Source organism: Lolium perenne, chromosome 5 (genome assembly GCF_019359855.2).
Source record: "Lolium perenne isolate Kyuss_39 chromosome 5, Kyuss_2.0, whole genome shotgun sequence".
Classification (NCBI taxonomy): Eukaryota; Viridiplantae; Streptophyta; class Magnoliopsida; order Poales; family Poaceae; genus Lolium; species Lolium perenne.
Window position 1 is genome coordinate 142,309,002 of NC_067248.2, and position 144,179 is coordinate 142,453,180.

Below are 144,179 nucleotides of genomic sequence, written 5' to 3' on the forward strand. Positions count from 1 at the left end.
CTGCCGGAGAGGGGAATCATCTCCCGGAGGACTCTACACCGCCATGGTCGCCTCCGGATTGATGTGTGAGTAGTTCACCCCTGGACTATGGGTCCATAGCAGTAGCTAGATGGTCGTCTTTTCCTCATTTTGCTATCATTGTTAGATCTTGTGAGCTGCCTATCATGATCAAGATCATCTATCTGTAAAGCTACATGTGCGTTTGTTGGGATCCGATGAATAATGAATACTATGCTATGTTGATTATCAATCTATCTATGTGTTGTTTATGATCTTGCATGCTCTCCGTTGCTAGTAGAGGCTCTGGCCAAGTCATTGCTTGTAACTCCAAGAGGGAGTATTTATGCTCGATAGTGGGTTCATGCCTCCATTGAATCTGGGGAGTAGTGACAAGAACCTCTAAGGTTGTGGATGTGCTGTTGCCACTAGGGATAAAACATCAATTCTATATCTAAGGATGTATTTGTTGATTACATTACGCACCATACTTAATGCAATTGTCTGTTGTTTGCAACTTAATACTGGAGGGGGTTCGGATTTTTTACCTGAAGGTGGACTTTTTAGGCATAGATGCATGCTGGATAGCGGTCTATGTACTTTGTCGTAATGCCCAATTAAATCTCACACTACTCATCATAACATGTATGTGCATTGTTATGCTCTCTTTATTTGTCAATTGCCCAACTGTAATTTGTTGACCCAATATGCTATTTCTTATGGGAGAGACACCACTAGTGAACTGTGGACCCCGGTCCATTCTTTTACATCAAATACAATCTACTGCAATACTCGCTTTACTGTTTTCTGCAAACATCATCTTCCACACTATACATCTAATCCTTTGTTACAGCAAGCCAGTGAGATTGACAACCTCACTGTTACGTTGGGGCAAAGTAATTTGGTTGTGTTGTGCAGGTTCCACGTTGGCGCCGGAATCCCTGGTGTTGCGCCGCACTACACTCCGCCGCCATCAACCTTCAACGTGCTTCTTGACTCCTACTGGTTCGATAACCTTGGTTTCTTACTGAGGGAAAACTTGCTTCTATACGCATCACACCTTCCTCTTGGGGTTCCCAACGGACGTGTGTATACACGCTATCACTGACTAAGAAATAACACACTAGATTTTCTATCTCTTGTAATTTCCAGACCTAGTATTTTCTTAGCAGCACCAAGATCCTTCATCTCAAATTCACTATTTAATTGTGATTTTAAAGTAGTGATCTCTTTCTTGCTCTTGGCAGCAATCAACATATCATCAATATATAACAGCAAGTATATAGGTGATCCATTAACAAACTTGATATAAACACAGCTATCATACTGAGATCTCTTAAACTCATGTGCAAGCATAAATGAATCAAACCTTTTATACCATTGTCTTGGAGACTGTTTCAGACCATAAAGAGATCTCTTTAGCTTGCAAACAAGATCATCCTTACCAGGCACAACAAAACCTTCAGGTTGGTCCATGTATATCTCCTCCTCAAGCCCACCATGCAGAAAAGCAGTCTTTACATCTAGCTGCTCAAGCTCAAGATCATGCATAGCCACAATACCAAAGAATGCACGAATGGAACTATGCTTCACAACCGGAGATAATACATCATTATAATCAATACCTGAAATTTGGCTGAAACCTTTTGCTACTAACCTTGCCTTAAACCTCGAAGGCTCATTAGGAGACAAACCTTCCTTTCTTTTAAATATCCACTTACAGCGGACAGCCTTCTTTTGTTTAGGCAAGGGCACAATATCCCATGTGCCATTCTTGCCAAGCGATTGCATCTCCTCTTGCATAGCAGAAATCCACTTCACGCGGTCAACGGGTGCAACGGCCTCAGTATATGTAGCAGGTTCACTATCATGCTCCACCTGTTCAGCACAACTCAAAGCATGATGAACAAGATTACATTCTTCAATTAAACGAGGACGTGGACCTTTGTTACGCCTCGGTCTATCAGCAGCAATGGAACTATTTGTTTGCTGCAAAACAGGTGGTGAGTGCTGAACAACAGTGTTATCATTTTCAGCAACATAATTTTCTTTCACCTCCGCGTGCTCCACCTGCACGCTAATCCTCTGTTGTTCATCATCAGAATTATCAGAAAAATCAACAACATCAGTAACATCTGTAGATGAACTCTTATAAAACATGACAACCTCATTAAAGACTACATTCCTGCTATGCAACACTTACTTAGTTTCAGGATTCCACAACTTGTATGCCTTAACTCCTGAACCATAACCAAGAAACACGCACTTAACAGCCCTAGGCTCTAGCTTTCCATTATCAACATGAGCATAAGAAGTGCAACCGAAAACTCTTAACTGTGAATAATCAGTATGTGAACCAGATCATACCTCAATAGGAGTTTTCTTATCAAGCGAAATACAAGGTGGCCTGTTTATCAAGTAACAGGCGGTGGAGGCTGCTTCAGCCCAGAAACATCTATGCATACCAGCATTAGACAACATGCAGCGAGCCTTGGAGATGATGGTTCTGTTCATCCTCTCTGCCACACCATTCTGCTGAGGAGTATATGGGATAGTGTGGTGCCTGACAATGCCTTCGTCGCTGCAATAATCATTGAAAATAGTAGAACAAAACTCCATGCCATTGTCAGTACGAAGCAATTTAACTTTCTTTTCTGTTTGCTTCTCTACCATAACTTTCCACTTTCTAAAAGCATCAAACACATCGGATTTATGTTTCAGAAAGAAATGCCACACTTTTCTGGAGTAATCATCTATGATAGTAAGCATGTAATTTGCACCACCAAGAGAAATCTTGCGGGAAGGTCCCCACACATCAGCATGTACATAATCTAAAATCCCTTTAGTGGTATGAACGGAAGCATTGAATTTAATTCTTTTATGCTTACCAAAAATGCAGTGCTCACAGAACTCAAACTTACTCAACTTGCAGCCATCTAGCAGGTCTCTCCTGTGCAATTCTGCCATGCCATGTTCACTCATATGTCCAAGACGCATATGCCACTGATTAGTTTTACCAAGTTCATCAAGAATAACAGCAGCAGCAATACCAAACAAAGTGCTACCTATAAGAACATATAACTTTGCAGAATTCATATCACCTATCATGTGAACGAGAGAACCTTTTGATACCTTCAGAACTCCGCGAGAACCGGAGTGTTTGTACCCATCAACATCAAGGGTACTGAGAGAGATCAGATTTCTGGCCATGCCAGGTATGTGTCTCACATCTGTCAGAGTGCGTGACATGCCATCATGCATCTTGATCTGAACGGAGCCAATGCCCACGATCTCACGTGGGTTGTTATCTCCCATACGCACAACATCTCCACTCTGCACAAACTCATAAGAACTGAACCAGTCTTTGTTACAGCAAATATGAAACAAACATGCAGAATCAAGGATCCACTCATCATTACCAGAAACACAACCAGCAAAAACAACTAGGCAATCGCCATCGGAATTATCACTGGAAACAACAACAGCCTTACCATCACCCTCAGATTTGTTTTTCGGTTGGTAAGTACCGTTTCTTTTCTCTTTGTTCTGCAACTTCCAGCAATCATCAATATTGTGGCTAGTTTTCTTCCAATACTTGCAGAACTTACCATCTCGTCCCTTGGACTTTGAGCGACCTCTGTCGGTCTTGCTCTTATCTCTGTTGTAGTTGTTGTAATTGTTGTTTCTGTTCTCGGTCCTGCCTCGGACCTGTAGTGCTTCTGCTTTAGATGACGAACCCTCTGCCTGCACCATAGATTTCATCTTTTCCCTCTGCTGGAGGGCCTCATAAACTTCGGCAAGGGTTAGTTCATCACGGCTGTATAACAAGGTGTCTCGAAAATTCACAAAAGAATTAGGCAACGAGACTAACAGTATAAGAGCGAGATCCTCATCATCATACTTTACCTCCATGAACAGCAAATCAGAAACGATCTCTTTAAAGATCGATATGTGATTCATCATTGACGCACCTTCCTGCAGCTTGTGCGAGAACAACTTCATCTTCACGTGCATCTTACTGGTTAGATCTTTGGACATGCAGATCGATTCCAGTTTCAACCACAGCGCCGCTGCGGATTTCTCAGCCAGCACTTCCTGCAAGATATTGTTGGATAGATGAAACTGAATTAATGAAAAAGTCTTACGGTCTTTCCTCTTTTCTTCGTCTGTCCATGTCTTGGCATCTTTTTGCCAAATCCATCAAGAGCTTCATCCAGATCAGAAGATTGGGTAAGGATCGCCCTCATCTTCACTTGCCATAAAGAAAATCTCGTGGTATAATCCAGCTGTGGTAGATCGAACTTCAAGGAAGACATGTCGCAAACCCTAGATTGAAATACGGGCTCTGATACCACTTGTTATAAAAGCGAGAAGCAAATAATGAAGAACGATAAAGGTAAACGTAGCGAAGACACGAGATTTAACGTGTAAAACCCCTTACAACACAGAAGGGGAAAAAACCACGGGCGCCAGCCAACAAAACTTCACTATATCAGGGAGTGTTTACAAACGCCGTGGGTTATCTTATAATCTGATAAACCCTAGCCGGCGGCTTACAAGATGTATATATAGGCGGTGCCAACGATCCGTACCGTACCATATTTTAGTATATGAATTTGGATCACAATACAAGAAATACAATATTTTATACGTACATACTATCAGGTAAGGAAAGAAGCAGAATGAGGCCTCGTCAACTCGTTGGTTCGCTCTGTCGATACGAAGGCTAACCCCCTAGCCACTACGCACTCCCGCCCCTGCTCGCCCTGTGGATGCCGCCAGTGATGGGCGCCGCCCCCGCTCGACGACAGGCGCCGCCTCCGCCTCACCCCGCGTGGCCGCCGCCTCCGCCTCGCCCCGCGCGGCCGCCGCCTACGCCTCACAGAGAAATTTTGTCTTAGAAGACAGATTAGTAGTGAAAAACGCCTGTTAAGGTTAAGAAGAAGACACATGTGAATGCCAAGAAAAAGACGCCTATTAAGGCCAAGAAGAAGACCCATGTGAAGAACACTGCAGCAAAAGAAAAGGCCAAGAAAAAGACCCGGTGAAGAAGTATACATCCGCAGGGAAGAAAAAAAGCAAGAATGTTCCGTTTGCGTATGTTATACAAACATACCTCCGCCACCTTCACCTCCAGCTGTGCAGCCTGCAACTGGTGCGAAAAGAATCCTTCTCTATTGACTTGGTGGCTGATTCTAGTGTTTGCTATCTTGTTAATGAACATGTTCAAATTCTACTTGTTATCTTGTTGCTTTTGGTACTAATTCCATGAAATATTGTACTTGTGAACTTTTTAAATTGTGCTTACTATACTATCTAAAATGTTCAAATTCTGATTGGAAATCTGTGCCAAATTGTGGGGATATGCTGCCGAATTTTTTTGCAGTACTGTTCAAACAATCTAGACCGTACTTTGCACCTTTGTTTAATGGACCATATGTGACCAGAAATGGTTTATATTAGAACAGCAGACTCAAATTAGTGTTTCTGATTTTCTGTAATTTTTTCAGATTTTTCAGAGAAGTTCAACTTTTTGCTGAAATTTGAAAATTTTGATTTTTTTGGCGCACGAAACACCCAAAAGGGTGTTCCAAATCTGAACACAGGATTACTTTGGTCAATACGAAGGTATAAACTGAAATACGACTATTTACTGAACCGTTTTCATGTTGTATTGATGAAAATGGTATAGAAGAGGTATTGAGAATTAAGAGTGGCATAGATACAACTTCGACTTTTGTAATGGCATAAATATAACATGTGAATTAAGGAATTAAGGAGTGGCATGGAACCAATTAACCCATTTATATGAGAAAATATCAATTAATTACCAAACCCAAATTTATATAGTAGTATCTTCCTTGGGTCTTCTTTTTTTTTGTCCACATGATGTTATGATAGATCGAATGGTATCCGTTTGGTATTGTGATGTTGATACCTTTTTCTATAAATATTATCAAATTTATAAGGGCAAATTTGCTACAGAACCTTATTATTTTGTGGCGTTTGCCAAAACATACCGCTCGATTGGGTCTTTGTAAGGGCAAATTTGCTACAGGACCTCATTAAAACGGAAAGTTTTGCCAAACAAACCAGCACTTTAAGTTTCAAGAAGAGGAACAACACTTCTCATTCCTTCGAGTGATAGAAAAATCATCAATTTGTTAGATTTTTACTACAAATTTAGCAGTCTAACGGAGATGATTCCATGCAGAAGACTTGAACTGATAGTCTACAGGGTTGAGAAATGACATGGGTTATGCGTTAACACTCTTAACTATCAACCTAACACCCCAAACAGAGGCACTAAACAAGAGCTTATACCTGAAATAAATTGAAGCTACTCAAAAGAACAAAGAAACCAGTGCCTTTAGTTTCAAATAAGAGAGAGTAAAGAGCACCTTCTGATTCCTTCCAGCAGAAACAACCCAGCGAGAAAAAATCATCAATTTGCTAGAGTTTTCTTTAAGTATATCTATCTCGCTGGCTCAAATTTACCAGTCAAATGGAGATGGCTCCATGCTGCTAAAATTTGCAACTACACATCACTTTCGTTTACTTCTACCAGTAATCATTGCAAGAGCAAGAGCCGTCTCTGAAACAATGAAAACGGTTGTTATCTCGAATAATTATCTCCCGGTCAGCTATCCTTGATATAAGTTTAATAGCAGTGTGACAGTCAGTGCAAACTCGAAGGTTCTTGGTGACCCTAATGACCTCCCCAGGTGGGGTGCTGAGAAGGCAGAATGCAATGGCAAGTTTCTCGCTGTGATGAACTAGAGTCTGCTCCTTCTCCTCATCTTCAACATCGAACATCACCACATCAGTAGTTGGTTTGTAACCCATGTTCTTCATTTCCATGCCTAATTCATCTAGCTTTTTGTAAATTTGATCCATGAGGGGATGTGACTTGTCTCCAACACAGAACTCGTGAACCTTACCACTAAGCTCAACCCAGCTATATGCACGGACCTTCTCAACCCCGTGCGCCTTCATATCCAATCTAAGCTTTGCAGCATCCTCCCATCTGTTGCTCTTAGAGTAGATGTTCGAGAGCATGACATAATTTCCTGAATTTCGGGGCTCTAGCAGGATGAGCTGCTTCAAGACACACTCTGCAAGCTTCGTGTCCCGGTGGATCTTGCAGCCACCAAGAAGCGCACCCCACACGACAGCATTTGCCTGCATTGGCATGTCATTAATAAGCTGATGAGCTTCCTGGAGCAACCCAGCACGGCTGAGCATGTCAACCATGCAACCGTAGTGCTCAATCCGAGGGATGATGTGGTATAACTGAATCATGTTACGGAAGTAGCGCCGTCCATCTTGTACAAGGCCAGTATGAGCACAGCTGCAGAGAATGCCGATGAAAGTATTGTCATTCAGTTTCACAGCTGACTTCTCCATCTGGCCAACAAGGGCGAACGCAGTCTTGCCATGTCCAGTCATGCCAAGCCCCAAGACCATCGTGTTCCAAACAATAACGTCCTTCTTCCTCATCCGCTGGAACACAACCCATGCCTCTCCTGTGCTCCCACACTTGGTGTACATATTGATCAGCGCAGTCCCTAGGATTGGGTTGTCAAGAAACTCATCCCCATTCACCGCCCCGACTGCCTGCCGTCCCAGATCAAGCGCACCCAACCGTGTGCAAGCCGAGAGCGCCCCAGCTACCGTGTAGCAATCTGGCCTCACTCCCTGAGCCTGCATTGCAAAGAAGAGCTCCAGAGCCTCTCGGGGGTGACCGTTGGAAGCGTATCCCCCGACCATAGCACCCCAAGCCACCGCATCCTTCTCCGGCATCTTGTCAAACACCTCCCTTGCCTTGGCCATCTCACCGCACTTGACATACAAATCGACCGCCGCAGTGGCCACAAACACACTGGTCGCAATCCCCTCCTGCTCCGCCGCCCTCCACACCGCCTCCCCAGTGTCCAGGTCCACGACCCGGGCGCACGCCGTCAGGACCCGCACGGCCGTGAAGCTGTCCGGGCGCATCCCACTCGTGAACGCGTCCCTCGCAGCAGCGACAGCTTCTCTGTCGCGCCCCGCGTTCATGTAGGCTGCGATGAGCGCGGTCCAAGAAACTGTGCTGGGGCAGCGCATTTCGTCGAACACTTGACGCGCGTGGTCTAGGAGGCCGCATTTTGCGTAGAGGCTTAGGAGGGAAGTGAGGACGTGGGGGTTGGAGTGGGAGGGGAGCTTGAGGGAACGGGCGTGGAGCTGCTCGCCGACGGGGAGAGGGTTGGGGAGGCGGGAGGCGGACTTGAGGGCAAACGGCAAGGTTAGGTGCGGAGGGTCGGGGAAGAGGAAGTGTAGGGCGAGGGCGTGGAGGTGGAGGCCGGAGGAGGAGAGCGCCCGGAGAAGGAACTGGGAGAGGTCGGCGAGGATGTCCAGCCGGAGGAGGCGGCCGTGGAGCAGTCGGACGGTGAGGGGCGGGAGGGGGTTGCTGGGGCTGAGGCCGCTGAGGAGGACTCGGCGGGTTGACTCGGCGGCGGCGGCGGCGGCGGACACAAAAGCGCCAGGCTGATGAATCATGGATGTGGAGAGTCAAACAGGCACGAAGTAGGAGAGAGCCCTTCTCCTCGGGAGAATCTAAAGAAAACCTCTGAACTGTTCCTCTATACTTCCCAAATCCGGGTTTAAAATTCTGTGGAATCAAAGTCTTTATAAATTGGTAAATTTGTACACCGTTATTTTGTGGCGTTTGCCAAAACATACCATCCGATTATATCTTTGCTAGGCATCATTACAATTGTAGCAAATTTGGCCTTCTTCTTATGTGTAGGTTCAGTTTATTACATAAAAAAATCTAAATATTGCTGAAGTTGTTTGCCTCTCTTTAGGTGTTCGGTTGATGGTTATGAGTTTTAGAGCACTACTCATGTCATTGTCAACCAGTTTCAGTCTTCGGCATGGCCTTTCTCCCAGAAAATTATGTGTACTTTCAGATTTGGTGATTGCGTTTGTGTTGCCTGAACTGGCACAAAATATGTAGTATACATGCAGTGCTCACCACAGTTCATCTATATATAAAGTCATAAACCGGAAATGCAATCCGGCTCCCGGGTGCGTATGCACCCTCTACCACAAAATCATATTTCGAAAAGTCAAAAAATTTTAACAAAAATTTTTACATGTACATCTTCATAATATATGTTCGTTCGTCAAGTTTCACGAAAAACCAATATTTTTTGTGGTCTATATAAAAAAGAGAAAACTTATCTTGTGAAAAGCATTATTTTTAGCACTGAGTTTTGTCTTTTTTACATGATAAATCGATTTTTTATGGTCACATGATAAATCGATTTTTTATGAAACAACTTTGTAAGCGTGTAGCACGAGAAGATTTACATGCGAATTTTTGGTTTCAATTTTTTTGAAATTTAAAATATGTGTAAGATGCATTTCAAAATAGAGGGAGCATATGCTCCCATGTTCCAAAACACCACTCCCGTCATAAACTACATATTTTACTTAAGAATAAGGTTAGTACCGAATAAGGGAATGGATAACTTGGCTTTTGCCTCATTTCGCTAAATTTCCATCTGCAGCAGGCTGTTTGACTTCAAATCATTCAAGAGCTCACCACTTTAGTTTCAGGTCCGTAAGTATAACTGAAATAGGGTGCTCTTGTATCCCACATTGTGCAATCTTGCTTCTCCATTCCATTGTCTTATCAGGGCTATCAGACGTCTTTTCATGTCGCACATTGTGCTTCCTTTTCAAATCCCATGGTTTTTTTTTCTTCGCGAAAACGCAAAAGACTTGCGTTTCGATGCATTGATAGATAGAAAAAAGGTTATATGTATATGTCCACAAAGGAACCAACACCCCGCACTACAACTCGACCCAAAAAAGGAGACCTAGTCTAGGGGAGGATCTGGCGGACACCCCGGGCTCCTGCGCTCGCCCACTGTTGCGCCTCGGTCTTGATGTCGTTGAGCAAAGAAGGCACCGAAGGTTGCGCGTTGTCAAAGATCGCAACATTCCGGTGCTTCCAGATCCACCACGCCGTGAGCATGATTATCGACGAAGTACCCTTGCACAACTGGCGGGGAGCGGTCTGTACCGCCTGCGACCACCACTCCACGAAGTCCCCTTCCGAAGCCGGAGGCCCCGAGGTGGATCGGATCCACGAGAGGACCTCGAACCAGATCGTCCTGGAGAATGAGCATCCAGTGAGTAGATGCGTCATAGTCTCCTCGGATTGGTCACACAGCGGGCATCTGGGCGCATGTGGTAGACCACGACGCGCTAGCCTCTCACCCGTCCAACACCTGTCCAGACAGGCCAGCCATATAAAGAATTTCACCCTAGGAGGCGCCCAGGACCTCCAGTTCAACTCCCATGATGCTGAGGTGATCCCCCCCCCCCCCCTGGAAGAGGGCCTGAGAAGTATACTGGCCGTCCGTCATCCACAACCAGGTCAACGTGTCCTGCTCTGTCAACACCCGGATTTTTAAGTCCAGATGCCTATTATGCCATTCCTCGCAATCCCAGGAATATTGTTTTTGCGAGACATAATAGATTGATATCACAACACATCATTCATTACAACGCATAATTGTCTTACAACAAAGGATCACATGATCCAGTCTCATTACAAAAGTAGATGATCTATTGATCAATTACAAAACACATAGCGGAAGCGAAGTAGCGTAGTAGTAGTCCATCTATTCCACAGGCAACTGTTGACGTCAGGAGTGATCCTAGTTGTCGTAGACGTCCTGCTGTCCTTCTTCCGGGGTCTGGTAATCCTCTTCATAGTCTGGCCATTTGAATAGCCAGGGACAAAGCCATGAGTACTTTAAAGTACTCGCAAACTAATACTAATGTAAGTAGTATCAACTATAATAAGGGGGTTCTAAGCTCTAGTTCATTTGCATAAAGCCAGTTTTATTTCATAAACCCTTTCATAAACAAAACCTCTTCATTTGCTAACTAACTCGAGTGGGAACATTAGTGTCATTCCCACAACTCAGTTGTGATTCAAAGTCAAAGTCACCTTTCAATTCAAATCACAAGTCACCATTCACCTTTTCAAGTTCAAAAATCCAAGTCCCCTTCACATGTCACATTTTGAAAATGGTCTGATGTTGGAACTTTTTGGCCTTTCCAACCGTCCATAACCGTGGACGCGGCTATTCGAATAGATCTACACTCTGCAGAGGTCGTACACTTGTGCCACAACATTTGCAATAATCCGTCAGGGTTAACTGGCCCTGATTTACCACACTCCGTGTGCGGACTACCAACCATAACCTTTCACTTACATATCCTAGTATAGGCATCTCTCCCCATGAGCTTGGCCTCCCGGTGAAAACCAACTGTTAACCCGAGGGATGCACAGCTTGGGCCGGACATTCACCTCATTTCACGTCATTTCATATCACTTCACTTTTGTAGAGGCAGCCTCCAGCATAACCCCGATGACGCTTGTTTAGAGGGAACCCATACTAAGATACATAAACTTCTAGTTAAGCCCTACCCATATCAGGTATTGTGGGGGTACTTGCAAAATTGGAATGGTATCGCATCCGAACCCAACCATCAGTTTTCGTAAAATTCACCAAGTCATTCACCAGTCATATTCACCTTCAAAAATCTTTCAATAGAATGACTCCTCATTCCAAAGTTTTTCAAAGTCATTTCACAAGTTCCCATCTAGAGTAGTCAATTTTATTGGTTAGCACTAGCAACTAGTCATGAGGGGTGCTAACTTAGCTTATAGCTTTCTAGGCTAGGTTTGATACTCTTGTACTAATCCAATACTAACCAAGTGAAATCATAAATCAGAAAGTACTTTGATGAAACAAAAGTAAATAAAGCTTGTAAAGTAAAACTGGGAAATAGGATCATAAGCATAAAGTAAATGGGGTAATGCCTTGCTCAATAGTGAGCTGTGCATTCTGGCAAGAGTTTTATCTCGCAAGAATATAAGCTTGCTAGAGTGTTAGCTTGCATTGGTAATAGCTGGCAATAATATAGCTTGCCTTGAGTGGTGTACTGATCAAAGTGGTCTTCCTCTTCCTGGAAGTAGACTTCCTCCTCCTCTTGATACTCCTCGGTACTAGCGTCTAAAATACGAATACGAGGATACAATCACCAAACAATTCATTGGCTATTCCAAACATCACATATATTCACACAAACTATTCTATTCACACAATTAATAAAATTTGGTGCATTGGTGGTCTTGCTTTGAGGAAAAAAAAATAATTTCCTCTCATTTTATATGTAAATGATAGTTTCCATATAGTTCTTGAGGAATAATTTCCTCTCATTGAATCTTCTTTAAGATTTAATTTCTCAAACCATCACACATGAATTTAGGTTGACCTAAGTCAACCATTCATCATCATCATTTGAGAAAATGATTTAAATGAGGTAGGGGTACCTCATACCATTTAATAGTGCCTATTATGATTTAAATCTCCAAGTATTTCATGTGAGAGTATTTGACCAGGGGTTCAAACTTCATATGAAAATACTTGGGACAAGATTTAAATGAAGTGAAACACCTCATAAAATTTACATAAGTAAACTAGCATCACTCATTACTATTAAGTGGGTAAGTGTGTGGTTTTTTCTTATTTAGGGAAATAATTTCCTCTCATACTAAATAAGGTGTTGCTTTTAATTACTTAGAGAAATAAATTCCTCTCATTATCTTATTAAGATTTAATTTCTCTCATGAACAATATATGACCTAGGTTGACCAAAGTCAACCTCTTCATACTTATCATTTGAGAAAATGATTTAAATGAGGTGAACACCTCATACCTTTTTATCCTAACATGGTAAAGATTTAATATCATCAACAATTCACATGAGATCTAAAGGACCAGAGTCTCTACCTCATTTTGAATTGTTCATGACAGGATTTAAATGAGGTAAACACTCCCTTAAGATTTAATAATTTGTTGGAACAATTTAAAAAGCTACTCAGGCAAACATTTAATATTCTTAAGTGAGCAATTATGAGACCAAGCAACCAGGGGCATCACATTACTGCATACCACTTGAAAAGAGGAATTAAATGAGGTGCTACACCTCATAGATTTAAAATCTTAAATTTGGAAAAATTTAAATGGGCTAGTAATGGCTACATAGCCATTATTTGATTCTAACCCATGATCATATACAGTACCCATATCATATTTTTACAAAATCAAATAGAGTATTTGAGATGTGAATTTTGAGAGGTGGAAACACTTCAAAATTCAAAAGGGTTGATTTTTAATAATTATTCTTAGGCAGAAAAGTACCTGCCTTGTTTATTTTCTCACTGTAATTCTACAACATATTTTGATTTGAATCCAGTGGCATTGGATAGAGTTTTTGATGAGCTTTCCAAAAATATAAAATTTGTTGAATTTGGCTCAGTAGATTTAGATCTATTAAATTTTGAATCTAGCATCAGATGGTAAAATAAATGAAAAAGATTTAAACCATTTTGAATTTAAACGGGGGCGGGAAACTAAATGGGCCGGCCCAGCTTTGCTGGCGATGCGGGCGGGCCGCCTGACAGTGGGGTCCACTGTCAGGGCGTTTAAAACGCCGAAGCGGTATGCTGTGTTGTGGACCGTAGGATTAGATGCCGATCGGACGCACGGCGTGCGTCGTCGTCTCCGACGAGAATGGAGGGCACGGGCGGCGCTGGCAGGGGGTCGGCGGCTTACCGGCGGCGCGGCGAGGGTCGGCGAGGCGCGGAGAAGACGTTGTCGAGGAAGGGGAGGCAGCCTGTAGCAGTTTCGTCGCCGGGGGTGCGCTGCAACGACGGCGCCCTTCTCAGCACCTCCACGGGCTCCGGTGGTCAAATTGGACGGCGGCGGTGGTTAATCGAGCAAGGCGAGTAGACGAGGAGCTTGAGAAGAGGGAGGGGAGCAAGATTGATGTGGAGAGTTGAGCACGGGAAGGTCTGCTTTTATATCGGGCGAGGGAGGGCAGCGCGGCATGGTTCGGTCGATCATGGTGACGACGGTAGGGGGTCGCAGGGGAGTGCGGCGCTGATGCTCTCGTGCGGGCGACGTCATGGCGGAGCTGCAGAGCGTGATGGTGGTGAAAACGAGGGCCGATGGCGCTCGTCATCGTCTTCGCACCACTGGGCGTCCGTGGCGGATGGTCGTCGTCCTTGGCGACGGTGACAGGCTACGGCGAGCCAATGGGGTTGTCTGGGAGGTAGAGGGTACCGTGGCGAGGCGACGGGTGCATGGGCGGAGTGAGGGGAGGCGTGAGGCGATGGGGCACAGCGGCGTTCCGTCGCGTCCAGGGTTGCCATCGTGCGCGTCCTGGCGCGCGTGGGCGTCTCTGGGCGTGGTCTGGGCGCGCGGCTGCTAGGCAGTGTGGTCACCGTCTCGGTCAAGGGCTTGCAGGGTCAGCATCAGGAGGGTCAGGGGAGGTCAGTTCACATGGTGGAGTGGCCTGGATGGGAGAGGAGAGGGGATGGCATGGTGAGGTGACAAGAGGGCCGGCATGGCTTGGCATTGGTCATGTTGGTCCAAAGCAAGGGCTGGCAAGTGGTGGCTCTGGTGCTGCAGGGTAGGGAGGGTCTCCAGAAGTGCAGGGGTGGCCAGAGTTGGACCAAGTCCAACCAAAAATTGCAGCATGGGCACAATTAGAGGTGCTGCCCACAAGGTGTTTGTTGATATGGCCGAAAGAGAAAAGTTTTCGAATTTTGAAAATTCCTTTGGTGGATCTCAAACATATATTCATAGAGATGGAATGGTGGTGGTGGTGGTCAATTTGGTGTAGGTTTGCAAGTTTTCAAAAAGTGGAGGAATCTTCTCTTTGTTTCAAAGTCATCACTTGTCTCCTCTATTCTGGTCAACCTAGTCAACATGAGGTATGGTGGTCAACATGGAAGTTGTTCACCTTGACATTGTCTTGGATGACATGGAGGTAGATGGTCAAGTTTGGTTGCAGAAACAAAAGATAGGAGGGGGCAAAGTGGGGAGGAAAATATAAATGTGACATATGACCATTATCATATGTGAATTGGATTTGAGATTTCCTTTGATTTGATTCTTGTTTCTTTGATGCAATTGTGTTTGTTTATCATATATAAGAGTTTTACAACCAATAGATCAAGCCATGGTGGCCTTGGTTGAAGATTTGCAATTTTGGCTAAGTGTATGTGAGTGAATTTTGGGGATTTTCTCCCTATTTGATTTCTCTCCATTTGATTTGACTTTTGCTGACTCTAATGTGATTCTTATTAGTTTAGAAACATTTTCAAACCATTGAATCCATTTCAAAAGGTCTTGATCAAAGATTTGCAAAATTGGCCATAACACATAAGAGGTGATGGGTTAAATTTTATTATTTTTGAAAAGGGTTCACCTTGCTTCACTTGGGCATGGGTTAGGGTCAATTTAGGGTTATATTAGGTTGAGAGATGGTTTCACACCATGTGGTCAAGGTAGAAGGGCATAGGTCAAGATTTGGGGAAATGGCTATGTGGCACATATGCTTCTATGCATATGTTTAATTTGATTTTTGATTTGAGTGTTCTTGGCCCATTTGATGTTGTTGAGTGTTGAAATGGTATATGGAAGTGATCCATCCATTCACAACAAGTCCTAGGGTCAATCTTCTCAAATTCACAAATTTGCACTTTTCTCACCTATGCCTCTATGGCATTTTTAGTTTCTTTTAATTTTCTTTGGAAACCACTTGGATTTGGTTTGATAGGTACTAGGTAGGGTGTAAGAAGGTTTTCCAAACCTCTAAGCAAAGTAGAAAGGCTTAGGGTAAAGTTTTATAAAAATAGCCATAGGCACATATACCTTTTCTTATTCAATTCCCTTTTTATTTCATTTTAACTAGTAGTGGTGAAAAGAGGGGTGAGGTCTAGGGTTTAGTGGGGTTCACAATGGTTCACCACCATTTAGCAAAATTAATAAAGGTGGGGTTCAAGATTTACCTATTAGGGTTATATGCCCCCATATGTCTTTTATTTTATTTTGGTTTCTCAAAAAGGATCCAAAGGATTTTTGGAGAAGGTTAGGGTTTAAGGTTTTTCTTATTTGATTTCTTTCTCTTTTGTTTTATTGGGTTGGTGATCTTCACTTGATCACCTTGGGGTTTTAGGGTTTAGCACATAAGCATAATAACACTCATCATGGCAAAACACAAGATTTGAACAAGATCTATATGTATCAATCTCATTTTAATAAAAGTTTTTGTTGGTTCCAAAAATTTGGAACTAGGGAAATTCATTTGTTTTGTTTTGACATTCTTGGGATGTTACATGCTCCCCCGAAAGCTGGACCTCCCTCAGTCTGACCCAAAGTTGCACATATTGCCATAGTGCAAGGGGACTCGGTGCTCCAGCTATGTCGGGAATCCAAGTGCGGTCAACCAGTGCTTGACGCACCGTACGCACCCTTCTGCGCCGTTTAGGAACCAGCGCGAACACCTCTGGCGCCATCTCCTTGATGGACTTGCCGTCTAGCCAACGGTCCTCCCAGAAGAGGGCGGACTCTCCGTTTCCCACCACCATCGAGGTGGAGGTCGCAAAGATGTCCAGCTCCGCCTTCGAGAACTGCATGTCGAGCCCGCGCCATGGTCGCCGGGGGTCCGTGTGCATCCTCCACAGCCAACGTAACCTAAGGCTTATGGCCATCCGTGCAAGGTCGGGGATCCCCAACCCCCCTAGGTTAAGCGGTCGGCACACCCTTGCCCAATTCACGTGGCAATGACCTCCATTTGCCTCTACCCAGCCCACCCAGAGGAACCCTCGCATGATCTTGTTGATCTGCTTGAGGGTCTTTTTATTCAAGGCCAGAACCATTAGCTGGTGCAGCGGGATTGCCGCGAGCACAGCTCGGATCAGCGCCAAACGTCCGGCTTGCGGCATCATGGATGCCCGCCATGTCAGCAATTTGTCAGCCAGCCTATCCAACAGCGGCTGGAAGGTCTCGGCCGACAGACGCCTAACCGACAGGGGAATACCCAAGTACTTCACCGGGAAGGGCGCTAGCTGGCACTCCATGTGCTCTGCAGCAGCCACAGCTACCTCATCCGAACATGCAATAGGGGACACCGGACACTTAGCGAAGTTGGTGCGTAAGCCAGAAGCCTGTCCGAAAAGCTCCAGGATACCGCGGACCGTACTCAGCTCTGCCTCGTCCGGGTGACAGAAGATCACCACATCATCCGCGTATAGCGACACGGAGGTCACCAGTTCCCGCCGCGCCAACCGTCGTAGCATACCCAGCTCGGCTGCCTTGGCGAGCACCTTGTTGAGCGAGTTCATCACTAGGACAAACAACGATGGCGACATGGGGTCCCCCTGTCTCAGTCCCCTCCGATGCCATATCGGGGGGCCTGGCTCGCCATTGAGCATCACCCGGGTACTGGCCGTGGCTAGTAGCAGAGAGACAATCTCTCGGAACCTCGGCCCAAACCCCAACTTCTGGAGAACCTCCATGAGGAAACCCCAGGATACTGAGTCGAAGGCCCGAGCAATGTCCAACTTCAACATCACCCTCGGCTCTTTCCCTCTATGCAGGAAACGAGCTGTCTGCTGAACCAACATGAAGTTGTCATGGATGCACCTTTTGCGAATGAAGGCGCATTGGTTGCGATCCACCAGCGACTCCATCCGTGGTGCCAGCCTAGTAGCCAAAATTTTCGCCACCAGCTTGGCAAAGATGTGAATTAGACTTATCGGCCTGTAATCACCTATCGCCATGGCATCCGGGCGCTTGGGCAGCAGGACCAAAAGGGCCTGGTTAAGGCCTTGGAGTCCGCGCCCACACATCGTGTAAAGCTTGTCAAAGGCCGCCATGAAGTCAGCTTTGACCACCCCCCAACATTTCTGAAGGAACTCCGCTGTGAACCCGTCGGGGCCAGGAGCCTTGCCCGGCGGCAAGTGTCTGATCACATCCCAAACATCCTCCTCAGTGAACGGTATCTCGAGCTTGGAGAGGTCCTCTGGTGTGGTACCCAGGAAGTCCAAATCCAGCGAGTGCGCCCTTGCCACCGAAGTGCCCAGCAGACCCTCGAAGTGCGCAAAGGTAGCTTCAGCCATGGCCGCGTGGTCGGAGACAACGGCATTATCCACCCTTAAGCTATGGATCACATTCTTCTGGCGCCTGTAGGCCGCATGGTGGTGGAAGAAGGCCGTGTTGGCGTCCCCCTCCCTTAGCCATGCTAACTTTGCCCGCTGGCGAGCCATCGTCCGCTCAAGCGAGGCCAGCCCCAAGTAGGTTTGCTTGAGGTGCGCCCGGAGTCGTCGCTCATCGGGGGTGAGCAGTCGGGATTCCATGGCAATGTCCAACCTCAGCACCACCTCCCGCGCTATCATAAGCTGCAGTTTGATGCAACCAACCTTTTTGTCGCTCCAGCTCATGAGACGACGCGCCGTGAGTTTCAACTTAGCAGTGAGCCGCCGAAAGGGATCAGTATCCCCATGGACCAAATCCCATGGTTTTGAGGGTTATCAGATCCCCAAAGCCCCTGGCGTGCATGCCATGCTTCCATCTCCCATTTCACAATCAAAGCATAAAACGGTAATATTCATATCACAAACAAATTCATATCTCTTGAATTCGGTAACTGTAGCAGATGTATCTTCTAAATTAGTGGTATATACAAGCAATAGATCCTAGCATGTAGCATATGTAGATGGTGGGACGTATGACATATCTAGTGACTAGTAGAAACCATCATCAAATCCACTTTGCATAAGTGCCAAATCAACACAAAATGTATCTAAAGAAATGAGACATTCTGTCTTCAGTGTTTAACCACATTTTAACATTCAAGTTTAAACTTATACATTACAACGCCAAACAGTGAGACATTATGTAAGAAACTGCAGTTCCTTTTTATGTACTTTACTTCGTAAGGATTTACAACTACCATAGAATGATTTTACAACTTTAAATGATGATGTACTAAATTCAGAAATACTAAAGCATTTTTTCATAGTTTATATTGTCATTTTGTACTAAAACCTATGTGATTTTCATGTATGCACTTAATTGTTGGTTTACTCTAGCTGGTGGATATGGCTCCTTAGGTATTCATTGTTAAATTGCAAGCGTGCCAAGCTCAAGTTTATATGAAATGTCTCTCTGATAATACAAGTTGCCCTACACAAAAAGACATTTAGGTGCACTATAATTTCTGGAGTAAATTCCAGTTTTTACCCCTTAGTTCAATATTTTTGACATTAATTACCCCATTTAACAATTTCTTATCCGTATTACCCCATTTAGTGAAACTATTGCCAATTTTTACCCTCCAAAAAAATTTACACAAGATTTTTCATGTGAGTGCATCACAGTTTTTCTCCGGTTTCTTTCTGCATCCGAAGAAAACGTTGAACCTAAAGTTTTGCCTATAACTACAACCTTGTATGTGGCGTGGTCTTCCGGTGTACGTATATAATCATGTGTACGTGTATGTGACTGATGAGCCATCAGCTTAGTATGTGTTGTTGCTATTAGCATAACGCTGCGCTTTAGCATTTAGAAAGAAATTTACTTGGTCTAGTGTCGTTGCCTTGCCTCTGAAATTGCTAGTGATCACATCGATTTGTCCCCTACCATCATTTGATTGCTACATTAAAATATTGTGTACACACTATGACTATAAAAAAGTAGAGAGCGGCTCGGTGATCAGACTGATTTGGGAGTGGAAACATCCATCGGGGGAAAAAGAGCGACGTCACCTACCACGTGTACCTGACAAACGGACTGACTTAGCAAATAGCTCTCAGATTTTTAAAAGGGGTAAAAGCTGGCAAAACTTCTGCTAAATGGGGTAATGCAGATGAATAATTGTTAAATGGGGTAATTACTGTCAAAAATATAAAATTAGGGGGTAAAAATCGGAATTTACTCTAATTTCTGACCTCTGCAAATTATGCGCGTTTGACGTAATTCTTGCAGTGCCATGCATGGCCCTTGTTCAGCATATGCTCCTGAGAGATGAGAATTCAGTCATTATTATTATTATCAGAAAGTAAATCAGCAACAAATCAAGATGCCTAATTTCTGTTTGGTGATACCATAGATATCACTCGGTGATACCATGCCGGCCGGGTCGAGTGTGCTGATGGAACCACCGCCAACCGCGCCGTGTGGCAAGCCGAGACGTCAGTACGCGCATTGAGAGATATAATAGACTAGATTTTAAAGTGCGCCTTGGCGCACGATCCCGTGGGACTCGTCTGGACTCGTCTATAGATGGGAAAAGCGATTATACTTTTGTTAGGTCTTACAAAACGTAGTGACTCATAAGAAATTATAAATGGAGTAACAAACATTTATATACAACCAGGGAAGCTAGAGAGAATATATTATAGCAACTATTGGTGGAGGAAAAACGCTTGACGCGATGATTCTCATTTTCAGCCCAAGATCATAGATTGAAAGGCAAACCATCTGTAACATATACATGAATTCATCATCCAACACACTTCCCTGATATTTGGTCAGGTTCTTGACTATAGTACGTGAGGGATCAATCATCCTTTCTGAAGCCAGATTCTAAAGAGTAGAACCTTGATGGGTACACTGAACCGAAGAACATGATCAATGATTACTATCGTGACATGACGCCGAAGGTGGTGGCAGCACCAGTTGTCACTGTTGTGGAAGTCACCTATGTAATGAGTAGATAAAATAGCACTTGGTTGGTCGCTCGGCTGCATTGCCAGCCAACCCAGGTGCTTGTTGGTCATCCAAAGCATGTATAGGATAAATTGTTGTTGGCCTAATTAAGATAATTTAAATGAAAATACAATTCAGATAGACATCCAGCACCTAGATTATCATACCTAAGTTCAAGAATCCTAGAAAACATGGCAATGTCATTAATTTGAATAGCCTCCAAGAAGAGATGCTCGAAATAATGAAGACAATGGAATTTACTGAACAAAACTTATTCTTGGGATATGTTGGAAGGTGATCAAACAACATCTATAGTAGAGATATTCAGAAAATAAAACCACATGGTTTTTGAAAAGTTAACCACTAAGGTTGAGCACCCAGTTAGTCAGCTATTGTCTCAAATAGTGATGTTGCCATGACAAAAAAAAAGTAGCATAGCATTGAGTTCTAGTGCAATCAACAGTGTATATATAGTCTGGCATAACAGATTTATCCTCCACACATTATAAGACATAAACGAAAGTACTGGTGGTTATCTAAATATTGTCCAAATCGGTGGTTTTCATAGACAAACAATTTATAAAACAGCACACCGAAAATGTCAACCTATATAACCTAAGATATCTATTGTTTACCCAACATTTTATTGCAGGACTTGAAAGAAGGCATGGGCCTTACAGAGAGTACAGAGCAGAAGTAATTCCAGCTGGACGGACTAATCTCACGATTGCTCAGAGCATGAGACAGAACTCATATAGATGATCTTGCAGTATTCCTATAGATAATCTCACAAAGTTGATACCTAAATGGACAACACACCAAAGAGGAAAAAATTGTATGCAACAAAAATTGGTGAGCATGAAATATGACCATAAACAATTATTAAGTTTAGAAGGAATCATTATTTTAGCCAATAAGGAGTCGGTCTAAAAAAGACACCAGATAAGAATGGTCGTAAAGAGAAATATAATCATAAATAAAAATGTCAGTCAACAATAGGATACAATTTGAGATATCCATTGGTTAATTCCAAATACATAATATGGTGCTCTTGAGTTCTAAGTAACAATTTATAATAGTAGTTTCATAGTTTGAAGCAATTTGAAATTATATGTGGACAGAGGTGAGGGCCTAACCTGAGGTAGGAGGCTGCAGCCTGCGGGGAGGAACTATCTCTCCTTAGGGTTACAGAGATAGAAGCACCTTATATAGGTCAGGACTGGGCTGGGCCAAATGGGCCACAACAGAGAACAAGAAGACAGCCCAACAGATACACCAACAGTTGTCTAACACTCCCCCTCAAGATGGGTGATAAATGTCAATCATCCCCATCTTGGCACAGGCAAGATTACACTCCTTTGAGCCCAGTCCCTTTGTTAAACAGTCTGCCACTTGTTGTCCTGATCTCACATAAGCCAATGAGATAATCCCTGCATCAATCTTTTCTTTAATAAAGAATCTGTCTATCTCCACATGTTTAGTTCGCTCATGCTGGACAGGGTTATTTGCTATGTTTATGGCAGACATATTATCACACCACACTTTCAAGCTTCCTTGCCTTAAAATTTTCAGCTCTCTTAGAAGGTTTCGTACCCACAACATTTCACCCAGGCCCTGTGACATAGCTCTGTACTCAGCTTCGGCTGTTGATTTCGAGACAACAGATTGTTTCTTACTTCTCCACGACACCAAATTTCCTCCAACAAAAACACAATACCCTGAGGTGGATCTTCGATCATCTAAGCAGCTAGCCCAATCCGCATCACAATATCCATCTACATTTAGGTGTCCATTACTTTTAAACAACACTCCTTTTCCCGGAGTGCCCTTCAAGTATCTCAAGATTCTTTGAGCTGCTTCCAGGTGTCCATCCCTCGGATCATGCATATAGCGACTCACTACACTTACTGCAAATGATATATCTGGTCTCGTGTGGCATAAGTATATTAGTCTCCCAACAAGTCTTTGATATTTCTCCTTGTTTATGGGTTCTCCAGACTCTGTTGTGATTTTAGTGTTCTGGTCAATAGGTGTTGAAGCCACTCGGCACCCCATCATGCCCATATCATCTAAGAGATCCAATGTATACTTTCTTTGAGATAGTGATATCCCTTTTGACGATCTTGCAACTTCTATTCCAAGGAAGTATCTAAGTTTTTCCAAATCTTTCACCTCAAAGGCACGACTCAAGCATCCTTTCGGTTTGCGATTTCCACAACATCATCTCCCGTGATGATAATATCATCAACATACACGGCAAGGATAGTGATTTTACGCTCCGAATGTCTCAGAAATAAGGTATGGTCTCCATTGCATTGACCATAACCCATGCCACACACCACTTGTCCGAACTGTCAAACCAGGCCCGTGGAGATTGTTTGAGACCATATAGAGATTTCTTCGGTCTACATACCTTCCCTTTAGTTTCAGTGTCCGACAAATCCTGGTGGCATCTCCATATACACCTCCTCTTGAAGATCACCATGCAGAAATGCATTTTTGACATCAAGTTGATGCAAGGGCCATCCGAAATTTGCTGCACAAGAGATCAAAATTCTGACAGTGCTCATTTTTGCCACTGGTGCAAATGTCTCATCATAGTCAATGCCATAAGTCTGACTATATCCTCTTGCCACAAGTCTTGCCTTATATCTCTCCACTTTTCCTTACGCATTTTGTTTCTGAGAATAGATCCACTTACAAATCTTGTATTCTTTCCTTTAGGGAGATCTGTTAACTCCCATGTTTTATTTTTCTTCAAGGCCTCTAACTCTTCCATCATAGCATTGCACCATCTCGGGTCCAACACAGCTGCCTTCCAATCCTTAGGAACAGGATACGGTTGCGGTGAAGCAACAAAAGCCCGAAAAGTGGGTGACAATGCCTCGTAGGAAATATAATTTCCTATGTCATAGTCATCATAACTCGTCGCTTTGGGGGCCCAACATTTCTTATCCCTTTCCTTATTGCAATTGGCAAGTCTAGGCTATTATTGGACTCGATCGAGATTGATTCTCCTCTGCAGAATCTACACTTGTACTTCCTTGATTTTCTGGTCCAATGGGTTGCTCCCCCTGCCCCTGGTCTTGTTGCTCCTCTGGTGCATCTACTTGTTCCCTTTGTACTTGTCTTCTAGAGTACACAAGTGGATTCTGCAGCCATCTTTGTGGTGGTACAGGTCTAGGTGGTGTAGGTGTACCAGGAATTGCAGGAATCTCCGCAACAATAGGAAACTGTTGATGTTGTTGTTGGTCACCATCTTGCTGCTCTTGATCAACACCTTGCTGTTGCTCCCCCTCTTGAGCATCACCAAGATGGTCAAGCCCCTAGAACAAGCCACTAAGATCACTCTCACCATCATAAAATGGTTCTGACTCGCGAAACGTAACATCCATGCTTACAAATGTCCTCTGTCGGTGGGACTCCAACACTTGTAACCCTTACATGCTGGAGGAATAGCCAATAAAGATACATTTGATAGCCCGATGATCTAGCTTGCCAACAGATGGCTTTGTGATCCCTTACAAAACATGTACTGACCAAAGAGTTTGGGTGGTACAACAAAGTCATTGTTATTTAGAAGGAGTTGGCAAGGAGACCGCATACCTAGAATCTTTGAAGGCATTACGTTGATCAAATATGTAGCAGTCATAACTGCCTCACTCCATAAGAATTTTGGAACATTCATGGTAAACATAAGAGATCGAGCCACTTCAAGAATGTGCCTATTCTTCCGCTCGGCAACTCCATTCGGGAGGAGTGTCGAGGACATGAAGTACGGTGCGATACCTTGCGAAGATAAGAAAGCAGCAAATGGTTTGTTGATATATTCAGTACCATTATCAGTTCTGATCACTTGCACCTGAACATTGAATTGTTTTTCACATAGGCACAAAAACTCTGGAAACAAGTGAACACTTCATCTTTGTGACGCATAAGATAGATCCAAGTCATTCTGGAATAGCAGTCAATAAAAGTCACAAAGTACTTCATGCCACTTACTGACACAACAGGACACGTCCATACATCAGAGTGCACTAACACAAATGGGGATACACTTCTGATCCCTCTACTAACATAAGAGGTTCTCGTATGCTTAGCATATTCGCAGGCATCACAACATAATTTGGTTTTGTCCACTCCATTCATTACATCAGGAAAAACTCGAAACATTTTATCAAACGCCATGTGACCCATTCGACAATGATGAACTAGTGCCATGCTCTCCTTTCCTCCAACAATCGCAGCAAGCACAGAACTAGCATCATGCCCCATCTTGTCACGATCTATGTGCCAAAGACCTCTATGCCTGGTTGCAGTCCCAGTCTTCTTGCTGCTCTCCCTTTCCTGAATTAAACACATATATCTATCAACTATTATACGGTAGTCCTGCTGATCAATCAAGGCACTTAGAGATAGCAGATTTACTGGAAAAGCAGGAACATGTAGAACTGATGACAATTTTATGTTGGGTGTACATTGCACCGACCCCTCCCCTTTTATAGATTGTGCTGTGCCATCAGCTGTTTGGATAGTGCCTCTATGTGTGGAAGGATAGTGAGTATAAGAGTCAAACTCACTAATATTTCCAGTAACATGTTTGGATGCTCCAGAATCAAGAATCCAATCTGAATTAGCATTATGAGTGGCTATAGAAACTCTATCAATATTACCTTCATCTTTGTAGACATAGTGAGCAAAGTTCCCAAAGGTTGCTTCATTTTGTCCTTCTTCCTTTGATTGTCCCTGAGAGGTACTGGTAGTTGACTCTGAAGCTGCTGCCATATGTGCCTTGGGTGATATAGCGTGCTGCTGTCCTCCACCCCTGCCATACTGATATCCATATGGCTGTCCACTACCTCTGCCATAGTGCTGTCCACCACCTCTTCCATGGTGCTGTCCATATGGCTGTCCACTACCTCTGCCATCACCTCTTCCTCTGTAGTTTCCTCTGCCATGTGTGTATCCTCCTCTCCCCCTACTGGATGTAGCAAAGGAGGTACACTGATGCTTCAAGTGTCCCTTCTGCCCACAAGTATAGCAGTCTCTCATCTCTAGTCTCTCGTTAGTGTAGAAGGTTGGATGAGGGACAGAATCGCTTCCCTTTGTCATATTCAGACGCACTTCCTCTCTGGACATAGCTGCAATGGCTTCTTTGAGAGAAGGGGTAGTGGTTTGATGCAGTAAAGCAGCCCTTCTCCCCTCAAAATCTTGATTAAGACCCTTCAAGAACTTCATGACTCGCCGACGTTCAATCCAGCTTGCAGCAGCACTCACACATTCCCCATGGGCAAGTTCCAGAGGATCAACATGATCTAAATCTCCCCAAAGATGCTGCAACTCAGCCACATATGCCATCACAGTTTTGTTTCCTTGTTGCAAGTCATGCACTTTATCCTCAATCTCAGCAATCAACATAATGTTCCCCTTTCCAGAATAAAGATTTGATAGGGTGTCCCATACCTCTGAAGCTTTTGTGAGTGCCTCTACAGAAGCAACAATGTTAGGAACCAAAGAGTTAAGCAACCATGCCACAATCAGAGAATTTATGGCATTCCACTGTTTCCATTCCGGACTGGTCTTGTCTGCTGGTTCTGCAGCTTCACCACTCACACGTTCATCCAGCCCTTTCGAGTTCAAAATCAACAGCGCCCTCCTTGACCACCGGAGATAGTTGGCCACTCCTTCCAACTTGATTTCATTCGCCGGCAGCTCAAGTTTCTGACCGATGATGGTATGGGGAACAATTGCTCCCCCTCCAGCAGATCCTCCTCCATCTCCTTTGGTAGTGATAAGTTCTGCCAGCTTCTCCAGAGCCTTGGCCAAATCCCTGTTGTCCCCCATGCTTGACACCAAACTAACCTCTCAGAACCACCAAAGGACTTACCCGCAGGATGCCTCTTCGTCTCCTTACTTGTCACTGCCTTCCCCTCCTTGCCGCCGCAGCAGCCTGCTCCCTTCCTCTTCCTCCCAGCCACCGCAGCAGCCTACTCCCTTCCTCTTCCTCTTCCTCCTAGCAGCCACAGCAGACTAGGCTTCCAGATCGGCAGTCCTTCCCGTCGTTGCCCTCACTGCCCCTTGCTCTGATACCATGTGGACAGAGGCGAGGGCCTAACCTGAGGTAGGAGGCTGCAGGGAGGAACTATCTCTTCTTAGGGTTACAGAGATAGAAGCACCTTATATAGGTCAGGACTGGGCTGGGCCAAATGGGCCACAACAGAGAACAAGAAGACAGCCCAACAGATACACCAACAGTTGTCTAACATTATACAATATTAGTTAACAGCACAAAAGTCAGCCTGAATATTTAAGAGAAGAATGACAGTATGAATTACATACTCACAGCAACACTGTATGATCTAACGGAAAACAATCAACAGGTAAGCGTCTGGATCCATTTTCGTTCTTGTGGGACTGTGTTTGATTTATATTGCATACTTCTGCCTGCAATGTATTGTATCCAACAGTTCTGGATCACAACAGCCCAGCCAAATATTCAAACTCACTCCTACAAAACATAACATAAAATTATTTAAGAGAGCATGCTTTCAGTTCTGTCCAACATGAATTAAAATTTAACATGTAATCTACCAAACAATACATGCTTTAGCAAGTAACCTACCCCACAACTTTTGTGTTAAATCTATAAATTTTGTTTGGAGGCTAAAAGGACTTGAAGTAGCTCACAAGCTCAAATTCTCACAAAAATATCGTTTTCTGGACACTAAATCAATACTTAATTACTGACTGCATCTCACAAACCGCCCAACAAAAGTGTGCAAACAAATACGCTACAGAAAGCGTAAAAGATTATCTACAACTTCTATTTGGACACTAAGGCGAGATTATGGATGTAGAAATCTCAGGTTTAGTTTGTAGCACACCGCATTAATGACTAACTGAAAACACTACTGCATATTGAACCACCCGTTCTTCCTGATGTAAACTCCTCATCACATGGCATGCACTCCAGGCTGATACAGAGTGTCTTAGATCACATAAACACAGTCCTGTTCGCGTGATAAAGTCGCATATAAAGTTGGCATAATGGTTATCTTCCAGACATCGCAGTACGGAAACAAAAGTAGCGGTCAGCGGATGCTCATTTAAATAGTTGTCCAAATTGGAGGTCTTCTTAACCATTTACACAATAGCACCCTAAGTGTTGTTGTACTTTATAGTTGTCTGGTTTGTGAAGACAGATTGCAAAGGGCCCTTTGAACACTCTTAGAACTGCTATTTTTTTTTATCAAATGGAACTATCTGATTACAGTGCACATTGGTCTCATGTAATTCAGCTATGAATGCACTCATAGACTTGCCTGGCACCACTGCATGAATACAATTTCCCCATTGTGAGGTACAATATCCTATAGCCGTGAGCACATACATCTGAAGTAAGCTATATGAGCACAATAAATAAGACCACATCGTACCTATTGGTCTGCAAAAACCATATGCATAACTTTGACAGGGCTATCATCTATCATTCAAATTAAATTCCCCGAACATTTTGTGTTCCCCTCCAACCGAACATATGCAAACCCAGGCTTTTCACCGAACAACATATGGAGATAAAGCAAGAAGAAGCTGGTTGAGTAAATGGCATATACCTGGCAAAATGACATACTCTATCAAGAGGGCGATGAAGGAGAAAACCAGTAGCCGTAATTCCAAGTGACAAAAGGACCTCGGTAAATGAACATGGGTTCAATCAAAAAATAAATATAAGGCAAATAAACTAAAACGGTGAGAGTAGAAGATTAACTCATGTTTGGTAAAATAAAATCGTGATAATGTACCTTGGTTCTCAATCTAAGAGAAGTAGTTCTTCCTCAATTTCTTCATATGCTTTTCTAGAAGCTTAGGTAAGTTTTGTGTTTCTCCATCAATTGAGCTGGCCAAACAAACCAAAAGGCATTCCAAAGTTTGTGAAGTGAGGCATTCACTATTTTTTACAGTGCAGAAGATACTATTCGCTGAATAGACATTGCAGCGGTCAGTATGTACCTCTTATAATTGGCCAATAAGCCCGAAAATATAGGAGTATTGTTGTAACCACATATTGGATACATCAAAGTTATCCAGAGAGGCAAGATTGATATGCGCATCAGGAAGCCAAATAGGCATTGCGCTCAAAAGGAGAAGAACTCTCAATTTTTTTCCATCTGAAAAAAACTATCTAAAGAAAGCAATAAGAAAAGGAACAACACAGTAAAAATTGTAAGGAAATGAACAGGAGGATCGTATTTTATTTGGTGACAATTTTTTCTCATCGAAATAGAAATATAGAAGAACTTGATCTGATCAAAGTTAATAAGATACCAACCCATTGTGTATCTTTTGGGTTTCAATTTACCCTTAACTACTTCTAGTCATATCCACTCTAGCAAAATCATCTTAACCAGACCGTGTGTAATGGCCATTATAAATTGAATCATTCAACCAACACATGAGTAAAAAAATATAGAATCATATGGCAGGAAACCAAGAACAAAATCGGATCAATACCTGTAAGAAATACTATACTTATGTACTGAGGTAAATAGTGTTAAAAGTTGTAACGAAAATGTACCTGGAAAATATTCGAAAATTTAAAGAATGAATGATATTTGAAATGCCAGTTAGCTAGTCTCTAAGTAAGTAAGCTTCCAAGCAGGTTTCGTCCCTGGCAATTATCATCGTATATTTATTCAAGGAATGTATGTATAGTTTTTTCATGACGGGAAACTGTGAATACATCTCACTTTCGTACAGGATAACAGGACAACGAATGTGTGCACTTAAAAGAAAACAAATATAGAGGTCAACCATGTTGTAACACATGATGCTTATATCTAGGTCAGCAGCATTTAGACATATTGAAACGGCATGAACTATAAACAGTGCAAACCCTTAATTCTGTTGTAGAACTATGTGGCCTCACTGTCAATGCTCCACAACCGGGGGCTCCTCACCACACCGTTCCACATATTCCCCTGCAAGGAAAGGCATGGAGGCCAACATCAAAATGCAAAGTATTGTACAGTCGCATATAAGCTGAAAAAATATCTAATGTGGCCAAGTATTGTATAGTGATATAAGCTGAAAAACAATCTCATCCGGCCATAATGCATAGATTGCATGTCCTCACCTGAAATGCACTTCACTGAAATGAATGTCCAGCCTATGCCACTCTGAACTGATGAAAAACGCATACTAAAAGTTTTCTGGGGGACATCTCCACTGACGGGAGAATGAGAAAACCATCACCTGAATATATTCATAGCTGCAAATACTCATGAAATTTGCTCGATATGTACAGAAAGAAACATGAAAAAAATCAAATTCACCACATATTGATTTTTGTGTGATACCTGCATTTGTATACAAAATTAAACAGCAGAAAGCTAACCTTCTGAAATAAAAAAATATGGTTGAATTTGTAACTTCTTAGTTCATCCTCTCCAAGGGCTTCCCATCCTTGCAGCTGCCGACTGCTGCTGCTGCTGCCAGGCATGTCTGCAGGGGTGTGGCACGCCGCAGCGGTACTCACCACAGATCAGGATGTCAACCTCTACTGGATGTGTTCTTGCTGCTTGAGGAAAACACTTGCCATGGTGCTTGGTTTGAGACCTCATTTGATCCAGGCAACAGTCACCTTCATTGCTGGAAACAAAACAATAGTATATCAGAATTGTGACTAATAGTAAAACGTGACAGCTCCCCTTCACACATACCCATATTTTAAACTACATGCATATAAAGATATATGGACAAAAAAGTGAAGCCATGTACCTGCATTTCAACAAATATGCAGCGTGCATCAAGATCATCCTTTTCACCGTGGTCGCCTTCCTCCTACAAATCTCCTTGTTGTGACTTTTCTCACTTAGATCCATGTACAATATGCAAAAATTAGCAGCAAGCAAGGTAAAACATCAACCACATTTTCAATGTAACATCAGTCAATAGCTACATAAGACTCTGTTTCGCTGGAGAATGCTCACAAACAATAAATTGAACCAAACAGATTGTTCTAGGAGATGAGATGAGTTTGGGAATCACCTACTTCTCTGGTTCATTTTTCGTTCTCCTCCTGGTGGGACTGCACAAAAGGAGAGAAATAGAGGAGTCACACAGAAGGGAGAACGAGGAGAATAAAAAGAAGAACTGCATCCAACTGGGCTTACTTCAACAGGTGGTCTGAGTCGCGCCGGCGACCAGATGTCGCGGGCGCCGCTCGTCATGGAGTCGAGGACGTGTTGGCGGGGTTCAAGCACCCCGCCCACCACCATCTCTGCAGCTTCTCTCGGTTTCTCTCTCGCGTCAACCGGTCGCTCCATGTGTCCTGCTATTATCTCATATATACGTGACTCGATCTAACACTACAAGCTTTCATACCAGCACACCAATCTGGCATCCATCATGGAAAATGAAACAAACCAAGGTCCAGGCGGGGGATGAAGCCCATACCTGTTGTTAATCAGTACAACAAATTGGTTCATGAGAAACATCACATCATCCTGCAAAGTAAGCAAAAACAAAAATGAGGGAAGCCTTGATACCTTGAAAATCTGCTGCACAAAGAAGGGGATCCAGAGAGAGAGGGTGAGGTGAAAGATCGAGATGTCGCCTAGAGGGGGGGGGGGTGAATAGGCAATTACAAACTCTTGCGGATTTGTCTTGTATGAATGCGGAATTAAACTATCGTTTAGTTACAAGCACAAACCCTAAATATGCTAAGCTCAACTAAGTGTAACAATAGCAACTAGAGCTAAGCAAGATAGGCACAAGATATATGTAGCACAAGTGATAGCAAGATATATGTACTTCAAGCACGATGGCTATCACAAGGAAAGAGAGCTCGGGTATAGAAATAACCGAGGCACGCGGAGACGAGGATGTATTCCCGTGTTCCCTTGCTTTGCAACAAGGTACGTCACGTTTGGAGGAGTGGAGGTCCCACGAAGGATTCCCCGCGCCACGAAGGCTCACCCTATTCTCCGAACCACACCCACGAAGGATAATGGCCCTTTCCTTATGGTTAGCTTTTCCTCCGCTCCGGAGATGGCAAGCTCCACAACCACTTCACAAGCTCCACGAAGGAGAAGCCCGGGCCTCTTCACAATCTTCTTGAAGAGATCACCGGAGCACCAATCACCAAGCCAACTAGGAGGTCACCCTCCAAGAGTAACAAGCTCACGGTCTCTCACTCGAACAAATCGTGGTGGAGAGCTCAACACTATGCAATGATGCAAAGCAAGAACACCGGAGGTGTTCAAGTCCTTCACACTCAAATCCCACCAAAGCAACGAATGCTAGGATGAGATTGGAGAGGAAGAACAAGGGGGAAAGTCAACCAAAGACTCCAAGATCTAGATCCCAAGAGATTCCCTCACTTAGAGAAGAAACGGTTTGGTGGAAGTGTAGATCTAGATCTCCTCTCTCAAATCCTCAAATATGAGCAAGAATGGTTGGAGGAATCAAGGGGGAGAGCAAGTTCTTCAAATAGCAACAATGGAGGTGAGAGAATAGGAAGAACTAGTTGCTCAAGGTGGAAGAAGGGCTATTTATAGTCTAGGGAGAAAAATAACCGTTGGGGAAAAAACCAGGTGAAAAACGGATAAAAAACGAGCTAAAAAAGAGCCCAGCCGGTCAGCAGCTCGCCGACCGAGCTGGGCCGGAGAGGCCGGTGGCCTGCCCGGTCGGACCGGCCCACCGAGGCGCAGACAGCGCGCGGCCCAGGCGGCGAATTCACTTCGGGCGCGCGAGGGGCAGCCGGGCGCGTGGGCGGCGGCGGCCCAACGGCGGACGGGCGGCGCGGAGCCAGCCGCGCGGGGGAGCAGGCCACGCGAGTGGGCCGCGCGGGCGGAGCGGGCCTCGCCGGGCGAGCAGCCACGCTGCCGCGTGGGCGGCGCATAAGCGAGCGGGCCGCGCGCCGGTTGGGGCGAGGGGCCGGGTAGGCCGGTTGCGAACCGGGCCTGAGGCCGGACACAGGCCAAAATGCCCCTGGATCCCGGCCGGATGGCACCGGTGCCAGGGCCGGTCTTCGACCGGGTGGGCCGGCGGCTGGGCCGGTCCGGCCGGCTGCCCCATTCCCCTTTTTTTTTCTTTTATTCTTTTCTTTTCTCCTTTTTCCTTTTCTTTAATAACTAATGCTCCCGAACTCCGAATCGCATGAAACCAATTTTGTTTGGAAGATAACAACAAATGCTATCTTATGGAAAGTGAAAAACCAAGAATCTGTAGGAGGGGATTTTATCATGAATATAAAAGGTAGAACCTTATATCATGAATAACCGGTAAAATCACCCAACCTCGAAAACGCAATAGAAGATGCATGTGAACTCCGTTTTCGATGAACTTGGGCTTGTTGTAAAGCTAGCAACAAGCTCAAGAACCTCACACCGAGAAATACCAAGAAGCAATAAGAATATGCAACGCATGCAAGGATTGAGCTCCCTAAGACGATGTGATCAAGTTAACCAACCGAAAGCCCCTCTTAATAGTGCGGCTATCTATCCTATAATCCGGTCTCCCAACATCCACCTTGAGACCGGTAAAAGGAAAACCTAGCAAGGCCATACCTTTGCCTTGCGCATCCCACTTGATCTTGATGATAACTCTTCAAGCTTCACTCAAGCCGGAATGCCTCTCTTGACCAATGTTGCTTCGTGACGACTCACAAATGCTCCCCCATACATTATGATGGGAAAGCTCCATTGATGCACATCTTCACAAGTCCATTATCATCAAATGGACGGCAAGCTTCAAGTATGTGATTCACTTGAGACGCTCATCTTGAACTTGCCCAACTCAACCTTGTATCTTCACATACTCACATAGGATAGAGCATGGCTAATATTGAGTCCTTTATCTTCATGGCATCCATACTTGAATCCAACACATGGAGAGCAAGTAGTACCTATGGAATATTCCTTCATATAAACTTAATGAAAACATTAGTCCATAGGGGTTGTCATTAATTACCAAAACCACACATAGGGGTAATGTACCCTTACAATCTCCCCCATTTTGGTAATTGATGACAACCACAATAAGAGGGTTTATATAATGAATATTAGTGACAAGTACGCAACTTATCCAAGAATAAGTTGTATACAAGAGGTTGTATTTGATATGGTCAAGTAACACAAAGCTACTAGCCCATATCAAAACCGGCTCTACTCACACAACTACAACAAATGCAATGGATGTGAGTAGAACCAATATATATAGAGAAAACTCCCCCACAATGTATGCACGTGTGATGAACATGAATTCATTGCATACATTGTCAAGATTAACCTTTGGGATAGTTTCCACTATATATATACAACCATGCAAGACATATAAATGTGGAATGCATGAGAGGCAAAACACTTAAGCATAAAACCATTCCCTTAAACCCTCTAAACTTCTCCCCCATTGGCATCGATTGTCAAAATGGGTGAAAAATTTAGAAGGCCAATATAATGTGAGTTCCTCCCCAAAGTGTGCACTTCTCATAATTTGAGCGGAATCAAGTGCACATATCCAATGATGAATACTTGAAGGAAATCAAACTATATTGAGGATCAAAGATTGCATAAAGATAACATGGTGAAGTGAGCTTCAACAAATAAAGCAAGCAATCAAAGATCCAATTGGACAAACAAAGATATCATGATAAGAGAGATATAGTGCTTCTAGAAATAAGAAAGCTCCCCAAGGTTCGTGCACAATTTATAATGTTTGCATTTGAATACAATATGCACAAACATGGAATCCTCACTCCCTATATATCATTTAGAACACAACTAAGATAAAGAGAGTATGCTTATCAAGAACAACTTTAGTCCAACAATTACGAGATATGAGTGCATGAAGAAAATAAATAAACCAAGCACTCATAAATTTTCTTTACCAACCTACTAAAAACAAAAGGGGTAAAAGATGGTCGACAAAGAGCAAGGATATCAAGATGATGGATTAACGCTCTTATGTATATGAGTTTCTAAAGTGGACAAAGTGATCCATAAAGAAACATGCACACACAAGAGGTTAACAAAATATATAAGACAAGATATCCAAGATGAAGTCATAAAATATACCAAAGGATGTTTGCTTAAGAAGCATATATAGCCTATGGCTCCAATTTTCACTTATGGTATATGAATGAACATCAACCAAGTTAAACCTCAAAAACATTACAACTAACAATAAGGGAAGTAGAGCTAGTTGGAGTGTTTTGAGAAAGGCAACAAGTATCACAAAAATGGATTTATTTCACAAATTCATCAATATTGCACACAAGAGCTCTTTGAGGAATTGATATGCAATAAATTGCTAGAGGGCATATTTGTGATAGGTGAATCATAAAATATGATATATATATATAACCTATCATATGCATCTTCTCAAATTACTCAAGTGTACAATAAGAAGTTTTCTTTAAAAGGATTTTTCAAGAACCTCAATATTTTCGAAATAAGGAATTTCATGCCAAGATGCAACCTACAAGAGGTTGGATGATATATGAGTATGCATGAATAAAATACTTGTTACCGAGATAGCAATGGCTTGATGTAGTAGATAAGAGTTCATCGATCATCCTAGCTTGACTCCAATTCTCATATGGTGATAACACCTTCCTTATAGATGAGACAAGCCTCCATTGCATCTCCAATGTACCTAAAACATCATTCAAGTACATCTTGGCCTCCAAACTTATTGGGTCCAACATGGTTAGACAAACCACAATATATAGGACACACTCCATATAAATATGTGCATATTTAGATGAAATTTGAATTTTATGCACATCTTGCCATTTAGGATTTGATGGAGTATACCCTATATAATGGATCAAACAAAGCAAGCATGCTACAAATATAAACAAATTACATATAAGCATGCACCAAACTTTTAAAGATCCAAGAAAGATATACTTTGGACAAAACACCAAATGAATCAAATAAGGCATAAAGGTGTAACCAAACAAATTTGTTGTCCAAATTATATCAAAGACGCAAATCACAAAAGATTTGTTCAACAAAGTTCAACAAATGAACTAAGAAGAAACCATTGAGCATAAAGGATGAAATAAAGCAAACATGCTCAAGGATATATCTCATTCAAGCAAATAGAATATGTAAGAAGGAATGAGATAGCAAACTCCCCAAAAGAGCAAGGTTCAAACAAAATAAACTAAACCCTATACACTTTTCACAATGGCACAATGTACCGTAAGGAAAAGGTTTGTCTTCCAAAACAAACACTTGATGTGAATCAAGAGAATTTATCAAAAGATTTTTCAAAGGGACACGGAAGACACGTGGGAGCAACAAAGATTTCTTGGAAATAATATAAGGAAATAAGAAGCAATCCAAGGTGAAGGTGATCCATAGATTCAACCACATACAAGATTGTCAATTATCAAAGACAATGAGAATATTGGAATTAACTTCCGGTGGTATATTAACAAGGATAGTAAGGATCAATTTCACAATAAAAAGCATATGATAAGTATATAGAATTAAGCACTATGCAAGGATGAAGATTCTTGATAGCTTCAACTAGTCAAACAATCACGCACGGCAATGATTAGAATAACTTGAAGCAAACGGTGTCCCAAATAAGATATAGAGATATGTACTTGAGGAAAAACCGCACCAAGAATTTCTTATTCAAACAAGAACCAAAAGATGAGCAATAAAATCTTTTTACTACAAGTGGAGCTTGTTTGAGCAAACATGCCACCTAGAAACAAGATAATTAAGAGTATCAACTCTAAGTGGCATAACCTCATATGTTCACATTTTCTAGGCTTGTGATATGTACAAAACATATTACTCCGCCATAATGTGATAAGTCATTTCTTCCCAAACAAGAGGCAACTAAAATTTAACTAGAGATGATTAATGGATATTTTAGAATTTGAATTTCTCATGGGTATGACACACCACATAGTGACTAGATAATCTTGCAATATCAATACTAAGCGGTGGTACCCATGTACACATTTTTAAAGAAAGAGAGATGCACAAAGCATATCACTCCCCCAAAATGGGATGTTCCATTAATCACTCAAAGAGAGCCAAATAAGATATCATCAAGATGCATTAGGCTCAAAACAATACACAAGTATATGATGAGTCAAACAAACATACTTGAATACACAAGATAGGCAAGTAAGACTCAACACATACAAACACATATTTGATACAAAACCAAACATGCAAAGGGGCAAGTAACTTACAATGAATATGAAGAGTTGAAGTATAAGTTACCGCAAGGAGGGACATTGGATATAAGATATAGATGATGATCCATACGACTTGGCTTGGTCAAAATATAATATATGAAGATCCCTTAATTCTTCATGAATTAACCAAGTCTCCAATGACCTCCACTTGCACCTATTGATCACGTTTGAGCTTGTTGGTCCCCAACCAAGTTGGGTCCTAAGAGGTTAGTCACAATAGGCTTGGCAACCCAAATGGTCCTTTTCTTGAGACCACTTTGAGTTCCAACAAACTTGGCAAACACATTGCCATCCTTATCCTTCCCTAGAGAATAATCATCATCAACAATTATAGGGTTAGATAAGGTACTACCTAAACATGAAGAAGCAAAGTGCCCCTTCTCACGGCATAAGTAGCAAGTGTTCCCCTTTCTCTTCTTTATTGATTTCTTCTCTTGGGGAACAATGTCTTGATTCTTCTTGGGAAGTGGCCTATCTTCAACTTGAGGTCGAGCATGAGCTTGACCTTGACCTTGTGGCCGTTTCCCTTGTTGTTTCTCACTCAAGTGCTTCTTTTTCTTCAATGGGCATGATCTAACATGATGCCCTTCAACCTTGCACTTGAAGCAAACCAACTTGGCCGAATCATTGACTTTGTCTTGGCCCTTCTTCTTGTTGCTCTTGCTCTTGGACTTGTTCTTGTTATTGGAGTTGAATCCAAGTCCACTTTTGTCATTGGGGGATTGTTGCACACTTAGCATCTTGTCAAGTGCGGATTTCCCTTCATGACGCTTTTCCAAGTCTTTCTTCAAAGAAAGGACTTGAGCCTCGAGCTCTTTTATTTCCTCTACATGGTTAGTAGAAATACAAGTACTAGAGGAAGTAGAAGCTTCATTGTTAGAGCAACAAGGCAAAGTGAGTAATCCAACACAAGGTGTATCACTAGTTTGACTAGATGGATTACAAGGACTAGCACATGGCAATATAACATTTGTAGTAGAGATTGTGCTAACATCCATATGAGGCTCACAAGATGTTACCTTAGTGATACTTGCCTCATGAGCTAACTTTAGCCCATCATAGGAAATTAGAAGTTCATCATGAGAGCTTGAGAGCTTTTTATGACTTTCTTCCAATTCCCTATAATTGCTAGTTAGCAACTCAAGTTGAGCCCTTAGCTCAACATTCTCCTCTAAGGTAGATGCTTCACAAGAATTAGAGTTAGTAGCACAAGCATCAACAATAGTTTTCTCATTTTCATGCATATAGGATTCAATTTTTTGTGTAAGCATGAAATTAGCATGCTTCTCATCTTTTAGCTCATGCTTGAGGAGAGTGAATCTCATTTCCCCATTTTCAACATGGGACTCCAACTCCACTATGGTTTCCCTATATTTATTCAAGGTATCCATAGAGTGTTCGAGATAAGCACGAGCTTCTTTATTACCACGAAGAGAAGCATATACCATTGCCATATCATGCACCAAGGTATTATGTTCTTCATCATTATCATCATCATCACTCTCATCATTAGAGGATGTGTTAGGAGTCAAAGTAGGAGATACCTTTGATCCATTTGCCATAAGGCACATGTGCATACCGGAGGATGAAGATGAAGGTATTCTTGAATCCTCATTTGAAATCATGTCTTGATCCATAGAGTGTTCGGTTTCCTCTACATTGTTAGTCAACAAGCAACTAGAGGAAATAGAAGCATTTTGATTATGGGAGCAAGACAAGGCAAGCATATCCTCATGAGATCTATGTAAGCAATTTACACATGATATGCAAGAACTATCAACACGAGCATGTAGGTCATTTTCAATGCTAGATGTGTTTAAGTCCAAAGAGGAAGCATTACAATGGGATAGAGATGAAGAATCATCACTATTGAGCACAATATCAACATTGCAATTTTCCTCACCACTCACCATATCATTACCTCGTGTCTTGCTACACGTTGGTGAAGTGAAAGAAGATGATAACTCATCACGACCGGAGGTGGAAGCAACTTGGAGCTCTTCATGATGTGAAGGGGAAGAGAGCTCCTCGGAGTCACCACCGACCAATTGAGAAGTGGATCCACCAAACATTTCCTTAAGCTTGATCCACATCTCATGAGACGATTTTCGCTTTATATATATCAAGAACCTACGAAAATCGGGTCTCAAAGAGAATAAAAGCTCATTAGATACTTGAGCTTCAAGATGTAAGTTTTTCTCATCCTCTAAAGATAGATTTTGAGAATCCATCGGAGGAGAAAAACCGACATCTAGAAATTGCTCTATATGTGGACACAAGGTCCGAAGCTTACAAAGCAAGCAATTTCTCCACAAAAGATAATTTGTGCCATTAAAGACAATTGTGTCATTGTGCACTATACTAGCCGACATCTTTACTCTCAAGGCGGTGAAGCCTTAAACAAGGAGAGACCTTGCTCTGATACCAATTGAAAGATCGAGATGTCGCCTAGAGGGGGGGGGTGAATAGGCAATTACAAACTCTTGCGGATTTGTCTTGTATGAATGCGGAATTAAACTATCGTTTAGTTACAAGCACAAACCCTAAATATGCTAAGCTCAACTAAGTGTAACAATAGCAACTAGAGCTAAGCAAGATAGGCACAAGATATATGTAGCACAAGTGATAGCAAGATATATGTACTTCAAGCACGATGGCTATCACAAGGAAAGAGAGCTCGGGTATAGAAATAACCGAGGCACGCGGAGACGAGGATGTATTCCCGTGTTCCCTTGCTTTGCAACAAGGTACGTCACGTTTGGAGGAGTGGAGGTCCCACGAAGGATTCCCCGCGCCACGAAGGCTCACCCTATTCTCCGAACCACACCCACGAAGGATAATGGCCCTTTCCTTATGGTTAGCTTTTCCTCCGCTCCGGAGATGGCAAGCTCCACAACCACTTCACAAGCTCCACGAAGGAGAAGCCCGGCCTCTTCACAATCTTCTTGAAGAGATCATCGGAGCACCAATCACCAAGCCAACTAGGAGGTCACCCTCCAAGAGTAACAAGCTCACGGTCTCTCACTCGAACAAATCGTGGTGGAGAGCTCAACACTATGCAATGATGCAAAGCAAGAACACCGGAGGTGTTCAAGTCCTTCACACTCAAATCCCACCAAAGCAACGAATGCTAGGATGAGATTGGAGAGGAAGAACAAGGGGGAAAGTCAACCAAAGACTCCAAGATCTAGATCCCAAGAGATTCCCTCACTTAGAGAAGAAACGGTTTGGTGGAAGTGTAGATCTAGATCTCCTCTCTCAAATCCTCAAATATGAGCAAGAATGGTTGGAGGAATCAAGGGGGAGAGCAAGTTCTTCAAATAGCAACAATGGAGGTGAGAGAATAGGAAGAACTAGTTGCTCAAGGTGGAAGAAGGGCTATTTATAGTCTAGGGAGAAAAATAACCGTTGGGGAAAAAACCAGGTGAAAAACGGATAAAAAACGAGCTAAAAAAGAGCCCAATGGCCACAGGCCGGCCGACCGGAGCTGGGCCGGAGAGGCCGGTGGCCTGCCCTGGTCGGACCGGCCCACCGACCGGCGCTGCGGCAGACGCGCTAGGCGGCCGAATTCCTTCAGCCGCGCGGGGCAGCTGTGCCGCGTGGGCCGGCGGCGGCCCAACGGCGGACGGGCGGCACGGAGCCGGGCCGCGCGGGGAGCAGGCCACGCGAGTGGGCCGCGCGGGCGGAGCGGGCCTCGCCGGGCGAGCAGGCCACGCCTGCAGCGCGTGGGCGGCGCATAGGCGAGCGGCCGCGCGCCCGGTTGGGCCGGGGACAGCGCCGGGTAGGCCGGTTGCGAACCGGGCCTGAGGCCGGACACAGGCCAAAATGCCCCTGGATCCCGGCCGGATGGCACCGGTGCCAGGGCCGGTCTTCGACCGGGTGGGCCGGCGGCTGGGCCGGTCCGGCCGGCTGCCCCATTCCCCTTTTTTTTCTTTTATTCTTTTCTTTTCTCCTTTTTCCTTTTCTTTAATAACTAATGCTCCCGAACTCCGAATCGCATGAAACCAATTTTGTTTGGAAGATAACAACAAATGCTATCTTATGGAAAGTGAAAAACCAAGAATCTGTAGGAGGGGATTTTATCATGAATATAAAAGGTAGAACCTTATATCATGAATAACCGGTAAAATCACCCAACCTCGAAAACGCAATAGAAGATGCATGTGAACTCCGTTTTCGATGAACTTGGGCTTGTTGTAAAGCTAGCAACAAGCTCAAGAACCTCACACCGAGAAATACCAAGAAGCAATAAGAATATGCAACGCATGCAAGGATTGAGCTCCCTAAGACGATGTGATCAAGTTAACCAACCGAAAGCCCCTCTTAATAGTGCGGCTATCTATCCTATAATCCGGTCTCCCAACATCCACCTTGAGACCGGTAAAAGGAAAACCTAGCAAGGCCATACCTTTTCCTTGCGCATCCCGCTTGATCTTGATGATAACTCTTCAAGCTTCACTCAAGCCGGAATGCCTCTCTTGACCAATGTTGCTTCGTGACGACTCACAAATGCTCCCCCATACATTATGATGGGAAAGCTCCATTGATGCACATCTTCACAAGTCCATTATCATCAAATGGACGGCAAGCTTCAAGTATGTGATTCACTTGAGACGCTCATCTTGAACTTGCCCAACTCAACCTTGTATCTTCACATACTCACATAGGATAGAGCATGGCTAATATTGAGTCCTTTATCTTCATGGCATCCATACTTGAATCCAACACATGGAGAGCAAGTAGTACCTATGGAATATTCCTTCATATAAACTTAATGAAAACATTAGTCCATAGGGGTTGTCATTAATTACCAAAACCACACATAGGGGCAATGTACCCTTACATGAGGGAACCTGGATATTGGTGAGGGAACACCAGGTTGAAGAGCAGCAGTAGCAGCAGCGCAACCGGCAGACCAACCTCCTGTCCGATCCCCCGCATCGTTCCCCCTGATTATTCCTCCACTTCTCCGCGTAATCCTCCATGGCGGACGTGGCAGCGTGAGCTCGGGGAGAGTGAGGGACGTGGCGGAGCTCCGGCAGCCGATTCCTGCATCTCTTCGTCCCTCCCCGCCATGGCCCATGGCCCTGCCTCCTTCCCGCGCGGGCGCTGCGCGTCTACACGATAAGGGCGTGGACGAAGGCGGCTTCTGCTCCACCTCCGACGAGTGGCATGGGGGAGAAGATGGAGCGGCGTGTGGCGGCTGGGCCAGCGGCGACGAGACAGAAGGGGGCGCTGCGGGATGGAGGAGGAGGGCGAGCTCGTCGAGCGGAAGAAGCACGGCGGACGGCGGCTGCGGGGATTGGGGAATATTGTGCTAGGGCTTGGCTTGGGTTTTTGTCTCACGCACGATCAAGCAGCGGCCAAGCACACAGCGCCATGTGGACCAATCGCTGTAGGAGAAACGAGGCAAGCGCCCTGCCCTCGCGTGACACATGCCTATCGTGGATAGTCCCAAAAGGCTCCATGAGGGTGCACCGTTTATACCTTTAGACTAGATTTAAATGTGCGCCTTGGCGCACGACCCCGTAAAACAGATTCATAGGTAGGAAAGTGATAATAAATCTTTTTAGGTTTCACGAAACATAGCAAATCACCATAAATTATAACCAGAGAAACAAACTTTTTAATTTTGCGCTAAGCATCGACTGAGACAAATTGTTTTGATGGTGCGTTCTGGGTTCTTGGTTTAGCTCGCACCAAACTGTGAACTGACTTAACCAAGGGATACATTTTCAGCAACACATATACATATATGAGTTGGGCACTACCATGACAGGCAAAAAAAAATTGGAATTACAGCAGCAGAATTATTTGCATGGCATATGTACAGAGGCTTATGCCATTTTGGCCGAGCACAAAAAGGTACGAAAACAGATATTACAAGTGCAAGTAGCAGTGAATAACAATGAGGACGCCTTTGTGTGCTCAGGACGAATTCTGCACTCAAACTGTTTGAGGTCTACGATCACTCTGTCAACCTAGATCATGTAAGTAGGACTTGTTTCGTATTTTCCATTGTTTCCAGGCCTCCACTATCTCTGTGAAAATGATTCCAGCCAACTTATCTTGTTAAAGAATTAAGTTCAAATTTACACACATAGATGGCATTCAGTTCATTATAACATGATTAATAATACCAAAATGGGAAAAGAAAGGCAAAAAACTAATAAGTTATAAATCCAGAGCCACCATTCTCGTAAGAAGCCTAAGAAGAATTGGCCAATAAACACAGAAGATATTGGAATATTGGTGTAAGCACATGTAGGATATATACAAGTTATCCAAATAGGCAAGATTGCTATGCGTCGGATCGAAGTTAATAAGATACCAACCCATTCAATAGTACTCCTACTTCCCCAAAAAAATATGCCTGAATAATATCTTATTATTTGCCAGTATTGAACTTATATAAATTCACTTAGTTTTCCTCCTGGTACTATCTAGATCTGATTTGAAGCCATAACTTGGGTACTACACCAGATCTACTGTGGATGGTCCAACACTCAAGTAGCAACAGAGGGCTCTTCGGTCTGGTAATCTCATATCTAGACTTGCACATACAGTGGACTATTGAATGGGAAGATACAAACTGGAAACGAAGAGTTCATAGAATAGTGGAGTTTGGCTAGTTGGCTGAATATCTTCTCAGGGAAAACAATAGCGAACTTTCTATATGCAGTTACCTAAATACATGTATTGGACAACCATATCTTTGAACAATCTCAACTGATTTAGCAACTTGACAGATGTACACAAAGCCCAGAAGCACCAAAGGCAGCGACATGCTTAATTGGTCAACCATTTGCATTCATACATGGACCAGTTACAAAATTTCGAAGGCATATGCATCCACCGAAACATATTTGATAGGCATGAAACTGGTATTCAAGTTTGAGGTAAAACTTCAGGTGAAAAGAAGGGAAGATTATTTCTGGTTCAGAACAATGAGACAATGACAAAAAAAATACTGCACAGGTTGTTGGATGCCTACTTTTTTTAGACAACCATTTCGTAGCAACATTTGCTATAGAACTATTATAAACATACATCCTGGGATTTTCATTCTTATAAGCTATGATGGTCCCAAAGTTGTTTTCGAAATGGAGGATGTGATGGGCCCAATAACGTCATCCTCGCGTTTAACCAGACAAGAATGATCGATGAAAGCGATATATCACTTTGGAGAAGCTACATACCTACAAAGTGTTTTCCTGGTGGAGAGGCAAGCGTGTTTCTTCAGCGTGTTCATCAGGACCATCCTGCCACATAAACCTAGAACAAACCAAAATTAGTCTAACATTATTATTGTAAACCTACTTGAAAAAATTACATGGTTCAGTCGATACAGAGTATTCATCTTAAGAACATCCTATGGGCAAACAGATCTGAAAACAATATAGTTGCTAGCAAAGAGTTAACAAAATGCTTGTTCCCTTCTACCTCCTCTCTGGTTTGTAATCAAAATTCATGGAGAATACAAGCAGTATAAAATCTCAAGAGCTAGTTTCTCTTGTCTCAGTCTTGGGAGCAAACACACAGTTATAGCTTCATGTAAGCAAGTGGTAGCTATCGATAAGGAAAAAAAGATTAGTCTACACAAGTAGTAGTGCTCTGCCTGTGTAGCTTTCAAAGTGCAACATTTATTTTCATATGCTATATTATTAGTAGCAGAACATGTAGCATCATTTATAAATGTTGTATCTAAAATAGCGGAGGAAGCCTATCCTCGTCAAATCTCATTTTGAATGATTTGCACCAGATTTTGCAGGCACAAATGTGGAAAAATCAAGTCACTATGCATATAGAGTGCAACAGACTGGAAATATTAGTAGGGCAATTATTGGAATGTCAAGAGAAATTGCGAAACTGAAGTGATCTATCTAATAAGAGAAAAGAAGCACCCAAAGATCATACTAAAATACTATCCAGTAGCTTAATAGACTTAAATACCTCTGAACATACCCTTGACCAGATGAATCGTCATACATTTGACCAGATGAATCGTCAAACTACAACCCTGGATCTCTCTTTCAAGCTCATGTTAGTTTAGTATATGAATTTATTGGTAATTTTCTATTACTTCCTATGATTGTTTTGTAGAAACGGGGGATATTCTTGTTTAATTTCAAGTATGTCATTCGCTTGACAGTATCATTCGACTCTGAATACCATGGGGTTGATCTAATACATGAGACTGATACAATTGAATGACTGCTATTTGTTGTTCTTCTACTGTAGGGTTCTACCATTTCACAAATAATCATATACTTACTTAAATCTACGGAAATATGAAATGACTTGCATTCTATCTACAATTCAGGATTACCGTGGTGCTGTTTCCCTAGAGGGCGTGCTTGCTAAAAAATTTTTTGATTGGAACTGGGGGCATGCTTACTGTTGGATGAACATATAGCCAGACATGGAAACATCCATACCTTTAGGTACGTGATACTATACCTCATTATAAAAAAATGTACTTCCTTATTTTTAAGGGTTAGTTTTTATTCCTTTAGTTTGCTGATATATTGCAAATTACAGAGATACCTCAAGGTATTAATGTTTGGCACTTGAATGTGAAGCCTAACTACACCTTGATTTTTCATTTGTGTCCTATTGCATTGAGAATACAGTACTCCTGAATTCTGCCCCCTGGGATGTTCAAGGTTGAAGATAAATAAGGGCACCAGTGTGTTTTTGGTTTGAACATAGATGCTATCATTTCATCGTATGTCTATACTGCAAGAGAAGCTGATGTTCAGTTTGCAAACTTACATGGGCAAACAATCTTCTCCAAGGTTAAGCACTTGAATAGTATCTCTTCAAATCTACAGCTTGACAAATGTAAGATTCTAATTAAATACTGCTGACCAAATGTTTTATCCAAGTACTGAGTTTTAGTTAAAACTTAAAATAGCACTACTTGATTATGCAGGTGATAACGACAAACCCTAACTACATTTGTAGTATCCTACAACAGTAAATATGGGTGTAAGTGGTAGAAGATAAGATGAAGAAAGTTTATCTCCTATATTAAGAAAGATATAATGACCAAAATTTCATTAGAAAGGGAACATATCATACAAAGCAAATATGTAGTCTATGTAAACCATTACTGTGTTTATTCTAATAGCACAGACCATTGAAAAGGAATTTGAACATCTTCTTTTTAACTCATGTTAAGTTGCAGGGGGCTAGAGGATTTGTTAACAACGGGGCATTCGAAGTACCGAAGATTTCTACTTATATGACCACATCAAGTTAAGTTACTATTACATTAGTTTTTAGTGGTAGATGTTGTTCAGATCAATAGGAAGATGACCCAATTTGTTCACCAAACATTCATGCAATCCATAAGAATAATCTGCTAGCAATCCCTACTTTTAACATTTAAAATTTCTTCTTGAGTAATTTCATTCAAAGATGAGAAAACAGTAGCACATACGGTTTGTCCAAGCATAGACAGTAGTGAAGATATCAGTAATTTCTTCTTGTGTAAGTAATCATGTGGTGCTGCTACTCAGTACCAATTTGTAATACACCACATATATGGAAATGTTACTACAAATAGACCTAAGTAACATGTGGTTCACTGTCAATACACCACATTTAATAATTTAACATAAATATTATGCACCATATTACAGAATTTAGCACGCAAGCTTGTGGAAGGAGCAAAAAGAAGGACAAGATCAATTAACTAAATAACAATACAATGACAAACAAGGTTGTGGAAGGAGCAAAAAGAGTAGTAAGGAAGAGGGCAGCTGTTGTTTGTATCCAAGTTGGTGTTCACAGCCCAAAAAGATGAACTGGTGTAGTTGCCCCGAACTTTACCATTCCATTCACAACCCAGAAAGACAAACTCGGAGTAAATAGATTTCAGCAGACTGATAAAGCAATCAGTTTACTATCAACAAAAAAACCTCACTTGAATGGTAAGCAAATCAGAGTTAAAGTTGTAACATCAATTATAACTGCTCACTGCTTCTTTGGACTCCAAATATAATATCTAGCATGCGTTAGTGAACGGAAATTAAGGAAAACAGAGAAACAAGGCTGAACAGTACCCACAAAATAGAGCTTGTGCTAATTGAAATACCAAGTTTACTATGGACAGTACAGGTTCTCCATATGGCCAAGAGAAAACACAAATATTATTTAGCATCCACCCAGACACATAAGTTTGACCAACTTGGCCATGCAAACAATAGCATAAAAAGCCTCTCACTTTTACCTTGGAAACCAAGTGGCAACTGGATGTGCCTATGTCTTGCATAATGCAGGTGAAAACAGAGGGAAAAGGTAAAGAAAATAAAACTTAAGTTCCACCTGGATGTAGCTCCACATGGTGAAACTGTTTCCCCTCCAATGCATATTACATAGTCCCCATCTCAGACAGGATCCTAATTTTTAGAAGAGAGACCACAAGATAACACCGTAAGTTAAGTAAAATTGCCTTCTCAAAATATAAAGATTAAAGCATAACTGGATTCAGCCTCCTAATGTGAACAATCATATAAGAATGACAAAATGTTTATCAATCATACATCTTCCTGTCGTAACAACGCAAGGTAGAAAGAAGAAAGAAATTCAGGTGTTCAACAAAGGGACGCACCATATAAAAATAGCACGCGCGAAGCTGGCACAGGCATGTGCTTCTTCCACACTAAAATCTGCACAAACAGAAATAGCGAGATCTGGGGAATCAATATGGCAAATTACAGCAGACCAATATGTTGTGCCAGATCATGCAGTTGCCGAATAAATCAAAAGAAAGAAGAAAGTGAACGTCAAGTACATCAGTTTGAGATATCTGCATGAGCTGCAGCTGCTCACGTTCACGGTATATATGGGAGTGGAAGAGAGGAAGAAACAAAGAAAAAACTGGGGTACCTGCGAATGCCTTGCACACTCTGACATCCAGCTCTGCAGTCAATCTCAAAGGCAGTACTACATTTCCAACAATATCAAGTGAAACAACATGAATCTCTCGTACGTTTTTTTTGCGAATAACACTGCGCCGATCATAATTTGATCTCAAGTGCTGCACTAACAAAATCATTAGAATTAAGGATACAAAATAACAAGTGAACTTAACTACTACAGGCTTGACAGAAAATGTGCGGAAGTGTGAGCATATGCATCAATATTTTTATCATCTTCTCTGATTCTAGGATATACAATTAGGATTAATCGAATCATATAGAAGAAAAATTGAATCACCGTTGTGTGAATGTTGAGAAGCCTTTTTCTGGTGGTCAAGTTCATTTTCTTCTTTTCCTGCCTAACTTTAAGATGGGAATTTCTCTTCTGATAATTGTGTTTACTCCTCATTTGAAGCTACATCTAAACCCGAACGTAATAAAATTAGGCGTTCATCTAAGAGTGATTAGAACCCAATATCATGGGGAAATGGTGCCTAAAATGATCAATTGGGAAAGGAAAAACTCACATCGGCGCCCTCTCCCCGTCCGCCTCTGTGGCCGCAGCTAAACGTCTCCCTCTGGTGAAGCTTGGCGGAGACCAGCGGTCCACTGAGCTGGGGACAACAACGCTGCGCGAGGCGGAGGCGGTAGGTTGAGGTGGAGCTCGGGGCGCGAGGCGGTAGACCGAGGTGGAGATCGAGGCACTGTCGGCGCCCCCGTGCGTCTTCTCGGGCCGCACCACCTCCAGGTGTGTCCCGTCCACCATCTCCGTCGAGGGCGAGCCCAGCAGGCCCCTCCCCGCTTGCGACGGCGGCGCTCGCTTCCCGCCGCCGCCGGTCGTCCAGGAGGCGGAGCGGCGCGGACGCCGGGGGTTGGAGACGGGCAGGGAGAAGGAGAAGGGCGGGCCGCGCCAGGGAGGCGTAGCGGTGCCGCCGATGTGGTAGGAGAAGAACGTGAGGGGAGGAGCAGCGTGCGAGGTGATTGGGGAGAGCGGGGCTGGGGCGGCGGCGGGGATGGCGGCGGCGGCCGCCGCACGCGCACGGGAACGGGAGGGGAGGAGACGGCGAGCGCGAGGCGGCGGCACGCGAGGGGAGAGGAGGGTAACGAGCGACGCGAGAGGCTGGGCCGGGAGGGCTTCACATGACCCATGGATAAAAAGCGGGTCGCGCGAGGGCCTCGTTTCCTGACTACTCCACCATGAAAAATGGACGGCTAAGATTCACCTGCTGGTAAGATCCGATGGCCCACAGGCTCAAAACGCTGTGAGGCCCCCTATGGGGGCATCATATACAACGTTAGATGCCCCCCATAGGGGCCTTCTCAGGCCACCACGCACGCCACTAGGCACGCAAGGGCTGGCCGGTTGCCTCGCTTGGTTTCCAACCAGCGATTGGACCACGTTTCAAGCAGGTATTGGCTCGAGGAGAAAAGGAGAAAAGGGATCGATTGGGCCACGTTTAAGGCAGCTAGCGACCAAACCCTATCCTCTCAGCCGCCGTCCCTGTCCCTGCTCTCTCCGTGGGTCGCCTCCTCCACCCAGCCGTCCGGCCGTCGAGCTCCGCCTCCTCCCAGTCGAGCTGCACCTCATCCCCGTCGCCGCCTCACGCCGCTTCTCACGCTCGATGGTGGGAAGGAGGATCGCGTGCAGGAAACTCCGCGCCGCCGTGTGAGTCGCTGAGATCGACGCCGCCCTCTTCATGGCGTAACGGTCGCCGCACGAGGGCACAGAGAGCCAACGCTGACGGTGGAAAGGAGGAGCAGATGCGGGGAAATGGCAGGTCGCTGTGTGGGTGTCTTAGATCGACACCCCTCTTCATCGTGCGACGATGGTGGTTGGAGCTCCGCCGCCTCCAGCTCCGGCTCAACTTCGTCGCGCACGGAAGCCATACAAGTTCTGCCTCCTCGGACCTCACCACTCGCTTGAGGGGTCGATTTTGTCCTTCTTGACTACAGGTATGGCCTGATCCCCCACCCTCGCACAAAAATGTTAGTATTCCATTTGGTCATGATTGTGTATCATAACCCTCTTCTTCTTCTTTTTTTTTACAGAAATTTGGAGTTAGCAGCTAACGTTGGGCTGAATGAGGAAATTCATTGCCATCCTCTCTCGGTCTCCTTCTTTCTATAGGTTATGTGTTTTCACCACTATCCCCTCTCTCCAGTATCCACAGAATTGCATAGCTGACATCTGCGCGTGGAGGCAATTTCTTTTGATATCAAAGATTTAGTTGGCAGCATCATGTAATACTAATGTATCTTTCTATATTTTGGAAATGATGCACGGCAGTCAGTTGAGCATGGAGGAGCATGGAGATGGCTATGTTGACAACAAAAATCATGCAGGACATGTATTTTTATTATTAAGTGAATGTTGTGAATGGTGACATAAGAAAAGGATGATGCTGCCGCCAAGACATGTGGTCAGAGGACCACAACAAGTTGTCCGCACCCTGCTCGCCATCGTCCTCCGCCTCTGGGGCGTTCTGAGTTATGTCTTGGTTTAGATGATCAACAAAAGAAGAAAAGAAATGGTTAACTCAAGTTGCTCACGAGTGTTTACTTTATATGCAGCTTGAGATGGATAAATCCATGGCAAAGCCATCCCAGCGCCACAAGCAGAATGACAAGAGGTAAAGAATCTTCTCAACAGGTGATGAAATAAATTTATAGACTAATCAGTTGGGGCTCTATGACATTCTTTGAATTCGTCTTGCTTTCGAACAAACAAGCAGTTTATTGCATATTTTTGAATTCAGAGTGTATCTGAACCTGCAAGCAATATGTCCAAGCAATATGTCCATGCTTCTGAACCAGCAAGATGTTATCAGTGTTGCTTTTGGACCTGAAGCTTGCTCTGTAATCTGTAGTAATAAGGCATTGCCAAATTTAGCACTGCTTTTGCTGTAGAGTTTTTCTTAACCTGGCTATCAAGTTTCAGTGTGTTTCTGTAAGTAACAATTAACAGCAAGTCACCATATTCTGTTGTAGGATTAGTGATCTTAGACCGTCATTTTATCCATGCCACGCATCTTTAAGCGATTTCGGTCACAGAGTACTCGAAGCCAAGATCCGATGCGGATATTTGTGGTGGCCTGAAGATTCCCGTTGCAAGAAAAACCACATCCTGTGGAAGTAAAGAACCTGATGAAATCACTATTTCAATTCTTTTAGTAGCCTTTCATAGTTTTAAGAAACTCTTCCAGTTGGAAAAGCAGATGTTAAGTAAATGAACTGGGACAGTTTTTTATAGCAAATAATATGGGACCAAATGCCAGATTTTACAGTACAAGTCAACCAATTTAATAAGTATGCAGCTCAAAACTTAATAACTGTTGCTTTTGTATCTTCTGTCATCCTCCATTGTGCATGCCAGATATTCTCTTTTGTTATTTTTATCAGACGGTTCTATTGTATTGTGCATGCCAGATTATTTGTTATGTATAGCCGAGGTGATGAGAAAAAAATCCAAGTAGGATGCATGGGAAATGAATTTATTTGTGTGCTTTGTTGTCTACATAGCTTTGTTGTCTACATGCTAATTCGTTTATTTCTGAAATTTAGCTCTGTTTTGTGACCTGTCCGTGCATGGTATCATCGATGAAATATATGAGTAAACTCTAGGGAAAATATGTTTGTGTTTGACTGTTTTAAAGCTCATGTTTCTGTTAATTTTGTGAACATTCAGACTTTTGTCCGATGTTATATCTGAATGTGTTTATTTCATAAGGTCTTCCTATTTCTGAAATCATTTGTAAGATTTAAAGTCAGTGGTCTAATTTCATATATATTTATTGAAGAGAGACAAGTAAACGGGGCCAAGCTTGGAGCATTTCTCGGATGGCTTCAAAAAGTGGTGATTTTAAATCCCTTCAAAAAGTGGTGATTTTAAAGCATAAGCTTTAATTTTCATCTCATGCACTCAAACTGTGTTTGGTTCTCTCATAGTTGTCAAAGCATATGGGGGGTGTGGTTATATATATAAGAAATTGATAGCATAGTTTATAGTTTTTTGCTTCTATTGTTTGTTCTTTTTATTTAAGGTAATCTCTCCATTTCCTCTCCTTGTTCTCTCATGCTAGGTCTCCTAGGTCAGAGCTACGGTGCAGGAGCTCAGGTTTCGGTGGAGAGATGATACAGTGATGAGAAGATGTGCCCAGCAGCTAGCTATAGTGGAGAATTGATTCATTCGATCCCCTCACCCCTGGCCTTCTACAGAGAAGGTGAGAAGTCCTATGGTGTTACTCTATATTCTCCTCAGCCGTCCAACTGCTACCTAATCTTAGAACGATGGGGTTGGGCTTGGTTGAAATGTAGCACACAATTGGTGCTGCTACAGTGTATGGTAATTAGGACAGGCTATTTCTATGCATCCAGTAGTTGGTACATGGATCCCAACAATTGAATTCCTAGCTTCACCAAACGAGATGATATAAATATTGATCTCAGTTCTAAAATTTATATTGGGAACAAATTAATTTTACAAGGAAGTTTACATCACATATTATCTATATAGATTCTTCTGAATTCAATTATTATGGTTCCTGATTTCGTGTCCATTTTCCCTCGCGGCTAGCTTTTCTCATAATTGTTATCCTATGAAAATTAAGATTTCAGTGAACCGTGTGGTCTTATTCAGGTGCTCTCGCTAACCCACTGTTCCCTACCAAGGAAGCTCTCGGGAGGATTGGTCGTGGTGCCATTCGGATTCCTACTTTTTAAGTTCCTATTTTTTTAATCTTAAGTTCGTATTAAATGGCGTTTCTCACATCTATCATATAGTGTCTGTTATTCTGCAAGAACTCTGTACACGTAAACATCAGCAGACACAACCATCCTATTGATATGAATTGCTCTGATGAGCATCTTATGTGGCGGATAAGACTCAGTACAGTAGTACATTTCTACTACATTATTTGTATAGTATATAAGTTCAGTCGGATGCTCCTTTCTAGGCCGTAATGACAACAATCAAATACCTGCACAATAGTTTTTCCATATGTGCATTTCAATGATTAATATATTCAGGCGCTCTCGCGAACCCGCTGTTCCCTTCCAGTATTCCCTGTAGAAAGAAGATTGTAGAGCGTTGTTGTAAATCTTAACAATTAAAGCTATTTGCTATATAAATGTAGAGAGCATATTTATTACTGCAACAGGAAAATTATACTGTTAACCTCTTGGTTTTAGCTGAATACAGCGTGAATGATTTTAGTCCTCAAAATACATGCTCTTATAAAGCAAACAATCAGTTTATAGCCTACCAATTTCTGACTCTGTTTGAATTCTTAGCAGAGACTCGTGTACGAAGTCGGTGCCCTACCGACAAAGGTGGTACAACTCTCACCAGATGACCTCAGAGACGAGAGCTTAATAACATACTGGAAGACATGACGCTACAAGCACACAAATAAGGTGAACATCAGAAAGCCCTTCTTTTCTGAGCTCTATGTATACTCTGATTTACCTACGTGATTTTCCTTTTGCTCAGCTACTTAACGGCTTTTCTCTTGTGTTTTCTTTCTGTATGTCTGTTTTATAGTGCCGCATTGTACTATTTCTCAGCCATTTATAAACTGACCACATGCAGAACTCGCAATCCGGCCTAACCTACAGAAGACACTATCATTTTTTCCAATTGGATTTGATTGGACAAATCTAATGTTTTCTTTTTTTTTCGTATGCATGTTCTAACTGATAAACTTGGAACAGGTAACCTGGTGCAAGCTGTGATTCCATGACCCATCCCCGCGGTGACCCTGTTCCTGGAATTGGCAAGGTCAGCCCTGTTTTTTGCGCGATTTAGAATTGGTAAGGAATTTTCCCTGGAATGTATCCATCATTCTGATTTTGTTTCTGCATTGCAGGTGTTTTTGAAGTATGCAGATGCCAAGAGCTCGGCCAGGGCAACAACAGTTGCACATGAGGAGATCCGACAGGAAAAAGACGGTTGCCGTGTTCGCCGACGAATAGATTAAAAGAAATCTTGCATATTTGTTCTTTTTAGACTTTGAATACATTTAGCAGTAAGTTTTCATGAAATGTACTTAAATCTCATGTTATTCTAATAGTGGTCCATACGGGATTGCATTCCGAAATTATCAGAAAACAAATCTTTAAAACCAAACCGTAGTGAGTTTATGTAGATGTTTTTTTGGTCTTGTGCGGTAGATTATGTGTATTAGCCTAAGTAGGAGCTATCGGGGTAAACCAAGGACATGAGATTCTAACCATCTGCCTATGAAGGGATTTCTTGATATGTCATAACTAAATTAACCCTTCTATTTTTCTCTTTACTTTTGCCATTTTTTGCTTCACTGCAAATTCCTTTACCGTATAATCTTGTATCATCATTCACTTCTTCCTATATCTTTTACATCTAAAAGACAGTATGTGGGATTGCAACTAATTTGATATGCGTTGGTGTTTCAACTTGATATTTTCCTCAGTGGACTTGTTATTGGTCATCGGACGGAGCTAACAAAGAAGTATAGTATTCCCTGCTTGGTGTTGGTTCATTTTATTTATAAGAATAACTATATATATGATTCCTGTAGGCACTTTTTGATATCTCATGATTTTGTTCCTGGTGATGATGAATTACTAGAAATATAATAAGTTGTTTATGTTAATAGTTGGCACTTACTTGCTTTGTGATCTTTGAAAACTTTTTTGCCAGAAATGATGCCGCTTTTGTTGGTATGCTAGATTTTAGATTTTTATTTTGTTTTATCAAATGATATCATCGGAAATTCAGATAATGATGGTAAGGTTTCAAGTAATACACGTTATACTTATTATCATTAGAAATTGACATCCTGATGTTGCTCGTGTAACTGGGCATTGAGATCTTTATGATATTTTGTCACTTCAAGTTGATGTCCATGACCAGAACTATATTACTCCCTCCGATTCATATTACTTGGCACTAATATAGATGTATCTAGACACATTTTAATCGTAGGTACATCCATTTTAGTGGCAAGTAATATGAATCAGAGGGGGTAGTAAAAGCTAGGCCTATTTCTTATATATGTTTTATGTGTGTAAAAATATGAGTCGGAAGGAGTAGTAAAAACTAGGCCTATTTCTTATATATGTTTTATGTGTGTAAATGCCCCCTCAGTTCTTGTTTGTTCTGCATACATTTGTCTTGATATTGGTCAACGAACTATTCATGTGATGTTTGTTTGTTCAGGTGTACATCTGTTGTGAGCAGTTAGTTCAGGTCACTATACTTTAAAAATTAGTTCAGGCTATTGCCTTTAAAAAGATTAACAGATCCCACTCCAGGCCATTTCCTTTAAAAAAATCATTAGATTGCCTACTTTGACTTTCCATAATATATGCTCCTCCTTTTACGATTAGACAATAATACTTGAATTATTAGGCATTCTTGATGTATCCTTTCTTTTGGCCTGTACTGTGTCCTGTTGTTATGAGTTATGACTATTACTTCTGCTATGTTAGGAGTGGATATTAGAGCAGTGTGTAGAGGGAGTCTGAACTTGCTATCCAGAGGAATGAAGTAGACACTTGTTTTTTTATTGTGCCATTATATCTACAACATAGGTCTATATTAGCTATAGTGAGTATTAATGCCACTTCATACTTTAGACATTTACAGTCAGAAGCTTCAGCAGCTGTCGGACAATCGAGAAAGGATGAAACAAAAGCTTTTGTGGCATTCCAAGTGTGTCTCTGCATTCATCAAGTAGTTGTGATGCTGCTCATGCTGACATATGAAGCCAGTTGTTTGCAAAGGTGATACATTTTATGGTGCCTTTATTGAACATACTCTGCATAATTTAGGTTCTATTCCAGATATGCATTAGTTCAGAAAAGTTGATGGCCTATTCTGTGTATGTGGCGTTCTTACCCTGTTTAGGACATCGCAGGTTGTCAATGAAGCGATTGTATCCGTTGATGGATATGAGAGGCAGTTAGGAAAGCAGCACAAAGTCTAAATTTGAAAAAGGAGACTGCTATGACCATCTTCTGTAAAGCATGCCTCTTCCCTAAAAAAAAGTATGCAAGCTTAAATATTTATTTTTTTGGCTACTGCAGTTGTTCTACTACTTTCTACAAAAAATCACAGAATCCAGAGAAAGAAAGTTACATGCCGTACATCTATACCAGTTTAACTTTTTCTTTCCAAATGAGGCTTTTCTTTTGTACTCCATTTTCTGAATGATATTGTAGTTCTTTACGAGTTTCATGTCTTTTCTTCGTAGCAGCACCATTTGAGGTATTATGATGCATTTGTACTGTTACATCGTGCTTACCTCTGTTTTAATATATATATATTGAGTTATATAGTCCGCGTGGTTCAAATTATATCGAACAAAGTTTACCTGCATATATTGGGGGTCCTACTAAGAAATAAACAGGGCACTGCTAAGGACTGAATAAATATATAATCCATTTTGTTGCATTTTGTAAGGTTGTATATTTAGGTGTTATGTTTTTAATTCCGTTATGATATCTACAAGTTTTCTCGGTAGTGCCCCTGTATACTTTTTCCTTACTGGCTTTCCCTTTTTAATGGTAGGATGTTGAAGTTCAACAATATTCACTTGTGCTCATTTTCCATGCCGATACAACATGAATACTGAGTTTAGGGAGGATTGGGAGAAACCGAGTAACTCTGGCGAAAATTCAGAGTCTTTTATTTTTTTCAACCGGAACATTATCTGGAAGGCAGTCTGCAATCGAAACAATTCATGTGGCACCTTGCTCATAACAGCGCCTCCCCCATTGCTAGAATATTCTTAGGAGAGGCATTGAGATTAATCCTTTATGCCCCATGTGCTCCAGATTTAATGAAGACGGTGGCCATCTCTTTCTCGAGTGCAAGCCTGTGTGTGCATTATGGAAGAATCTGAACCCATCAGAGCTAAGCTGCCGTCTTGTCTTGATGCCAAATATGTTATTGCACAGATTCTTTCTGCCAATGAATAGGAGAAGATGAGATGTGTTGCCCTGCTTACGGTCTGGTGGCAAGTGAGGAACAAATGCACTGCCGGTGAATCCACGTCCTCCTTGGATTCAGTCTGTCATTAAGTTCTGTCTCTGACTGCTGAGTTTGAACAACACTGCAGCAAACAAAGGAAGAAAGAGCAACCTGCTATGGAGATCAAGTGGAAGCCACCGGTGCACAATGTTCTGAAGATTAATATTGATGGGAGCATATGGACCAGGCCAGTGCGTCTGGTGGCTCGGTCTGGGTGTTTAGAGGTGAGCTGGGGTTTGTGGCCTCTTCAGGTGCTGGCCATATGGAGCATGTGCAGGTCGCTCTCCATACTGAAGCAGAGGCCTGCCTACAATCACTATTTCAGGCTCAAATCTGGTGGTATTTCTCGCGTTCCAAATTGACTCACAACTTGTGGTGCAAGTGATAAGGGAAGTGAGCAAGACTTGGCTCGGAACGGTGCTATTTTTAGGGAGATTAAATTTCAGATTTCATTGAACTTCTCTGTTCTCAGTATTTCTATTGCCTTTAGGCCTGTAATCAAGTGGTGGACGCTATGGCGTCCCATGGCGCGAGATTAGGGATCAGGAGACAGTAGACGTGTAGGGACTGCAGGAAAGCCACTGACTCATACAAGACATATGATATGTTGTGTTCTTTTGCTCCTCTTCGCCGACTAATAATTTTTGAAACGGATAATTATTCAAATTTTATTTAATACTTCCTGATGTTTCTGAATGTATAAAATGAATCTTGACACAATCTTCACAGGTCCGTGCGCCAAGGCGCACATCAAAATCTAGTGCCTACGCAACGTCTTCCCGATACGGCATCGGTCATAGACACGGGCTGCGGCGGACCTCTGGGAACGATCTGGTTGTCGTTCAACTCTGGGAACCCGCCGCCAGGATCGCCGGCAACCTCCATGTCGACCTGCGCTGCGCAGAGTTTCACCGAGAACTGAAACGAACAACTTCTCTTTCTAGACTGAGAATTTCTAATGAATTTCACACTCTCTAATATTGTCCCATCAGACTTTATAGTTTTCAATCCATCTTGTACTATTAGATTCAGTAAATGTGCAGTGCAGCACATCAAATGTGTAACAGTTTCTCTTCATGATGGATAAGAGGATAAGGTCTCGATCAACGAGATATTTTCCAACCATTTTGGTGTTGATGCAGCGCAGCCAGATCGAATAACGAATACTGTTCCTTATCATTCAGATCCAGCCCCAGCCTCTAGTGCGGAAACAAATGCGTGGTCCTCGACTCGAGACGATGATTGGGACGAAGTAACCAGCTGGTAGATCTGCCAGCGATTATTTCTCGATCTGCTACTATTTTCTCAAGCTCTAAAAGAACGAGCCAATCTCGTTTTTTTTTTTCTACAGTCCTTTTTATTTACTTGGGGTCTGCCAACAAAGGAGTATTTTAAGACTTCTCAAGTGGACAAGGACAATCTCAATTATTATTCGCTGGAACCTTGCAACAACTTATAAAAGCTCTAAAATAATCAATCTCCTTATCCCGATCTTGTATTTTCTTTAGGAAGAGTCCGATCTTGTTTTGGCGGACTCTCACACGTGCATTACCTTACATTGAGCGCCCGAATCATAGACTCATAGTGTCCACGGTCCCATCTGCATTCGTTTTCATTCATTTATATGCGGGTGTATTCTTGGACATGCCGTCTCTACGAGGACATATCTGGTGTTACACACCATTGAGATGCTTAGAGCATCACTAGCAGTATCCTAAACTGATCAAATCCTTAAATTAACTTTTTTTTGAGGGTTGACGCCGAAATGAGACGCAGAATAGAACCCTCAGACCCTTGAACCCTTAAATTTTTTTGAAAGCCGAACCATCAAATCCCCACTCGACCTGCACTATTCAAGGTTGGGAGGCAAAATTGAAGGGTCCTTCATTTTTGGTCAACGCTCGCTCGCAGGAGTGAATTTTCAGCAACCGCCATCTTCCTCGCTTCCTCGTCCTCATGGCCACGTGCCGCTGCCCATTTCGGCCGCCCGGAGCTCGCCCCACCCCCTCCTCTTCCGCGCCGCTGGCCGCCTCCCCCACGCACGGATCCGCCACCGCCGCCGCCTCCTCTGCTCGCGGCAGCCCGCCCACGGCCCACAGGTCGCCGCCGGTGGCTAGCCCCGCCTGTTGATGTGCTCGCCCGCCTCCCCTACTCTTCCGCGCCGGCCGCCTTTCCCCACGCACGGATGAGCCACCACCGCGCTTTCCTCCGCTCGCGGCAGCCCACCGCCGGTGGCCGGCCCCGCCCGTCGGCTGTCCTCGCCCCGCCTCCGCGGAGCTCGCCCCGCCTCCTCCTCTTTCGCGCCATCGGCCGCCTCCCACACACACGGATCCGCCACCGCCTCCACCGCTCGCGGCAGCCCGCCCACGGCCCACAACAGGCCGCCGCCGGTGGCCGGCCCCGCACGTCGCTGTGCTTGCCCCGCCTCCGCGCTGCCTCCCGTCGGATCCTGTTTTGAGGGTTTGAAGGTTGGGGTGTAGATCAGTGCCCTCAAACCAACCCTCAAAATAGAATATTTGGTTTGAGGGCATTGATCTGCGCCGGCTGTTTTGGGCCTTCAAAATCACAATTTCTCGGCCCTCAAACTGGTTTTGAGGGTTGCAAGTATGAGGTCACTGCTAGTGATGCTCTTACCATTTCCAGCGGATTGTAGCAAAAAAAATTAGAAATCTTTGTGAGATTTCCATAAAACTACCTAGCACTAGTACTATCGTAGACTGTATTATGTATTCTGCGTACATAAAAAGCTGATGTGTCACTATAATTAGTGAGAGAGATCACAGTGCTATCATAGGTAGATACCGTATCATTACATATAAATCTAAAATATAAATGTTAAATAGATCTTGTATATAATTTTGCATTAAAATTCTACAAACCAATAAATATAAGCAAACTATGATACTACTACATGATAGCATACATTAGGGCACGTACAATATGGACGTGAGCTTTCCCTTAGAGGTGCCACGCCGCACTTTTGCTTAGTTGAAGGAGAGAGAATGAAAAAAGAGAGGATTGTCTTCCCTTAGCTGAGGGATTATCTCTTAGAAAATAAAGGAAGACTATTTTTTTCATTGTACCACACATGTCTTCCCTTAGCCAGATAATTTTCTACCAAAATTTAATTAATTGTCATTATTGCTAGGGATGGATATAATAATATATCGTATGCGTTATATCTATTGCATTCTCTAGATGATATGGGGGAGTAAGAAAATGCACATCTTTGCTACCATTATACATTCCCTTTAAAGCTAATATCATATCAGGTCTCTCTCATTAATTGTACTTCCAGCGGATTTTAATTAAAGTTTTGGAAGGGTCTCAATAATAGTTCCCACCATGAGGTAGGTAGATTCATGCATTTCACGCGACGTGCCGCTATAATTAATGAGAGATCATAGTGGTATGATAGATAGATACCGTATCATAAATATAAAATTTAAAAAATAAATGTCAAACAGATCTTGTACATATATAATTTTGAGTTGAGATTTTACAAATCAATATATATAATAAAACTATGATACTAGTACTGTACATGATATTGTACATTATAGAGCTAATATCACACAATAATATCATATGCATGATACTATTGTATGTTTTTTTAATAACAGATGCGCTTTATGCATGATACTACCATATGGTAGTATGCATTGTGACTATATGATACTATAATATCATACTCTAGTATCATAAGCATGGTATTACTATATGATACTATGCACCGTGACTAGTCTAATATATTTACTAAATATTTGTGAGATTTTAGTAAAAGGATGTGATTGAATTATAGTAGCGAGGAGAGAAGAATCATTGGATACGCACAATGAATGAATGACAGGAGATTCAAACATAGAGCTCACCTGTTTACGAATAGGAAAATATTTGAGGACCTCAATGGCTATAGTATACTCGTCAACACTCAACAGGATAAAAGCAAGTAACGGCATCCTGCATACCCGCAGAAACCAAGGTGGCACAGGCTAGGGAGCTCGCAACCGCCCACGCGGCTCCGCAAGCTCGCACGCCGCCAGGTGGGCGTCGCTCCCACACTGCTCTCAGAAACTCGACTTCGATCGCCGGTCGGACAGGTCGCCACCAACCGCCCGCTTCCCCGCTCGCGCTCTTCTAGGATCTTTTCCTGGCGTGTGGCAGCTCCCGCCACGCCATGTATCCGTTCCGGCGGCTAGCCGCCCTTCTCCTCGCCGCCGTCGTCTTGCTCGGCCCCGGCGGCGCCGCCCATGGGGTGTACATCCCCTACAACACATCGGTGGGAGTGGTGAAGGGGAAGCTGAACGTGCACGTGGTTCCCCACACGCACGACGACGTTGGCTGGCTCAAGACCGTGGACCAGTACTACGTCGGATCCAATAACTCCATCCAGGTTTTCCATCATTTTTTTTTCCGTATCTTATACTAGTACTTACCGTTGTTATGGGATTTCTGTCAAATGATTTGGGTGTTTTCTTATTCTACCGTTTCTTGTTCGTCTGTTGAATCAGAACTTGGTGTTTCCTGAGGTTTTTCTTTTAACCATTTGTGTTTTTAATTAGCCTGTTTACCCTTGTTCTGGCATCTTTGGAATTGTGTCATACTTTCATGTCATGTAAATCTTGCTAGGTTTTCGTTATTTTTACAGTGAACAGTGAACTTCCACATTTACATTTCTGTCTGTAGTTCATTCGGACAACCTTGGGAATGAAAAACTGCAGGACATGATTTGGATACATCTGGTCGCAGGCTGCGTGCGTGCAGAACGTGCTGGATTCGTTGGTGCCGGCGCTACTCAAGGACAAGAACCGCAAATTCATCTACGTCGAGCAGGTAAATAAATTTACATGGAAGCAAGGTAAAAAAGAAGGAATCTGAGGTCGGAAGCAATTAGCTTCTTTTTGTTGCTTCTATAAGAATTTAAAATCCTGCTCCTTGCTGTTTGTTTCAAGAATCGTAGCTAAATCAGCAAAAAAAAAAAGATATGTAGATGTAAATCAGAAATTCTACATCTAAATGGACGGTGTTGATTTGCAAGTATGTGTACTTTTTTGGGTTTCGATGGTGTGAGTTTTTATTCAGTAACAGTTTCTGTACTGTGATCTGTAGGCGTTTTTCCAGAGATGGTGGAGGCAGCAGAGCAACAGTACCAAGGATACCGTGAAGGGGCTAGTCAGCTCTGGAAGGCTGGAATTCATGTATGCTCCTTCTTGCTCCAAAGTTTTCCTTTTTTAGGTTGTGTTTCTGTTATGTATTGGCTGACATATTTGTTGCTTGTCATGTTGAAGAAATGGGGGCATGTGCATGCATGATGAGGCCACTGTACACTACGTCGACATGATAGATCAGACTACACTGGGCCACAGGTTCATCAAGGAGGAGTTCGGCCAGATTCCAAGGATTGGCTGGCAGATCGATCCATTTGGTCACTCTGCGGTCCAGGCTTATCTCCTCGGTGCACAAGTAGCTTATTCTATCCATTTGTGTCATAATTTTTTCGTGCAATTTTGACGCTTCCACAGAAAAATACTAAACTGAAGTTCCTTATATAGTGAATTCCCCATTTGCATAACAAGATGAATTTCACACTCAAGATGACAACGGTGTACCATTATGATATAGTAACTAGGCATCACTCATCGTAGCTGTTCTGAACTTCTGCAATACAGTAATACCTAAACTTTTGAGATAAGGTACTGTTAGAGTGTTAGTACATGTAATTATAGTGCTTTATCTTAAGAGTTCAGGTATGCTGAGGAGCCAAGATCTCATCCAAAGCTAGATAAAAGCAATTAGGAGCACAAGATTCTTTTACCCCGTCTTGGTTGTTTCGCCTGTGCTAGTTTTGTTCTTTTTACAAGATTCTCTTGATACAGAACAACCTTGGTCCATATCTCACAATATTGTATCTCACAAGATTATCTTGTTCCAAATCTTTTACTATCTTTCAGGTCGGGTTCGATGCTTTGTATTTTTCCCGGATTGATTACCAAGATCGTGAGGTACGGAAGGGAACAAAAAAACTGGAAGTTGTCTGGAGGAGTTCCAAGACCTTCGGGTCGTCCGATGATGTAAGTAACATTTTCTTTCTATTGTAAATGTCATAAAATAAAATTGTTGTTCTACAAATTTTGGTAAACCATATTTTATTTGAATGTTGGAAATCTGATCATTTTCTTTCAGATCTTTTCTGGTATTTTCCCAATAAACTATGAACCACCACCTGGTGAGTTCTATTTTGAAGTTGATGATGAATCCCCCCTTGTCCAGGTAAATGAATGAGAACTTCAGTTATTACATTATATTCAACACCAGAGGCGAACTTCATCACTTTTGTCAATGCAGGATGACCCCCAGCTCTTTGATTACAATGTTGAACGAAGGGTGAATGATTTTGTTGCTGCAGCTTTGGCACAGGTACATTAGGGTTTCATATGCTCATACTGTTACGATGATATATATCTTTCCCAGTTATATACATTACAAGAAGTTTTATGCTGCCTATGTGTACTACAAACTTCTTATTTAATTAGAATGGCCAGCCAGGTGTTGCATTCATAAGCATAGTTTAAAATAGCCGGCTATCTCATTTAGCCGCAATTTTTTTTGGAGGTTATAAAAGCCTATAGCCGGGTTATAGAGGGCTATTCCATTTAGCCTTTTTTAAAAAAATTGGAATATTTCAATCACATCTTACCAAAAGAAGAGGAAAACTATGACTCAAACATGATTAGTGATACAACTTATTTAAATTTTCAAGGCAACACGCATTCAATTATTCAACTCACAAGTTTTATCTAATTATATTGAAAAAAATAGAAGAGAAATTTTGAACACAGGAGGTTTAGTGGCTAAATTAGATGCTAAATAGGGGCTAAATAGAGCAATAGTCAGCTATTAGCGGTTTTTTTCTCATTTAGCCTACAAATGGCATAGCCGCAGCGGCAGGTCTCCCGGAAGGCTATAGCCGGCTATTTAAAACTTTGATCATAAGTTGTTATCTGAAATTGAGAGTGCAGCTTTGTTCTATGCTACTTTTTCGAAAAGGTTGTTCTATGTTACTGAGACCTATTTGCATTAGTGCTGAAAAATTATTATCTGGACTGTACCATTTCATACTTAAAGTTGTTCCATTCAGCTATACAGCTGATCATCCTTACTAAACTTGTTTCTATCTATTTTGTAGGCAAACATCACAAGGACAAACCATATCATGTTTACAATGGGTACAGACTTCAAATATCAATATGCTGAAAGTTGGTTCAGACAGATGGACAAATTAATTCACTATGTGAATAAGGTAAAGGATGGGTCTGAAGTTGGAATATTTCTGTATTTAGTTTTTTGTTCCATCGTGATTTTTTTTTCCTGAAAAGGCTATATCCCCGGCCTCAGAATTGATGGATCCATTGACACGCAGACATCCATTTTATTGTGAAGTTTCAATCCTAACACATAAAGCATAAAACATAAATAAAATTTCACTGCACTACATAATCATATCTTTCGAGATACCATGATAATTGTTTCGGTTATGGATCATACAATATATTTGAAATATGCTAAACTTCTCACAGTAATATATATGTACTAGTCGTGGGATGCATTAGATTTTTTTTCCCTTGTGTCATTTAATTTGATAAGAACATAAATGTTTAAGAAAGGGTTCCATGCTTTATGTTTCTTGCTATTGATGCAACTTCATATATTTTGAACATTTTAAAGTGGAAAATACTCCCTCTGGCGCAAATTAATTGATGCAACTCCGGAGTAAACTTGTACTGGACATAGTATATAGCTGCGCCAGTTAACTTTGGCCGGAGGGAGTACGCAAAATATTTATCTATAATAACTAAAAGCATTATTATAGAACTCACGATACTTTTTCTGTTTGACCAATACCTCAGGATGGCCGTGTCAATGCTTTGTATTCCACACCTTCCATTTACACTGATGCAAAATTTGCTGCAAATGTGGCATGGCCACTCAAGACAGATGATTTTTTCCCGTATGTTCTATTCTGTATTCATAATTGGTACGGTTGACTTTGCTTTTCTTCTTTGGCATTCATGTGAGTATATTTGATCCACCAGATATGCAGATAAACCCAATTCATACTGGACAGGTTACTTCACAAGCAGACCTGCCTTAAAACAATATGTCCGCTTGATGAGCGGATATTACTTGGTAGTCTTTACTCCCTCTTTCACTATGTTTGCCTCCAGATGTAACATACCTACCTTCTTGCGCACTTTGTAGAGTTCATATCATATGCTTACATAAAGGTCAATATATTTTCACTTTTCAGGCAGCTAGGCAGCTGGAATTTTTCAAAGGGAGAAGCAACTCAGGTGTCACAACCGATAGTTTAGCTGATGCTCTAGCTCTTGCTCAGCATCACGATGCTGTTACAGGAACAGAGAAGCAACATGTTGCAAATGATTATGCAAAGAGATTATCAATTGGATATCAGAAAGTAAGCTTCACAGGGGAATTGTTGAAACCTATATTAGATGTTTAGGATATGATGGATCCATTTGGTTTGATTTCTTTTCCAGGCCGAGGAGCTTGTCTCGAGTTCTCTTGCTTGTTTGAGTGAGTCCGGCTCAAAATCTCTTTGTTCGTCCAAAACAAAGAACTTTGGACAGGTCGGTTTGCAGGTTTTTTTTTCTCTTGATACGAAACTACCGTGTTACTTCAAATGAGTTACAGTATTTACTATGGACTGATATCACCTTTTTCCAGTGTCCTCTCCTAAACATTACATACTGCCCCCCTTCTGAGATGAACTTCTCTCAGGGTAGAAGCCTCGTGAGTTCTGTTTTCAACTCATGCATGACTCTTTTTAGGATGACATTTGTATTATGTTTTCAATTCACTCGTGATACAAATCTCTCCTGCAGGTTGTTCTTGTATACAACTCTCTTGGATGGAAGCGAGAGGATGTCCTTCGCATACCAGTATGCACTTTTTGTTTCCTGGAACACAATTTTTTTTGTTGGTTTACGTTTTCCCATTCACAGATCCGTCCATATTGCAAAGACATACATCCATCTATTTTGGATTTACATAATATGTGTTCAGTTAATGAATAAGACCACTACCATGAGTCTGATCCCCTTTAGGATGAAACTGAATGCGGCAATTTATGGAATTAACAGGTTATGAGTGACTCAGTTGTTGTTCATGATTCTGAGGGAAGAGTAATTGAATCGCAACTTCTGCCCATAGCTAATTCCTCATTGAACATACGGGACAAATATACAAAGGCTTACTTGGGTACATCACCTGCTGCAAAACCAAAATTTTGGCTTGCTTTCCCTGCTTCTGTACCACCACTTGGTTTCAACACTTATTTTGTTTCGAGTGGGAAGAGATCAGGTGAATTCCTGTCTTTCATCCTGATATGTACCGATACCAGGAAGAATTACTCAAAAGCTTGACACTTTTTCTTTTGTGAATACTTTGCAGAATCTGTCTCTTCGACGTCCACTCTTTACTCCCAGGGAAATAAAAGTAGCAATTGTCAAGTTGGGCAAGGGCATTTGAAACTTCAATACAATGCAGCTGGGGCATTATCTGTGTATTCAGATAGCAAGACTAGGGTAATTTGCCAAAGTCCAGTATTATTCTCAATCGAGAACAACTTATGTCTTCCTTTCTTTTAACTCACAAGATTACCCCAAGTTATATAAATTTTCATATGGACATATCAAGTTTTACTAATACTTGTGATCTAAAATCAATCGTACTCATACACCACTAACATATTTCAAGGTTGAAGCAAATTTCGAGCAGAAGTACAAGTATTACATAGGAGATGATGGAAGTGGAGGTGACACACAGGTGCACTAGATGTTTTACAAGTATTTCCATTTTTATCCCAAAAGTAGCAATTACTTTACCGGTGTTTTCTTACATTTTTCCTGTATTGTAGAATTCTGGAGCATACATATTTCGCCCTAAAGATACCGTTCCTATCAAGACTGGTGTCCAGGTATGATGAAGGGATCAAAATATCTCTAGAATAACATTATACATCACCAGCATATGTTAAGAATCTTAAGGATGTATCAACAGTCATCTTACTTCAGTTCTATGTTTCCCACTGAAAGGTTCCTCTCACAATTCTGCGTGGGCCCATACTGGATGAAGTTCATCAGCAGATCAATTCATGGATATATCAGGTTGTTAATATGAAACTTTATTGTCTCTTAATGCCCACTCCATAGCTTTTAGTTGCTTCGTTTTGTTCCACAATCCACATCTTAAGGTTTCAAGTGAAAATAGCCCTTTGCTTGTGATGGTATTCATTATGAATATTGTACAACTTGGACTCAGAAATTTATGGGTTTCTCTCCTTTGCACAGATCACTAGAGTTTACAAGGGAAAGGACTATGTGGAAACCGAATTCATAGTGAGTGCTCTGTCAATAAAATTCACCGTTGGTTTCCTATTCAAGGGCTTCATATTTTCCATCATAATTTGCTCCTCAATTTTTTTCCAATTGCAGTTTTAATCATATTATGACTAAATGTTCTTATTCATAGATTGGACCAATACCAGTAGACGATGGAAATGGAAAGGAACTAGCAACTGAAATAGTTACAAACATGGCAACAAACAGAACATTTTATACCGATTCCAGTGGTCGTGACTTCATCAAAAGGGTATGATGAATCGGAAGTTTATCTGATCTCTAGACAACACATATTTATTGTATTTTCTTATAAATATACTGTGAACGTAAAAATAGTTGACATGTAAAAATGTTAACGATTACAGTGCTCCTTTACTGAAAACATGTCCGAAAGGATGATGGAGTGAAAATAAGTATTGTAATGGTTCACAATTATGTCATACTTATATTAAGATATATGTTGCCTTTTTCCTCCAGGTACGAGATTATCGCTCGGACTGGAAGCTCGAAGTGCACCAACCTGTTGCTGGAAACTATTATCCTGTAAGCTATTCCTCTGATATAACATCCTGTAAGCTACTGTGTGATGTGTCATGTGTCATGTTTTCAGTAAGGAAGTTTAGCAGCATTATAAATTGGTTTATTTCATATTTTTTTTATCATTGAGTCAATTATTGAAAGCGGTAGTTCACTTGGCATTTTTTACTCAGTTTATGGACTTTTTACTTGATTTGGTTTTTTTGGTCATTTTTCTTAGAGGATGTTTGGGTTATCTTAAAGTCATTATGTTTTTTATTGGTTCTACTTGAAGATGGTAGCAAACATTTGATGCCAGCTAAATCAGCTCTCTTCAACTGGTGGCATTAGTATTTCCTTTTTGTTTTTGTACTTTAATTTTTTTAAAGGAGGCAAAAACCCCAACTTCTGCATTGGTTGATGCACACAACCCATTTATAACAAAGTTTATGGAGGTTCAAAGTTGTAAAGTAAAAAGATACACACGGGATCCTTCTCCCAGAAACAGTATTATAAAAACAAATGAAACCGTGTCTAGCAGGAACTAGACACTTTTTGATATAGTAGAAGCGGGACTTGGCGTGATAATTCCGAAATTCGTCCATGACAGGAATCGAACTCCGGTCGTTAGGGTACGCCACTGCGACCCCAACCACTGGGCTAAGCCCACGTCATCCCAGAAACAGTATTATAAAAAGCACTCGTGCATAGCTAATCTTATTCCTAAACCGCCAACCAAATTGGTTGAACAAAGCCCATTCGACCATCTCCGTAGGTTCACCCAGAGTTTACGGTGAAGTGAGGACCACGTAAAGATCCGATAGGTGATATTTTGGACAAACTGCAAAAAATTACAAGATTTTTCATTGTTGAAGACAATATCGCTACGGTGGTTCCAAATAGAATAAGCTAAAGGACCCACCCCACGTCCCAACGTGGATATGTGACTTTATTGACTTGCTAACTCCTCTCAACCAGTTCCCTGACATATTTCAGATACTGATTTTTCGATAAAGGGAATATATTAATATTAAAAGATACCAATTACACCTAGGCTCTGCAACAACACAACACCCTAAGAGCAGTACGGATGCACACAGCCAAGAAAGAGAAAAGAAAACTAAGAAACAAAAGTCCCGCTACAGCATCCCAGTTCCCAGACCTAGCAAGCTTCAATACATCCACCACCAAGACAACACCTAAAATACAGAATCTCCAAAAGCGACGCCTCCAAGAAGGAAACGGTGCACAAGCGCCGTCGTCGCCCTGAAGATAGTCCCCACTCTCAAAATAATGCCTCCAACAAAGTCGTTGCCATGAACAACCAGTTAAGGCCAGACCTTGGGTTTTCACCCTGAAAGGTAGGACTCGGAACTTCACCTGTGTTGTCGCCCCCACTTTCATACCACTGCTGCGGAGCCTGGAACGCCAAGCAAGTCCCTCAACATCGCGGAGACTTGAACCTCCCTTAGCTAGTCCTCCAATCCAGCCTTCATGATATTCCTTCTTCTGACTTCACCATGGACCAAAAAGTCACTTGATGTCAGCACATAATAGAGCTTCGCGCCGCTCCCTGCAGAACCAAACGGTCGGAATAAAAGCATGGGTGCGCGCGACCGAATACCACCCGATCCAGCAAACTCCAGGCAAAAGATGCACTGTTCCATTCGCCCGCAGAGATTTCCGGAACTCATCACTCCAGACAGATCAAGGTAGACTGGCCTCCGGCAGGTCTTCATCTTCGCATGAGAGAAACCCGAGGACCACCACCATCAAAGCTAGACCAGCAGCCCCCACGCCGCCAGTCACTCCTGCCGAATCACCAGAGAAGAAAAAGGCGGCACGGAGCACCGACGATGGCTTGGCAAAAGCCATGGATCATGCGTTGATTGGGTCCAAGAGGACCCAAATCATGCGTAGATCGCCGCCACTGCTGATCCGCCGCCGGGGGCGAAAGCCGCCACGCTCCACCCACTCCTCCATGGCGACCGGCGAAGTGCATCAGGTTGTGCCTCATTGCCTCCCATGATGCGCCTCATTGCCTCCCATGATGCCCGGTGTCCTCAGCCTGCGCCTCATCGCTTCCCATGATACGCCGCCGCGGAAGCCCTCTCCACCCTATCGTCCTTCGGTGGGAGGGGCGCCGCCACCGCCATTGGAGACGGCAGCAGCGGTGGCCTGAGGGGTGGGGGATGAGGGTCCGCTGGGGGCTGGAGCCTAGGGGCCTCCGCTGCCGCCCGGGAGGGTGGCGGCAGGGGAGGGTAGGGTTTCGGGGAGGGGAGGGTCTGGTCCGAGCAAGGCGTAGGGCATTTCAGATACTGATAGTGATAGGTGGTGGTATATTGAAAGTGAACTGCACGGTTTTCCATAATAACACCTCAAAAGGATATAGTAGGATAAAAAAAGGTGGTTGATCGTTTGGTTGCAATCACAGAACAGATACTTCTTGCTACCCTACCAATTAAACTTAGCCAAACTGTCTTTCGTTAGGACTAGTCCTTTACTAAGGTACCAGTTGAAATCTCCATGGCATAATAAAGTACTTTCTCTTTTTACTAATATAAGACATTTTGGCAAACTAAATCAGTTAACTGAAACGTCTTGTATTAGTGAATGGAGGGAGTAACATTTAGTGGTCTTTGGAGTACATTGGTAGGTAAGGGGACAAGGGGTTATTGGTGATTATAAATGACCGAGAATTTACAATGTATAGAGCCAAGTTATTTCATAGTTTTTCCAATATTTTTATATCTGTAGATTATTCTGCATTTTATTTGAAGATTGTGTTGCACTGATTTATGCGCAGATTGATGATACTGTATTCATTTCAGGTTAATCTTGGCATTTATGTGGAAGATGGTGGCAAGGAGTTGTCCATACTTGTAGACAGGTCTGTTGGAGGTTCCAGCATAAAGGATGGGCAGATAGAGCTAATGCTGCACAGGTACATCGTCAAGGAGCACAGTTGTGCAGTATTTTGCGAAAAGTGATTTGGCTCTTGGGCACCAATGCTCTTGCTATTTAAAAAAATCGAAAATCATACATATTTGTTTCAAAAAAATCTAAAAATAAATCTAGGCATAGAAATGACGTAACCTACAAGCATGTAAAATTTTAATATGAAATTCTTTATATTGTAGGATACACAAAAAAGACAAAATCTGTTGAAATTTAGAGATTTGAAATATGCATACTCATATCCACACGTTTATCATTTTTGTGCAGCCTAGAATATTTTGTATTTGAAATTGAAATTTTGCATGTTTATGAAATAATTCATTGCTACACCATAATTTTTTTATAATTTTTTTGAAACACATAAATGTGATTTTTAATTTTTTTTTAAATAGCAGGAGTGTCCAAGAGCCAAAAATCTCTGTCCAGTATTTTGCTACTTCTTTCATAATTTAGTATTTCCCCTTTTCTACATATTCTTTTTAAAATCCTTCTTACTCACTGTAGGAGGCTAGTCTATGATGACGGCCGTGGTGTTGCCGAAGCATTAGATGAACCTGTCTGTGTCAATGATCAATGCGAAGGACTAGTTGTAAGTAAAAGGAGATACGTTTCCTGAGAAGTCAAAACAATTTTTTCTCTACTCGGACGAATTTATGGCATGAAACAAATACCACTAGTTATAACCTATTGCCTTGGTCAACCATTATCTAAACAATTGGCCTGATCAACTTATCTTCATAGAGGATGCAATTTACATCTTACCGAATCATGTTGGCACATATATTGAGATATATTTCGTGTGGCATTACAGATCAATTTGGTATAGTATTACATTTACAAGCACACAGTGTTGTGCATAAGTAGCATTTAAAGCAACTTATTATGATATTGACAGATTCAAGGAAAATACTATATGAAATTTGACCCACGGGGAGAAGGAGCTAGGTGGCGTCGTACATTCGGCCAGGAAATATACTCCCCTCTTCTCGTTGCTTTCTCAGAGCAGGTACAGTATGGAGTTTGTATTACTCATGGTTGATCTAGCAGTCACTCTCACATTCTGCAGTAGGTTATTCTTGTTTTGAACATTCCCCTACTCGTTTATTCAGGATAGAGGCGATTGGGTGAGCTCGCATGTTCCCAAATTCTCGGCAATGGATCCGACTTACAGCTTACCTGATAATGTTGCATTGATTACCCTTGAGGTATGTCCTTCCTAGGAGAACTGAAGATGCTGCTCATTCTAGAAAATGATTTAATATAGTACATGGCTACAATGTACAGTTTGTGAACCATGACTTAGCAAAAAAAAAAAAAAAAAAACTATGGACTGACCAAGAGATTGATGACCGTAGTGTAGTATTTTACATTTATTTGGATATTTCTGCATTAGTCTAGGTAATTCATTTTTCCTGAAAAATTGAAGAAAATGTATTTCTGCTTCGGTTAATAATAATTTGACCATTTTACAGGAGCTTGAAGATGCAAGTGTTCTGCTTCGGTTGGCTCACCTATATGAGGTTTCATTCTTGTTCCCTTTCTTTCCCTCCCTCCAGCTAAGATCATAATTTTCGATTGTAATTCGTGTCCGGTGCATATAGGCTGGAGAACATAAGGATCTTTCTGCTCTATCGAGCGTCGACCTCAGAAGAGTATTCCGAGATAGAAAGGTTTTGTTTGTTAAACTTGTTTAAATTTACACCATTTCAATCTTCATCAATATTCTCAATCCTTTTCCAATTCCAATGATCTAGATTGGCAAGATCATCGAAACAAACCTATCAGCAAACCAAGAGCGCGCTGCCATGGAGAAGAAGAGGCTGAAATGGAAGGTGGAAGGGCCTCTCCCCGACCAAAATGTGGTCCGTGGAGGGCCTGTGGATCCTTCCAAGCTCATCGTCCAGCTCGGGCCCATGGAGATCCGCACGTTCATTATAAGCTTCAACCACCGGTGAACTAAGGTCTGAGCTTCTGCAAGAAGACAGCCCCTTACTCTAATGTTGTAATGTTTTTTTTATGTGCCGCTGTTGTAATGTTATTATGTTAACCCTGACTAGTGTCAACTCGTAAAATCGATTTTCTCAATTTCATAGAGAGAGCAACTACAAGGGCTTAATGTGCTTTCACTCTACACATATTAATTTCTTTAGTAATGCAAGACTTTTTAGAAAGCTATAAATTATCCTTCTAAAAAGACTTATATTTCGAAACAGAGGTGGTACAAGATGTACACCTGAACTTTCATTAATAATCATAAAATGCTGTCAAACTCAAGGTGGATCTGAGGGTATTTCTAGCAGCCCGACCCAAACGGACCGCCGCGGTCCGTTTTGGTCTGCGCGGACATGCACACATCAAAACCCAACCCAGCGGCTCGATGGAGATAGACCAACGTGTCAGCGATGACCCATTCCAAGCCCAAATTTGGGTTGCAAATGTGTTGTCGTAGACGCAACGCGGACCGTGCATGTCTTCCCTCTTCGGCCCAAGCCCACCTAGCAGTGGGCCGCTCCGTCTTCAATGTTGGCCCTTCTGAACTGCCATCAATGGCCTCATTTCATCTTCCATGCGTTGGACCTTCTATGCCATCATCAATGGCCTCGCTTCGCCTTCCGTGTGTGCTAGGACTAGCGGCCACCTCCGGGCCTTTGCACCACCATCAATGGCAGCCACGTCAGTGTCCTTTTAAAGGTATGCGACCGTGACAACCTTCGCCCACAGCGGTCCAAACCACTTCTATTTACATCCCCTCTTGTCTCCAGAACGCCGGCAACGAAAGGGGCGAGAGGACCATGGGCAAGGGTTGGCCATGGAAGAAGATGAAGCACGGCGATGAAGCCAGGTCCTCACGGCCCAAGCCAATGCGTGTCCGCGTCAACATCACCGTCGAGGTGGCGCGGGCACTATACCAACACAACATATCTGCCGGGTGGGACGATGTGCACTTTCTCGGTGGCTGGCACCTCAACGCATGTAAGGTGGCAGTGCTGCCGTTGTCGCACTAGGATTCGGCGAGTGGAGATCTTGTGCTGGGCCCTCCTGCCTCCTGATCTACTCGCGGACGTCACCTACAGCCTCGACTCGGTGATGTGGGACACATGCCACAACGTAGAGTCGGATCCGCAGCGCCGCGTCGGGTTTCTTGACGATGATGAATACGACAACAGCGTTAGCCTGCCCGTAGATGTCAAGATGGGGAGGAGGGGAGGAACTCTTCTTCGACGAGCATGTCCCGAGAGAGGAGGTATGGGACAACATGGACAACTATCTAGGCTACCTCGCTATAAGCAGTCCAATGAAGAGGGCATGGAGGACCAACTCCCCCGCATGCCACCCAGGTTGGACAAAGAGGAGGCATTCAAACTTGTCGTGAAGACCTCCGAGCTGCAAGAGGTGGCTGAGGGGAAGGGCCTTGGCACGCAAGTGCACGATTCAGCGCTCGCGCAGAGGCGTGCTACCGCTCCACAGCCAGGGTCTAGCTCCGCCTACACCACGGAGCACAACAGGGGAGGCTTCCGCGGCCATGCACGATGGAGGAGGCCGCCGTGGCCATGCACGTCGGGGGAGAGAGCGGCCGCTGCCTGATGGCGTGTAAGGCACACGTCCGTTGGGAACCCCAAGAGGAAGGTGTGATGCGTACAGCGACAAGTTTTCCCTCAGTAAGAAACCAAGGTTATCGAACCAGTAGGAGTCAAGGAACACGTGAAGGTTGTTGGTGGCGGAGTGTAGTGCGGCGCAACACCAGGGATTCCGGCGCCAACGTGGAACCTGCACAACACAATCAAAGTACTTTGCCCCAACGTAACAGTGAGGTTGTCAATCTCACCGGCTTGCTGTAAACAAAGGATTAGATGTATAGTGTGGAAGATGATGTATGTTTGCGAAGAACAGTAAAGAACAAGTATTGCAGTAGATTGTATTTCAGATGTAAAGAATGGACCGGGGTCCACAGTTCACTAGTGGTGTCTCTCCCATAAGATAAATAGCATGTTGGGTGAACAAATTACAGTTGGGCAATTGACAAATAAATAAGGCATAACAATGCACATACATATATCACGATGAGTACTATGAGATTTAATCAGGGCATTACGACAAAGTACATAGACCGCTATCCAGCATGCATCTATGCCTAAAAAGTCCACCTTCAGGTTATCATCCGAACCCCTTCCAGTATTAAGTTGCAAACAACAGACAATTGCATTAAGTATGGTGCGTAATGTAATCAACATAAATATCCTTAGACAAAGCGTTGATGTTTTATCCCTAGTGGCAACAGCACATCCACAACCTTAGAACTTTCTCACATCGTCCTGCATTCAATGGAGGCATGAACCCACTATCGAGCATAAATACTCCCTCTTGGAGTTACAAGTATCAACTTGGCCAGAGCCTCTACTAGCAATGGAGAGCATGCAAGAACATAAACAACATATATGATAGATTGATAATCAACTTGACATAATATTCCATATTCATCGGATCCCAACAAATACAACATGTAGCATTACAAATAGATGATCTTGATCATGATAGGCAGCTCACAAGATCTAACATGATAGCACAATGAGGAGAAGACAACCATCTAGCTACTGCTATGGACTCATAGTCCAGGGGTGAACTACTCACACATCAATCTGGAGGCGATCATGGTGATGAAGAGTCCTCCGGGAGATGATTCCCCTCTCCGGCAGGGTGCCGGAGGCGATCTCCTGAATCCCCCGAGATGGGATTGGCGGCGGCGGCGTCTCTGGAAGGTTTTTCGTATCGTGGCTCTCGGTACTGGGGTTTTCGCGACGAAGGCTTTAAGTAGGCGGAAGGGTAGGGTTGGTGGAGGCACGAGGGCCCCACACCATAGGGCGGCGCGGCCCCACCCTTGGCCGCGTGGCCCTGTGGTGTCGGCGCCTCGTCGCCCCACTTTGTAATCCTTTCGATCTTCTGGAAGCTTCGTGGAAAAATAAGACCCTGGGCGTTGATTTCGTCCAATTCCGAGAATATTTCCTTTGTAGGATTTCTGAAACCAAAAACAGCAGAAAATAGCAACTGGCTCTTCGGCATCTCGTCAATAGGTTAGTGCCGGAAAATGCATAATAATGACATAAAGTGTGTATAAAACATGTGAGTATCATCATAAAAGTAGCATGGAACATAAGAAATTATAGATACGTTTGGGACGTATCAAGCATCCCCAAGCTTAGTTCCTACTCGCCCTCGAGTAGGTAAACGATAACAAGGATAATTTCTGAAGTGACATGCTATCATAATCTTGATCAATACTATTGTAAAGCGTATGAGATGAATGCAGCGATTCGAAGCAATGGTAAAGACAATGAGTAAACAATTGAATCATGTAGCAAAGACTTTTCATGAATAGTACTTTCAAGACAAGCATCAATAAGACTTGCATAAGAGTCAACTCATAAAGCAATGAATTCTTAGTAGAAAGCTTTGAAGCAACACAAAGGAAGATATAAGTTTCAGCAGTTGCTTTCAACTTCAACATGTTTATCTCATGGATAATTGTCAACACAAAGTAATATAACAAGTACAATAGGTGAACATGTAAGAATCAATGCACGCAGTTCACACAAGTGTTTGCTTCTAAGATAGAAAGAAGTAGGTAAACTGACTCAACAATAAAGTAGAAGATAGGCCCTTCACAGAGGGAAGCATGGATTACTATTTTTGTGCTAGAGCTTTTCATTTTGAAAACATAGAAACAATTTTGTCAACGGTAGTAATAAATCATATGTGTTATGTATAAGACATCTTATATGTTGCAAGCCTCATGCATAGATTACCAATAGTGCTCGCACCTTGTCCTAATTAGCTTGGATTAACATGGATTATCATTGCATAACATATGTTTCAACCAAGTGTCACAAAGGGGTACCTCTATGCCGCCTGTACAAAGGTCTAAGGAGAAAGTTCGCATTGGATTTCTCGCTTTTTGATTATTCTCAACTTAGACATCCATACCGGGACAACATAGACAACAGATAATGGACTCCTCTTTAATGCATAAGCATTCAACAACAGATAATATTCTCATAAGAGATTGAGGATTAGTTGTCCAAACTGAAACTTCCACCATGATTCATGGCTTTAGTTAGCGGCCCAATGTTCTTCTCTAACAATATGCATACTCAAACCATTTGATCATGAAAATCGCCCTTACTTCAGACAAGACGAACATGCATAGCAACTCACATGATATTCAACAAAGGTGTAAAAGTTGATGGCGTCCCCAGAAACATGGTTACCGCTCAACAAGCAACTTATTAAGAAATAAGATACATAGCTACATATTCTTCACCACAATAGTTTTTAAGGCTATTTTCCCATGAGCTATATATGGTAAAGGCAAAGAATAGAATTTTAAAGGTAGCACTCAAGTAATGTACTATGGAATGGCAGAGAAATACCATGTAGTAGGTAGGTATGGTGGACATAAATGGCATAGTTTTTGGCTCAAGGATTTGGATGCACGAGAAGAATTCCTCTCAATACAAGGCTAGGCTAGCAAGGTTGTTTGAAGCAAACTCAAGTATAAAACGGTACAGAAAAACTTACATATCAACATATTGCAAGCATTATAAGACTCTACTCTGTCTCCTTGTTGTTCAAACACCTTAACCAGAAAATATCTAGACTCTAGAGAGATCAATCATGCAAACCAAATTTTAACAAGCTCAATGTAGTTCTTCATTAATGGGTACAAAGTACATGATGCAAGAGCTTAAACATGATCTATATGAGCACAACAATGGCCAAGTATCAAATTATTCAAGACATTATACCAATTACCACATGAAGCATTTTCTGTTTCCAACCATATAACAATGAACGAAGCAGTTTCAACCTTCGCCATGAACATTAACAGTAAAGCTAAGAACACATGTGTTCATATGCAACAGCGGAGCGTGTCTCTCTCCCACATAAAGAATGCTAGGATCCATTTTATTCAAACAAAAACAAAAACAAAAACAAACAGACGCTCCAAGTAAAGCACATAAGATGTGATGGAATAAAAATATAGTTTCACTAGAGGTGACCTGATAAGTTGTCGATTAAGAAGGGATGCCTTGGGCATCCCCAAGCTTAGATGCTTGAGTCTTCTTAAAATATGCAGGGATGAACCACGGGGGCATCCCCAAGCTTAGACTTTTCACTCTTCTTGATCATATTGTATCATCCTCCTCTCTTGACCCTTGAAAACTTCCTCCACACCAAACTCAAAACAAACTCATTAGAGGGTTAGTGCATAATTGAAAATTCATATATTCAGAGGTGACATAATCATTCTTAACACTTCTGGACATTGCACAAAGCTACTGAAAGTTAATGGAACAAAGAAATCCATCAAACATAGCAAAACAGGCAATGCGAAATAAAAGGTAGAATCTGTCAAAACAGAACAGTCCGTAAAGACGAATTTTTCTGGGGCACTTAACTTGCTCAGATGAAAATGCTCAAATTGAATGAAAGTTGCGTACATATCTGAGGATCACGCACGTAAATTGGAAGATTTTTCTGAGTTACCTACAGAAGGGGCTGCTAAATTTCGTGACAGCAAGAAATCTGTTTCTGCGCAGTAATCCAAATCTAGTATTGACTTTACTATCAAAGACTTTACTTGGCATAATGATGACCCACAAGTATAGGGGATCGCAACAGTCTTCGAGGGAAGTAAAACCCAATTTATTGATTCGACACAAGGGCAGATAAAGAACACTTGGAAGCCTTAACAGCGGAGTTGTCAATTCAGCTGCACCTGGAAACAGACTTGCTCGCAAGAGTTTATCAAGAGGTCAGCTTTATAGCAAGAGATAGTGAAATAACAGCAGCAGAGTAACAAAGACAGCAGTAGTGATTTTAGTAAACAGCAGGATTAAAATACTGTAGGCACGGGGACGGATGACGGGCGTTGCACGGATGAGAGAAACTCATGTAACAATCATAGCAGGGCATTTGCAGATAATAATAAAACGGTGTCCAAGTACAAAGCAATCAATAGGCATGTGTTCCATATATAGTCGTGCGTGCTCGCAATGAGAAACTTGCACAACATCTTTTGTCCTACCAGCCGGTGGCAGCCGGGCCTCAAGGGAAACTACTGGATATTAAGGTACTCCTTTTAATAGAGTACCGGAGCAAAGCATTAACACTCCGTGAACACATGTGATCCTCACATCAGTACCATCCGCTCCGGTTGTCCCAATTCTTGTCACTTCGGGGCCATTGGTTCCGGACAGCGACATGTGTATACAACTTATAGGTAAGACCATAAACAATGAATATCTTGATGAAGCAATAACATGTTCAGATCTGAGATCATGGCACTCGGGCCCTAGTGACAAGCATTAAGCATAACAAGTTGCAACAATATCATCAAAGTACCAATTACGGACACTAGGCACTATGCCCTAACAATCTTATGCTATTACATGACCAATCTCATCCAATCCCTACCATCCCCTTCGGCCTACAGCGGGGGAATTACTCACTCATGGATGGGGGAAACATGGCTGGTTGATGTAGAGGCGTTGGCGGTGATGATGGCGGTGATCTCCTCCAATTCCCCGTCCCGGCGGAGTGCCAGAACGGAGACTTCTGGCTCCCGCGACGGAGTTTCGCGATGTGGCGGCGTTCTGGAGGGTTTCTGGCGACTTCGACTTCTCCCCGTGCGTTTTTAGGTCGAGGCCAATAAGTAGTCCGAAGGAGGGCGTCGGAGGCCGGCCGAGGGGGCCACACCATAGGGCCGCGCGGGCCCTCCCTAGGCCGCGCCGCCTTATGGTGTGGGGCCCTCGGGCCTCCACCTTAATTGTCCTTCTGGCTCCGTCAGTATTCTTGGAAAATAGGGCCTTCTGCATAAATTCCGAGGATTTTCCCGAAAGTTGGATTTCTGCACAAAAACGAGACACTGTAACAGTTCTGAAAACAGCGTTAGTCCGTGTTAGTTGCATCCAAAATACACAAATTAGAGGCAAAACAATAGCAAAAGTGTTCGGGAAAGTAGATACGTTTTGGACGTATCAACTCCCCCCAAGCTTAGCTTATTGCTTGTCCTCAAGCAATTCAGTTAACAACTGAGCGATAAAAGAACTTTCACGAACACATTTGCTCATATGATGTATATATTCTCATGCTATGGCTAATACTTAAGCAGTTCATAATGAGGTACATGCAAATAAGATCATCTAACAGCTATGTCAATCATGGAGAGGTACCAACAATTAATAATAAGCATCATGAATCATGTATATAAGCAAGATTGCAATGTTCATAAGAGAGTATGATAAAGTGGTATCTCGCTTGCCTGTATTTGATTGGCAAAACATAAATGCCCGGGCACCTCTGGAGTTCATAGAAAGACTAGAAGTAGTGATTGTCGAAGATAAAAGCATCAAAATTATACCACAATCAATCATATTTTGAGACAAGCATATTATACTAAGAATGACAGTTGTGCTCTCAAGATAGTGCTCAAAGAAATAATGGAGACACAACATAGAAGTAAAAGATCGACCCTTCGCAGAGGGAAGCAGGGATTAACATGCGCTAGAGCTTTTCATTTTTGAAATCAGGAGTAAAATTATTTTGAGAGGTGTTTGTTGTTGTCAACGAATGGTAATGGGTACACCAACTACCTCGCCAACCGGACTCCCAAGAGCGGCTCCCATGAATTATTGCATATTTATTTGGCACTCCTTCCAACCTTTCTTACACAAACCATGGCTAACCGAATCCTCGGGTGCCTGCCAACAATCTCATACCATGAAGGAGTGCCTTTTTATTTTAGTTTTATGATGATGACACTCCCCCCAACCTTTGCTTACACAAGCCATGGCTAACCGAATCTTCGGGTGCCGTCCACCAATCACAAACCATGGAGGAGTGTCTATTTAAGTTAATTAATTCGGGACTGGGAATCCCATTGCCAGCTCTTTTTGCAAAATTATTGGATAAGCGGATGTGCCACTAGTCCATATGAGAGTCCGTCAGAAGTAAATGACAAGGTTGAAAGCTAAACACCACATACTTCCTCATGAGCTATGAAACATAAACACAAATTGAGAAGCATTTTGAAGGTTTTAAAGGTAGCGCATGAGAATTTACTTGGAATGGTTTGAAATGCCATGCATAGGTATTTATGGTGGACACTCTGGGATAACTTGGTTTTCATGTGTTTGGAAGCACGAGCAGCGTTCCCGCTCAGTACAAGTGAAGGCTAGCAATAGACTAGGGAGCGACAAATCAAGAGAGCAGTAACTGTCATAATCATGCTTGCGGCAAAATAAATTAACGGAGGCATAAAAGTGATACAAGAACTCTGAAGCAATATAGATCATCGAGGCTTAATTGACTTTTTGTTCAGTCATATGCATGCGTGAGCATGTGCCAAGTCGATATAAATGAATTATTCAGAGGAGGATACCACAATGCCATATTTACTTATGAATAAAACAATGCGAGCAAGCATCCATGACATGCTACTCATATTAATAAATTGGAGCTAAACATGAGAGATCATAAACTACTAGACTTTCTCAAATAACATATACCTCACATGAACCAACTAAGCATGCTCACATGGATGAGTATATGTACAAAAATGAAAACAAATAGAGTTCATACCAGCCTCTCACCACAATCCAATTGTCGTAGATCGTCATTATTGCCTTTTCACTTGTGCAGCTTGGATAATATGAAATGAAAACCACGCTCCAGCCACCGAAGACCATTGAACTCATAAAGAACTTTACAGAATCAAAGAAGAACAGCAAATATTTTTGGTGTTTTCGAATTAGAAACAAGATCAAAAGGAAACAAACAAACAAAGCAAAATCTTTTTGGGTTTTCTTATAGCAAACTAGCAATAGCAAATAAAGCGAAACAAATGCAAGAAACCAAAGCAAACAAATGGTGAAGAGAAACAACAGAAATATTTTTGGTCTTTTTATGTTTTGGGAAAGAAACAAAGCAAGAACAAGAAATAGCAAACTAAAAGAAACACAGAAAAGCGAGATGGCAGAAATCTGCCAAAACCTGACAGCAGTACAGAAATCGATTTTTACAAAAATCTTACGTTGCTCAGCTCGAAAAGTGTTCAACTAATGAAAGTTAGATAACAACCTGGGGAACCTGCACAAAAATTGGCAGCTCAAAATAACGTTCTGGCTGTGCGCACGAATTTTTCTAGTAACAGTCCAGAATCTGTTTTCAGGCAGCACTTCCCCAAATATCATCTTCCTCTTATTAGAAAACCACTCAAAGAGACTAAACAAGTATGTACAAGTATCCAGCAATCATAATATGCAAAGAATGAGTGATGCTGGTATACCTCCCCCCAAGCTTAGGCTTTTGGCCTAAGTGGAGTTCAACCCCAACGAGGGTCGCTGTTTCTCGCCGGTGGATAATTCATGGAGTAGTCATAGTAAAGTTCCTGTGCAGAAGAAAAGCGTGGAGGCTCCACATGTCCAACATGTTGATGCGAGGAACTTGCTGCATCGGATGATGAGTCGAGGTGCTCCTTGACCTCCGTGTCGTCTCTTGCATGTTGGCCTCCTCCCTCTATGTGTGCATCCAGTGCACCTTCTGTGACCGACCAATCTCCCCTGGAATCAAGGTTAGACAGAACAGGCGCATGCAATCTTACTAATTTCTCAGTTTTCTTAGTTATTCTCCAGACTTTCTTATAAAATGTCATCTTGTAAAACAGGTTACCCAAGTTGGAGGAATCAGAAACAAATTTATGTTTAATCATAGAGGCTATGTCAAGTTTTTCTATGGGGAATGGAATATCAAAATGATGAGGTTCTACATTATGAAAAGCTAGTAAACGAGAGGCGATGAGACCTCCACAAATTCCACCTTTCTCACGGTTAGTAGCAAGTCTATAAGCTATCAATGCCCCCAAATTATAAGTCCTACTACCTTGAAGTGCCGCAGCTAGAAAAGCTAAATCCGGGATAGAAATTTTACCACCGATCTTTCTAGCAAGAACACATTTAGTAATGAAATAGGCAAAGTAGCGGATAGCCGGGAGCTGAATGCTAGTGATTTTACCACTATCCTCTGAGAAACTCCTTCCATAGCAAATCATCTTGAAGAGGTTTAAGAGTTCTTGCGGCGATCCCCTTATCTTCTCGCATGATCCCCATTGCGGTACTTTAATTGCTGCACAAAAATCACTGAATGGCAAGTTGACAGCTTTATTGTAAATTTTATACTGAACCGTGGGGTTAGATCGCGACCAATTGAACTTAAAGTCCTGCACAAAAGACATAGTTAATTTTGCATATTGTCTTGGCTCTCCTTCAACAAAATCACTCAGCCCTGCTCAAGAAATTAGACTCCGAACATCTTCCAATATTCCCGCGCTTCTCATGAAATCCGCGCACGGGTAGTAAGAGGGGTATACTCCCTCTTCACGATTCACTCTCATAACTTGTTGGACCTCCAATTCTTGTTGGTTAAGTTGATATCTACTCCACTCCATTTTCTGAAATTTTCAACAAACAATATAAAATTTGATTTGGTGACGTATAATTGAGGGAAACTACCATAGGAACTTGCTAGAGTACTAATCATGCATCAAAACTAGTTTATACAACTTAGAACAAGCATGCAATCTCACTAAACATGTTACCTACAGTAGCAAAATATTCAAGATATACTCAACCAAACAAAATTCTACTTGGATAGGCGGAGGAGTCACATACCGAAGAGCAAATGTGCCAAATTTCAGACAGAAATCTGGGCTGAGCAAAGAGATCGAGAAATCTGGAGCTCTTGAGCAAAAACGCGAGTGAGAGGAACCTGGTGCGAGTTTTTTCGGGAGAGAGAAGATGCTGGGAGAAAGAGATGAGGTAGTGGGGCAAGGAGGGACCCACACCACAGGGTGGCGCGCCCCCCTCCTTGGCCACGCCGGCCTGTGGTGTGGCACCCTGTGGTGCCCCACAGGTCATCCTCTGGTGCTCCCAGGTGCCTCGTCGAAAAATAGGACCAACGGTATAATTTTTGTGAATTTTTGAAAACTTTGAAAAATGCACATTTCTGGGTATTAAGTTTATTATTACTGGCCAGGAAAATTTTGGAATCTCCAATTAACTAAGGAACTTTGCAAATTAAAAGTGCTACAGCAACTAGAGCAAGTGGAGGAAGAAAGAGATGTTGTTTACCTCCTCTATGCATATAAAAAGTATTTGTTAACAAGGTTGATCAAGTCTTGCCACCAAATAAATTTTACATAGCATAAGAAGAAATAAACCTCAAATCAATCATGTTACCTTGAATTGTATTGATATGGATCCAATCACGAGAGTTTGATATTCTTCCTTAGGCTCATATATAGGACAATCAATAGTTCCCACTTTGATAGTTCTCACATTAAAAATAGTATTGACTCCACATACTTTATCAATCTTCTTGGGGAAATAAACGGTATGCTCCCTATCATCAACATTGAAAGTAACCTTTCCTTTATTGCAATCAATAATAGCCCCTGCGGTGTTAAGAAAAGGTCTCCCAAGAATAATAGACATATTATCATCTTCAGGCATTTCCAACACAACAAAATCAGTTAATATCAAGCAGTTAGTAGTAACTTGAACAGGAACATCCTCACATATACCAACAGGAATAGCAGTAGATTTATCAGCCATTTGCAAAGATATATCAATAGGTATCAACTTATCTAAGTAAAGTCTCTTATAAAGAGAAAAAGGCATAACACTAACACCGGCTCCCAAGTCACATAGAGCAGTTTTAACATAATTATTCTTAATAGAACAAGGAATAGTAGGTATACCTGGGTCGCCCAACTTCTTTGGAACTTTGCCATTGAAAGAGTAATTAGCAAGCATAGTGGAAATTTCCTCATTGGGGATTTTCCTTTTGTTAGACACAATATCTTTCATATACTTTGAATAAGGAGGCAATTTAATAGCATCAGTCAAAGGGATTTGCAAGAATAAAGGTTTCATCCAATCGCAAAATTTATTATAGTGTTCTTCTTCCTTTGATTTTAGTTTCTTAGCAGGAAAAGGCATTTGCTTTTGCACCCAAGGTTCTCTTTCATTACCATGTTTCTCAGCAATAAAATCTTCTTTAGTGTACTTTTTATTTTTAGCATGCTTTTCAGGTTCATCTTCTACCTCTTCTTTATCAGAAGCATCATTCTTATCATTATCTTTATCATGTTCATTACCACTTTCAGTTTCAGCATCAGAAATAGAAATACTATTAGGATCATTAGCAGGTTCAGAGGATTCTACAACATTTTTATGTTTCTTCTTCTTTTTCTTCTTAGAAGGAGCACTAGGTTCAATGCGTTGAGAATCTTGTTCAATTCTTTTGGGATGCCCTTCAGGATATAGAGGATCCTGGGTAGAAACACCACCTCTAGTTGTTACTTCATAAGCATGTTTCTCTTTAGAATTATTCCCCAACAAGTCATTTTGCACTTTAGTGAGTTGATCAATTTGAGTTTGAATCATATGAAAATGTTTAACAAGCATCTTAACATCATTGGAGGTTCTCTCTACAATATCATGCAATTCACTAATAGCTCGAGAATTTTCCATTAAATAATTCTCTACTCTCATATTAAAATTTTCTTGCTTAACAATATAATTATCAAACTCATCTAAGCATTGTGCAGGAGGTTTCGAATACGGAATATCTTCCCTAGTAAAGCGTTGAAGGGAGTTTACCTCAATCATGGATGAAGGGGAAATTATCTCACATATATCTTCTATGGGAGGAAGATTCTTCACATCTTCAGATTTAATACCTTTCTCCTTGAGAGACTTCTTGGCTTCCCTCATATCTTCATCATTTAATTTAATCAAACCCCTCTTCTTTAATATTGGCGTTGGAGTTGGTTCAGGCGTAGTCCAATCATCATGATTCCGGCCTATTTTAGCCAATAATTCTTCAGCGTCGTCTGGAGTTCTTTTCCTGAAAACACAACCAGCACAACTATCCAGGTATGCCCTAGACTCAATGGTTAGTCCACTATAAAATATATCAAGTAAATCATGCTTTTCCAAATCATGATCAGGCCGAGCTCTAATAAGAGAGCAAAATCTCGCCCAAGCCTCAGGCAATTTCTCTCCATCTTCCTGGTTAAAATTATAAATTCTCTGCAAAGCAATATGTTGAGCACTAGCAGGAAAGTATTTACGGAAGAAAACATCAAGCAATTCTTTTGGATTTTTAATAGAATTAGGTGGCAAACTATTATACCAAGTTTTAGCGTCATCCTTTAATGAGAACGGAAAGATTTTAGCAACAAAGTAAGTACGCATCTTGACATCATCAGAAAACAAGCTACTTAGAGTAGATAACTCAATCATGTGTTCAACAACACTTTCTTTTTCAGTACCACAAAAGGGTGTTTTCTCAACAATAGCTATATGAGATAGATCAAGAGAAAAATCATAATCTTTATCCTTAATGTTTATAGGAGATGTGGCAAACTTAGGATCAGGAGACAGCTTATATCTAACAGCATGTTCTGCAAGCAACTTTTTAATTTTTCTTGCATCAGTAGTAGCATTGCATTTTTCAATAAAATCATCATTAAGTTCCACATAATCTTCATCAGGATCATCACTAAAATAATCAAGTTCAGGTGAATTAACAGGTGCAGTAGCATTAGGAGTTTCAGTATTTTCAATTTGTCTAGACCTAGCAATCGTAGCATCTAGAAAAGATCCCAATGAACCACTATCATCAAGCACAGCAGAAATATTATCAATATTATGAGAGTTTTCAGATTCAGCAGAAGTACCCGCATATGAAGCATGTGGCGGTGAAACAAGTTTATCAATCACAGATGGTGAATCAAGTGTAGCGGAGGTATTCAGAATTGTACCTTTTCTTGTAGTGGATGGTAATATGGTGACCTTAGTATCGCGAGGTTTACCATGATGGAGAATTTGCAGCGAACAATATTAATCCAAGTGAACTTCCAAATAAAGCTATGCTCCCCGGCAACGGCGCCAGAAAATAGTCTTGATGACCCACAAGTATAGGGGATCGCAACAGTCTTCGAGGGAAGTAAAACCCAATTTATTGATTCGACACAAGGGGAGACAAAGAACACTTGGAAGCCTTAACAGCGGAGTTGTCAATTCAGCTGCACTGGACACAGACGTGCTCGCAAGAGTTTATCAGTAGTAACAGTTTTATAGCAGGAGCAGTAGTGAAATAACAGCAGCAGAGTAACAAAGACAGCAGTAGTGATTTTAGTAAACAGCAGGATTAAAATACTGTAGGCACGGGGACGGATGACGGGCGTTGCATGGATGAGAGAAACTCATGTAACAATCATAGCAGGGCATTTGCAGATAATAATAAAACGGTGTCCAAGTACAAAGCAATCAATAGGCATGTGTTCCATATATAGTCGTGCGTGCTCGCAATGAGAAACTTGCACAACATATTTTGTCCTACCAGCCGGTGGCAGCCGGGCCTCAAGGGAAACTACTGGATATTAAGGTACACATTTTAATAGAGTACCGGAGCAAAGCATTAACACTCTGTGAACACATGTGATCCTCACATCACTACCATCCCCTCCGGTTGTCCCAATTCTTGTCACTTCGGGGCCATTGGTTCCGGACAGCGACATGTGTATACAACTTATAGGTAAGACCATAAACAATGAATATCTTGATGAAGCAATAACATGTTCAGATCTGAGATCATGGCACTCGGGCCCTAGTGACAAGCATTAAGCATAACAAGTTGCAACAATATCATCAAAGTACCAATTACGGACACTAGGCACTATGCCCTAACAATCTTATGCTATTACATGACCAATCTCATCCAATCCCTACCATCCCCTTCGGCCTACAGCGGGGGAATTACTCACTCATGGATGGGGGAAACATGGCTGGTTGATGTAGAGGCGTTGGCGGTGATGATGGCGGTGATCTCCTCCAATTCCCCGTCCCGGCGGAGTGCCAGAACGGAGACTTCTGGCTCCCGCGACGGAGTTTCGCGATGTGGCGGCGTTCTGGAGGGTTTCTGGCGACTTCGACTTCTCCCCGTGCGTTTTTAGGTCGAGGCCAATAAGTAGTCCGAAGGAGGGCGTCGGAGGCCGGCCGAGGGGGCCACACCATAGGGCCGCGCGGGCCCCCCCTAGGCCGCGCCGCCTTATGGTGTGGGGCCCTCGGGCCTCCACCTTAATTGTCCTTCTGGCTCCGTCAGTATTCTTGGAAAATAGGGCCTTCTGCATAAATTCCGAGGATTTTCCCGAAAAGTTGGATTTCTGCACAAAAACGAGACACCAGAACAGTTCTGCTGAAAACAGCGTTAGTCCGTGTTAGTTGCATCCAAAATATACAAATTAGAGGCAAAACAATAGCAAAAGTGTTCGGGAAAGTAGATACGTTTTGGACGTATCACATAACAACGCAATAAAATAAAGATAAGGAGAGGTTGCTACAGTAGTAACAACTTCCAAGACTCAAATATAAAACAAAAGTGCAGAAGTAAAATAATGGGTTGTCTCCCATAAGTGCTTTTCTTTAACGCCTTTCAGCTAGGCGCAGAAAGTGTGAATCAAGTATTATCGAGAGATGAAGCATCAACATCATAATTTGTTCTAATAATAGAATCATAAGGTAACTTCATTCTCTTTCTAGGGAAGTGTTCCATACCTTTCTTGAGAGGAAATTGATACTTAATATTACCTTCCTTCATATCAATAGTAGCACCAACAGTTCGAAGAAAAGGTCTTCCCAATATAATGGGACAAGATGCATTGCATTCAATATCCAAGACAACAAAATCAACGGGGACAAGATTATTGTTAACCGTAATGCGAACATTATCAATCCTCCCCAAAGGTTTCTTTATAGCATGATCAGCAAGATTAACATCCAAATAACAATTTTTCAATGGTGGCAAGTCAAGCATATCATAGATTTTCTTAGGCATAACAGAAATACTTGCACCAAGATCACATAAAGCATTACAATCAAAATCATTGACCTTCATCTTAATGATGGGCTCCCAACCATCTTCTAACTTCCTAGGAATAGAAGTTTCAAGTTTTAGTTTATCTTCTCTAGCTTTTATGAGAGCATTTGTAATATGTTTTGTAAAGGCCAAATTTATAGCACTAGCATTGGGACTTTTAGCAAGTTTTTGTAAGAACTTTATAACTTCAGAGATATGACAATCATCAAAATCTAAACCATTATGATCTACAGCAATGGGATCATCGTCCCCAATATTTTGAAAAATTTCAGCAGTTTTATCAGTTTCAGCAGTTTTAGCAATTTCAGCAGTTTCAGGCAATTTTGCACGCTTTGCACTAGGAGTAGAAACATTGCTAACACCAATTATTTTACCATTGATAGTAGGGGGTTTAGCAACATGTGAAGCATCAGCATTACTAGTGGTGGTAATAGTCCATACTTTAGCTACATTATTCTCTTTAGCAAGTTTTTCGTTTTCTTCTCTTTCCCACCTAGCATCCAATTCAACCATCAATCTAATATTTTCATTAATTCGAACTTGGATGGCATTTGCTGTAGTTACAATTTTATTATCTTTATCTTCATTAGGCATAACTTTCAATTTTAAAAGATCAACATCAAAGGCAAGACTATCAACCTTAGAAGCAAGAATATTAATTTTACCAAGCTTTTCCTCAACAGATTTGTTAAAAGCAGTTTGTGTACTAATAAATTCTTTAAGCATGGCTTCAAGACCAGGGGGTACACTCCTATTATTGTTGTAAGAATTACCATAACCATTACCATTATTAGAAGGGTATGACTTATAGTTGTTACCAGAATTATTCCTATAAGCATTGTTGTTGAAATTATTATTTTTAATGAAATTCACATCAACATGTTCTTCTTGGGCAACCAATGAAGCTAAAGGAACATTATTAGGATCAACATTAGATCTACCATTCACAAGCATAGACATAATCACATCAATCTTATCACTCAAGGAGGAGGTTTCTTCAACAGAATTTACATTCTTACCTTGTGGAGCCCTTTCAGTGTGCCATTCAGAGTAATTGATCATCATATTATCAAGAAGCTTTGTTGCCGTGCCTAAGGTGATGGACATAAAAGTACCTCCAGCAGCTGAATCCAATAGGTTCCGCGAAGAAAAATTCAATCCTGCATAAAAGGTTTGGATGATCATCCAAGTAGTTAGTCCATGGGTAGGGCAATTCTTCACCAAAGATTTCATTCTCTCCCATGCTTGAGCAACATGTTCATTATCCAATTGTTTAAAATTCATTATGCTACTTCTCAAAGATATAATTTTAGCTGGAGGATAATATCTACCAATGAAAGCATCCTTACATTTAGTCCATGAATCAATACTATTTTTAGGCAAAGATAGCAACCAATCTTTAGCTCTTCCTCTTAAGGAGAATGGAAACAGTTTCAGTTTTATAATATCACCATCTACATCCTTATACTTTTGCATTTCACAAAGTTCAACAAAATTATTAAGATGGGCAGCAGCAGCATCAGAACTAATACCAGAAAATTGCTCTCTCATAACAAGATTTAGTAAAGCAGGTTTAATTTCAAAAAATTCTGCTGTAGTAGCAGGTGGAGCAATAGGTGTGCATAGGAAATCATTATTATTTGTGCTAGTGAAGTCACACAACTTAGTATTTTCAGGAGTATTCATTTTAGCAGTAGTAAACAAAGCAAACTAAATAAAGTAAATGCAAGTAACTAATTTTTTTGTGTTTTTGATATGGAGAACAAGACAGTAAATAAAGTAAAGCTAGCAACTAATTTTTTTTGTATTTTTGATATAAAGAGCAAAAAAAGCAGTAAATAAAGTAAAGTAAAGCAAGACAAAAACAAAGTAAAGAGATTGGATGTGGGAGACTCCCCTTGCAGCGTGTCTTAATCTCCCCGGCAACGGCGCCAGAAAACTGTCTTGATGGCGTGTAAGGCACACGTCCGTTGGGAACCCCAAGAGGAAGGTGTGATGCGTACAACGACAAGTTTTCCCTCAGTAAGAAACCAAGGTTATCGAACCAGTAGGAGTCAAGGAACACGTGAAGGTTGTTGGTGGCGGAGTGTTGTGCGGCGCAACACCAGGGATTCCGGCGCCAACGTGGAACCTACACAACACAATCAAAGTACTTTGCCCCAACGTAACAGTGAGGTTGTCAATCTCACCGGCTTGCTGTAAACAAAGAATTAGATGTATAGTGTGGAAGATGATGTTTCTTTGCGAAGAACAGTAAAGAACAAGTATTGAAGTAGATTGTATTTCAGATGTAAAGAATGGACCGGGGTCCACAGTTCACTAGTGGTGTCTCTCCCATAAGATAAATAACATGTTGGGTGAACAAATTACAGTTGGGCAATTGACAAATAAAGAAGGCTTAACAATGCACATACATATATCACGATGAGTACTATGAGATTTAATCAGGGCATTACGACAAAGTACATAGACCGCTATCCAGCATGCATCTATGCCTAAAAAGTCCACCTTCAGGTTATCATCTGAACCCCTTCCAGTATTAAGTTGCAAACAACAGACAATTGCATTAAGTATGGTGCGTAATGTAATCAACACAAATATCCTTAGACAAAGCATTGATGTTTTGTCCCTAGTGGCAACAGCACATCCACAACCTTAGAACTTTCTGTCACTGTCCCAGATTCAATGGAGGCATGAACCCACTATCGAGCATAAATACTCCCTCTTGGAGTTACAAGTATCAACTTGGCCAGAGCCTCTACTAGCAACGGAGAGCATGCAAGAACATAAACAACATATATGATAGATTGATAATCAACTTGACATAGTATTCCATATTCATCGGATCCCAACAAATACAACATGTAGCATTACAAATAGATGATCTTGATCATGATAGGCAGCTCACAAGATCTAACATGATAGCACAATGAGGAGAAGACAACCATCTAGCTACTGCTATGGACCCATAGTCCAGGGGTGAACTACTCACACATCAATCCGGAGGCGATCATGGTGATGAACAGTCCTCCGGGAGATGATTCCCCTCTCCGGCAGGGTGCCGGAGGCGATCTCCTGAATCCCCCGAGATGGGATTGGCAGCGGCAGCGTCTCTGGAAGGTTTTCCGTATCGTGGCTCTCGGTACTGGGGTTTTCGCGACGAAGGATTTAAGTAGGCGGAAGGGTAGGGTTGGTGGAGGCACGAGGGCCCCACACCATAGGGCGGCGCGGCCCCACCCTTGGCCGCGCGGCCCTGTGGTGTCGGCGCCTCGTCGCCCCACTTCGTAATCCTTTCGGTCTTCTGGATGCTTCGTGGAAAAATAAGACCCTGGGCGTTGATTTCGTCCAATTCCGAGAATATTTCCTTTGTAGGATTTCTGAAACCAAAAACAACAGAACATAAAGTGTGTATAAAACATGTGAGTATCATCATAAAAGTAGCATGGAACATAAGAAATTATAGATACGTTTGGGACGTATCACTGCCCTGCACGACGGGGGAGGGCACCGCCGCGGCCAAGCTCGAAGCAGTGGGGAGGGCGCCGCCACGGTCATTCATGGTGGGGAGGGCGCCGTGGCCGAGCACGACGGGGAGGGCGCCACGGCTGAGCACGGTGGGGAGGGCGTCGCCGCGCAGGAGGGGACTGCTTCCGAGAGGTTTCCGGCGTTTAATCTAGGGATACCCGAAGGGTTGATGGGCGTGGCCACCATCTTCACGTAAGGGGGCATCGGGGGACTTGGCCATAAATAGATGTCTTATATTTGTTTAAATTTAGATGAATCTATACACTAAACAGTGTCTATATACATCTAAAATTTGATAAATCTAAGACATCTATTTATGGACAGAGATGGTAGGTGATTTTGTCAGATTGATTAGTGATAATTACTTGATTAATTAGGTCTACTTTCCATGTTTTACCAGTTTCCACATTAATTAGAAATAAATGCCAGGTTAATTAGCACTAAATACCCAATTAATTAGCTGGAACTGCTAGATTCGTTTGTACAAATAGGGTAATTGGACTAATTTTACACTCTAGGACGGAGGGAGTAGTAATTTCAGAATTAATTTAGTCCAATTACCCTATTTAACAATTATCGGATTAATTTGGGCATGGTTGCCTAATTAATTAGGATAATTTCCTAATTTTATATGAGCTTATTTTTACCACAATAATTAGTGCACGCCATTCTGTTGGGAGAAATCGCATAGAATGAAATGGGCCAGTTAGTATTGGTCCGTGGTTGTCATTAGGCCCAAATTAAAAGTTCTGCCAAGAGCTACGCGAGCAGACGGAAACAGGCTGCTAGAAATCCGCCATACGGAAGGACTGCGCGTGCCTCGCCCACCTCGTCCATGGCTATTTGTTTCGAGACCACCTCGAAATCCACCATCCATGGCGATCTCCCAACCCCACCCGCTCCAAGCAGCCTCGCCTCCACCTGCGAGCGCCTCCTCATCTCCATCTAGCGCATCTTAACGACAATCGTTGTTGCACCTGCCGAGGCTCAGATCCTTTGCAGCTCGGAGATTAATGCTGCTGCTCAGAGCTGATGGAGGAAAGGATGAGCAGTGCAGCGGCTCGAGTGCAGGCACGTCCGGCGTCGGCGACTGTGATCTACGGCGCAGGCGTCAAGGCCGGCGCCAAGTCGAGATGCGCTTAGAGGAGTCCTCCTTTTTTTTTGACATAAGCTTAGAGGTGTCCTTGCTGCTACATCGACCTGGGAGAAATTTGGAGTCCGTCAAGCTACCGGCGCGTCATCCAAGGCCGTCAACGGCGAGGGATCGTCAGATCCAAGGGTTTTGTACTCTTTGATTTCGGCTCCGCAGATTCCCTCTGTGCAATGCAGGCTCAAGGAATGAGGCCAGATTTGTACACCGTAGCTTGCACGCGGTTGGGTTGGGTGCCCTTGATCTGGGACGGCAGGCAGTCGGGGTGGTGGACGGGGATGAGTTTCTTCAATCCAGTTTTCGGGACTGCACTGATAAATATGTATGCCAAGTGTGGGAGCACAGGCGAGACATGGGTTGTGTTCCAGCAGATGAGGAAGAAGGACGTTCTTGTTTGGAACACGATGGTCTTGGGGCTAGGCATCACTGGAAATGGTACGAGTGCGTCTGCCCTTGTTGGCCAGATGGAAAAGTCGGCGTGAAACTGAATGACAATACCTGCATCGGCATTCTCTGCAGCTGTGCTCATACTGGCATTGTAAAAGATGGACGGCGGTACTTCCGTAACTTGATTCAGTTATGCGACATCATCCCTCGGGTTGAGCACTGCGGTTGCATGGTTGACATGCTCAGACATTCTGGGTTGCTCCAGGAAGCACATCAGCATCAGGAGCATCAGCTTATTAATGACATGCCAATGCAGGGAAATGCTGTCGCGTGGGGTGTACTTCTTGGTGATTGCAAGATCCACCGAGGGACTGAGATCCACCGAGGGACTGAGATCCAGTACACTGTAGCGAATGTACTGTGGACGGATCCCTGTAGCAAAGGTACTGTAGACAGACGCATGTAGCGGTTAACTGTTCATTTTCATCCAACCATAGATTGTTGATCCAACATCCAGAAAAGGGAAGCAAGGCATCATACTGCTCATTGGTGCCTTGATAGAGGCAAGGTACTGGATCTCAGTCCGACACGGAGCTTGCAGAGCATGTCTTGAAGCAGCTCATCCTGCTATAGCCCCAGAATTCGGGGACTTATGTCATCCTCTCTAACATCTACTCTAAGAGCAGCAGATGGGAGGATGCTGCAAGGGGTCGAGAAGGTCCCTGCATATAGCTGGGTTGAGCTTAGTGGTAAGGTTCACGAGTTCTGTGTTGGAGACAAGTTGTTGGATAACTATTGGTGTATCTGTTGGGCTGTCTTCTTGTTCTTTGTTGTGGCCCATCTGGCCCAGCCCAGTCTTGACCTATATAAGGTGCTTCTATCTCTGTAACCCTAAGCTGAGAGAGTTCCTCCCTACAACCTCCTTCTACCTCAGGTTAGGCCCTCACCTCTGTCCACATGGTATCAGAGCAAGGGGTAGTGAGGGCAACGACGGGAAAGACTGCCGATCTGGAAGCCTAGTCTGCTGTGGCAGCTAGGAGGAAGAGGAAGAAGAAGGGAGTAGGCTGTTGTGGTGGCTGGGAGGAAGAGGAAGGGAGCAGGCTGCTGCGGCGGCAAGGAGGGGAAGGCAGTGACGAGTAAGGAGACGAAAAGGGCATCCTGCGGGTAAGCCCTTTGGTGTTTCAGAGAGGTTAGTTTGGTGTCAAGCATGAGGGACAACTGGGATTTGGCCAAGGCTCTGGAGAAGCTGGCAGAACTTATCACTACCAAAGGAGATGGAGGAGGAGGATATGCTGGAGGGGGAGCAATCGTTCCCCATACCAACATCGGTCAGAAACTTGAGCTGCCGGCGAATGAAATCAAGCTGGAAGGAGCGGCCAACTATCTCCGGTGGTCAAGGAGGGCGCTGTTGATTTTGAACTCGAAAGGGCTGGATGAACGTGTGAGTGGTGAAGCTGCAGAACCAGCAGACAAGGCCAGTCCGGAATGGAAACAGTGGAATGCCATAAATTCTCTTATTGTGGCATGGTTGCTTAACTCTTTGGTTCCTAACATTGCTGCTTCTGTAGAGGCACTCACAAAAGCTTCAGAGGTATGGGACACCCTATCAAATCTCTATTCTGGAAAGGGGAACATTATGTTGATTGCTGAGATTGAGGATAAAGTGCATGACTTGCAACAAGGAAACAAAACTGTGATGGCATATGTGGCTGAGTTGTAGCATCTTTGGGGAGATTTAGATCATGTTGATCCTCTGGAACTTGCCCATGGGGAATGTGTGAGTGCTGCTGCAAGCTGGATTGAACGTCGGCGAGTCATGAAGTTCTTGAAAGGTCTTAATCAAGATTTTGAGGGGAGAAGGGCCGCTTTACTGCATCAAACCACTACTCCTTCTCTCAAAGAAGCCATTGCATCTATGTCCAGAGAGGAAGTGCGTCTGAATATGACAAAGGGAAGCGATTCTGTCCCTCATCCGACCTTCTACACTACCGAGAGACAAGAGATGAGAGACTGCTATACTTGTGGACAAAAGGGACACTTGAAGCATCAGTGTACCTCCTTCGCTACACCCAGTAGGGGGAGAGGAGGATACACACATGGCAGAGGAAGCTACAGAGGAAGGGGTGATGGCAGAGGTGGTGGACAGCCATATGGACAGCAGTATGGAAGAGCTGGTGGACAGCAGTATGACAGAGGTGGTGGACAGCCATATGGACATCAGTATGGAAGAGGTGGTGGACAACCATATGGACAACAGTATGGCAGGGGTGGTGGACAGCAGCACGCTATATCACCCAAGGCACATATGGCAGCAGCTTTAGAGACAACTACCAATACCTCTCAGGGACAATCAAAGGAAGAAGGACAAAATGAAGCAACCTTTGGGAACTTTGCTCACTATGTCTACAAAGATGAAGGTAATATTGATCGAGTTTCTATAGCCACTCATAATGCTAATTCAGATTGGATTCTTGATTCTGGAGCATCCAAACATGTTACTGGGAATATTAGTGAGTTTGACTCTTATACTCAGTATCCTTCCACACATAGAGGCACTATCCAAACAGCACATGGCACAGCACAATCTATAAAAGGGGAGGGGTCGGTGCAATGTACACCCAACATAAAATTGTCATCAGTTCTACATGTTCCTGCTTTTCCAGTAAATCTCCTATCTCTAAGTGCCCTGATTGATCAGCAGGACTACCGTATAATAGTTGATAGATATATGTGTTTAATTCATGAAAGGGAGAGTAGCAAGAAGATTGGGACTGCAACCAGGCATAGAGGTCTTTGGCACATAGATCGTGACAAGATGGGGCATGATGCTAGTTCTGTGCTTGCTGCGATTGTTGGAGGAAAGGAGAGTATGGCACTAGTTCATCATGGTCGAATGGGTCACATGGCGTTTGATAAAATGTTTCGAGTTTTTCCTGATGTAATGAATGGAGTGGACAAAACCAAATTATGTTGTGATGCCTGCGAATATGCTAAGCATACGCGAACCTCTTATGTTAGTAGAGGGATCAGAAGTGTATCCCCATTTGTGTTAGTGCACTCTGATGTATGGACGTGTCCTGTTGTGTCAGTAAGTGGCATGAAGTACTTTGTGACTTTTATTGATTGCTATTCCAGAATGACTTGGATTTATCTTATGCGTCACAAAGATGAAGTGTTCACTTGTTTTCAGAGTTTTTGTGCCTATGTGAAAAACCAATTCAATGTTCAGGTGCAAGTGATCAGAACTGATAATGGTACTGAATATATCAACAAACCTTTTGCTGCTTTCTTATCTTTGCAAGGTATACTGCACCACACTTCATGTCCTGACACTCCTCCCCAGAATGGAGTTGCCGAGCGGAAGAATAGGCACATCCTTGAAGTGGCTCGATCTCTTATGTTTACCATGAATGTTCCCAAATTCTTATGGAGTGAGGCAGTTATGACTGCTACGTATTTGATCAACAAAATGCCTTCAAAGATTCTAGGTATGCAGTCTCCTTGCCAACTCCTTCTAAATAACAATGACTTTGTTGTACCACCCAAACTCTTTGGTTGTACATGTTTTGTAAGGGATCAGAGACCATCTGTTGGCAAGCTAGATCATCGGGCTATCAAATGTATCTTTATTGGCTATTCCTCCAAACAGAAGGGTTACAAGTGTTGGAGTCCCACTGACAGGAGGACATTTGTAAGCATGGATGTTACGTTTCGCGAGTCAGAACCATTTTATGACGGTGAGAGTGATCTTAGTGGCTTGTTCCAGGGGCTTGACCATCTTGGTGATGCTCAAGAGGGGGAGCAACAACAAGGTGGTGATCAGGAGCAGCAAGATGGTGACCAAAAGCAACATCAACAAATTCCTATTGTTGTGGAGATTCCTGCAATTCCTGGTACACCTACACCACCTAGACCCATACCAACACAAAGATGGCTGCAGAATCCACTTTTATACTCTAGAAGACAAGTACAAAGGGAACAAGTAGATGCACTGGAGGAGCAACAAGACTAGGGGCAGGGGGAGCAACCCATTGGACATGAAAATCAAGGAAGTACAAGTGTAGATTCTGCTGAGGAGAATCAATCTCAGACTGAGTCCAATAATAGCCTAGACTTGCCAATTGCAATAAGGAAATGGATAAGGAAAGTTGCCCCCCCAAAGCGACTGAGTTATGATGACTATGACGTAGGAAATTATATTTCTTACGAGGCATTGTCACCCTCTTTTCGGGCTTTTGTTGTTTCACTACAAACTGTATCTGTTCCTAAGGATTGGAAGGCAGCCAGGTTGGACCCGAGATGGTGCAATGCTATGATGGAAGAATTAGAGGCCTTGAAGAAGAATAAAACATGGGAGTTGACAGATCTCCCTAAAGGAAAGAATACAGTAGGCTGTAAGTGGATCTATTCTGTAAAACAAAATGCTGAAGGAAAAGTGGAGAGATATAAGGCAAGACTTGTGGCAAGAGGATATAGTCAGACTTATGGCATTGACTATGATGAGACGTTTGCACCAGTGGCAAAAATGAGCACTGTCATAATATTGATCTCTTGTGCAGCAAATTTCGGATGGCCCTTGCATCAACTCGATGTCAAAAATGCATTTCTGCATGGTGATCTTCAAGAGGAGGTGTATATGGAGATGCCACCAGGATTTGTCAGACCTGAAACTAAAGGGAAGGTATGTAGACTGAAGAAATCTCTATATGGTCTCAAACAATCTCCACGGGCCTGGTTTGATAGGTTTAGACAAGTGGTGTGTGGCATGGGATATGGTCAATGCAATGGAGACCATACCGTATTTTACAGACATTCTAAGCAGAAAATCACTATCCTTGCTGTGTATGTTGATGATATTATTATCACGGGAGATGATGATGCAGAAATCGCAAAACTGAAAGGATGCTTCAGTCAAGCCTTTGAGGTGAAAGATTTGGGAAAACTTAAATACTTCCTTGGAATAGAAGTTGCAAGATCGTCAAAAGGGATATCTCTATCTCAAAGAAAGTATACATTGGATCTCTTAGATGATATGGGCATGCTGGGGTGCAGAGTGGCCTCAACACCTATTGACCAAAATAATAAAATCACAGCAGAGTCGGGAGAACCCATAGACAAGGAGAAATATCAAAGACTTGTTGGAAGACTGAAATACTTATGCCACACGAGACCTGATATATCATTTGCAGTGAGTGTAGTGAGTCACTATATGCATGATCCGCGGGATGGACACTTGGAAGCAGCTCAAAGAATCTTGAGATACTTGAAGGGCACTCCGGGAAAAGGATTGTGGTTTAAAAGTAATGGACACCTAAATGTAGATGGATATTGTGATGCAGATTGGGCTAGCTGCTTAGATGATCGAAGATCCACCTCGGGGTATTATGTTTTTGTTGGAGGAAATTTGGTGTCATGGAGAAGTAAGAAACAATCTGTTGTCTCGAAATCAACAGCCGAAGCAGAGTATAGAGCTATGTCATAGGGCCTAGGTGAAATGTTGTGGGTACGAAACCTTCTAAGAGAGCTGAAAATTTTAAGGCAAGGAAGCTTGAAAGTGTGGTGTGATAATATGTATGCCATAAACATAGCACACAACCATGTCCAGCATGAGCGAACTAAACATGTGGAGATATACAGATTCTTTATTAAAGAAAAGATTGATGCAGGGATTATCTCATTGGCTTATGTGAGATCAGGACAACAAGTGGCAGATTGTTTAACAAAAGGGCTAGGATTGAAGGAGTGTAATCTTGCCTGTGACAAGATGGGGATGATTGACATTTATCACCCATCTTGAGGGGGAGTGTTGGATAACTGTTGGTGTATCTGTTGGGCTGTCTTCTTGTTCTCTGTTGTGGCCCATCTGGCCCAGCCCAGTCCTGACCTATATAAGGTGCTTCTATCTCTGTAACCCTAAGCTGAGAGAGTTCCTCCCTGCAGCCTCCTTCTACCTCAGGTTAGGCCCTCACCTCTGTCCACACAAGTCACATGCCCTCATGGATTAAATTTACCAAAAGCTCGATGAATTAGTCATGGAAATGAAGAACATGGATTACAAACCAACTACCGATGTGGTGATGTTCGATGTTGAAGATGAGGAGAAGGAGCAGACTCTAGTTCATCACAGCGAGAAACTTGCCATTGCATTCTGCCTTCTCAGCACCCCACCTGGGGAGGCCATTAGGGTCACCAAGAACCTCAGAGTTTGCACTGACTGTCATACCACTATTAAACTTAGATCGAGGATTGCTCACAGGGAGATAATTATTCGAGATTACAACCGATTTAATTGTTTTAGGGATGGCTGTTGCTCTTGCAACGACTACTGGTAGAAGTAAAAAAGATGATGACATTTTGAGCAGTGTGTAGTCATCTCCATTTGGCTGGTAAATTTGAGCCAGCGAGATAGATGTACTTATAGAAAAGTCCATCAAATTGATGTTTTTTTCTCACTGTTGAAAGGAACCAGAAGGTGCTATGTTTTCTCTTATTTTAAACTAAGGCACTGTATCTATTCCTTTGTGTAGCTTCAATTTATTTCAGGCACAAGTTCTTGTTTTGTGCCTCTCTTTAGGTATTAGGTTGATGGTTAAGAGTTTTATCGTATAACTCATTGTAATAACCTAGAACATAGGAACACCGAAGGGTAGATTTAGAAATGGGATGTGCATTTCATCGCAAAACGAGGGAAATTTTCGCACCTTATTGCAACTAAACCTAAGAGGGATCGAGGTTCTCTCTCATTTTGCAATTAGGGTTAGGCAAGATGAGTTAGTGAAATTTCGACATGATCTCTTTTGTATCTTGTTGATTTGGGAGTTGAATTCATTTGACAAGTTATTATACAAGAATAACATCAAACAATAAGCACTAATGAATATAGAAATTGAATTCACAATTTAAATACAACTTATGAATTTAAATGACTTTGAATTTCAAAGTAAATAATAAATACAACATTTATTCAAGAATATAAAAAATACACAAATCAAAAGCTCATAAGTAAAATTTGAGCTTTATTGATATCACAACACAGATTACATTGTCTTTACAACATTCTTGACACAAGAATTAAAGAACAATAAACAGAAATGAAAATGAAGATTACAATATTGATCCTAAACTAAAAACCTAGACTAAATGACTTGAAGTATATCTTCATGGTCATATTCATCTTCAAAACCTGCAAAACAGCACAATATGCACTAGCCAGGGGTTAAGTGTTAGACAGAATTCAGTTTGGACAGAAACAAGTGTCCTGCACACTTGTGCATGTCCAAAACCCTGGACAGCACAAGATAAGGGCAACAGCAGACCAAACCTGAGCACCACCAGGGGCTCAAGTTTCAGCATATGAGAGCACACAGCTCATGTGTGCTGAGCAAGCCACAGCAAGGCCATGCACAGGCCTAGTCACCAAAGCAAGCCAGGCCTATGTGGCATTGCTAGAACAGAAGAAGAGTTCATATAAAAGGGGCACAAACCCTAGAAACAGTACACAGTCGACCAGATAAGGATTCACAAGGTAAGGTGAAAATAGAACAGGCACAGTTCATCCAGTTCTTGCTCAAGAATAGCACCAACCAACACACAACCAATCAACCACCAGAAATCATGGTGACCAGAGAAGATCAACCAAGACCTGGAGGTGAAGGGCTGTGACACACAAACCACAAGTCTGCATCAACACAATATTTCACTCTAGGAGCTGGAACAAGGTATACCTAGTTCCTGGAGAAGATCCAATGGATCTAATCCATAAATCATGCATGACATATGTCATGGGATTGAGCAGATGCTCAATGGGTAATTCATCACTTGGTTTTCACCAAAGATCACTGTCAGTCTAGAAAGCCACTAAAACAGAATCATCTAGATACACATCTTGTGCACAGAAGCTAGAAATCATGCACAGATGCACACACTAGCTAGAATTTATGCACAGACAGCACCAGTAGATGTATAGCATGATATTAGCAGCTACCAAAGACTACACAGAGGATCCTAAGCATGCAACCATCAGGAAACCCTAGAATTCTTCACAGGCAAGCATATTGGCATTCATATTGATTATGATCCCCAAATATGCAAGCAAAGATGAGTAGCCAACAAGATCTAGCCAACCATGTGAGCAACCAGTCAGTAGCAAGGCTACTGAGATCACATCACACATAGAACCATCCAAAGCAAAGCCAAATAACAAAGCATCATTATCCAGAAAGGGATTCAGACTTCATTTGCTTGTCAAATAATCATGAAAAGCAAATTCATACACAACAAGTCAATTAATCATCACTGCATAAGCAGTTCATCATTAATTAATTTCTCCAAGCATGAATACATAGCAAATCCATGCTATATATTGACAGCAGCACACTGTGAGGCAACACAAGCACATGTCACTACATCCTAGCTCCTGGATCAAGTCCAGGAAGCTAGGGAGTGCAGCAGCACACATACACAGAAGCAATAGCATGCTTGAGCAGCAGCATCAGTAAGCAAATAATTCACTTAGCCACAGAATTCATCAGCAACCAAGCCACTGACATGTAATTGATCAAATGGATCAATTGAATCAAGTCAAGCCACACAGATAGGCTAGCCAACAGAAATAATTGATCCAATGGATCATTGGATTACACGGGAGGCACAGAAGCACCTCACAGGCATCACTGGCATTCACAAGTGTCACAGATGCATAGCAGTACACCTAGACAAGCAAGCATAAGATGCCAGTAAGCACAAGCAAGCTCATAAGCATGTACAGCATGGTATAGCAAGATCATAGCATGATAGGAGCAGTAAGCAAGCAACACATGGCATGCACAGCAAGCAAAACACTGGCCAGTAACCAAGACTTGGTGAATTGGCCAAAGCTTGCAGAGAAGAGAAGCATAGGAAGCATAGGCAGCAGCAGCAAGGCTCTGCATGATCATAAGATCATCAGGAGGCCGTAGAGCAAGAGGTAGAAGAAGCACAGAAGCATGGGGAGGCGCACAGGCATGGCGATGAGAAGGAGAGGGAGCAGAGGACCTTACCCGCGCCTGGTGGCAGAGGCTATGGCATGGCGAGGCAGTGCTCGCGCGGCCATAGCAGCTGCAAAGCCAGGGAAGACGTCGGCGTTACGTCGACGAACACCACCAGCAGCACAGCACCGGAGACGATGACACAGGCGCTGCGAGCGCAGCACCCGCGCCAGGTCGGTCTCGGAGACGCGCACACGTCGACGACGAGGACGCGAGCTCGCCGGAGCTAGTCAATCACCAGAAGCGATTCACCACGAGATCCAGAGAGGAGGCGATCCGCTAGAGGAGGAAGCAATCGAAGGAACCACGCGGACAGATCGATAGATCATCGCGCGGCGGTTCCGATCAGGTAGGTGGCGAGGTCAGGGGAGCACGGAGGCGGCCGGAGCACGGCGGCGGCCATGGCGGCGACGCCATCGCCACGCGCGTCGCTAGAAGGGTTAGGGTTAGGTCGAGTGAGAGAGACGAGTGAGTGAGTGAGGTGGGCCGAAGTGGCGCCACCGACCCGTTATGGGACAAGCCTTAGTGGGCTGTCCCAATGGGCCTTAGTTAGTGGGCTGGCCCAATAGAGGCCAGAGGGTATTCTAGTCTTTTCACATTTTAGAAAATAGCTAGAATTTCACCAATTTTTAGTAAATAAAATACACCTCTAAAAATCCATTAAAAATTGGATTTGTGAATGAAAAATTATTCTTAACAAGAATAAAATAAGAAATAGAATTAGGGGAGCAAATTCAAATTTGTGAATTTAATGAATATAAGATAAAACTTGGAATTTCAAACTATTATTTCCTTGCATTTAAAAATCAAGGAAAAATCTCAAATAAGTTCAAATACTTATTTTCAAACATTTCAAAATGAAATTCTATTATTCCAAGTCATTTGTATTAAAGAAAGATATTTTCCAAAGGAAAATACTCCATTCTTTTATTCCAAAAATATAGAGGCAACTCTATTATTTCAAAATCATTTTGGAATGGATAATGAATCACAAAGGTAGAGTAGTATTACTTTGAACCATTTTACTTTATGAGAATTAAAGTGTTTTACACATAAAAACAATTGCAAATTATTGCCAAAGGCATAAATCTTAATTCAACCTTACATTGTAATAACTCATTGGAGTAAAGGGATTCCACATAAAATAATACATTCATGACTGCATTATTTGGATTTTATAACATTGGCCTTATCGGACAATGATGCTTATTACAGAACCCGAGGTCCAGGTTCCATCCACTACATTGAACTGCACTATCTCGCAGTCCACATGCAAGTTCACCCTTGCTCATCCCAACTTGAGTATTTTCTATTACTTTAATGCAAAGCTATATACTTATCATTCCTGCATGGCAAATAAAATGTTACTTTTTCAACTATGAATATGACTATGTGGCTGGCAATGGAACCATGGTATGTGTTGATATGGTGGAGGTTCCATTGCATGGGTTATATTAACCTAGGAGTAATTACCAATGCCGTCCAGTGATTCTAGCGCCGTACATACCGCGTTAACCATGAGATCTATAATGACTCTAGGGAAGCTAGCCGTATCTTTTCCCTCCTGCACGCCAACGGACTGGTAGAGTTGCAGGGTGTTGGAGGCACTGCCATAGGTTGAGATAGCCTTTTAAATCTCCATCCGTGTGTGATGACGAGCTCTACGGTCTATGATGGATTGTCCTAAGTGCACCGTGAGTAAAGACGTATTATCGGAGAATGTCTACTGGGGGTGTACGGTTGGACAAAAGGGTGGGTTTGCAGGGTCGCGGAGAAGGCAGTGTGGGCTTGGATTTTCATACATGGCCTCACACTAAAGGAAGTGTGAACGGGGGCAAGTCCCAGCGTATGGCAAAAAGGGTGGGATCTCTTATGGGAAAAGTAACGCACCTCTGCAGAGTGTATCAAATTGTGGCTGTCCCTCCTTGTTCCGGGAAGGGAACTGCGAACGCGGCAGGAAATGAACTCCACGAAGTTCTGGTCAACCTGTGAAGACTGACGGGCATAGTTTTCATAATAAAAGCAACCTTTTGAAGAAATGCTTTCAAAACATGCATTGACCTGCGATTTCCTGATCAATGGTCGTAGCTAGTGCATCAAACACCTTTTACTCTTTTGGAACTTGCTGAGTAGCCCTGTACTCACTTTCTTTCGACACCCTTGCAAGACTGTGATTCGGAAGTGGAGGCAATCGCCGATGGAGCACCGGAAGGAAGCTACGAGCTGATCTACGAGGAACCTGATCTTACCGGAGGAGTTGAAGGAGTAGACTATGGGATAGAGTTGGGGGGATGACCCCCGGTATGCCAAAGGCATGCCAAACCGGATGGTTTGAGCCATCAAGATACCAGTTTATAGTTTAATCCGGACTGTGAACTTAGGCTTTTGGCTAAGGAAGCCTATACCGGTATGCCCAAAGAGAGGCATGCCGGAATAAGTTAAGAAGATACCGGACTACCAGTATAAGCAAGCTGGTCAAAGATTCTCTCAGAAGCTAGAAGACAAAGATGACAAAGCAAAGTAGCTTTAAACGAAGCCGTGACGTAAAAGACAAGGGTGACGCCCAAAGCTTCCGGAGGACATCAGCCTACCTGATTAAAGAAGATACCGGCGTCATCTATGATTAAAGTAGCTTTGTAAAGTAGCTTTGTAAAGTAGTTTGTCTATTCAAAGATGCCATTAGGGTTTCTTCCCCTGTAAGCCACCCTCTCCCCTATATAAGGAGAGGGGGCAGCCCTCTTCACGGGCACGAGAGTGTATAACGATAATAGACGAGCATGTGTGTATGAAAACCTCCTGTAACCTTGTTCATGGAATAGAAAAGATCTAGAACAGAGTTCCTCCTTGTGTCTCTCTTCTTCTACCTCTGGCCTTGGCCAAGTTCTTGAAGAAAGCACCCGGAAGTTCATCCTACCTGATCCAAAACCCTCCCCCGAATCCTCTAGCGTCCAACTCGGCCCCATCTTAAGCCATCCCATGGCATCTGTCTGTTCACCACGATGACAGTTGGCACCCACCGTGGCGAACTCCGCGAGCATGCTGGAGTCCATATTCGGGCGGGCCTCCTCGACGTCGACGGCGAGCGAACGGTGTCCGCGCTCGTACAGAACATCTACGCCATGGACTTCATCAACGACAACGCAGGCTGCTTCGCAAACGACGGTAAGTTCCCCAAGAACGGCCGCATCATCGAGTTCGGCAGCCACCGCATCTACTTCGGCACCGTCCCTGTGCGCCAGTGCCTCTCGCCGGTGCTGGTGGCACCGGATCCACCAAGGTGGCTATGTGCTGGCCGCGCCGCCGGCAGCGTGGAGGTCATGATGGCTGGCGTGGCCGGCGCCGGCAAGGACGCTGTGGAAGAAGGTGCTGGGCGAGCGGCATCGACCCGTGCGGCCAAGCCTCCACTGGAGCGCAACGCAGGAGCCGCGGGAGCATCTTCAGCACCACCGAAAACGCCACTCCAAGCGGCGATGAACATGCTGGCGACGCCCATCGTGCAGAACATCGATCCGGCTGCGGCCCAAGCGCAGCTGGAGGAGACACGCAAGGCGCTGCTTTCCGGCGGCGCGAACATCCTCCAGGCGCAGCGCGAACTGAACCTGACCCTACGTGAGTATAACGCTGCCCATGGCTTTGCTTCAGTTAGCGCTCATGCTGCTAGGATGCCGGAAAACCGGCTTAAGGCTCGCAATCTAGATCAGGATTTGCGTAAGGAAATTCATGCCGGCAAGAGTACCTCTGCATCTGTGAGCATCGTAGAGAAACCAAAGTACAGTAGTCCGGATAAAACTATGAAAGCTGCTAAGGCCGCCATGGAAATGTGTGATTCGTTATCCGGTGAGGCTCTGGCAAAGCAGCATGATAGAGTTAGAGAGCTGCTTGATACCATACAGGCACAAAATGATGAGCTTGCTAGGATGAACAAAGCAGCGCTAGAGTCAAAATCGATCCGGTCGACAAAAGTTGCCGGAAGCAAGTCCTAGGGGCAGGCTTCGTCCCCTCATCCAGATAAAAGAAGAGAAAAAGAAATGAATGCGCGGCAGATGACCGTGTATGATCCGGTTCTTGTCGGAAAACAAAAAGCCGGGCCACATAATGCCGGAGAAAAAAGCTACGGAGCAGGTCGTGGCTATGCCGGAAATGGCTATGGCTATGCCGGAAACAATCATGCCGGTAGACACGAAACCGGGCAAATTATCGAGCTGCAAGGGCAGCATATGCTGAGGAAGAAATGCGACCGCCAAGGTACCGGCAGGCAAGAGCCGCGGAACCGGAAAGATATGAAGAAGGAGATTCCGAGGTGGAACGAATCAGAGCCTACCGGAACCCCTTGGGGGAACACGTGGGGGAAAGATGCTTGCCAAGCCGGGATGCGAGGCACAGGCTGGACAGAGTGCATCTTTCCGAGATGATAGAATCTGAGGGTCCCCCTGGACCAAGGCGCTTTGGCCCACGAATCATGGGAGAAGAGCCACCGGTACGCAACTTCCAGTTGCCCCGAGACACAAAAACGTATGATGGTACGACCAAGCCGGAAGATTGGCTGGCGGACTATGTCACAGCTGTCTATGTAGCTGGTGGCGGAGTGAACCGGCGTTGGGCGGTAAGAATCATACCGTCCTACTTGGTAGGACCTGCGCGCATTTGGCTTAACAACTTGCCGGTAGGAAGCATAAATGGATGGTTGGATTTTGAAGAAGCCTTTGTGAGCAACTTCAGCAGCACTTACAAGAGGCCAAACCGGCCCCAGCAGCTCGCTTTGTGCCAGCAGCGTGCAAGTGAAACAGACCGGGACTATCTCACCCGGTGGAACTCAATGAGAAACACGTGTGAAGGAGTGATTGAAGCACAAGCAATTGCTTGGTTCTGTCAGGGATGCCGGAGAGGATCACCACTGTGGCAGAGGCTGCAGAGGAACATGCCAAGCACATTGGCTGAAATGATGCGAGTGGCGGAAAACTATGCATTGGGAGACCCACTGCAACCGGCTGTGCAAGCTGAACCGGCGCAGTCAAACCAACCCCGGCAAGATCGACATCGGGACAACCGGCATAACAAAAGAAGGGAAGATTTCCCGGATCGAAGGTATGACTCACCAAGGGTGCAACTCTATACCGAAAAAGAGGTAAAAGAGGCCCGAGAAAACGATGTGGATTTGCTGGAAGAAGCAAGAGAACTGGCACTGGCAAGAACAGCCATTTACCAGCAAAACCTCAGACGCTATCACAGCCGGAAGGTTAACCCAAGAGTTTTCCGGGAAGGAGACTTGGTGTTACGCTTAGTGCAACGCACCGAAGGCCGGCACAAGCTCTCACCTCCTTGGGAGGGGCCATTCATTGTAAGCAAAGCTCTGCACAATGATGCATACTACTTGATTGACGCACAGGAATGGAAAGAAGGAAAGGCGGACAAATCCGGAGATGAGACCAAGCGTCCTTGGAACATAGCATTGTTGCGCCCTTTCTACTCATGAAGTTGTACTGTAAGAAGTTCCTTTTTGTACCTTATGCTATGAATAAAAGAATCCGGCACCTCGAATGTTTCCCGGGGACTGCCTCTATCGAACTTGCATGTAATCTGTTTATTTTTTCTAATTACCGGTTGCTTGTGAACATTTTTCTTTTCGGTTTAGTAACGTGCTAAACCTACCGGAGTCTTCGACTCTGCTGCTATCCGCGAACCGGCTTCATGGCAAGCAAGATAAACCGGTAGGAATTAAGCACGTGAACTACAAAAAAGGGAAGTGGGAACGAGCGATCCGGAAAAGTTTAACTAACCCCGGCTTAACCGGTTTTTTGTGAAAAATTTCGAATCTTACCTAAGTTCAAGGAAGTGTTCGCTTGGCAAAAGAACTTTGTAACTCATACGCCAAAACACCCAGAAGAGGTAGGTAGAGGCAAAGGGAAAGAACCAAGTATGCATCAAATTGGATGCGGAGATGATTCCGGAATCTTCACAGTACAAGATGAAAGCAAATAACAAAGGCAACATGCTAAGTTAATCAACCAACATGACTTAATAAGTTACCGGTATGCAAGATACCGGCCTGTACCACAACCAAAAGGATAAGTTTTATCTTACATCATAGACCCCGTGATGTCTACGTTCCCCCTCCTTTCCTGTAGACAGTGTTGGGCCTCCAAGAGCAGAGGTTTGTAGAACAGCAGCAAGTTTTCCCTTAAGTGGATACCCAAGGTTTATCGAACTCAGGGAGGAAGAGGTCAAAGATATCCCTCTCATGCAACCCTGCAACCACAAAGCAAGAAGTCTCTTGTGTCCCCAACACACCTAATAGGTGCACTAGTTCGGCGAAGAGATAGTGAAATACAGGTGGTATGAATATATATGAGCAGTAGCAACGGTGCCAGAAAATAGCTTGCTGGCGTGTAGTTGATGGTGGTAGTATTGCAGCAGTAGTAACGCAAAGAAACAAGTAAACAAGCAGTAGTAACTCAGCAGTATTTAGGAACAAGGCCTAGGGATTATACTTTCACTAGTGGACACTCTCAACATTGATCACATAACAGAATAGATAAATGCATACTCTACACTCTTGTTGGATGATGAACGCATTGCGTAGGATTACACGAACCCTCAATGCCGGAGTTAACAAGCTCCACAATTTGTTCATATTTAAGTAACCTTATAGTGTAAGATAGATCAACATAACCAAATAGATCACATCAACCATCATAGTAATAGTTAACTTCACAATCCATAAGAGATCACGATCATAAACTAAGCCAAGAACTACATGATGCACACCCTGTCCACTTTACACCATGCAGGAGGAATAGAATACTTTAATAACATCACTAGAGTAGCACATAGATGAATTGTGATACAAAACTCATATGAATCTCAATCATGTAAAGCAGCTCATGAGATCATTGTATTGAAGTACATGGAGAGAGATTAACCACATAGCTACCGGTACAGCCCCGAGCCTCGATGGAGAACTACTCCCTCCTCATGGGAGTAGCAGCGGTGATGAAGATGGCGGTGGAGATGGCAGCGGTGTCGATGGAGAAGCCTTCCGGGGGCACTTCCCCGCTCCGGCAGCGTGCCGGAACAGAGATTCCTGTCCCCCAGATCTTGGCCTCGCGATGGCGGCGGCTCTGGAAGGTTTCTGTGGTTTTCGTCGAACGCCTCAGGGTTTCTGATCCAGGGGCTTTATATAGGCGAAGAGGCGGCGCAGGAGGGCTGACAGGGGGGCCAAACTATAGGGCGGCGCGGCCCCCCCTCTGGCCGCGCCAGCCTGTAGTTTGGTGGGCCTGTGGCCCCCCTCTGACCTCTCTGGTGTGTTCTGGATGCTTCCGGGGATTCTAAGATCTTTGGCGTTGATTTCGTCCGATTCCGAGAATATTTCGTTACTAGGATTTCTGAAACCAAAAACAGCAGAAAACAGAACCGGCACTTCGGCATCTTGTTAATAGGTTAGTTCCAGAAAATGCACGAATATGACATAAAGTGTGCATAAAACATGTAGATAACATCAATAATGTGGCATGGAACATAAGAAATTATCGATACGTCGGAGACGTATCAGCATCCCCAAGCTTAGTTCTGCTCGTCCCGAGCAGGTAAAACGATAACACAGATAATTTCTGGAGTGACATGCCATCATAAACTTGATCATACTATTTGTAAAGCATATGTAGTGAATGCAGCGATCAAAACAATGGTAATGACATGAGTAAACAACTGAATCATAAAGCAAAGACTTTTCATGAATAGCACTTCAAGACAAGCATCAATAAGTCTTGCATAAGAGTTAACTCATAAAGCAATAATTCAAAGTAAAGGTATTGAAGCAACACAAAAGAAGATTAAGTTTCAGCGGTTGCTTTCAACTTGTAACATGTATATCTCATGGATATTGTCAACATAGAGTAATATAATAAGTGCAATAAGCAAGTATGTAGGAATCAATGCATAGTTCACACAAGTGTTTGCTTCTTGAGGTGGAGAGAAATAGGTGAACTGACTCAACATTGAAAGTAAAAGAATGGTCCTCATAGAGGAAAAGCATCGATTGCTATATTTGTGCTAGAGCTTTGATTTTGAAAACATGAAACAATTTTGTCAACGGTAGTAATAAAGCATATGCATCATGTAAATTATATCTTATAAGTTGCAAGCCTTATGCATAGTGTACTAATAGTGCCCGCACCTTGTCCTAATTAGCTTGGACTACCGGATCATCACAATGCACTGTTTTTACCAAGTGTCACAAAGGGGTACCTCTATGCCGCCTGTACAAAGGTCTAAGGAGAAAGCTCGCATTGGATTTCTCGCTATTGATTATTCTTCAACTTAGACATCCATACCGGGACAACATAGACAGCAGATAATGGACTCCTCTTTTATGCATGAGCATGTAACAACAATTTATAATTTTCTCATTTGAGATTGAGGATATATGTCCAAAACTGAAACTTCCACCATGGATCATGGCTTTAGTTAGCGGCCCAATGTTCTTCTCTAACATATGCATGCTTAACCATAAGGTGGTAGGTCTCTCTTACTTCAGACAAGACGGACATGCATAGCAACTCACATGAAATTCAACAATGAATAGTTGATGGCGTCCCCAGTGAACATGGTTATCGCACAACAAGCAACTTAATAAGAGATAAAGTGCATAATTACATATTCAATACCACAATAGTTTTTTAAGCTATTTGTCCCATGAGCTATATATTGCAAAGGTGAAGAATGGAATTTTAAAGGTAGCACTCAAGCAATTTACTTTGGAATGGCGGAAAATACCATGTAGTAGGTAGGTATGGTGGACACAAATGGCATAGTGTTGTTTGGCTCAAGGATTTGGATGCACGAGAAGTATTCCCTCTCGATACAAGGTTTAGGCTAGCAAGGCTTATTTGAAACAAACACAAGGATGAACCGGTGCAGCAAAACTCACATAAAAGACATATTGAAAACATTATAAGACTCTACACCGTCTTCCTTGTTGTTCAAACTCAATACTAGAAATTATCTAGACCTTAGAGAAACCAAATATGCAAACCAAATTTTAGCATGCTCTATGTATTTCTTCATTAATGGGTGCAAAGCATATGATGCAAGAGCTTAAACATGAGCACAACAATTGCCAAGTATCACATTACCCAAGACATTTATAGCAATTACTACATGTATCATTTTCCAATTCCAACCATATAACAATTTAACGAAGAACTTCGCCATGAATATTATGAGCTAAGAACACATGTGTTCATACGAACCAGCGGAGCGTGTCTCTCTCCCACACAAGCATTTATTCAAACAAAAACAAAAACAAGAAACATACAGACGCTCCAAGTAAAGTGCATAAGATGTGACGGAATAAAAATATAGTTTCAGGGGAGGAACCTGATAATGTTGTCGATGAAGAAGGGGATGCCTTGGGCATCCCCAAGCTTAGACGCTTGAGTCTTCTTGATATATGCAGGGGTGAACCACCGGGTGCATCCCCAAGCTTAGAGCTTTCACTCTCCTTGATCATGTTGCATCATACTCCTCTCTTGATCCTTGAAAACTTCCTCCACACCAAACTCGAAACAACTCATTAGAGGGTTAGTGCACAATATAAATTGACATATTCAGAGGTGACACAATCATTCTTAACACTTCTGGACATTGCATAATGCTACTGGACATTAATGGATCAAAGAAATTTATCCAACATAGCGAAAGAGGCAATGCGAAATAAAAGGCAGAATCTGTCAAAACAGAACAGTTCGTATTGACGAATTTTAAAATGGCACCAGACTTGCTCAAATGAAAATGCTCAAATTGAATGAAAGTTGCGTACATATCTGAGGATCATGCACGTAAATTGGCTTAATTTTCTGAGCTACCTACAGGGAGGTGGACCCAGATTCGTGACAGCAAAGAAATCTGGAACTGTGCAGTAATCCAAATCTAGTACTTACTTTTCTATCAACGGCTTTACTTGGCACAACAAAACACAAAACTAAGATAAGGAGAGGTTGTTACAGTAGTAAACAACTTCCAAGACACAAATATAAAACAAATTACTGTAGCAAAATAACACATGGGTTATCTCCCAAGAAGTTCTTTCTTTATAGCCATTAAGATGGGCTCAGCAGTTTTAATGATGCACTCATAAGAAATAGTATTTGAAGCAAAAGAGAGCATCAAGAGGCAAATTCAAAACACATTTAAGTCTAACATGCTTCCTATGCAAAGGAATCTTGTAAATAAACAAGTTCATGAAGAGCAAAGTAACAAGCATAGGAAGATAAAACAAGTATAGCTTGAAAAATTTCAGCACATAGAGAGGCATTTTAGTAACATGAAAATTTCTACAACCATATTTTCCTCTCTCATAATAACTTTCAGTAGCAACATGAACAAACTCAACAATATAACTATCACATAAAGCATTCTTATCATGAGTCTCATGCATAAAATTATTACTACCCACATAAGCATAATCAATTTTATTAGTTGTAGTGGGAGCAAATTCAACAAAGTAGCTATCATTATTATTCTCATCAAGTGTAGGAGGCATAGTATAATCACAACAAAATTTACTCTCCATAGTAGGTGGTACCAAAAGACTACTATCATTATAATCATCATAAATAGGAGGCAAAGTATCATCAAAGAAAATTTTCTCCTCAATGCTTGGTGGACTAAAAATATCATGCTCATCAAAGCCAGCTTCCCCAAGCTTAGAATTTTCCATATCATTAGCAACAATGGTGTTCAAAGTATTCATGCTAACATGTTCCATGGGTTTTTTAATTTTCGCATTAAACCATTCATGTCTTGACTCAGGAAATAGTACAAAGAGCTCACAGATGTTTTCCATTATGCCTAACTAGTGTAAACAAGAAACAAAAAGATGCAATTGCAGGATCTAAAGGAAATAGCTTCGAGCACAAACACAATGGCGCCAGAAAAGTACTTTACCTGGAACCGAAGTATGAGTGCCTTTTACCTTTCCTCCCCGGCAACGGCGCCAGAAAAGTGCTTGATGTCTACGTTCCCCCTCCTTTCCTGTAGACAGTGTTGGGCCTCCAAGAGCAGAGGTTTGTAGAGCAGCAGCAAGTTTTCCCTTAAGTGGATACCCAAGGTTTATCGAACTCAGGGAGGAAGAGGTCAAAGATATCCCTCTCATGCAACCCTGCAACCACAAAGCAAGAAGTCTCTTGTGTCCCCAACACACCTAATAGGTGCACTAGTTCGGCGAAGAGATAGTGAAATACAGGTGGTATGAATATATATGAGCCGTAGCAACGGTGCCGTAAAAATAGCTTGCTTTGGCGTGTAGTTGATGGTGGTAGTATTGCAGCGATAGTAACTTAAAGTAAAACAGTAAACAAGCAGTAGTAACTCAGCAGTATTTAGGAACAAGGCCTAGGGATTATACTTTCACTAGTGGACACTCTCAACATTGATCACATAACAGAATAGATAAATGCATACTCTACACTCTTGTTGGATGATGAACGCATTGCGTAGGATTACACGAACCCTCAATGCCGGAGTTAACAAGCTCCACAATTTGTTCATATTTAAGTAACCTTATAGTGTAAGATAGATCAACATAACCAAATAGATCACATCAATACCATCATAGTAATAGTTAACTTCACAATCCATAAGAGATCACGATCATAAACTAAGCCAAGAACTACATGATGCACACCCTGTCCACTTTACACCATGCAGGAGGAATAGAATACTTTAATAACATCACTAGAGTAGCACATAGATGAATTGTGATACAAAACTCATATGAATCTCAATCATGTAAAGCAGCTCATGAGATCATTGTATTGAAGTACATGGAGAGAGATTAACCACATAGCTACCGGTACAGCCCCGAGCCTCGATGGAGAACTACTCCCTCCTCATGGGAGTAGCAGCGGTGATGAAGATGGCGGTGGAGATGGCAGCGGTGTCGATGGAGAAGCCTTCCGGGGGCACTTCCCCGCTCCGGCAGTGTGCCAGAACAGAGATTCCTGTCCCCCAGATCTTGGCCTCGCGATGGCGGCGGCTCTGGAAGGTTTCTGTGGTTTTCGTCGAACGCCTCAGGGTTTCTGATCCAGGGGCTTTATATAGGCGAAGAGGCGGCGCAGGAGGGCTGACAGGGGGGCCAAACTATAGGGCGGCGCGGCCCCCTCGGCCGCGCCAGCCTGTAGTTTGGTGGGCTGTGGCCCCCTCGACCTCTCTGGTGTGTTCTGGATGCTTCCGGGGATTCTAAGATCTTTGGCGTTGATTTCGTCCGATTCCGAGAATATTTCGTTACTAGGATTTCTGAAACCAAAAACAGCAGAAAACAGGAACTGGCACTTCGGCATCTTGTTAATAGGTTAGTTCCAGAAAATGCACGAATATGACATAAAGTGTGCATAAAACATGTAGATAACATCAATAATGTGGCATGGAACATAAGAAATTATCGATACGTCGGAGACAAAAGTGCTTGATGTCTACGTTCCCCCTCCTTTCCTGTAGACAGTGTTGGGCCTCCAAGAGCAGAGGTTTGTAGAACAGCAGCAAGTTTTCCCTTAAGTGGATACCCAAGGTTTATCGAACTCAGGGAGGAAGAGGTCAAAGATATCCCTCTCATGCAACCCTGCAACCACAAAGCAAGAAGTCTCTTGTGTCCCCAACACACCTAATAGGTGCACTAGTTCGGCGAAGAGATAGTGAAATACAGGTGGTATGAATATATATGAGCAGTAGCAACGGTGCCAGAAAATAGCTTGCTGGCGTGTAGTTGATGGTGGTAGTATTGCAGCAGTAGTAACGCAGTAAAACAGTAAACAAGCAGTAGTAACTCAGCAGTATTTAGGAACAAGGCCTAGGGATTATACTTTCACTAGTGGACACTCTCAACATTGATCTCATAACAGAATAGATAAATGCATACTCTACACTCTTGTTGGATGATGAACGCATTGCGTAGGATTACACGAACCCTCAATGCCGGAGTTAACAAGCTCCACAATTTGTTCATATTTAAGTAACCTTATAGTGTAAGATAGATCAACATAACCAAATAGATCACATCAATACCATCATAGTAATAGTTAACTTCACAATCCATAAGAGATCACGATCATAAACTAAGCCAAGAACTACATGATGCACACCCTGTCCACTTTACACCATGCAGGAGGAATAGAATACTTTAATAACATCACTAGAGTAGCACATAGATGAATTGTGATACAAAACTCATATGAATCTCAATCATGTAAAGCAGCTCATGAGATCATTGTATTGAAGTACATGGAGAGAGATTAACCACATAGCTACCGGTACAGCCCCGAGCCTCGATGGAGAACTACTCCCTCCTCATGGGAGTAGCAGCGGTGATGAAGATGGCGGTGGAGATGGCAGCGGTGTCGATGGAGAAGCCTTCCGGGGGCACTTCCCCGCTCCGGCAGCGTGCCGGAACAGAGATTCCTGTCCCCCAGATCTTGGCCTCGCGATGGCGGCGGCTCTGGAAGGTTTCTGTGGTTTTCGTCGAACGCCTCAGGGTTTCTGATCCAGGGGCTTTATATAGGCGAAGAGGCGGCGCAGGAGGGCTGACAGGGGGGCCAAACTATAGGGCGGCGCGGCCCCCCCTCTGGCCGCGCCAGCCTGTAGTTTGGTGGGCTGTGGCCCCCTCGACCTCTCTGGTGTGTTCTGGATGCTTCCGGGGATTCTAAGATCTTTGGCGTTGATTTCGTCCGATTCCGAGAATATTTCGTTACTAGGATTTCTGAAACCAAAAACAGCAGAAAACAGGAACTGGCACTTCGGCATCTTGTTAATAGGTTAGTTCCAGAAAATGCACGAATATGACATAAAGTGTGCATAAAACATGTAGATAACATCAATAATGTGGCATGGAACATAAGAAATTATCGATACGTCGGAGACGTATCACCCCGGCATACCGGGGTAGAATTTAATAAGCATTGTTTTGAGTTAACAGACACAGCAGAGAGTCTTCAAGCAACGGGGGCTTCAGGGGGAGCATCACTGGCCCTTGGAGCTTCCGGGGGCGCATCTCCGGCATCCTCTTCTTCCTCCTCCTCCTCTTCTCCTTCGTTGTTGAGCCAATCTTCGACTCCAGGAGGTGGGGGAATAAAGGTGCGAACCGAAGCGTACTCCACGATCCGGTAGGCACGGTCCTTCCGCTTCGCGGTGAGGACCGGATCCGTGTCGGTGGGAGCATCCTGGCGCAAGGTATGGAGCGCGTCCAAGTCCAGATCCTCGTACCAGGAGCAGGCGACGCGTAACGCCGCATCCGCTCCGGCACGAGCCGAAGAGCACTGCCACTCGCGGATTCTCCGCCCGGCATCTTTCAGCCGCTCGAAGGTGAGTGTCAGGTTTGCCGGCAGCGCTTCTTCAGGCCACAAGACCTTATAGAGCTGGATCGCTATGTCAGGCAGGTCGGCAAGATGCCGGTCCACAGCGCGCATATGCTGGACGCGGGCAGAAAGGGCAACCAAGTGATCATAAGGATCCCAAGGCGTGGCAAGATCCCGGAATTGCTGTGCAATCCGGCGATCCGACACTTTCTTTTCCGCGTGCACCTGCGAGTCCGGAAAGAGTCCTGCAAAAATAAAGGAAAGGCATAAGGAAAATGCTACCGGAACATATAAGCTTATAAGCAAGGGCCGGAAAAGAAAGAAGAAACACTCACTGAGGGCAAGCGCGTCGGTTCACATGACCAACTCATCATACTCCTTCTGTTCCGCGGTTAAGCGGGCGACCTGGTCCTCGGCAGCCTTCCGGAACTTGCCCATTTCCTCCAGCTCTGCCCTCAGCACTGCAGTGGAGTTCGCGGAATCATCCACGACCTCCGCCAGCCTGGCCTCGGCTGCTGCCTTGGCATCCTTCAGCTCTTGGCTGTGCTGGACAGCGGCTTGCATGGCTTGCTCCTTGAGCTCCCTGGAAATAGTTTTCTGGGCATCCAAGGCCGTCTGGTGGTCCCGGAGGAGCTGCTCCTTTTCAACTGAAACACGGAGGAAGAAGTTTGAACAAAACCGGTAAAGCACGGAAAGATAATGTAACCGGAGAAAAAACAGTACCTTGGAGGTTGACAATCTGAGTCTTGAGGGCCTCAAGGGAGGCTTCCGGAATGGCTGTTATGCAAAAATTCATAAGTACAAAGAAGCAAAATCTTTGCGTAAGAAAGAAGCCGGATACACAAAGGAAACAAACCTTGGCAGTGGTTGTGGGCCTCGGCAAGGTCCCGGTGCTCCCAAAGAAGCTCCTCGAAGAGCTGCTTCCGGGCATCCGCCGTGCTCTATTCAAAGGAAAATGAGTATGAGAGAGGCGCCGGTTTCGAATATTTTAGAGAGAGTTTCGCGCTAAAAGCTGCGCTCTCAACCCGAAACTCGGGGACTGGGAGGATATATATGAATCCGGAAAGAACAAAACCGGCATCAACAGAAAATTTGCAAAAAGATTGGTGAAACTTACCACCGCATTGCTGGTGACATCATGCCACGCGTTGTCGAATTCCTTCACGGCGCGCTTCAGCCGGATGAAATGCTCTTCAGTGCATCGGGGGCCGGCCGGGTCTATGATAGGAAGCCGGTCCTTCCCCACACCGCGCGTAGCCGCGGACACGTCGGCCTGATTCCACTTCTCAGCGTAATCAAGCAAGTGCCCCAGCTCCTTGCCCTCGCGCTTCAGCTCTGTAATCCGGCCAAGGAGGCCGGTAGCTCTCTCTCCAGCCACGACAACGGCGGGGCCGGAGTGTAGCACCAGCGACTGCGGGCTGGAAGCCGTTGCCTTCGCCTTAAAAGGTTCCGACACGCGCAGTTTGGCGCCTTCTGACGGCGGCGTCGGCTTAGTTTTGGCCACAACGGGCTCTTGGCTTGGCGGCGGTGTTGGAGGCTTGGCCGCGCTGGAACCTCCGGCTGAACTCGCTGGAGGAGGCATGGTAGTAGGCTTGGGCGGCGCGGAGGCATCAGGCGCGCCCGGCGCGGAAGTTTCCGGCACAGACGTAGAGGGGGAGGAAGCGGAAGTCTTCTTCTTCTTCTTTTCTTTTGGGACGAGAGGAACCTGAGGTTCCGCCCGCCCGGCATCTTCAGTATCGGCGCCGGTGTTGCTGGCGCCGGTGTCTCGGTTCTCAGGAGGGGAGACGATGTCTTCCTCCGCGCGGTAATCTAGCGGTGTAGGGGCCGCGCGCCCTGCACTTGCTGTGCCCCCCAGAGGGGAGGCAGAAGAGTTGCCGGCGCCAGAAGGCACCGGACTTTGTTGAGGAGGAGGCGAAGGCCTTGCGGCATCTTCGGAGCTTTCCGGAGGCATGCTGGCAGCGCTCTTGGAAATCTTGAGCGCCGGGCTGGAAAGACAGGAAAAAGAAGGTCGGGAAATGATCCGGAAAAAGAACAAACGAAGCAAAGCGGAAGATAGAATCTTACCCGGCAGAAGTCGGCATCTCTCGCCTCACATAATGCCTCTTAGAGGGCTTCTTCTTGGGGCGCTTGGCGGGAGGAACCTCGCTAGAGCCAGCTTCCGGTGCCGGAGCTTTTCTCTTCTCCTGGGAGGTAAGCTTCTCCAGGAATTCATGGCCGACCTCGGCCTGCAGCGGAACCACGTGTTCGTGGACCTGCGGGTTGGTGCTGGCTGAGGGAGCGTCTACAAAAAGATAACCAGTGAGGAAACGAAAGGGCCAAGTACCTCGAGTATAGCAACTTCATCGTCCGAACCGGATTCTTTGTTGGAAAAGTTACCGGGGCGTGGAGTGTGAGTCCGGCCCATCTTAAGGTCGGTCCAGTGGACGTAAGGATCCGGGTCCTCTTTGTCTAGAGTCCGGTTCCGGGGAGGGCCTCGCTGCTCCGCCGCGATGCGAGGGAAGCGTTGCTTGGCCTGGAAAGAAAAAGAAAGACAGTTAGTAATATATCGAGAAGGTACCGGAAAACAACCCGGATCGCCTATCTCTTACTTCTTCAGTTGGAGGGTTGAGGGAGCTAAGAGGCAGAAGGCCCCACTCCCAATCCAGCGGCATGGCACTTTGGCAGATGTGCCTAGCCTTAAGGACTACGTCCTCTTTGGTGAGAGGGAAGCTGGTGATCTTGGTAGGATTGCCAGGGCCATACATCTCGCTCATTTTGTGAGCCCGGCGCTTAAGGGGAAGCACCCGGCGCGAGATAAATGTCCTAACAATATCATCCAAACAGATGGCGGTGTCCTTCATAAGTTGCTTCATGAAGCGTACAATCCGGTTGGTTTCTATGTGAGATTCTTTCGGGTTGTAGCTCCAGTTGGTCTTCGTGGGCACCGCCGGATTGAAAGCAGGCAGATTAATAAGGTCGGGGGCGCCGCTGTTCTTTACATAAAAGAAGGTCCTTTCCCATGCTCGGCATGAATCAAGACCGGCAAACTTAAAGAAGGGGCTCCCCTGGCGGGACCCAATAATACAGGACCCGCATTGAACGGGAGGTTTGGGCTTGGGAATTTCCTTGCCCTGAACGGAGTTGATCCGAAGGGAAAAGAAACGGGCGAAAGTCTCGCGAGTGGGGCGTAGACCCATGTAGGCCTCCATAAAGGTTGCATAGCAAGAGAGGTAGAAGATGGCATTGCCAGGGAGATGGTGAGGTTGGAGTTTGTAGAAGTTAAGGAATTGGCGGAAGAAATCTGAGGCAGGAAGGCCGAAGCCGCGTTCGAAGTGGGCAAGAAAAACGACGAATTCACCATCTTCCAGAACCGGTTCGATCTCGTCTTTCGGAATCCGGCAGGTTACTCCTTCCGGTATCCTTCTAGACCGGTACAACCAGTCAATTTCATGCTGAGTCACCTCGGAGCCCTTCCAGGCTCCACGAGTGACGCCGGAAAGATCTGCTCCGGAAGCCTGGCTAGAACTGCCGGCATCTTGACTTGTTCCGGAATCACTTTCCATCCGGATGCGCTCAGCCGAAGGCTCGCCGGAAGCTTGACTTTCGCGGCTGCTGGAGGAAGATTCAGAAAGATGGTCCCCTCTAGACATACGGGCCTACGGGATGCCGAGATCTACTTAAAAACAGATTTCCCAAGATCTACCCTTGCGCGAAGATCTACGAGTAAGAGAAAAAAGCAAAAGAAAGGAAAGAATAAATATCCTACCAACCCAAGATCTGGAAAGCAAGAGAAAGAAAGCAAATAAGCATTGGGGCTCACCTGAGGCTGCAGGAGACACGAAGGAAAGGTTCGCTAGAGAAATGGCAAGGGCCTGACCATCGACGAGGGCCAGCGACGGAGAGCAGCGAGGTCCGCCAGAGAAAGCTTGAAGCAGCACCGCAGAAGAAGCACCGCAGAAACTTGGCGCGGTGGAAAGCTTCACCGCGTCGAGGAGAACGGCGCAGGTTTGTCGGGAACAAGGCTCTGGCGGCGACCGGCGGCGGCGAGGAAGCAAGGGGCGAAGGGCTCGAAGTGCTCTGGAAATGGGGGCAAATGCGAAGGAGAAGATGAAGTGGAACCGCTCTTCCCTTATATAGGAGAAGGAGTTAGTGGGCTGAAAACCGTCGGGCCGCGGCGGTTCGTCTCGTGGGCCGCCACGTGGCACGAAGATACACGCGTAAAAATCAAGAGGCCACAGGGTCGCCGCACGGATCCGGAATGGCCAGGAGGATCCGGTGTGGCACATTAAATGCTGGCGTAGAAGCCGAAGCGAAGTGACCACTGACACTGGGGCGTCAGGCACAGTGCGCATGTCCCTGACAGGCGCTGTACCCGATAAATGCTCGACTTCACCGAGGAGGGAGTTAATGACGATGATACCGGAGAAAACACACCGGAGACACTTCGCAAAGAAAAGAAAATGTGAGTATGGCGTGAGATACCAGGGAGGTCCGGAAGATAACAGAAAGAGGTTAAGGCAAAGAGGCCGGCATCTTCGAACAGGGAGCCGGAAAGATTAAACCGGTACCTTGTGAGATAGGAACCTGGCATAGCCCGTCGGGTAAAATCCACCGGGCTATACCAGCTTCAGGGACTAATGTTGGGGGGGATGACCCCCGGTATGCCAAAGGCATGCCAAACCGGATGGTTTGAGCCATCAAGATACCGGTTTATAGTTTAATCCAGACTGTGAACTTAGGCTTTTGGCTAAGGAAGCCTATACCGGTATGCCCAAAGAGAGGCATGCCAGAATAAGTTAAGAAGATACCGGACTAACGGTATAAGCAAGCTGGTCAAAGATTCTCTCAGAAGCTAGAAGACAAAGATGACCAAATCAAAGTAGCTTTAAACGAAGCCGTGACGTAAAAGACAAGGGTGACGCCCAAAGCTTCCGGAGGACATTAGCCTCCCTGATTAAAGAAGATACCGGCGTCATCTATGATTAAAGTAGCTTTGTAAAGTAGCTTTGTAAAGTAGTTTGTCTGTTCAAAGATGCCATTAGGGTTTCTTCCCCTGTAAGCCACCCTCTCCCCTATATAAGGAGAGGGGGCAGCCCTCTTCACGGGCACGAGAGTGTATAACGATAATAGACGAGCATGTGTGTATGAAAACCTCCTGTAACCTTGTTCATGGAATAGAAAAGATCTAGAACGGAGTTCCTCCTTGTGTCTCTCTTCTTCTACCTCTGGCCTTGGCCAAGTTCTTGAGGAAAGCACCCGGAAGTTCATCCTACCTGATCCAAAACCCTCCCCCGAATCCTCTAGCGTCCAACTCGGCCCCATCTTAAGCCATCCCATGGCATCTGTCTGTTCACCACGACGACAGATAGTCTACGGACCCGATGACACGGAGGTGGAGGAGTAGTGATATACCCTAGCATCATAGAGCCGAGCAACGTAGAACTTACCTAAATAAGTTGTTGAGCTCTCTTTCATCTATAGTTATGAGTTGTAATCGTACTTAAGTAAGATCTTAGGGTGTTCTCATAGGACCTGTGAGAATACCAACTTGTTAAGACAATGTTTGTAATAATATATGGAGTGTTATGACCTGCAATGTTTCTGTTGTACCATTCTGAGGGATATGGCAATTGTGAGGAAGTCCCTTCACAAAGATCATATCAACGACTTGTATACTACAACATGCAGTGGTATGCTGGGTCACCGCAGCTGGTATCAGAGCAAATGTTGCGACCTTAGGTTGGAAAAACCTAGTATAGGGAAGAAACCTGTAGGAGTCAAGTAGAAATAGTAAAGGATTCTCTAGAAATATGGTGATTATTCACATGAGAATAGCCAAACCATATATTTTAGTGCGATAATTCTTTATTATGGCTATTATGATGCATCATCACTACTAATATTCTGCTTTTGTATACAGCCATAATGGCGAACACGTTTCCTAAGAAGACTTTGAGGAAGGTTGAGGGATGGCTCGGTGATTATGATGGACAAATCACAGATCTCCTGCGTGGGATGCTGAAGGAACTCCATTGTGACCCACGGATACCTGTTATCAAGTATACCTATTATGATGGGGAAATCCTAGCCAAGTGCAGAGTATCGGTCCAACTACCGATGCAACTGATGATGAGTCGTATAATGCCATACGGAGAAGCCAAAACCATCACTACAGCCTATCACATGGCCCTATTCAAGGCAATCCTTGAGATAAGGCAACACAAGTCAGTAGAGCTGCTATGTTCAGAGTATTCTCATATACCTCATGCCGAGGAAGATGAGGATCCCACTCTGAATCATCTGGTGTTAGCACACACAAATCCTGAAGCTGCAGCACAGCACATGGATAGCTGTAAGTCTTTATTGACCACGATGTACCTTTTACACATGAAGATGAGGGGTGAGATTGACCACATGCTAGCTGAGTTCACGGACCCTGATAAGGTCCAAGCTCGGATGCGTGATCTGAGGGCACAACCCCAACACACTACACCTTTCTTTAGCCTAGACAGCTATGTAGATTTGAGTGACCAGTTGCCCCAGAAAGACCCACTCACACCCAACTTTGTCCCACACTATCCACATGTGTCAGCATCGTATGAATCTGGATATGGGGGAGATGATTCCAGAAACCTAAACTGCTCGAAGTCACCAATCGAGAATTCGACTGGTTGGCGTTTCGGGGAACCATTTGGGGATCAAGGAGAACCCATCACTTGTGATACAAAGGATGAAGGAGGCGAGGTTAACCAAGACGTTAACCAAAGCTTTGGGCAGGAAGAGAAAAACACCAACTCCATTTCTTTAGATCTGGAGATGGGACTATCCAAAACATCCCAGTACGTTGTAGGTGAGAGTTCTGGAACTAAGAAAAAGAAGAAGAAGAAGATGAGAGGTCAAGTGAGTAGAAATCCTCCATGGATGGCAGAAGAAGGTGAGTTGTATCCTACTGGGGATACATATAAGTCATTATCCAGCTACTTTGGCATGACAGATCTCTGTCTCGGCACTTCGTCCGATTCAGATTACATACCTACTGGAAGGACCTTCATTCCGGACGGTGTTCGGAAGACGAATCGCTGTACCGGATGGACCCCGGGGATGTACGCGGAGGCGAGTTATGATGATGAGGAGTAGAGCTCCAAGGAAGAATAAAGTAGTATAGGTGGTATTGTAATAGAACGTATTTTAAATTCCGTTGGCTTGGGCTTTGAGCCAAATAAGTGGTTTGATATATACCACATGTAATATAAGTGTGTATGTTATGTAATATACAAAGTATATGCATAATAAATGTTTGTTTTGTATTTGCTTCTTGATTTCATTGTGTGACTAGTTCTGGGCAATGAGTTGAGCTCAGAAAACATTTGCATGGTCTAATTATGAGTAATCGCTCTTTGTTACAGGACTAGGGGGAACATGGCGTTAGTTGAAACCGAAGATGCTCGGAGAGAGCAGGAGGCGAGAGAAAAAGAGGAGGCAGATGCAGCAGCTAGAGTGGAGAATGCACCACCACCACCCCACCCAATGATGCACCCAGATTTCCAACAGTACATGAGAGCAATGGAAGAAGATAGGAGGAGGTACCAGGAAAGTCAAAGCAAGAACATGCAAGACTTCTTTACCCAAGTCGTCAATGATAAGGGTAATGAAGGCAAGGGAGTAACCTTATCAGACTTTCAAAATGCAAGACCACTACCTTTTACATCAACTCCAGAACCAATGGACGCTGAAGATTAGCTCCTGGATACGGAACGGAAGTTGAAGACCGTTGGATGCAACGATGAGGAGAAGATTCGGTATACTACTTATCTGTTGTCAGGACCAGCAGCGTCATGGTGGGAGAATCTTGTAGCAGTACACCCTCCAGATAAGGTGTTCACCTGGGAGGAGTTCAAGAAGAAGTTCCGGGATGCCCATGTTCCGGAGAGCGTGGTGGAGCTGAAGAAGAGAGAGTTTGACGAACTACGTCAGAACACTGCACCCATTATGCAGTATGTTCGGGATTTCAACAAGTTGTCAAGGTATGCACTTGAGGATGTTGATACGGAAGAGAAGAGAAAGAAGTGGTTCATGAAAGGTATGAATCCATACATGAAGATGCAACTGAGGTTGGCACGGACTGCTGAATTCCAGGAACGGATTGACTCGGCAATCACTTTCGAGGATGACTATAGGCAAGTCCAAGAGGATAGGAGGAAGAGGGCTCGTATCGAGCCAAGGAAGTACCCAATTAGCAAACCAACACCTGATCGGAGTTTCAAACCCCGATACCGACCTACTACTGGTAATCAATACAACCGGGGAGGTCAGAGTTAGAACCCAATCAATCAAATCACCTGTCACAATAGAGGTCATTTGCAGAAGGATTGTCAGAAACCCAGGATCATATGTTATGGTTGTGGGAAGGATGGACACATCAAGCCAGATTGTCCAAACAAGGCGTCATGGAGCGGACAAAGCTCAGGAGGACGAGGTGGAAGTGGCAACAACAACAACAACAACAAACGCAACAACAATAACAACAACAACAACCGCAACTACAACAACAACAAGAGGGGCAAGCCGTATGGAAAGCTGAATTGCACATCTTTGGAGCAAGCGGAAGAGTCGGATCAAACAGTCTTAGGTACGCTCAGCATTCTTACTCATCCTGGCAAAGTCTTATTTGATACTGGAACAACCACATCATTTCTTGCACTGGAATTTGTGGAAAAATTCGGGCTTAGATGTTCTAAGTTAGAAACCCCTATAACTTTTTCCTATCCGCGGGGTGAACGATTGATATGTCCATTTTGCATCACTATTTTATATCACAATTTACTGTTATTCATTGATATCTTTTCATATTTATAGATGATACTTATGTTATTTCATCCATTTTGCATGTTTCATGATTATTGGAGAATCGCGCACCGGAGTCAGGATTCTGCTGGAAAAAGCACCGTCAGAATGCAATATTTCGGAAGATCAACAATTGACGGGAATTATACTGAAAATCCTATTTTTCCAGAAGATGGAGGTAGCCAAAAGGAGAAGCCGAGGAGGGCCGCCATGGGCCCCCCTCATAGGCCGGCGCGGCCCCTGCCCTGGCAGCGCCGCCATGTGGGGAGGGGGCCCACAGCCCCCTCTGGCCTCCTCTCCTTCGTGTACTTCTTCGTCCCAAAAACCTAAGCTCCGGAGGATAGTCGCGAAGAGTCACAGCCGCCTCTGCGGGGCGGAAAACACCAGAGAGAAAAGAGCTCTCCGGCAGGCTGAGATCCGCCGGGGAAATTCCCTCCCGGAGGGGGAAATCGACGCCATCGTCATCGTCATCGAGCTGGACATCATCTCCATCATCATCACCATCATCTCCATCATCATCACCGCCATCTCCACCACTGCACCTCGTCACCGCTGTAACAATTAGGGTTGGATCTTGATTGTTTGATAGGGGAAACTCTCCCGGTATTGATTTCTACTTGTTATTGATGCTATTGAGTGAAACCATTGAACCAAGGTTTATGTTCAGATTGTTATTCATCATCATATCACCTCTAATCATGTTCCATATGATGTCTCGTGAGTAGTTCGTTTAGTTCTTGAGGACATGGGTGAAGTCTAAATGATAGTAGTGAATTACGTTGGCTAGTATTCAATGTTATGATATTTAAGTTGTGGTGTTATTCTTCTAGTGGTGTCATGTGAACGTCGACTACATGATACTTCACCATTTATGGGCCTAGGGGAACACATCTTGTATTCGTTTGCTAATTGCGGGGTTACCGGAGTGACAGAAACCTAAACCCCCGTTGGTATATCGATGCAGGAGGGATAGCAGGATCTCAGAGTTTAAGGCTGTGGTTAGATTTATCTTAATTACTTTCTTGTATTTGCGGATGCTTGCAAGGGGTATAATCACAAGTATGTATTAGTCCTAGGAAGGGCGGTGCATTAGCATAGGTTCACCCACACAACACTTATCAAAACAATGAAGATTAATCAGCTATATGAAGCGAAAGCACTAGACTAAATTCCCGTGTGTCCTCAAGAACGTTTGGTCATTATAAGTAAACAAACCGGCTTGTCCTTTGTGCTAAAAAGGATTGGGCCACTCGCTACAATTATTACTCTCGCATTTTACTTACTTGTACTTTATTCATCTGCTATACTAAAACCCCCTGAATACTTGTCTGTGAGCATTTACAGTGAATCCTTCGTCGAAACTGCTTGTCAACACCTTCTGCTCCTCGTTGGGTTCGACACTCTTATTTATCGAAAGTACTGTGATACACCCCCTATACTTGTGGGTCATCAAGACTATTTTCTGGCGCCGTTGCCGGGGAGTGAAGCGCTATTGGTAAGTGGAATTGGTAAGGGAAACCTTTACTGTACTTGCTGATTTTATTTCTGCCTGCTGCTATAATTCATTATGGAGGGGTCTTCTCTTGAATTCCTCTTTGGAAAATCTACTACTACTGCAAAGGTAGTGGATGAGGCGCCAGGTGAGAAAGAGGTTCCATACAAAATACCTATGAAAATTATTGAACGTGTTGTGGATAACCGCTATGAAGGGGATGGAACTGTCCATCCTGGTGATCATTTACTATTTTTACATGAATTATGCGGGTTATTCAAATGTGCAGGTATTGCTATGGATGAAGTTAGGAAGAAACTATTCTCTATATCGCTGTCTGGTAAAGCAGCGCATTGGTATAAATTGCTGAAGAATAGGGATTCTCTTGATTGGGAGGACATTGTGCCTTTATTTTATTCCAAATTCTATCCTCCAAGTGAAATTCACAAAGATCGGAACCGCATATATAATTTCTGGCCTCATGATGGAGAGAGTATTGCCCAAGCTTGGGGGAGATTGAAGTCTTTAATGCTCAAATGCCCCATTCATGAGCTTCCTGGTAATATTATTATTGATCATTTCTATGCAAGATTGTCTTTTCAAGATAAGACTTTGTTGGATACTTCTTGTTCTGGATCATTTACACGCAACAAAGAAGAGTTTAAAAAGGACCTTCTTGATCGGATCCAGGAGAATACTGAAGGATGGGAGAACGACAAAGATAGAGAGTCAGGTATAAACTATGATTATAAATGCATTGAAGTTTTTATGGATACTGATAAATTTCGTAATATGAGTGCTACTTATGGTCTTGATTCTCAAGTCGTTGCAAACTTTTATAAAGCTTTTGCCTCTCACTTTGAATTTCCTAGGAAGAATTTTGATAAGTATCATGAACCGTATAAAGATAAAATTGATTCATCTATAAATAAATGTGCTATAATTGAAACTGTTGATCATATTCTTCCTGAAGCTTATATTGAAAAAACTTCTTTCCCTGCTAAAATGAAGGAGTACTCTGTTATATCTAGTGCGGTTAATAAAAGTTCAAAGAAACCTATAGAACCTGAAGAACAAATAAATGTTGAACCTGCTGTTGCAATAGTTAAAGATCTTGTGACTGAAAATGTAGAAGATGGTCATATTATTTTCTGTGAAGATGCTTCTAATATTGTTTCGCATCCTAATAAGTCTAGGGGAGCCAGTGTTCCTATGCTCTCTGTTAGAATTGGTGATCATTGTTATTATGGTTTATGTGACATGGGTGCAAGTATTAGTGCTACTAGGCCAATGCCCGCGCGTTGCTGCGGAATAGAAAAAAAAGTACGTGACAATATTTTTTTACTTTTTAAAAATTATGTAGAAAAAAATTATACTGAAAATTTGTTGGGAATATCTACTAATAGCAGAGTGCCCGTGCGTTGCTACGGCCGTTTAACTTAACTTTTTTTGCTTACCGAAAATATAACTTGCGTGAGAAATCATATTATGTATTAAGATGTAAGCACATTGTATTTTAAAGCATTATTAAGATTTCCCTCCACATGAGATGTTCGACGTTGTATGCATATAAAACAAGAAACCAACTAATTATATTTTGTTAACTAAGATTCACTCCACCACACGTTTAATATTCATTTGCAGTGTTTTAGTTTAGTTCTATCGTATATAATTGAAACCCTAAATACTCAAAGTTTGCTTTATTTTTCCTTTATAATGGGTACATGCGATGTCACGTAAACTTACATCCCCCTTTGTGCACTCAAGTCTTTAATTTTGTTGGTCAATTATAAATAATAAGACCAAACAATTGGAGCACAAAGTTCTTGTGCAACATTTATTGGGTGAGCAATCAATAATCAGAAGCAATGCCCTTTTGGTGCCTTCATTTATCACAATTATATGTGGTTTCACTTTTCTAGTGTTTTGATCAATCAAATTTAAACAAAAATCATTTGATAAATATCCAACCAGTACAAATATCTTGATTTCTTTGGTCCATGATCAACATGACTCATCTTCATCTCGAGGAGGAAGATGCGCTGGAACGACATCATATTTGTTGTATTTATATCTAACTTAGTTTAGTGACATGTTTTCGAGTGCCTTATTTTATCATGAACTATTTATTCTACAAATTTCAATAATGGATATATTTTCAGAACCAGGCGTCAATTACAAGATTGGAGCCAGGCCACAAGGACATGTCTCAACTCTCAGCTCTCAACTCCACCACGCAAATAACAAATAAAAATATGATTCATCTCTCAGCTCCGCTACTGCTTTCACAAATCTTAGCACTTCATTATCAAAAAAAAATCTTAGCACTTTGCCATAGATTGTTTTAACATTTTTGTTACTTAGCACAGTTTTAGCAGCAGCTATTGTTCTGTTCGGCACTTCAGTTAATTATTTAATTATGCCTAGTTGTAATATCTCTTCTGACTGCCGATTTTTTTGTTTTTTTGAAGCATGCAAGAGAGCTGCATGTGTATATTAAGAAGAAGGAAAAGCTATCAAGATGGCAAAGTACATGAAGAGTGGTTTAATGGGATCATGCAAGTACCATATCAAGGAAGATGGTATAATGGGATTGAAACCACTCATTGACTCTCCCTGTCACGAGTTTGGATGTTCTAGCTAGATCTTCTTGTTTCGACAGATGAGCTCGCTTCGTTTGACGAGGATTTAGCTCCAATCAGCTGAGCAGCCTTTTGTGTGGCCAGCTACGGTGGTCTGCTGCTTGCCCATCTTCCGGCTGGGCTCGCTCCAATAAATGCAGAGAATAGAGAGTTCAGAGATAAAGTAGGCAACATCTCAGCAGTATAGGAAACAAGCCAGTCCACTCACGCGGCCGTTGGTCGTCAGCTGTTGGATTTGAGCGGTAGCTCATAAACAAGGCAGCGCATCGCTAGTAACCCGTATTCACTGGCGCTGCAGGTCTGTAGAGGAGAAAGAGCAGCGCGGAGGAGTTCCGCAGCGGCGGTCGGGAGGCACAGGGGCAGCACCGATGATCTCTTGCCTAACGGCGAACCCGGGGTAGCAGAGTACGTATCGTCGTCGTTTCTTTGTTGCACATGTTTTCCGTGAGCGAGTGGGAGCGAGGGCGTGGCCCATATGTGAGAGGCTGGCCCATATGTGCGAGCGTGACCGGCCCATGGATGCAACGATCGAGCAGACAGTCGGTTGCCGCGGATGACCGGCCCATGGATACAACGATCGAGCGGACGATCGATCGAGGCGGACGTACCACGGTCGTATTGACATTTAATAGTAAAGATTCCTTATGAGCTTTATACGGAGATCATGCATGAAATTGGTTCTTGTGAATTTGAAGATATTGATGTGGTTATTCGGCTAGCTAATAGAGAAACTATCTCTCCTATTGGTATTGTTCGAGATGTGGAAGTTCTATGTGGTAAGATTAAATATCTGCTGAGTTTTTGGTACTTGGTTCTGCTGCTAGTAAGTATTGTCCTATTATTTTTGGTAGACCTTTCCTAAATACTTGTGGAGCTGTTATAGATTGCAAGAAGGAAAAAATTATGACTAAATTTGCTCGTGAATCTTATGAGTTTAATTTCTCTAAATTTGCCAAAACTCCTTATAAAGCTGATTTGCCTAATAATGATTTTAGAGTTGAACAGTTTGCGTCTATTGCTCTTGCTCCTAATAATCCTTTGCAGCAACATTTGGTGGATAGTGAGAGTGGAGTCTTTAGGGAAGAAAGGAATGAGCTTGATGAAATTTTCCTTCGTCAACCTATTCTTAAACATGACTTGCCGGTTGAAGATTTAGGTACAACACCACCACCAAAGGAAGATCCTATTTTTGCTTTAAAACCATTGCCTGATAATCTTAAGTATGCTCATATTGATGATAAGAAAATATATCCTGTTATTATTAGTTCTAAGCTTTCAGATATTGAGGAAGAAAGGTTCACTACAAGAAATCTGCCATAATATGACGTTTTTTTTATGACTGGAAATCAAAATGTCATAGCTTTATGACGTTCCTAGCTTTGACCGTCCTTGGCCACTCCGGGGGGGCAAAACCCTAGAAAATCGTGACGTTATTGGGCAAAAACGTCATTGGCAATTTAGGTCAAAACGTCATTAGCAAAATTAAGTGGCCTACGACGTTTTTCCAATGCCGATTGCGACAAATCAATAACGTCATTGGCATTTGGCTCAATACAATGGTATGTGTTCGGCTACCATGTCATCCATTTTGCCTATGTGTCCCTTTTCGGGTCCCACGCGCCTCACACGTGTCACTAGAAGCAACTGGCTTGAACTAACTGACATGTAGGACCAACTGATACTTGTGGGACAAAGGCGTCTTGTTATTTTTTTTCTCTGTGCCGTCCACCATTTTAATGGGCTGCTGGGGATATCCTCCTCTTTTGGGCTGTCCTCTACTAGGCTACTGGCTACTGGCCTACCCACGACGGCCCATCCGGTGGTTGAATTGCTGGCCCGACGGCCCATCCGGGGGTTGAATTGCTGGTCCGACGGCCCATCCGGGGTTGGAGTGGCTACCGATGGAAATAACTGGCAAAAATTGCGCTTGCGGGGGCTCGAACCCTCGACCTGGCGCTGCCGCACTACCACTCCTTACCACTTTGCTACAATAGTGTTGTTGACAAGATAGACATGATAGAACAATGTGTAGCAACTCCTTTTGCACGGCGGCGCCGCACATATATGGTCGCCGGCGTCAGCCATGCACGGCAGCGCTGCCCATATATGGTCGCCGGCGTCAGCCATGTAAAGTGGTTCATTTTTCTAGCCCATTCAGTGTGAACTTCTTGACAGAGATTACATAATAGCAGTGGGCTCCATTTTTGCATGAGATACTTTGTGTTTGAATTTTGAACTTACAGGATAGCAACCACCACCTACCCACGGCCTCATTAAATAGGTTGTAGGCAGTTACTAGTACTTATTGTATTTATAATGCCCCTGGTTGGTTTTGCCTTCTGCCCTCCGGTGAAACAAGTCTTCTTCATCTTCTTTCTCTCTCTTTTGTGCTGAAAAACTCTTTTCCCTCTGAAGATTCTTGTTTGTTTTAAGAGGTAGGAAAATATGTTTTTACATGTCACTACTCTCCTTTTTCTCTATTTGTTCAAAATCCTTTTTGTCTTCTGAATAATCTTGTTTGTTCAGATCTATGGATATATGTGTATGGTTTCAGATCTATGGATAGATTTCTATGAATATGCCCTACCTACCTGTATTTTTTTCTAGCTTTGGTAATTGCTAAATATACGCAGGATGAACTGTGTTGTTTGTGGTTCGATGGGCAACCATTGTCAGGAGAGGCGGGAGACTCTCAGTTCATTTCGTTGTTATCTTGGAAGCAGATTTGATGAGTTCATGGTATATATCCTTTTTTAGTCTGTATCTTTTTTGTTGACAAATTATAGACTATATCCTTATTTTCGGCATTTTTGTTCAGACTGTGCCTTGTTTTGTGAGGAGGCAGTTCAACAACCTTGTTGGTAATATCTTTTTTGTCGCTACATCGGATGAAGTGAAGTACAAGTTTGATGTTAAGAAAGGCAGTTCGAAGACACGTGTTTTTGGAAGTGGATACCAAAAATTTCTTCGTGACTACAACCTGAAAGTTGGCGACTGTATCATGTTTGGGTTTGATAGTGCTCCTGAACTGTTTGGGATTTTTGCAGAAGGTCCTGATGGCACTGAAAAGCATCGTGTCGATGGTAATTCTGTTTTCTCCTTTACCATGTGTTGCCCATTTTTGTAATACAACTGATGTTATATCTCCTCTTTTTTTGATTCTTTTATTAATTTTAAATTTGTATGCAGAAATTCCAACTGCAGTTGTCCACACTAAAGGTGTTATGCTTACTACTGCTCAAAAATTGAAGAAGGAACAACTTCTCCGTGAGCGTGGTCTTGGTCTTGGTGTTGTTTTTGTGCACACCTTGACGAATACTGATTTGAAGGGCAATGGACTGGTATAATTCTGCTTTTCTTTATGTGATCTTAGTTATCCTTTATATATATCCTTTCCATATATAATTTAATTTTTATTATTCAGCGTATACCGATGGAAGTTGTTAGGTCCTTGAATATCTCTGAAAGCGGCGAGGCATGTTTTTTTGTTGATGACTATGGCTACAGCCCTAAGGGTGCATACTACACTACTACTGATGGAAGGCTGAAGTTCGATTCCTGCTGGTCAGAGTTTGCTAAGGAGTATAACTTTGAATCTGGGAATGTTGTTCTCCTTCTTTTCAACCAGGGCGGCCGTGGTGGTATTGAAGTTTCAGTTGATATCATATGATATAATCTTTATCATATGATATAATTGTTTTAGTCTACAATTTGTGTGTGTCCATTGTGTGTTTATGTCATTTGGCCGCTTGTTTGACTATATATGTCGCAATAAAGGAGGAGGGTCTCTCTATTTCTTTCTTCTCAGTATATATTCAGCGATATTTTAAGTTTTTTGCCGCTTATAATTGACTATTTGGTCCTGCATTTTTCCTACTGCCAGTTCAAAAATAACTGGCAAAAATTGCGCTTGCGGGGACTCGAACCCTCGACCTGGCGCTGTCGCACTACAACTCCCTACCGCTTTGCTACAATAGTGTTCTGGACACAAGTATGGTTGTCCATGTATATAGACATGATAGACTAATCAGTTGTCTTCAAAATCCCTCCACCTCGACCAAAATCCCTCCGACCAGGTGCATCTAGCTAGGGTTCCTCCTCCGACCAAAATCCCTCCGACCAGGTGCATCTTGCATGGCGGCGCAGTTCCCAGCCTGCTCGGGCAGTTCTTCTAGGTCAGGAGCGTCGTCGCGTCGCCGCCGGTGGCCGGGCACGCCCATCCCGTATCGGCAGCGGCCATTCGATTATGAGCCCGCCAACGTCTGTGACTGTGGCGAGAAGATGCCGCAATGGATTTCTTGGAGTGATCCGAATCCTGGGAGAAGATACCGGAACTGCAAAATTCGCTCGGTTAGTCTTCGAGCACGCCCCCCGCCCCTATTCTGAATTTCCTGGAGCCCGCCGTCTTCTGAATTTTCTTTTCTACTATGGCTTACTTATCCTCTTTTGATCTTCATCTGTCAGATTGCTGGTGGAATAGGGTGTAAAGTGTTTAAGTGGATTGATGATCCGCTGGATGCACGTCACAAAGAGTTAGTTCGTGATCTGCGTGATGCTGTTTGGGATCGAGATGAAGAAATTGAGAGGCTCCAGGAAGAAAAGTTTATGCTTGCTGCAAGGAAACAGAGCAACCCTGAACCAAAGAAAATGGGAGGCTTCATGGTTTGGGTGCTATCTGTAGCTTTTGTCATATGTTGTACCTGGGTGATGTGTAGGAACTGAAATTAGGGTGAATTCAGTGATCTGTTGGTCAGGAGGAGAAGAAGCTAGAGTATATGCTAGAGTTATTGTGTTGCAATTCCAACCATTTGTCTGTTCGTGCCACAATGTTTAGTTCCTGAATTTGAACCATGTCTATGTATGTGTGCAATTCTGTTCAGTTGAAAATGTGTTCAGTTGAAAATGAGTTCTGTTGAAAATGTGTAGCAACTCCTTTTGCACGGCGGCCCCGCCCATATATGGTCGCCAGCGTCAGCCATGCACGGCGGCGCCGCCCATATATGGTCGCCGGCGTCAGCCATGTATTGAAAAAATTGGGCATGGATTCCCCTAAAAATTGGGCATGGAGTCCCCAAAAAATTGGGCACAAATTCTGGGAACAAAAGGCTGACATATTCATCATAAATTCTGGGAAAAACAAAGCTGGCATGTTCAACATAAATTCTGGGCCAAACAACCTGACACATAATCTGAAATAAACTGACATTACACAAACTACAGATTCAAACTGCTATTCATCCATTACACAAACTACAGATTCAAACTGCTATTCATCTTCTTCGGAAAATGGACGATTCCTAGTCCTATTTCCTCCATCATCATCATCATCATCATCATCATCATCATCATCATCATCGCTGCAATATTGGTACATTGTCTGATCAACCTCCTCGATTTCTTCGGGCACAACCTCTTTGCTCTGTTTCTTCAGTTTGTCCACAATGACTTTTTCAAGTAGCACACGTTCCTGGTCACTTCTTGTCCTACACCGTGCAGTGCCTTCTTTTTCTTGCACAGGAACTTGACTGGAATCTTCATCTTGATATGATAGTACAGCAACACCGGGTCCCTGTTCATTTTCTTTTACACTCCATAGATGTCTATGGTGAAATTTCTGCACAACTTGCCATTTTCCTTTCAACTTGGTGTCTGGCACATAAAAGACCTTGGTTGCTTTTGATGTCAGAAGGAAAGGATCATTTTTGTACCAAAACTTTTCCGTGTTAACACTTTTGAAGTGTCCATCATCGTCGAGCCCGGGTTTCCTACCACCAAGGTCAAACCAGTCACACCGGAAGAGGACAACTGACCGATGGACGCCACCGCTGGAGTTGTATTGCAATCTGATGATGGATTTGAGCTGACCAAAGAAGTCAATGCTGTTGCCATCATGATCTCCCTCAGAAACGATTCCACTATTTTGTGTCTTTCTGTTCTTCTCGCGGTCAATAGTATGGTACCGAACACTGTCAACAACACATGCCGAATATAGTCTCACTCTAAAATCTGGTTTGCACGCCAAAGCATAGAGATCAGGATAGACATCATTTCACATTTTTCCAATCTGCAAAAAATCAACCAGGGGGTGAGTAACACACACAGCAAAATTATATCATGAACTTTTCCAATCTTCAGAAATAAACCAGCTAAAGATCTCACATGAGTCTGAAACCATCTAGCAAAGTTCATGGCAAGCCATCTATCAACATTGATCTGACCACCTTGTTGGTTCAACTCTTTTTTGCACAGGCTGGAATGGCAACAGAAAATAGATCCTAATTATTATTTGGAGAGGCTGCAATAACCTATCTATATATGGGGATGAAGAGAAACGTACTCGATGTATGGATCAACCTCAGGGCAACTTCGGAGCACATACCACACCATGTTGTCATAGTCCTCACCTGCAAACACATATTGAGAGGCTCCAATAAATTTCACACCGTGTTTGAAAACAGACACATCACCAATATGTGAATCATCCCGCTCCAGATTTCTGCTTGGACGGTTGAATCTTGTTTCAACATCGTCGAAGTATCTCGAGCAAAATGTCAGGCAATCATCAACAATATATGCTTCGGCAATCGATCCCTCCGGCCTGGCATTGTTCCGGACATAACGCTTCAATGTTAGCAACCTTCTTTCGACTGGGTACATCCAACCGTAATGCACTGGGCCTCTAAGCCTTGCCTCTTTTGGTAAATGGATGGCCAAATGCACCATCACGTCGAAGAAAGATGGGGGGAAGATCTTCTCAAGTTTGCAAAGAATAACTACGATTTCCTTTTCAAGTCTGTCCAGAACGTCTCTCTTCGTTGTTTTGCAAAGACAGCTCTCTGAAGAAATTTCCAAGCTCAGCAACCGCTTCATATATGTCTTCATGGATTGTTCCTCGCAGGCCAGCTGGTAAGATCCTTTGAAGCAATATATGACAGTCATGGGTCTTCAGCCCTTGAAGCTTGCACTTATCAGCAGCAACACACTTGGATATGTTAGACGCGTACCCATCTGGAAACCTCACAGCTTTTATGAATTCACAAAAAGTATTTTTTTCTTGTTTACTCATTGTATACCACGCCTGTGGCATCTCAAAAGAGTCAGCTGAAACAGGCTGCAAATGCAAGTCACGTCTTATGCCCATGTCTTCCAAATCAAGCCTTGAATTCACAGTGTCTTTTGTCTTGCCTTGTATGTTCATGAAAGTACCAATCAAATTGTCACAGATGTTTTTCTCGATGTGCATTACATCGAGATTATGCCTCAGCTTTAGATCTTCCCAGTATGGCAAGTCCCACAAACATGATCTACGGCTCCAACACTGACCGTCCTCACGTTTCCTTTTCTTCTGAAGCTTGCCTGGTATCACATCTCTAACCCTATCAAGCTATTGCTTCAGCTCTTCTGGAGTGAATTCCGCTGGCTTCTGACGGCTTTCAGAAGCACCATTGAATTCTTTGCTATTTCTCCAAGGATGGTGCCGAGGTAGCCAACGGCGGTGCCCAATAAAGCAGATTTTGTTCCTTAATTTCTTGGAGCAATTCTCTTTGTCACAACGCACACATGCCTGGTAACCAGCTGTGGCCCTCCCTGACAATGTGTGCAGTGCCGGATAATCATGAATACACCATAAGATTGCAGCACGGAGATCAAACTTGTCTGGACTATTGGCATCATATGATTTTACACCTTTCCAGAGCTCCTGCAGCTCTTCCATCAAAGGCTCCATGAAGACATCAAAATCTTTTCCTGGAGAGGATGGACCAGGGATTAGCAATGTAAGCATGAAGTTGGACTGATCCATACATGCCCACGGCGGAAGGTTGTATGGCACCACGAATACAGGCGACATGCTGTAGGAGTTGCTCATATTCTCGTAGGGATTAAAACCATCCGTGGCAAGTCCAAGCCTTATGTTCCTGGCATCAGCGGCAAAGTCTTTATGAATATTGTCAAAATCCTTCCATGCATCCCCGTCTGCTGGATGACTGAGATCATTCTCCACGTCTTGCCGCTTCAGTTTGTGCCACTGTACTTCCTTTGATTGCTCCTTTGAAAGAAACATTCTTTGCAGCCTTGGAATCAATGGGAAGTGCCTCAGCACCTTCTCTGGGATCTTTCTCCTACCATCAGCATCTTTACATCTGGAGGCTTTGCACTTGGGGAAATTATTCTCCTTGGCATAATCCTTCCGGAACAATACACAGTTATTCGGGCACACATGGATACTCTCATAACCAAGTCCCAACCTGCCGACTATGCTAAGTGCCTCCTCGTATGACTTTGGTATTGAGCTAGTAGGGTATTGCAAGGCCAAAATCGGGAGTATCGCGTTGAATGCAACGTTGCTAATCCGGTAGTACGACTTGGCCTGAAGTAACTTGACTGTGAGTGAAAACCTTGACATTGTACCCCCATCGCTGGCTGCGCGCTTGGCTTCCTCTATCAACTCAGCAAATATAGTGTCCTTTCCAGCACCTTGCGGTTCTGACTTGTACAAATCAGCAAGCAGATCAGGAATTCTATCATCTTCGTAACCATCTTCCTCTTGCAAACCAAAATAGTGTGCCTCTGCATCACCTCCACCAACATGGTGTGCCCCTGCATCACCTCCATGTCCAGCCTCAGGTTCACCTCCATGTCCAGCCTCAGGTTCACCTCCATGTCCATGTCCGGCTTCAGGTGCACCTCCTTGTCCTCCATGTCCAGCTTCAGGTACAGGATGTAATGGTTCTCCATGGAAGACCCATTGGTCATAAGTGCTTGCCATCCTAAAAAGAAGCAAATGAGACTCTACTACATCTAGAGGTTTTGTGCACCGGTTGAGACAGCTACGACATGGGAACAACACCTGATCATCATTGGCAGCATTCAAGCGAACAAACTGCATAAACTCTGCCACTCCCTTTGTGTGTTCAGGGGAAAGCCTTCTAATTCTTGTTGTAATCCAGCGTCTGTCCATCTGCGGAAGAACAAAATGATGCAATTAGCACACACCTAACTGCACAGCAGTTCCAATTTCAAGCAATGCACAGCAGTTTAATTCGATTTTATGACCTGATGAAGAAGAACAGATCGAGAGGGGAGAGATGAGAGGGGTGCAGACCGGGAGATGCGGAGGGGCTCGTCCTAGAGAGGGCGAGGGGCTCGTCCTGGAGAGGGCGAGGGGCTCGTCGTCGGCGAGGCAGATGGACAGCAGATCCCTTGCTCGGACGCACCGCCGGCACACCCACCACCGCCGTCACCTTGGACTCGGTACTTTAGTCCTAGTAACAGCACATATTGGATCACAGAGATTCGATATTGTGAACTGACGAAGAAGAACAGATCGAGAGGGGAGAGATGAGAGGGGTGCAGACCGGGAGATGCGGAGGGGCTCGTCGTCGGAGAGGGACGGGGCTCGTCGTCGGAGAGGGACGGGGCTCGTCGTTGGAGAGGGACGGGGCCGCCACCGCCACCGCCGCCGCCGCCGCTCGTCGTCGGAGATTCGAATTTCTGCTAGGTTATAGGAGGGAGTTGGCTTCTCCTGGGCGCCAAAAAAAAAATCAAAAAGAGTGAGGGCTGGGAGTCGAACCCAGCACCTCTAGATATGTCAACGTGCCAGTTAACCAGTGGAGCTATTGGAGATATCTTGTCAGCTTACCATCCTTTATCTTTTACATAGTGGAACTAAGGCAACTTCTATTTTTTTTTAAGTTATGGATATTATCTTGTTACATAATCTATCAGAGGGGATACTGATTTAGGACAACAGTTAATTTGTACAGGAGCATTAGCTAAGCAACAGGCTAATATATGACTAATAATTAATTACGGCTAGCAAGCTATATATATCTATATATACTCCAGCATATATAGACCACCAAAAGCACATTATATTATACATATATAGTTCCAGCCTTGAGCTCAATAACATAGTACCAAAAGGACACGTTAATTACAGATACTACCGAGGAGGTTCAACGCTCATTTACTTGAGCACATTACATAGACCAACAGGCCATTAGATAGTACCAGATCAATAATTAAGAGGTTCAACGCTCATATTACTACTAGCTTAATTAGAGAGGTTCAGCCAGCTAGCTCATTTCTCGAGCTTCCTGACATACAACTTGAGACCGTCCCGGGCGCGAATGCGGAACCAAAACACAAAGATATCATTTGCCTTCATCTTGCTCTTCTGCACCACAGCACTTCAGTTTGTTGTGATCACTGCACCATCAAACTTCCCTTTGCCCTGGAAAATCCTCACTTTCACACCATGTCTCTCACTGTAAGAGACAAGAAAGTCATTATCTGGAAGCTGCATATTCGTCGAGATGTACTTCTTGGTAAACTTCCGGTTGAAGTACTGCAGATTATAAGATGCAAAACTTCGTTCAGATGAAGTAATTGTCAACATATAAAGATGCAAAAACATCCTTGATCGAGATGGAGTAATTATATTTACCATTCTGGAACTGCCTTCCACGGTACTTGCACTCTTTATAGTGCACACATAAAAAGGAATTGCGGGGCGCTTTTGGTCAACAAGATATCTCAGGGTATCAACTTGTGTAGGATTCATTTCCACTAGATTGGAATACATGCAAAAGTCATCCCATTCCTCACCTGCCTCTATCCTGGGACCTACATATATAAGGAAACCAGGGAATAAGGCCTAGTTTAAAGTTTTCCTAAAATTGAAGTATATCAAACCAACAGTATTTATAGAAACTGAAGTATTCCTTGAATGCTACAAATTGACTAGCTATTATGCCAAACCGAGACTAATTAAGCATTTGACCTATATCATGCATCTATAACTACTATATATATTTTTTACCTCGACGAGTCAGATGGACATCAGCAGGAGGAGGAGGAGCAACTTCCTCATGCTCAGCTGCACAATCCATTGCTGCAGCATCATCAGCTTCCTCTTGCTTAACGTGAACCCTATCTAGAGCACCATCGTCACCTTCGGAGGATGAGCTGATGTCGATGGTCTCAACGGCCTTCTTGGATGGGACCAAAATGGCAACTTCATAGTCATAGGGGTCCATGGTGTTAACCTAATAACAAGCAGTGAACAATTTGAGAACTATGAAACTATTAATTGCACATTAATTAAAACTAAGTTGGGATGTTTAGGTTCAGATTGACATTCGCACTAGCAGCACTAGCACATGTTTTGAATCAATCTAAACAAGGAAAATCTACTCTAGCACTAGCATCTACTTTGAATCGATCAAACCCTAGGAAAATCGCCGCTCGGACAAAAAAAAACCCCAAAATCCCCCGAGATTAAGTACGGCAAACCCTAGAAAATCCCCCGCTCATCCCCAAAATTAACCTGAGCTTCGGCCGACGGAGGCAGTGGAGCTTCGGCCGACGGAGGCGATGCTGCTTGACGGGGGCGGAGGCGGTGGCCGACGGAGTTGGGAGAGGAAGAGGCGGCAGTGGCAGCTGGGTTGGGAGAGAGAGAGTGAGACAGGGGAGAAAGTTGCTTTTGGTATAGGACATTTTGGGGTGGGTGGGGCAAAATGGCACCCACTGACGTGTGGGGCCATCTAGCAGTAGATACCACTGGGTTGGGCCATTTTCGGTAATTTTATGTGGATTAGGGGCCAGCAGGTAAAATGGAACCCTCATTCTCTGTTTTTACTAATTTTAATAAATCCGAAATTCACAGACGAAAAACCCTCCTCCGCCTCTCCGCTTCTTGACGGTTCCACTCCTCCTCCCACTCATTTCTCTCCTCCTCCCACTAGACGAAAAACCCTCCGGCCTCCTCCGCTTCTTGCCGGTTCTCGCCGCTTCGGCCTCCTCCGCGCCATGGACGCTTCTTCTTCCTCTTCCTCTGTTCCGCAACCGCTTCTGCCTCCTCCGCCGTCAGCCATGCAGGCCTTTACTCAGATCAGGACCTTCACCGTCCATGGCGGCAAGGAGATCGATGTTGTCTACACAAACGAGGAGGAGACGATGAGCAAGTACCTGAAGATGTACGCGCAGTGGTATGTGGAAGAAGAAGAGAACAAATTTGTAGGATTGGATCTCGAGTACACTCCGGAGGACCCCAACCACGAAGAAGACAACTACCTCGCCGTCGTTCAACTGTCCATGAGGAACCACGTCCTCGTCTACCACTATTCCTGGTTTGTAGACCTTAATCTTGCTCTGATTTACTTAATCTTGCTCTGATTTAGTTAATCTTGCTCAGATTTTAGTTAATCGCTAGTGCATGATGAACCAAGTCACCCTGGAGTGCTCTGTTTTAGTTAATCTTGATCTGTTTTAGTTAATCTCGAGTGCTCTGTTTTCTCTGTTTGAGAGAAAATTGCAACTCACATGCACCATAATTCGCAAGGTAGTTTCAAGAATATGGGATTGTGCATTTTATTGAAAGAAATTGTGGAGAGGGGATTATCCATAATTCTTGTGTTAATGAACCATGTATTTAGCTATATGATGTTGAATTGTGAATTTATTTTCAGACCGAGTCATATTTCTGTGTTTTCTAACTGGGAATTCATGCAACAGCAAGTTACAAATTGGTTCATTTGGGCTAGGTGCAACAAATTAATTAAACTACAAACCGTGCTAGCTGCAAAACTAGTTTTGTTTCTGTGTTTTGTGTAACAAAAGCCACAAAGCATGGTGTCCTGATCTTGCAGATTGAATCTATCCATATGCTCATCTAGCATGTATTGGATTTCATTATACCAAATTAATTATCACAAAGCAAATTTCCGGAGTCCTGATCTTGCATTTAATAGACTTTTGTTAGTTTCAAAATTATATGATGCAAAATGATATTTCAATGACAAAAAAATTGCACTTACACATTTCATAAAAGTGTTGGTCATGCATTCTTTTAGTACCAAATGGATTATGACTAGATAATTTTCAGACTCTTGATCATGCACTTACTAAACTTATGTCAATTTTATTCAAGTTATGAGATTGCATAGACTAAACATTCGTATTCCCAAATTTTATTCAAGTGTTGATCTCGCAAGTACTAAATTTTTGCATCAAATTGAATCTATCCATATGCTCATCTAGCATGTACTGGATTTCATTATACCAAATTAATTATCACAAGCAAATTTCCGGAGTCTTCATCTTGCATTTAATAGACTTTTGTTAGTTTCAAAATTATATGATGCAAAATGAAATTTCAATGACTAAACAATTGCACTTACACATTTCATAAAAGTGTTGTTCATGCATTCTATTAGTACCAAATGAATTATGACTCGATAATTTTCAGACTGTTGATCATGAACTTACTAAACTTATGTAGTTTCAAATTTTATATTATTCAAGCTATGAGATTGCATATAGACTAGCTTCGTAGTCCCAAATTTTATTCAAGTGTTGATCTCGCAAGTACTAAATTTTTGCTTTCAGGACCAACTGGGAATGTCCGGCGCTGCGCTCATTCCTTCAAAATCAAGGAATTGTGTTCTGCACCGTTGACAAGAGAGCAGATTTTATAAAGTTATATTACGAGAAGATTATAATTCCTAGGGAGAACTGGATCGATATCCAGGAATTTGTCAACGTCAAAGGTCTCAACGAGAGAGGAAATTTAATGAGGGATGGAATGGATAGTCTTGCAGCTAGCATCAGCGATGAGTCGTACAGCCAGATGAAGAACAAATTCCCTCCAGAGAGGCACGATTACTGGGAAGAGCGGCCGTTGTCTGATTTAAACCTGGAGTATGCAGCTAAAGATGCTTACGTGAGCTACCAGCTCTACGTTAAGATATGGTTCTTCCTGCGTTACCTTGTGTTTTGCCCCGGTTGCAAGAAGGAAGACACGCTGAGGGGAAATCTGTGTGACAAATGCAATAAAGCACAGATCGAAGTTGAACGTGCACAGAAAAATGCTGCAGCTGAAATAGCAAGGTTAAATGCTGAACTTGAAAGCGTGCAGGCTGAACTAGCAAGCTTGAAGGCACCAGCTTCCAGCGACAACACCCAGTAGACAAGTCCCCCTCATGGCAAGCGGAGGAAGATGAATGATGAGCAGTGACTGGAGAGTAGTGATGCGCCGAAGAGTAGTGATTATTGGCAGAACCTGAGGAAGTCGTGGACTGGTGATGAGCAGAAGAGTGAT

General features: G+C 43.3%; 3 protein-coding genes and 3 long non-coding RNA genes across 21 annotated transcripts; 3 read left to right on the forward strand and 3 right to left on the reverse strand.

Moving 5' to 3' along the window:
• Positions 1-6,428: 6,428 nt before the first annotated feature.
• LOC127300089 (putative pentatricopeptide repeat-containing protein At3g08820) lies at positions 6,429-8,579 on the reverse strand. The gene has a single exon (XM_051330165.1). The coding sequence runs from the start codon at positions 8,533-8,535 to the stop codon at positions 6,559-6,561; it is 1,977 nt and encodes a 658-aa protein (XP_051186125.1). The 5' UTR covers positions 8,536-8,579; the 3' UTR covers positions 6,429-6,558.
• Positions 8,580-42,587: 34,008 nt separating this feature from the next.
• On the reverse strand, positions 42,588-45,699 carry LOC127300090 (uncharacterized). Of its 2 annotated transcripts, XR_007850918.2 has the most exons (3): positions 45,631-45,699; positions 44,055-44,130; positions 42,588-42,896 (listed from the first exon to the last, which is right to left on the reverse strand). It is a non-coding gene; the product is annotated as an uncharacterized lncRNA (long non-coding RNA). The 2 variants fall into 2 exon arrangements; XR_007850917.2 differs by lacking the exon at positions 45,631-45,699 and having other exon boundaries at positions 44,055-45,183.
• A 723-nt stretch (positions 45,700-46,422) lies between these two features.
• LOC127304842 (uncharacterized) lies at positions 46,423-48,551 on the reverse strand. The gene is made up of 4 exons (XR_011745997.1): positions 48,311-48,551; positions 47,752-48,204; positions 47,474-47,531; positions 46,423-47,261 (listed from the first exon to the last, which is right to left on the reverse strand). It is a non-coding gene; the product is annotated as an uncharacterized lncRNA (long non-coding RNA).
• Positions 48,552-49,220: 669 nt separating this feature from the next.
• LOC127300093 (uncharacterized) lies at positions 49,221-57,471 on the forward strand. Of its 14 annotated transcripts, none has more exons than XR_007850925.2 (11): positions 49,222-49,736; positions 49,833-49,911; positions 50,071-50,270; positions 50,355-50,413; positions 50,772-51,636; positions 51,863-52,003; positions 53,076-53,195; positions 53,493-53,559; positions 53,648-55,544; positions 55,679-55,808; positions 56,332-57,471. It is a non-coding gene; the product is annotated as an uncharacterized lncRNA (long non-coding RNA). The 14 variants fall into 14 exon arrangements; XR_007850927.2 differs by adding an exon at positions 52,420-52,476 and having other exon boundaries at positions 49,223-49,736; positions 51,581-52,003; positions 53,073-53,195; XR_007850929.2 differs by adding an exon at positions 52,420-52,476 and having other exon boundaries at positions 49,223-49,736; positions 51,581-52,003.
• A 3,284-nt stretch (positions 57,472-60,755) lies between these two features.
• Positions 60,756-72,778, forward strand: LOC127300094 (probable alpha-mannosidase At5g13980). 2 transcript variants are annotated; one of them, XM_051330167.2, is made up of 29 exons: positions 60,756-61,186; positions 61,543-61,626; positions 61,903-61,991; positions 62,082-62,256; positions 62,745-62,864; positions 62,977-63,063; positions 63,139-63,210; positions 63,980-64,093; positions 64,701-64,801; positions 64,887-64,980; positions 65,102-65,269; positions 65,352-65,441; positions 65,539-65,604; positions 65,697-65,753; positions 65,955-66,174; positions 66,265-66,398; positions 66,571-66,639; positions 66,731-66,790; positions 66,909-66,980; positions 67,164-67,211; positions 67,345-67,464; positions 67,692-67,757; positions 70,562-70,674; positions 71,193-71,277; positions 71,584-71,694; positions 71,798-71,893; positions 72,161-72,208; positions 72,290-72,358; positions 72,443-72,778. In XM_051330167.2, the coding sequence occupies exons 1-29, from the start codon at positions 60,971-60,973 to the stop codon at positions 72,641-72,643; spliced, it is 3,045 nt and encodes a 1,014-aa protein (XP_051186127.1). In that variant the 5' UTR covers positions 60,756-60,970; the 3' UTR covers positions 72,644-72,778. The 2 variants fall into 2 exon arrangements, with proteins under 2 accessions (XP_051186127.1, XP_051186128.1); XM_051330168.2 differs by having other exon boundaries at positions 61,049-61,186; positions 61,515-61,626.
• A 20,758-nt stretch (positions 72,779-93,536) lies between these two features.
• Positions 93,537-94,890, forward strand: LOC127303620 (putative pentatricopeptide repeat-containing protein At3g08820). Its single transcript, XM_071820920.1, has 5 exons — positions 93,537-93,835; positions 93,883-94,165; positions 94,248-94,318; positions 94,432-94,499; positions 94,784-94,890. Exons 1-5 carry the CDS (start codon positions 93,537-93,539, stop codon positions 94,888-94,890), a joined length of 828 nt encoding a protein of 275 aa, XP_071677021.1.
• The last annotated feature ends 49,289 nt before the right edge of the window (positions 94,891-144,179 follow it).

Excerpts from the sequence above, each read along its gene's own strand:
- LOC127300094 (XM_051330167.2), top strand. The coding sequence starts at position 60,971 with ATGTATCCGTTCCGGCGGCTAGCCGCCCTTCTCCTCGCCGCCGTCGTC. Across the intron at positions 64,981-65,101 it reads TGATGAGCGGATATTACTTG|GCAGCTAGGCAGCTGGAATT; the intron begins GTAGTCTTTACT and ends TTCACTTTTCAG. Across the intron at positions 66,640-66,730 it reads GAAGTGGAGGTGACACACAG|AATTCTGGAGCATACATATT; the intron begins GTGCACTAGATG and ends CCTGTATTGTAG.
- LOC127300089 (XM_051330165.1), bottom strand. The coding sequence starts at position 8,535 with ATGATTCATCAGCCTGGCGCTTTTGTGTCCGCCGCCGCCGCCGCCGCC.
- LOC127303620 (XM_071820920.1), top strand. The coding sequence starts at position 93,537 with ATGCAGGCTCAAGGAATGAGGCCAGATTTGTACACCGTAGCTTGCACG. Across the intron at positions 94,166-94,247 it reads TCCAGTACACTGTAGCGAAT|ATTGTTGATCCAACATCCAG; the intron begins GTACTGTGGACG and ends ATCCAACCATAG. Across the intron at positions 94,500-94,783 it reads TAGCTGGGTTGAGCTTAGTG|CTAGGAGGAAGAGGAAGAAG; the intron begins GTAAGGTTCACG and ends CTGCTGTGGCAG.